This window comes from Meles meles, chromosome 1, assembly GCF_922984935.1.
Source record: "Meles meles chromosome 1, mMelMel3.1 paternal haplotype, whole genome shotgun sequence".
NCBI lineage: Eukaryota > Metazoa > Chordata > Mammalia > Carnivora > Mustelidae > Meles > Meles meles.
Window position 1 is genome coordinate 116,453,972 of NC_060066.1, and position 144,179 is coordinate 116,598,150.

The window sequence follows — 144,179 nt, forward strand, 5'->3', positions numbered from 1 at the left end:
CTGTCCCTGACATTTCTGCAGGCCTTATTTGCTCAATAGAGAAGTCATCATCAACTGATGAGATCTCCCTTTGCTCTGAACCTTCCGTGGCTCCCTAGGGCCTGTAGAAAATTGGCATTCCTTTGCTGGGGATTCTGGCTATCTCCCGAAGAGCGTATAGGTGTCTGCACCATCCCTGGAGTCAGACTGATTGGCTTCAAACTGCCTGACTCACCCAATGGCCATCATTCCAAATATTAACTCCCAGCCACTTTCAATGACCAAACAGGGATGATAACAATAGTTGCCTCATAGTGTCCTAAGGGTCAAATGAAGTAAACATACATGAAGTGTCTATATCACGTTGGTACACCATAAGTGCTCAAGAGATGCCTGCTACAGCTCTTCGGTTGACAATTTTCAGTCTATCCTTAACAACCATTTTAAATTTTTCCTAGAAATATCAATTTCTGGACGATAAAACAACATGCCATACATAAAACAATGAAGGTTGTTTTTGAAAGATCATTTTATAAAGTGGTTATATTATTATATCTACCATATAAAAGTGGTATTTTCCTACAGGACCTTGACGACCGGCTCCATGCTCGAATAGGTGCCAATGTTCGTAGATCTGCCGACCTCACTGTGGGCTGGCTTGTCACATAACATCCTTCACTCTGATCTCAGCCCCCAACCTTCTAGCTGCCCATCATTTCCCCTCTTCCCCACGCCTCTCACAGTGTGTCCGCCAGGCACATCCTGCCTTGGTCTGACCCCTCAAAGACTAGTCGCCCATGCTGTTTATTCCCCAGCCTCACTCAGCTGGGGTTTTCATGTCTCAATGAGTCACTCGTGACGCTTCCTCCATCCTGCCATTACTTCCTCACGTGGAAACAAAATCTCAAGTGTTCCCTTTAAGGTTCAGTCAAGATGGTACCTCTCCTGTGAAGCCTTCCCAGAACTACTCTGCTCCATCCCTTTTCTGAGGAAAGGAGTTTCTTCTTCTGTGTTCCCACTATTGTAACTCCCAACGTGCTGCGTATCTGTCTCTGTCTCTATTGTGAGGACTCCCTGGGTCAGAACTGTCTTACTCAACCTATACCTCAAGTTCCTAGCACAGAAATCCTCAATAAATACTTACCGAGTGTTTTCATTAAGCTTGTTAAATTAATGAACGGAAGTTGATCTTGCTAGAGAAAGGAAAGAAGCCCAGGAAATCCAAGGATCACCTAGGAAAGGGGAAGACATGGAGAGGGAGAGAGAGAGAGAGAGAGAGAGAGAGAGAGAAAGAGCTCCTATCCACTGGGACCCCCTGCTGGACAGAGAAAGTGAGCGCAAGTAGCTTCGAAATTAACCTTGGGACTGGAAGCCCTTTCCCCATGGGAACTGGGTTTGGGTTAGCCACAGAGAAGTGTTGGAAGTGAGACTCCAAAATGCAATTTCACAGTTGGAGCCACCTCCCTCCTCCAGTGTGGCAGCAGCACGTCTGTCCTGGGACAGGCACACAGACTGTGTAATCAGGCTCAGCTGGTAATCAGGGAGCTGCCAAACAGACGCGAGACTAAATTACCTCCCCGTCCCAGACAAAGTGGCCTTCTCGATGAGGGTTAAAACCAGTGATGGTGGAAAAAACAAAGGAAGGAAAGTGGCAGCTGCTACCAAACACCTGGCCAGTGGACGGCTCCCAATCCGTCCTTATTCACCCGCATACCCTCTAAAGCCAGGGTTGCTTAATGAGGAACGGGCATTTCAGACCAAAGGTATTTGGTGCCAAAGTCATCGTTAGAGGACGAAAACAATTTATGCCCACAGTGACAATGGAAGGGGCAGAACAAATTTCCTGTCAACAGCTTGCCAATGGTGGGCCGAATAAACTTGTATAAGACAATGTGCCTCGGTTTCTCTCTTTTGTAATTGAGAGGGATGTGCTCTCACACCTGAGATTCAGATGATAAGCTCTTTTTGGGAAAGAAGATGCTATTTCTGTTCTTGCATGTGTGTGTCCTTGGGGGGCTGGAAGGGACACTGCAATTACAGTCAGAACCATGTAAGTTCATGAGCTTGAGATTAAAAGGGCCACAGAAAGTAAGGAAAGCCCAGAAATCAAATAATGACCTAGGAAAGGGGTACTTCTGAGACTTTGAGAGAGAATGAGGCTGCTCTGCTTGATCTGTGATAAGGGGTTGGGGTGCCAGGTACACGCTGTGATCTGAGTATGCAATGGTGGGCAAAAACAACCAGAAGTTTGCCCTTGCCTTCATGAAGCTTACAGTCTGGGGGGCAAATTGCCATTAAACAAATCTTCCCACAAGTAAATGTAAAACTGTATCTCTAAGTGCTGTGAAGAAGCAAGGAGTTATGGGAGCTGCCATATAGGACTTGCTCCATGTAGGGAAGGCCCCTGAGAAAGTAGCAGCAGAGCTGAGAGCTGAGGGACAAGTGGGGTTCACTCCAGGTAGAAGGGAAGGATGGACATTCTAAGTGGCTTGGACAGATGGGCCAAAAAGTTGTCTACAATTGCAGGTAGAACTTATTATCCACTGCATCGATTTCTGTCTGATTCAAACATCTTATACTATAGGTCTACAGTATAGGACCAGGCTAGCTACAAGGCAAGGCTGCTTCCTACTACGGAAGCTGGTGATGAGGCAGGGGTTCCTCCTGAGTAGGATGGTAAACTTCACCCTCTACAGAGGCTGGAGGCAGGTCTCGGGTTTCACTCAGCTGTCCAGGTAACAGGAACAAGGTCAAGATGTTCTGCTACAGCCCGTGGGTAGCAGACAGTGAGGTGGACAGGAGTTGCTCCAAGGAAAGGGATTTTAGACATGGCCTGTGACATTACATCATCTATATCAGTTAGCTATTGTCATAAATGATGCTGGAAAACAAGGCAGCCCAGCATTCAGTGCATCACCTACACAAGATACATGCCCATGCTCATGGCTACAGTTTTTCTGCAATTCAGATGATCTAGAATGGGCTACTAGGAGGCTCTGTTTCAGGCTCTGGGTCATCTAGGCAGGGCTCCTAGTTTCATGTTGGGTTCTGGCCCATTCCATGTGTCATTTTTAGGATCCAGGCTGGAGTCCGTGCTATTCAAGGCATGTTCTTATGGCAGATCGCCTGATACAAAAGCATGCCAAGCGAGCACATTTAAGGCCTCTGTTCATGTTGTGTCCTTGAAAATTCCAGTGGTCAAAGAAACTCATATGGCTAAAGTCAATATTAATGCGACAAGGATGTATATTCCACCCACAGTGAGAAAGAAATGACCATTTGCTGAAAAACAATGCAAATTATTACACTATCCTTAAGACCAGCATGTGGTTATCTTAGGATCAGAAACTGGTGCTCTGGAAACTCGCTATTTGTATTGTGTGCTATTATTTCCTTTTTGTTCTCCCTTAGTATTTAGTTAAATTCTTTTTAAAATGTCAGATCGTCTCAGCTGTGTTATGAGGAACTGGGGGAAACACTTTTGTCTACCCTTGAGCCTGAGTTTTAAATGGAAACTGATGTACCCCAGGGTGAGAATCCCAAGTGGGAGGTGAAACTCAGGAGCTTCCGAGGATTCTCATCCAGTAGCCACCATCCCCCTTGCATGGGTTCTCCTTCCTGCATTCTTCTCTGCTCACTTCTTGGAGGATTCTGGGGTTTGATTTCCTAAGAAAACAGTTTCAGTGTGCACATGTGTCAGAATACAGCATAGTAGATACCATGTGCTATCCATTCTAAACCAAGATGCTTCCAGCGGACTTGCCATCAGCAAGACAAGCCTCCCTAAGCATGGCCAGTTGCTCTAACCATCAAGGCAGGATGCTATACACCAGATTTCAAGTATGTCTTCATCTCCAGCCAGGACAAGTGAAGCTCACCAACACTCATATTTTAGAAAATTAAACTTTGGGAAGTTATCAACATTTCCATGCTGTTCCTGAGAATGAGTGCTGGTGGTGGTCAGGATCTGTCACTGAAACTCAAAATGCAGGTCAACCTCTGTGTCACAGAGGGTGGCCGACCCTCTCCCCATTCTTCCTTATTGCCAGTGGTTCCAATATGCAAGAGTGTTCCTCAAACTTTAATGGGCTGAGGAATCACTTAGGGGGTTTGTTAAAATGTAGATTCTGACTCAGTGGGCCTGGGGTGGGCTGAGAGTCTGCATTTCAAACAAGCTTCCAGGTTCTGATGCTGCTGCTCCATCAGTCACACTTTGAGTAGCAAGGAATATAGAAACCAAGTCTGTTCCTTCTAGGAAATGAAGGAATGAAACTGCCACTTTAGGTATATCAAAATGTCAAAGTATGGGGTAACTTTTGTCAGACTTTGGTGGGGATCAGGACTGGCTACATATGGTTTCCAGGCAAATCAGGGAAAACGGGAAAAGTTCTACAGAAGCTGATTTAGGTTTAATCCCAATTGGTTTAACCTCAATCGACCGATTTAACCTACATCTGGTTGTAAAGGACTTATAACCAGAGTTGTTTCCTAATGAAATGGCTACTTCTGAAGTACTGAACTTCCTCTTCTTGAAGGTGCTGGAAAAGGGGTGAAGGGACTACTGATGAGAGAGGGTTGGGAGGACTCCAGCTGGGTGTACAATGTGATCGGAGGGCCAAAGACCTTCAAGCTCTTGGTCTATACTTCGACTGCATATCTGGTTTCTATACAGGGTCTGATTCTTTCTAATTTGTGATTTAGCATTTTTTTGGTTGTGAAATGCTCAGAAATGAAAGATGCTATAAAGCAATGCAGTCCATGGAAATGAATTCTAACCCCTTCTTCCCTCGCAGACTTTGTACTCCTAGGCAATCATACGTTTTTTAGACATAAGGAGCTGATGTGAAAGTCTGTACACTGACCTCAAGGTACTGGCTTTGGAAGAATTCATGTAGAGTAATGTGGAAACAAGTATGAAAGACTGAGCAAGTCAGACAGGAGAGAGTGCCCACCTGGGAACTAGAGCCTGTAGGCCCCACTGCTGGGCCTGCCACTGGAATAGCTCTAAGTCTTGGATAGGCCTTCACCCTTGCTAATCCTATAAGGGAATGAGAGAACTAGACTCGAGCTCTTTGCTTTCTTTTCCTGTCTTCTCAGTCATGGAACCCTTCTGTCAAATTCAGTGTTATGTTAGGCAGCATAGAACATAACATAAAAGCAAAGCTGCTCTTACTGGAGTAGGGAGCCTGGAACTTCTCTATAGGTCCCCTACTGACTCCATGAGGCACTTCTGTGGAAGCCAAAAGCTGTAGAGACACAGTCTGCAAACCAAAGCAAATCTCTGCCCTGGATGACCTCAAAGGTCCCTCCCGTTCCAAAGCTGTGAGGATCACCTCATCTGCAAGAGTGCTCCCTAAGACTGTGTAGAAGGTTGGAACTAAACCTCTCCCAGCAGTAGGACACTTGTCTGCAAAAGGCTTGGGCCTCTCCTTTTTGCTCTTATACACACAAATTTGGGTTTTCAGGGATGAAGAATACATGATAAAATCCTGAGCATGGGGTACTCCTCACCAATCTCTGGCTGCAAGGGACGAAAAACAAATTTGATCCAGGTCAGGCAAGAAAAGGAAAATGTATTGACTCATATATCCAACTTCAAGAAGGATAGGAAGAGTGGATCTTAAAGTTAACTAGAACCAAAGACTCAAAATTTCTCTTTCTCTTCCTTCTACCTCTGTTTCTGCACTGAGTCCATTATCACCTCCCAGAGTGAGCAACATCAGCTCTGAACAGTTATTCTTCAAGCTTAGTAACTAGAAAAGTGTGAAATATCCATTGATATATCATGTCCAGTTAAAAAAATACCAAAGGGAGGGCTCTCCCTGGACTATCCTGGGCTGGACATCCCTCTGTGGGATCCTCTGCTATAGACCACAGCAGGGTATACTCTGTGGTGGGCAGAATCCACTGAAGCCACATGGCTGGTTCCAGTGTGGCTATTATGAAAAGGAGGGGAAAGAGTAAGGGAGAAGAAAAACAGCAGCTGTCTACTGTACCCGCCATTCCAAGCTTTCCTCCAGTCTTCACTCCAGCCTGACCAGAGTGTCTCTTGCCTTTTGCTTTGTCCCCCTTGCCTGACATACCCCCTTTTCTCCCTTCTCAGCTGGTTGCTAGTCTTTCTAGTCTTCAAGGGTTAGTTCAAATCCCAACTCCCCCAGAAATGCCTTTTCTTCCATCCTGTATATTCTTTCCTTTCCAGGAGAAAGGATCCCCTGTCTGTACATTCAGTGGTGAGTTGGCAAATGTTTAAAAACCACTCTCCTGAAAAACAAAGAATCAAACAAAACTCTGATTTTTCACTTGTCAATTTCCATGGTGTAAATACTCCTACCATGGTCAATTTCCCGCTCTCAGCATGAGAGTCAGTGAATGCAGAATTGGAAAGAAGTGTGCAATACAGCACCATTACACAGAATTCCCACCATACAGATACTACAGATCTGAAGACTCTTGAGAGCATACACATTAGTGAACTGAAGTAATAATTATAAAGTTTATGAGTTCTGAGTATTAGCTTTGTCTTTAATTGTAAATTATCATACAATTTTTTAATATTGGCAGTGTTTAATAATCATCTCACAAAATTCTTAGAAAATTAACAGCTACGGTTTTGACTTTTCTAGAATTTCATTTAAATACAATCATATAGGGGGCGCCTGGGTGGCTCAGTTAAACGTCTGCCTTTGGCTCAGGTCACCATCTCAGTGTCCTGGGATCAAGCCCTGCTTCTAACTTTCCCTTTGCTCCTCCCCGTGGCACATTCTTTCCCCCACCGCCTCAAACTTATTTAAAAAATAGAATCATATAGTAGATAGTCTTTTATTATCTGGCTTCTTTCACTAAGCATGCTTTTTAGAATTATTCATGTTTCAGCATGCATCAGTAGTATATCCACTCTTTATTGATGAAGGATAGTCCATCATATGAATAATACCACAAAGCTATAGTCATTCATGATTTTGGTTTGTTTCTGCTATTATGTATAAAGCTGGTGTAAAGATCTGTATACAGGTCTTTTTATGGACATGCATTTTCACCTGTCTTGGATAAATATCTAGGACACTGTTGTGTTGTATGCTAAGGGTACATTTAACTCTATTTATTTTTTTTTTTTCAGCGGGGTACATTTAACTCTAAAAGGAACCACATCAATGTTTTTCTAAGTGAGCTTATTATTTTGCATGTGTATGAGAGATGTAAAAGAATTCCACTTGCTCTCCATGCTCTTGAACACTTCGTGTGATCAGTCTTTCTAATTTTAGACATTCCTGCAAGTAGTGTAGTAATATCTTACTCTCATCTTGATATGTCCTTCTCTAATAACTAGGGATGTTTAGATCTTTTCAGTGTTTACTTGCCACTCATCTATCTTCTTTGGTGGAGTGTCAATTCAAATCTTTTGCTCAATTATCGACTGGGTTGTTATTGTGGAGTTGTTTTATTATTGAATTGTAGGAGTTATTTATACATTCTGGAAGCAACTTATTTATCAGATGTATGTTTTGTAAAAATGTTTTAAAGAGTCTGTGGCTCTTCTGTTTTTTGGGTTTTTTTTTGCAGATTATCTAACCATTGTGTTTTTTAATTTAATTTCAATTAATTAACATACAGTGTATTATTAGTTTCCGAGGTAGAGTTCAGTGATTCATCAGTTGCATGTAGCACCTGTGCTCATCACCTCACTAGCCCATCACTCAGCCCATTCCCTGCCCCTCTGCCCCCAGCAACCTTGTTTGTTTTATAGAGATGAAAGTCCCTTATGGTTTGTCTTCCTCTCTGATTTTGTCACTTTAACACTTAAATAATTTGACTGGTCTTACCCAGTATTTAATAAGGCCATGGAATTTCTTATAATAGTCTACCAAAGAGTAAGGGTTTGAAATATATACATGTGGATCATCTAGCTTATTATTTGTGTCACCTTGGGAAAGTCACTTAACTTCTCTGAGTTTACGAATGATCATCTATTAAAAAAAGAATGATCATCTATAAAATTGAACTGAGTGATAATGTTAACTGAATGGGCAGGAATTTGTTGACAAAGCAAACAGGTGGAAGAGGTATTTGTGGCCATGAGGCCCCTCCCTCAAGTACTACAACCTCACCACTTTGGAAGCTGGTTTTAGTTATGAGTCAGAGGGAGGATTAGCCGTCCCTTTGCCCTCAGAAGGAGTGGCACAGGAATGCTTCTGGATGCTACAAGCCCAGCCCATACACTGCAAGGCACAGTGGTTGTTCCACAACGTTGCTAAGATGATGATCTAGAGGATGTCATCCCCACTCTTAAGAGCCCACAAGTCTCAGGATGCCACCACGGGGGCTCTGGAAGGATCTACCCCATGCTCCACTTTGGTCACGTGTCCACACCTTCCTTAGCACTTGCGAACTCTCCATGGGACAACATCTCACACATGTTCCAGCATCTCACTGGCCGTGTGCTGAGGAAGCATAATCAGGGAGTTTCAGAGAAAGGGTGGTTACTACCATAGGACCCAGCAAACAGGACAGGCAGAAAGACTAATCAAAGGACCATATTAAAGCATGACCCCAGGAAAGGTAAAAGAACAAGGCAGGCTGTGACAAGCTGTCTTGAACAGTTAAGGACAAGAGTGTCTTTCCCAAACTAAACTTATCCTGCAGCCCATGAGGCAAGGAGACAGAGCTATAAAGAGCAACAAGCTATACAGCTAAGGCTGGAGGCGAGGCAAGGCAAAGCCAGTGCTCACGTACCAAACAAGGAACGAATTCTTCAGGTTCCATGAGCAGGGGTAGGATCATTGCTACTTAAGTTACAAAGACCAAAGCACAGGGTAATGTCCAGAGAGAGAGAGTCTCAGTCAGCACATGGGCAGCAATCTTTCCATCTAGCCCAGGTTTTTTCAACTTCAGCACTAGTGACTTTTTGGCATCAGACAATTCCTTGTTGCGGGGAGCTGTCTTGTGCATTGTAGAAAGTTTCATGCATCACTGGCTTCTATCCACTAGGTGCCAGTAACACACCAATCCCCTCCCCTTGGTTTGTGACAACTGAAAATGTTTCCAGGCACTGCCAAACGTCTCCTGGGCTGTCAGATCGCCCTCAGATGAGAACTATTGATCTGACCTTCTGCACTTACACCTTAGAAAAACTGACAACACTAGCAATAATATTAACTGACAGCAGAGCTCAGTGTGAAATACAGGGACCTCTGCTCAAAATCCAGTATTTATGTTGGTTTACTTATAGCTGTGAAGCAAAAAGCCACATTTATATTAAAATTTACCTCAAGAACTTAACAGAGGAGAATGGTTAATTACATACACATGAGGGCATGAATCCCAGCTGCTCAGATTCCGGCTTCACCACTTACTACTAAGGAATCTCATCTCTTTGTGCCTCAGTTTCTTTATCTGTAAACTGTGGATTATCACAGGCTCTACTTCACAACATATCTGAGGATATATATATTTGTTATTATATGTAACATGCTCAGAGCAGTGTTTGGCAAACGGTGAACCCTAAAGATGGATCTATTCTAGCACTTCTCAGCTCGGGGGTTGTGACAGTGCTCCCAGTGTTCAAGTGTTCATGACATTAATGGCATTGAGACTTCTTTTTCTTTTCACAAGTCCCCAAAATACTAACTTAAATATCTTGCAACTTAAAATAAAACTGCTTGAGAGCCTCCAGTTCAATATGAGTACACGTGGCCCTTAGTGAGTCAGATAGGCCAGCTCCTGACTCAGTCACTCAGCTGCCACAGTGCTTTTGGCTACTGCAGAGTTTTCAATTATCTTTATTCTCACTCATCATGTTTTTTAACCTGTGCCTATGGCACATTACTGTACAAAGACAAAAAATACAAGAATGCCAGTGCTGAAACACAAGAGGACACATATGAAATTAATAATTCTAACTGCATCTGGAAATGATCTTCCTAAATCTGTGAGTTTACTTTACCCAACCCAAATCCCAATTCACAGATCCAGATACAGTCAACATTGCTAAAGTCAGAGTCCAAATATACTATTATAGAGAATTTAGCCTTTCATTTATTAGGAACAAAGATATGCCTCACACCAGCTGCGTTGTTTTATCTGTCCCAGAGAACTTACAAACAGCCTGATCCCCATCCAGGTAGACACTAGACATTGTGATTGCTACCCCCCGCCCGGTCCAATTCCCCTAGCTTTTGACAATGACTCCTTCCTGGTAGTCCAGGGCTTTGGAGGAAGTTGACCCCATCAGAGTCTCAGGGATTAAGTGTAAGTATATCCCCTGGACTCTGGTTTTCAGAAGTGGGGACATGACCTGATTTTAGCAGAGGAGATTGGAGAAGATGGTTGCAGGTGGTTTCTGGGGGGAAAGGTACCCACATTGTCTTTCCGGAAGTGGAAGAGAAAGCCTGGAGCCAGGACTTGTCTGCAGTCATCTATCAACAACCAGGCGTAAGCCAATAACACGATGAGGGTTTAAGACATGAGAAGGTAGGACAGAGAGATGAAAAACAGAAGAAATCCTGAAAAATACTATCAAGCAGGTGAATTATACCGACACTACAGCTCTCCCTGGTTCCAGTAAAACAAGCTAAGCCAGCTTGCATTGGGTTTTTGTTACTTGCATCCTAACATAATTTCACTGTTATACTTTTAGCTTTTCCATTTAGAAATAAACTTTAAAAATTATAAAAAGTAAATTAGTGAAGATAAATTAATCTATGAGAATGATGAACATTATAGCAAAAAAGCAATTTTTGTCTATTTTGCGTGTACAGTCCATAGCTAAATTTCAATTTTCCAAGACTTTTGTTTCCAGTCAAAATGGAGTAACAAATACCAACTTACACTCGATTTGAAACAATCACAACCAAAACAAATAAAAAAAAAAAAACACTTGAAATAACAGTTTTTGAGACATTAGGCAATGGAAGAGTGTGATTCCTGAGAGATAGGAAACCAGTGATATAAGCCCTACAACTGCCCCAATACACACGGCCTATAGAGAGCTTCTAGGGAGCAGACATGGAGAGATAAGCACAGCAGAGTCCCGGTATTGAGGAGAAGAAGCTGAGGGCCCAGAGAATGCAAAAAGGCTAAAGCTCCCGCCATAGCAGCAGAGAAAAGAGCTGCACAGAGAGACAACCACAAAGATTGCGATCACAGAGGGTCCTCCTCCAGTACTGAGCAGAACATCAATGAGTGCACGTGAGTTAGGAAACTCCATGAGACTAGTAAAAGAACAATCCAGAAGGATCAGAAGAGAGGGAAGGGTACCCAGGTCTCATATGGCCTAAGAAAGCCTGTTTCCATTAGCCAAGCTGAAAAACGTAATTTGTGAAACATTAGGTGGACTGCTTAGAAGAGTCCTGCCTTGGAAACAGAGAATAATTCGTCTTAGGTCAATTACTGCTCTGGTCCTGCCAAAAATATATCTTAACATTGAGACCAGAATGGAGACTAAACTCTTCCTCCCCAAAATTAACTTCATCACAGAACAAAGTTCAAGAAGATTTATAAAAATTTAAAAAAACACAGTATCCAATTAGATAAAATTCACAGTCTGGCATCAAGTCAAATATTATCAGGCATTCAATAAAACAGAAAAATAAGACCCATAATGATAACAATGGTAATTGAAACTGACCCTGAAAAGTGACACAGATGTGTCAGAATTAGCAGACAGGGACATTAAAATAATTACTATTCTATGCGTTCAAAAAATTAAGGAAGATATAAAAAGACCTAAGTCAGACTTTTAGAAATGAAAGCTGTAATATTTAAGATGAAAAATACACTGGCTGGAATTAACAAATCCTATATTTTGAAGAAGAAAAGACTAGTGAACTTGAAGACAGAGCAACTGAAACTGTCCAAAATGAAGCACAGAGAGAGAAAAAAAAGAATCTTGGAAAATGGAGTATCAGTGAGTCATGAGCCCAAGTGACTCTGTTTGCATAAGTGGAATTCTTCAGAGGCAAGAAGACAGGAAGAGTATCTGAACAAACTGTGGTCTAACATGTAATAAATCAGATGGAAACTGCAAACCCAAAGTTTCAAGGACCTCAACAAACCCCAAGCACCAGGAACATGAAGAATACTCATCACCAAATCGCTAAATCAAGGCCCATAGAATCAAACTGCATAAAACTAAGGACTGAAAAAACATCTTAAGGATAGCCAAAGGACAAAAGAAAACTGTGTACAATGGAACAAAGATAAGGATGACAGCAACTTATTGTAGGGCACAATGCAAGGAAGATGACAGCAGAACAACAACTTTGAGATACTACAAAACAAAAAAACTGTTAGCCTCGAACTTTCATCCACTGAAAATATCTTTCAAAAACAAAAGCAAAATGAAAACATTTTAAGACAGACAAAAGCCAAAACAATTAGACAAAAGATAAGACAGACAAAATGAAAACATGTTAAGACAAAAAAAGCTAAGATAATTATACCTCAACAGAGCTGTATCACAAGAAATGATAAAGGGGCCCTTTGGGCAGAAGGAAAATACCAAATGGGCAATCTGGATGTTCACAAAGCAGTGCAGACCAATCCCTCATGAAGCAAAGGTGCAAACACTTTAAACAAAATTTTAGTACATTTAATCCAATATTTATTAAAAAGGACAATATATCATGACTAAATGGGGTTTATCTTAGAAATCCAAAGTTGATTTTACTTTGAAAAATCAATCAATTTGGTAATTAACCAAATCAACAAAGTAAAAAAGAAAAACCATATGGTCATTTCAATAGATGCAGAAAAAGTGTATTCAACACCCATTCTAAAAAGTAAATTCAATATCCATTTCTAGTGAAAATTCTCAGCCAATGAGGAAAAAGATGAACTTCCCCAACCTAATAAACGGCATGTATAAAAAATCTACAGCTACTCTCATACCTAGCAGTGAAAGACTGAATTCTTTTCTCAGATCAGAGACAAGGCAAGGAAATCCATCTCACCATGTCTATCAACACTGTACTGAAGGTTCCAGTCAGTTCAATAAAACAAACAAAAGAAACAGATGGCAACTAAATTTCAAATAAAGAATCTCTTTTTTGCAGATGGTGTGACTACATAGAAAATGCAGAGGAATCCCCAAAAGTCTTCTAGAAACTCATAATTCAGTTTAGCAAGTTTAGAGGATAAAAGACCAATATACAAAAATCAAATGTATATATATTATCAACAAAAAGTGGAAATCAATATTTCAAAAGTTTATCATTTTAATCATCAAAAATATGAAATAGTTCAGATAAATCTGCCAAAAGATGAGAGACAATTATATGGAAAACCACAGAGCACTGCTGAAAGAAATTAAAGATCTAAAATTACAGAGAGATATATACCTTGCTCGTGTTCCAGAAAACTCAGTATTGTAAAGATGTCAATTCTCTCCAAATTGACTTATACATTCAACACAAGGTATAAATATATAGTACAACTTGATGAGCTCATTCTGAAGTTCACGTGGAAATGAAAAGGACTTAAGAAAGACAAAACAACTTGAAAGAGGAGAAGAAAGTTGGAAGGTAAACACTACCTGATTTCAAGACTTTCAAAACTGCAACAATCAAATCTATGTGGTATTGACATTTAAAACATAAATAGATAAAAGGAATGAAGTAGAGAGCGCAGAAACAGACTTACAGGTATATAAGGAACTAATTTTTGACAAAGATACAAAGGCAATCTAGTGGAGGACAGTTTTTTCAAGAACTGGTGCAAAACCAACTGGATATCCTTACATACACACAAATGCACATACACACAGCACAACCAAATTTGATCCATACTTCCCACCATATTAAAAAATTAACTCAAATCACAGATCTAAATTTAATATTCACAGGAGCTTTATGTGTGAAAACAACCCCATGTTTACCAACAAGGAATGGATAAACACATTGTATGTACTGATATGATGTAATTCTAGTTGGCAATAAAAAGGAATGAATAATATATGCAATAACATGACTGAGTCTCAAAACAATTACGATGAATGGCAGAAGACAAACTTAAAAAAAAAGAAAGTAGATAGGGGCGCCTGGGTGGCTCAGTGGGTTAAAGCCTCTGCCTTCGGCTCAGGTCATGATTCCAGGGTCCTGGGATTGAGCCCCTCATCAGGCTCTTTGCTCAGCGGGAGCCTGCTTCCCCCGCGTGCTCTCTGCCTACTTGTGATCTCTGTCTGTCAAATAAATAAATATAATCTTTAAAAAAAAAAAAGAGTAGATGATATATGATTCCACATTCTCATAGAAGACTGGTGCAGTCTAGAAGCTGGACAGATGAGTTTTGATCCCCACTTTGCCTTTTAATAGCTGAACAGACTTTGGAGGATCACTCACTCATGCTCTGATTCTTAGCTCCCACCCCCTTGTCAAATGGGGATAATTATGCCAATAGTTAGTTAACTGCCCAGTGTCTCAGTTTACCAATCTGTTAAAGGGGATAATGATTTAAATTTGTAAAGTACTTTAGAATAATTCCTGGCACAAATTAAGTCCTCCAAATTTATTTAATAAATATTTAATGAGAACTGAGAAAGGCCAGGCTGATTTTGACGGTTACTGTGAACAGACGCTGTCCTCGCTCCTATGAGGCTCAGTCTAGCTGGGGGAAAATAAAATCCCCAGTGTAGAAATGTTTCCAAGGAGAAATACTGTATAAAAGGAGTGAGTCAGGCCATGGGCTACACTGAGAGCTTCCCTGAGGAAGTGACATTAGTTAATACCTGAACTTGTTATTGGGAGGGCTTTGGGGCTTTTTTCCAACTAGCTCTGGTCTTTTCCTGCTTGGTTCTGTTTGGGGTTTCCAGGTGTTGGGGAGCAAGTTCCTGGGGCTGCTTGATATTCAGAGGCAATAGGAAAGGAGGGTCTTGGGGTGGCTAACAGGCCTGTTCTGATCCACTAAAGGAAGGCCCCAAGCTGGGGAACGCAGAGCTCCAGACACAAGCACTTACCGGGACTCTACCAGGCCAGCAGGCTGGCTTCCAGACTAGGGACCCAGTGCGAGGGAGGAGCGAGACCCAGGAAAGAAAAATGCCATACTCGGCTTTGTCCACGGGGTGGAGTATTTTAGCCAAAGAAGGGACCTTTGGAGGCCGCGCAGTTCTAGTTGCAGGACTTGTCCAGAGTCGAGCCCATCCAACCCTACCCCCGCAGATACATCGCCAAACTTCTCAAACCTGTGGGCTGTGCCAAGGCCTATCCTGGTAAAAGGAAATCCTCTACAGACATTAACAAATTTAAACATTTCAGAGTCAGTAAGGGGCCAAGGGAGTCTAGTGAGCCTGGCCTTTGTCCCCGCAAGTGAGAACTGTGAGGGCCAGGAGGTGAGTGACAAGTGTTGACCATGGTCGGTCCCACAGCCAGGGCTGCATCAGACCAGCTCAGAATCCAGGTCCCTCAGCTGCCTGTCGCAGCACTCTCGCTGAGCGGCCTCTGGGTCCTTCGGACCGCGTCCCTGCCCTACAGACCTCCCAGCGCTGCTGTGAACCAATCCAGAAGTTCTCCTGGGAGATACAGTCAGAGCAAGAAGACGGACGCCGCGAGGAGGAAGGACGAGGGGGATACAGCTCTCTCGCGGTGGAGCCCTAGGTCTCCAGCGTGGAGGCTTACACCTCTTCTCCCCGCGACTCGCTTTCCTCAGCAACCTGCTCCCTACCTTGCCCCTCTCCTTCCTGTCCCACCTTCCCTCCTGCAGACGCCTGCCTCAACCACCCTTCCAAACCCTCAGCCACTTAGCCACGCTCACAGGATCTCCCTTGTTCCCAGTCGTTTTTCAGAGCACGTGCCTCTACTTGGCGTTACGTCACGCACACGCACACGCGTGCGCGCGCGTGTGTGTGCAGGCTCGTGCGCATGCGCGCACACATAACCCACGGTTACATTCGGCATTTTTGATTATCGCCTGTCTCCCTTTGAGGATGTAAACTCAAATGAATTCAGATTAGCAACTAATCCCCGGTACCCAGAAGAGTGTCTGGTGCATAGAAGATGCCCAATAAAAATACAATTAACAAATAAAGGAAAGACCATGGCTTCAAGTCCTGATTCATCTATAAAATGAATGATTGTAAAGATAAAATTAAATTAATAAAAATTAAATAAAACATGCATAATCATTCTGCCACCTATGAAGAATTTTAAAAAAATGAAAGGGGTTAGGTTAGATTAAAGGACTGTATGTAGTGCCCACTCACAGAGTGGAGGACTGGAAATTGATAGCAAAAAGAAGGGGACTGCGTTGTGACAATAATCAGCATCTATTTATATTGATTTGTTTATTTTGTTCTTGTTCAAACAAAACAAAGCAAAAATACCTGTTATTGGTATGTAAGGATACATATCCTTCAGCACAATCCCCCAAAACTAAGAGTGTGTGCTTGATACACTGACTGGGACAGCAGCTAAAAGCAGAATGAAACAGCTGATATGGTGGATATAAGGTTGATTCAGAAATGTCAGAAACATTCTCTGGTTACCAAATGAATTAATTAGAGCTGGTGAGCAAGAAAGCAAAGGAAAAAAAAATTAGAAAATAAAAGCAGCCAGAGAAATGGTGGTTACCTAAAAAGTAGACCGTGGATGATGAGAAGCCTGATTTCTACAGAATGTGTCCTCAGGGCTGGGCTGTGAGGCCCCCAGTAGAGTCCAGGATCTGGGGACAGGAACTTTCCACAACGGAGCTTTTTTCTGTTAATACATAGTTGATCAAAAGCCAGAGAAGGCTTAACTAAATTTTTTTTTAAAGATTTTATTTATTTATTTGACAGAGAGAGAGATCACAAGTAGGCAGAGAGGCAGGCAGAGAGAGAGGAGGAAGCAGGCTCCCCGGGGAGCAGAGAGCCCAATGCCGGGCTCGATCCCAGGACCCTGAGATCATGACCTGAGCCGAAGGCAGTGGCCTAATCCACTGAGCCACTCAGGCGCCCCCCCCCTTTTTTTTAAAGATTTTAAGGGCTTAACTAAATTTTAAAAATTTCTTTTTTTCTGGGGAGCCTGGGTGGCTCGGTGGGTTAAAGCCTTTGCCTTCGGCTCAGGTCATGATCCCAGGGTCCTGGGATCGAGCCCCACATCAGGCTCTCCACTCAGCAGGGAGACTGCTTCCCCTCTTTCTCTGCCTGCCTCTCTGCCTACTTGTGATCTCTTTCAAATAAATAAATAAAATCTTTAAAAAAGGGATATTTTTAAAAAATTTCTTTCTTTCTCTTGATACTTTTCATCAGTTTCAAGTCAGGAAATTCAAAGACTCCGACTTTAAATATTTCCCAGTTTTTCAGTAAAATTTTAAAAAAACCTCACATATTAAGAAAAGTGGGGCACATTCTAAATAAAGGTAACCCCACGAGACTGAGACAATGGGAACAGTTTTGGGAAACTGACCTTGAAAAGACAACACATACATTGTTTCACTCAGAAATCTTGTTCCCCTTAAATTCTCTAAAGAAAGCAGAGATCTCTCATGCTTGCCAATGACCTGAAAAGTTAACCATGCCTTAGAATGGCTATTTTTAGCTCCATCTTTAAAAGCATACAGAATTCACCATTAGAAAGAACTAAAGGCTTTCATGGTTTCAGTGATGGGGGTTCTCCAAGGTCCTGGCTTCCTGGGCATGAAGTGCCCTGACTGACAGCTCCTTGTTACCCTGCCTCTCAGCGTAAGGCCCTCCAGATGCAGTGGAGGGGTCTGGTCTCCCCGAGTAGGATGACAAACTTCTCTTTTCCTTCAATCCTCTGTAAATATTATGCATGAAAGAGTCCTCACTCTTCCCAAAGCTGGTTTTCCAGCCCAAGAAAGACAAAAATTTGGTCCAAATTATAAGAGCCATAACCACTCTAAAGAGTGGAAAGACATGACTGACTTGTTGTTTAACTAGAAGTGATGGTTGAGGAGCCACTTAAGAAGGGGTATTTGCAGGGAATTACCCTGAGTTGGAGGTAAGGTAACCAGGAGCACCAGATTCCTGAGTCCTCATCCTGACAGTTAATAAGGCAATTTCAGGGGCACCTGGGTGGCTCAGTGGTTTAAGCCGCTGCCTTCGGCTCAGGTCATGATCTCAGGGTCCTGGGATCGAGCCCCGCATCGGGCTCTCTGCTCGGCAGGGAGCCTGCTTCCCTCTCACTCTCTCTGCCTGCCTCTCTGCCTACTTGTGATCTCTCTCTGTCAAATAAATAAATAAAATCTTAAAAAAAAATAAGGCAATCTCAGACAAGTTGCTGATCTCTGAATCTCAGTTAGCTCACCTGTGAAACGAACACTAATCACTTCTGCCCAATTGTCTGCTGGATTCAAGGAGAAAATGGGTAAGAAAGGATTCACAAACCATTATTATTAGAAATTGACAAGTATTATAATAACCCATTTTCTACCATCTCCAGCAAAAATAAAGTTAGGTATGAAAGCTACCATGTTTGGGCACTTGATTTTTATAATACTTTTCCATCTGTATGTTCCAAACCTTGCAATAGAGTGTTATTTGACAAGGGGGAAGCTGAGAACCAGAGAGAACGAGTGACCCCCTCCAAAGTGCATTCACCCATTAAAAAGCAGATGGGGACTGGAACTCTCTGTCCAACTTCTAGGCTTTGTGTACCAATCTGTCCTTAATGAAGAAGAAAGGGGCAAAAATGTTACATTAGAGGTTAAGGTAAAAAAAAAATGACAGAGGTGGTAGCAAAAAAATCTAAGACAGTTTCTGAGGAAGACTATTGAATTTTTATTTTATTAAAATATTTAAAAATATATTTTAATATTTTATTTATTTATTTTAGAGAGAGTGCATGAGCAGGGGGAAGGGCAGAGGGAGAGGGAGAAAGAACCTCAGCCTCTCCGCTGAGCGCAGAGCCTGATACGGGGCTCAATCCCACGAACCCCAAGATCACAGCCTAAGCCCAAATCAAGAGGAACTGTGGCCCCCGGTGGGCTGGCAGGCAGGGTGTCCCTATATTGCTTGCCTAGTGCCTGGCAGAGCCATGTCAGCATGCATGGCACAGCGGCAGGCCAGGGCCAAGTTCCCAAGAAGAGAGGATGGGAGGCAGGGAAAGGCAGGTGCAGAATGTGAAGCTCACCTCGGGGCTGCACTTGGCTCCTGTGTAAGCTGTGTTAGGGGACAAGCAGCCTGCTAGGAGGGGACAGGCTGAATTCTCTCCCCATAGTAGTTGAACAAATCCAAGGTCTGGGTGGCCCTGTGTATGTGCAAACATCTTCATTGACTTGTCCCGCTACTGTCCCATCTCTCTCCCCTCTCGTTGTCTCTCCCTCCTTCTTGAGTCTCTTTCTCTTCCTTGACCTTGCTGGCCTCCTTATGTCTGGTACACATGTTCTCCTCTTTCCCTCCTGCCTCCTCCCTTCCTACCCCTCTTACAGACTGTATCAGCGAATCCCTCAACAGAGGCATATCTGACTTTTTTATTCATTGCATGATTTATTTTTAGCCTGAAACAACTGCATCCTAAAAATGGAGTTCCTGATGAGACAGGGGCTGGGCCGAGCTATGCGAGTTATCTGGGGCTTGGCCGCTCAGCCTGGCCCTCAGTCTCCGCACGCGTGTGTCCTGAGCCCAGGAGTACTGCTGGTTGGAGCCCAGGAGGTGGGGAGTTGGTCCTCGGGCCCAGGAGGGACAGAGGGGAGGGACCGAATCCACTTCTCTGCTCCCCACTTCTCTCGGCCAGTCCTCTGGAGTCTTCCGGCCGCTTTCCCGCACTCAGGCTTCCCGGGAAAGTGAAACGAAACTTCTCCCAGATGGAGAGAGTGCACCTGTTCATCGTGGGGGTCTACCTGCTGTCCTCCTGCAGGGCAGAAGAGGGGCTCAACTTCCCCACATATGACGGCAAGGACCGCGTGGTCAGTCTCACGGAGAAGAACTTCAAGCAGGTTTTGAAGAAATACGATGTGCTCTGCCTCTACTACCACGAGGCAGTGTCCTCAGACAAAGTCGCACAGAAACAGTTCCAACTGAAAGAAATTGTGCTCGAGGTAAGCTGGGGACCTGCTCACCGCATTGTCCCAGGGAGCACGGGCTGGCCAGCGGCTGGGAGGTGGGAACACGGGTGCGGAGACTCTGTCCTGAAGTCCAGCTGCATTTTAGTCTGGTTTGAAGCTGAAGATATCCTTGTTGCAGAGCTGGGCTGTGGGAAGAGCAAAGTGTGGGTCCCGGCTCCTAAAATGGGGGCAGTCAGATGTGTTGCACAACGCATAGTTCTGATTTAAACTCTGTCACCTGAGAGTCCTCTTGACTTTTCAAGGGCAATAGTCCCAAGCAACTATTTTTCTGAGATGTTAAAGCTATCATTGAAAAGCCTGGCTGAAATGCAATCAGAGATGATCTGTGGGTTCCATTTGGTGTGCTAACTCCCCCCTCTGTTCCCTGAAGTTTCCCCATGATCCTGGAGAGACAGGAGGCATTTGACCTTGCTTCTCCCCATGGGTCAGATGCAGAATATCACGAAGTGGTCTTTGCCTCTTGGGGTTTGTGTTCGGTCAACATTGCACAGTGTGCGTATGTGGAGATCTGTAGCTGCATCTTTGTTAGCGGGATTTTTTTTTTTTTTCTCAGAAAGTTATTGGTGTGTGTTCAGGGCAGATGCTGAAGTCAGTTCTTATTTTATCTGTATTACATGGCCAGTTTGTAAGCCTGGCACAGGGGTGCATTCTCTAATCCTTGGTGAGTGCCCCAGGGCCGATTCCCACAACGCCTCCTGGACAGTGTAAGGTTGCTTACACTTCAGGAGCACCTGTGAATGCCAGGAATTCTAGTAGTCACCAAGATCCCTTCTCAGCCCCACGCCCAGCCAAGGCACAAACCTGGGGACAGGGCTATTTGAGAATTATAGCAGCTTATTAACTAGCATATCAGAAAGCTCAACTGAATCAAATTTTTTTTATTTGTTTATTTACAGCATAACAGTGTTCATTGTTTTGGCATCACACCCAGTGCTCCATGCAGTACGTGCCCTCCCTATTACCCACCACCTGGTTCCTCAACCTCCCCCCCCCCCCGCCCCTTCAAAACCCTCTGGTTGTTTTTCAGAGTCCATAGTCTCTCATGGTTCACCTCCCCTTCCAATTTCCCTCAACTCCCTCTCCTCTCCATCTCCCCAAATCAAATATTTTGATTAAATACCATATATCAAACACATGTATACCATATATCAAACACATGTAGATTTGAATCCCTCCAAATAGATACTAGTAAATTCCATGAAAATCATCTCAAATATCATAAAATATAATTTTAAAAGTACTTGAGAATCCTAAGTGTCTCCTGATCACGCAAACACCTATTTTCAGAGCTCTTCTGTATGGTCGCGTGGTTATTACAGAGAGCTTGGGTTGACAAAAAGCTAGGCATTTTAAAAATATCACAACTACCACCATATCTTTCCTCAGGCTTATCCTGGGGGCTGGAAGTGGAAATTCAGTTCCCTCTGTGGGTGGCAAGCAAAGAGAAAGCAGGGACAGTTCTTAGATCTTTGTACTACATACGGGAACATCAGAGGCTGGAAGAAACCAGGACATAGAGCATAGCTGCTGCTTAGCCGCTGAAATACTCACATCGTCATCTCTGTTTCAAATGGCCCTACTCAGTTATCAAGAGACATTTTTCTGAAACAGTTCTTTGAAGACATAAGGATTCTACCCCACATGCTCGTCACTGTCTGAAAGCCTGTAACTCAAAAAGAATGCCAATACAAGTAACGATCTCCCATTTCTGGTTCCCCGGCATATGAAAACACGTGCGCACACACACACATACATACATTTGCACACACATACACACACACTCCCTCAAGAATGTATCTCCCCCAAAGACCTAGGACCCTGTAGACCCGAGAAGGGACTTTCTCCTGGGCTCACCATCCCTTCAGACACCTTTTTTTTTTTAAAGATTTTATTTATTTATTTGACAGAGAGAGATCACAAGTAGATAGAGAGGCAGGCAGAGAGAGAGAGAGGGAAGCAGGCTCCCTGGTGAGCAGAGAGCCCGATGCGGGACTCGATCCCAGGACCCGGAGATCATGACCTGAGCCGAAGGCAGCGGCTTAACCCACTGAGCCACCCAGGTGCCCCCCTTCAGACACCTTTGATCCGAGAGTGCCAGGCAGAGACCCATGGGACATAGGCGATGTCCCACAGGCTGCTGAAGCTGAAGTGGGAATCATTAGGGGGAGAAGGACATAGAACATGGAGTCAGGAGATCTAGATTTATATTTTGGCTTTGCTTTTCCTGGGCACATGATATAGGATAGGGACTTAATTTCTCTGAGTCTCTTTTTCTTATCTATAAATATGGGAAAACAATCATTATACCTATGTAAGAAATAATTAAATAACAATAATATTTATTGGATGCTCACTGTGTACAGAGACTGTTCTAAGCACTTTGTATATGTTAGCATGTTGAATCCTTACAGTACTTCTATGACATTGGCATAATTCCTATCCCTGTTTTACAGAAGGGGACACTGAGGCACAGAAAGGGTAAGTTGCCCAGGATCACTCAGTCAGTGCAGGCGAAGGCGGTCTTAGCCCCTGCACCACACTGCTGCTGTAACCAAATAAGATGATGTTTAATTAGCTGCTAGATACCCTATTGAGGATCCTTTCTAGTCTGCCTTAAATACAGTTGCTCCGCCCATGGGCCTGGGCCTGGAGAGGCCAGCTGTATCAGCAACAGGGTTGAGAAGCACCGAGCAACCTCCCCCCCATCCCAAAACAGGATACCAGTCACGTAGTTGCCCCAACCAGGGAGGAGCCTGGGCTTCCTTAGTGATGACCGGGGAGGGGAGGAGGATTTGCTGCGGTACCTGTCAAGTGCAGACTCTTTCTCAGAGTGCAGGACAAAAATGGTTCTGGGAATACATGGGAAAAAGAAAGGGATGTAAGACTCTATATTTCCTTCCTCATCAAAACAGTTATTTTGTCCTTTTAATTCCCTGGCTCCCCCCAAGCTGCATTAAGGGAAATCCTGTGCCAGTTCTGGGGCTGTGGCTGCTGGAGGCTGAGAGAAGAGGAGGCAGCTCCCAGGGAATGTCCACAGGAATGCGGCCTCAGACATGGGCAGACAGGGCAGGGACAGTGGGCTCCTTTCCTCCAACTTGTTCAGGGAGGTGGCTTCCGATGTTTCTATCGTAACTCACTATGACCTAGTGCCCGTGGACACATGCCTGCATACACACACAGGAAACAGATTTCAAGGGACAACTACTGTTTGGGGAATACTTGGATTTTTTTTTAAGATTTTATTTATTTACTTGACAGACATAGATCACAAGTAGGCAGAGAGGCAGGCAGAGAGAGAGGAGGAAGCAGGCTCCCTGCCGAGCAGAGAGCCCGATGCGGGGCTCGATCCCAGGACCCTGGGATCATGACCTGGGCCAAAGGCAGAGGCTTTAACCCACTGAGCCACCCAGGCACCCCCAAATACTTGGATTTTTAACAAAATTCTTTTTCTTCTATTTCATTCTGTTCTGTTCTTATCTATTTTGATCTTTTTCAATAAAAAATACTGATTCCAACCCATTAAACCGATTTCATTCTACAATGATGAACAGTCACTCCCCTCCCTGACCGCCCCCCCCCCCGCCCCCGCCCGGCCAGCGGAAACACCTAAGAGAATTTTAGGGATTAGGAGCTCATAACTTGTCATGTAAGGGCTGCCTTGTTCTGACAAAAACCCAAAGGAACTGACCATAGCTCCTGCCACTCGAAAGGATTTTGCCTGCCACTCTAAGGGATGACCATGAAAAGACCCAGCAACAGTCCTGTCTGCAGGGTGAGGAGGTCACTCCCCGACTTGGGGTCCTGAAATGCTGATCAGTCACACATACATCTGTCACTTGCAGGTTGGGGTTTGGGTGGGGGAGAGATACTGTGGATACAGGAAAAGGAGACACTTGGGTGGCTCGTGGCCCATTATGGAAGAAGGGCAAACAAAAGCTACCGTGCAAGGGGTTCATTGTAATAATAGAGAGGCTTATAAGGTTCTCTGAGAGCACAAACAAGAGCCCCGATCTCTGGGAGAGAAATGGAAGGCATGACAAGGAAGAACTGGTTTTTACAATGAGTAGAATTCACCAGGTAAGAAGCAAGGGCTGGGAAAGGAACTGCAAGAGGAAGGATTCTGACAACACTCAAGTATCTCCCCACCAAATTTTCCTAGAATTTGGCCATGATGGCCTCATTCTTTTAGCGTAGGGTTTTTGTTCCTACTTGGTTAAAGCCCTGTGGGCAGGTCGTTTAAAATATTGCCAATCACTTGTACCTGCTTCTGACCAAGTTTGAGTTCTGAGTGAGAACAAGGTTTGATAAAAGGAAGGGGAGTAGGGAAAGAATGTAAGGTCACTAAAAGCTTAGGCAGAAAAAGTGCAAATAAAATGATACCAGGAGGCACCAAGTTCAAACTGCTGTCCAGTTTGGCTGGGTCTGGCTCTGGAAGGCCCCAGGGGTGGTGTGGTCTGACTCTGGAAAGCACCAGGAGTGGTGCGGGGTACATAGTTCGGTAGAGGTGTTCTGTAGAGGCTTGCTGAATGAATTTACATGTCTGATGAAATGTTGTCTTTGAGAGCCATCTAGATTGCTCTGAACCCTTTACTTCAGAGCTGTGGCTTTGTAGTGATGGGACTCAGCCAGCTGGTAATCCCGATTCCTGGTTGGGCATTTCATCCACAAAGAGCACATACTCACTTAGAAATGTCAGAATACATGGAAAAGAAAAAGGAAGACAAAAATAATAGCCACCCAGAAAGAAACAGTTCACGTACTGAGAGATTTCTCTCCCATATTTTCTGTCTATATGCAAACATACATTTTTCAGTTGTTTTGTATTATTTATACAACTTTGTTTCCTGCTTTTTTCATTTCAGTATATTGTGAGCATTCCTCTGTCATCATAGAGTGTTATATTCTTGGCAAACGTAATGTTAATGCTGGCCTAGCATTCCATTGTATGACCATGCATATTTTTAAGATAAGTGACCTATTTTGGGATGTTGACACCATTTTCAGAGTTTTAAAAATCTTTGGTTAGATTTTCATTGGATAGTTTCATCAGAAATTCTTTGATTTTTTTTAAGCTAAATGGAATTTTCCCACAAAATTACTTGCCATTTACATTTTTTTCTCCCATGAATTAATTTTCTGACTTTCCCCCAGTTTTCTGTTGAGGTGTCAACACCATTTAGTTGCAATTTTATACACTGTTTCCTTCAGCTTCAGCCAAGACAGTACACGGAGTTACGCCATAGAGGCCAGATTCTATTAGCATCCTAGAACTCAGACCCAAGAGGAGGATCTATCTGCCCAATGATTCCGATTCTTCCCTGCTCTTTTGTTTCTTGCTTTGGCTTCCCCCTTGAAACTGCAATGCAAGCCATTGCTGCTATCATGTGTTCCACAAACATTGCCAGAGAAAGTCCTCCAATGTCACCGACCTCTCTTGGGTTAGAATGCTTGAGAGGTGGTGTGCTCTAAAACATGGACTTTCGAATCAGATAGATTCTAGGCCAGTTCCCAAGGAGGACGTCTGTCTGTGGTCAGGCTCCTTGTTTTGTAAAGTGGAGACGGTGGTGGTGTGACAATGAGTTAGTCTGGCAAGAGGTGGTTCAGGCACACGGAAGGTACTTTGACAAATATTGTCAACTTGCAGCCCGTGATCCCCTTTCCAGTCATCATTTTAGATACCACCCACCTTAACCCTGACACTTTACAGACTGAGGACACCAGGCCACTAGCAGAGAGCTCAGGACTGGTAACACAGTGCCATGTTGCTTATTCTCAGCCAGCTGAGCCCCAGAGGGCAGGGGGGACTTGCCCTTGCTCACAGATTCTTGATGTCTGCCCCCCATGTGCAGCTCTCCCTCTGATCTCCATGACTTTGCTGAGTCTGCGCTTGATATACTCAGTCACTTCGCCCACACCATTTATGAACTGGGCTTCTTCCACATTCTCAGTTCTGGTGCCGTCTGTCTTTGAGGGGTGCTTCCAGTTTCCTTCCAGCTCCTCTACCTTACTCTTTCTCTCCACGGAGACATATGTGGAAGTTCTCCCTCTGGATTGGAAACCTCCAGAGGGCAACCTGAATTCAAAGCAGACTTGGTAACAGAGGAAGTGGAAAAAAGCAAATGGAATCAAATTGATATGGGCAAGGACCAAAATCTGCTTGTGAGTCAAAACACACCTGGATGAATGATCTGGGGGTGTAGGGTATTGGATGGCAGAAGGAGGAAGAAGGATGGCAGAGGGGGCTGTGCATAAGCAATCTGGCTTCCACATTAGGAGTTCCTTAGCTCCCTGGGATTGGCGTTCCAAACACCCAAGCAGGTATGGGAACTGTTTACTTCTTCCTGTCCCCACCTGCCTTCACACGGATATTATCCCCAAGTCCAAGCCCCACTGCCTTTCCTCTACACCACTCCACTTCCAGGAAAACAGCATTCCAGCCTGAACAGGAGAAAGGAAAGAGGACCGAAACTTAGAGCTTCGTGCCCATATAGAAACGATGTCTTGCTACCTCAGCACTTCTAGAAGGAAAAGAGAAAGGAGACACGTGCATGGACCTTGGTTTCAGGATCTCTGGACATTCTATATCACATCTCATGTTCAAAGATGATACTATTAACTGTGTATGTGTGTTTTAGGGGGAGCGAGTGAATAGGCCAACCTGCAATCCATACACATTTATTGGATTAGGAGAAACCAAGGGAAATCTACTCAGGCAAGTTACGGAATGTTTTAGAGCCTGAAAATAAGTAATGAGAATCCCTGAACAGAACTATCAGTTCAGCAAATATGCACTGCCCTTACCAGACTCGGAGTCACGTCAGCATGAATACGTGAATGAATGAATGAATGAATGAGTCAGTGAACAGAAGATGAACGTGCTGTGCTTTCCTCAGTGTGAGCAGTTGACAACCGCTTCGGTTGTTTAGGATGAGCTAGGTCTCTTAGATGGGCGGGCAGCCTGGGGTCATGCAGGAATAGCCATAGCACCCTGGTAGCTGCATGCCAGGTTGACCCAGGTCTCCTGGTATTTTTCAACAGACCTTAGCTAGGGTGCAAGGTCAGAGGCTGCTCCTGAGCGTCCCCCTGCAGGGACCTTCTGTTCTTCCTGCTTAAGAGTCCCACTTCCGCTCACCACGTAAAAGCTGCTGCCATCCACACACAACCTCCCTGGTGGCTCTCTCCCAGGCCCTCTTAGATACTGAATGCACATCATCACGTAAGATGACTGGAAACGCCCTGTCTACCAGCAGGAAGACAGCTTGTTGTTATGACCAATTTTCCAGTGCTGGTCAGCAGATTATTTTCCAAAAATTTTTGATGGTGATTCTGGCACAGATTATTCATTATGTCCTATGGGGGTTGGGGGAAGTTGGTTCCACCATCTGTAGCAGAATCAAGAATCAGAATCCTGGTCAGTGTAGGGCTCTGTGTTCTGTTGCTACTTAAGGAAGTCTCTTGATACTGCTGCTCCCAGTCTACCAAGGTCCCTAACAGACTGAGCTCCCTTCACTATTCAGCACCTAGTCTCCAAATCAGTTTGCATATCAGTGAAATCTCTCTGGCTGGGAGTGAGTGACACAAGCGTTTTAGACCCTGCAGTATGCCCAATGTCATTGACGTGACTCTTGTGCCCTTTCTGAGCATGGCCGGCCTCTTATATCCAACCTCAGATGAGGGAGCCATGCTCAGGAAAAGCAGACAACTGGAGTTCAGAGTGCTTGAAATTCTCACACTTGCTTTTTGATCCAGAGCAAGTCATGGATAGGCACCTCATTTTGCTCATCTATTAAACCAATCATGTGGTTTCAGCCAGCGAGTTAAAAGACTTAAATGGAATACATGTGAATAAAGATTTCTCATAAAATTGTAAGAAGCTGTACAAGAATCCGATATTATCTTGTTATGCTGATTACTATTACGCTGATACTAGGAGATTAATCTATGTAGAATGCCTAAAGGAGTGCCTGAAATATACCCAGTGCTTATCAAATGCTAATTCTCTTCACCTGTTGCTTGAAATTTAGACCATGTTCTAGGTTAACTGCAATAGTTCTCAACCTTGGCTGCATACTGGAATCACCAAAGAATTTTGAACAATACTGGTGCCTTGGGGTGACTGCGTGTCTCAGCTGGTTGAGCATCCAACTCTGGGTTTCGGCTCAGGTCACGATCTCAGGGTCATGTTCTCGGGGTTGAGATAGAGTCCTGCATCTCTGCTCAGAGGGGGGTCTGCTTGAGATTCTTTCTGCCATTCCCTCTGCCTCCCCCACCCCTTACCACCTGCATGTGTACTCTTCCTCTCTCTCCCTTTCTCTCTCTCTCTCAAATAAATCTTTCTTAAAAATACTGGTTCTTGGGGCGCCTGGGTGGCTCGGTGGGTTAAAGCCTCTGCCTTCGGCTCAGGTCATGATCCCAGGGTCCTGGGATTGAGCCCCACGTCGGGCTCTCTGCTCCGCGGGGAGCCTGCTTCCTCCTCTCTCTCTGCCTGCCTCTCTGCCTAGTTGTGATTTCTCTCTGTCAAATAAATATTAAAAAAAAAATACTGGTTCTTGGGTCTCCTCCCTCCAGATACTGATTAAATTGGTGATGGGATAAGGGATTTTTTTTTTCATTTCTTTTTTCATTTTATTTATTTTTTCAGTGTAACAGTATTCATTCTTTTTGCACAACACCCAGTGCTCCATGCAAAACGTGCCCTCCCCATTACGGGATAAGGGATTTTTTAAAATATCAGTTTTTAAAAGCTCTGTGGGTGATTCTCTTGTGCAGCCAAGCTTGTAGACACTTGAGTATTGATGCTCAAAATGCAGACCCCAGAGCAGCGGCAAAGGCATCACCTGGGTGCTTGTTAAGTTTAAATGGGATTCTCCAAGTGATTCCTAGGTGGGTTAAAGTTTACCAAACACAGCAATGGTCTCTTGGGCTAGAGAGACTTTCCAGATGACCAGAATCGTGTTCCAACTGGTTGATCTTTGGTCTTTCGACCCTCTCAAATGGTGTTGGACCTGTTAGCACACCCCTGGTTTGAACTGATGCCATAAATTGGTTCTGCATTTGTAGGGGTTCTGGTCTGCTCTAGGACTCAAGCCTCTCAGTATTCTCCCACCGTCCCCTCTCACAGCCAGGGACTAACATTTTGGACCTCCTTAAAAGGGGATATTTGGGCCATGGGAAGTCTTACCCTACTTGAGAGGTTTCCAGTGGAATTATGGGTTTTTCTGAGGCCAGATCTGAGGGTAAGCTTTGGGCAGGGTACAGGATGTACCTTCAGAAAGGAAAAAAAAATTCATCTCTTTGGTTGCTATGTCACATTGCCCTTTTCTACAAAGAAACGGCAAATCAGAGAACCCTGGAGAATATGGGATACTAACGGGTTTGTATGTATGGGTGTTAAAGTGTTTGACAGGAAACTATGGGAAATCTGCTTAGAGGAAACTAGTAAGTGTTCTATAATGTGAAATGGCCCTGTGACCACCCAAAGAGAAATATTCATTCCTTTATCCATCACATGTTCATACCTGCTTCCTTACAAGATGCAGGGAAGGGGTGCCTGGGAGACTCAGTCAGAGTTGGTTAAGCAGCTGCCTCTTGGTTTCAGCTCTGGTCATGACCTTGGAGTCCTGGGATCAAGCCCTGGGTCAGGCTCCAAGCTCAGCAGAGAGTCTGTTTGAAGATTCTCTCTCTCCCTCTCTCTCTGCCCCTCTCTCTCTGCCCCCCCAAATAAATAAATAAATCTTTTAAAAAGTCTTTAAAAAACAAAATGCAGATGACATGGCTCCCTATATCTAAAGAGATGTTCTTTTATTAATACTAAGAACTCACTTCCTTTAGTTCTTTGCTTAAAAGTCACCTTACAAAAGAAGTTATTTGCCTGACCTCCTACATAGCTCAGTCTCTGAGCACTCCTTTTAACCTCTCTTCCCTACTCTTTCTCCATAGCACTGACATATTAGGCTGACACATTGCCCACTGTCTGACACACTTACAGAGTATAAAATCCACACAGGCAAGAGCAAAATGTTCCCTCTATTGCCGTATACCAGCACCTACATCAGTGTCTGGCTCACGGTGGGCACTCAGTGGTATTTGTTGAGCGAATGTTAAATGAACAGAAGAGAAGAAGAAGAAGGGATATAGCACTTACTATGAATTTACCATAAACCATACCTGATATGGGTGCTTTATGTATATTATTTTACTTAATTCTTACAGCATTTTTTCACAACACATGCAAAGAAATGATCCCAAAAGTTAAGAGGAGAAATTGCCCAAAGTCACAAAGCTGTAAAATGGTAGAGCAGGATTTGAACTCATATCTGTTTGGTTCCAAATGACATGTTCCTTCCATGACACCAAGGAACAGCTGAGACGGATTGCTTCATGTTTGTAAGCAGTACCAGCTTAGAAAGGGACAAGTGTCTTTAGTTTGTATTCTGGATTTTCACCCACACTTGAGCAACATTTAATTATACAGTTGGACTAGGTTGAACTGAAATGAACAGTGTGAGCAAATGGGCTAATGCTTCACTCCTACTTGGGATTTAATAAATATCCAGCAAACACCAGATGGAGGGATGGATGGATGGAGGGAGGGAGGGAGGGAGGGATGGATGGATGGATGGATGGATGGATGGATGGAGGGATGGAGGGATGGATGGATGGATGGATGGATGGATGGATGAAAAGAGAGGGAAGGAAAGGCAAACAATGGTAAATCTATTGCCTATACAGAAAATATATTTCTCCTTGATCTCTCTTTAAAGTTAAATTAATTTAAAAAAGCACTGAGTGGAAAAGTATAAAATTAGATTGACTCTGTCATACCCAGGAACATTTTTGTCATCCTTGCTTAATCCCACTGAAAAATGGGTAAAACTGATTTTTTTTTTAAAACCTCAGGACACTCAGTCCCAAGTATATATCCAGCATGGGCAGAAACCTCTGGGCTCTGCAAGGCTGACCCTGCCTTCAGACCTATTTAGCACTGGCAAACATCCCTATGATTGCATTTCTAAACCCCAAGAGAGGAAGGCAAAATGAAGTTGCCAGAGTCAAGTAAATCTACAGATGGAATGATGTGGGAACCGTGGGCAGAGAATAGCAACACACACAGGATTCAGGTATTTCTTCCAACTGTTCACTGCCCAAAAATGGCATCCTCCAAACTTGCACCTGCTGCCCTCTGTAAAATCAGATGAGGTCAGGCTTATTTTGGTTTGGCTTTGGGAATGAATCCTCCCCTAGAACCAGTGCTCTCTCAGACAATGTGTACCCATGCCCGCTCTGAAATTGCAGATCTCCTTAGAGCCCAAGTGCCTCCCAAATATTTGATGAGAGTTTACCGTGCACTTCCCAGGGGCAGATGGTGAAAGAGAGAAGTGCTATTAGAAGATCATGGCTTGAATTGATGGAAGGAGATCAGTTCTCTTTCCATCTGGAGAACTAATAGAGATTTTACAAGGTGGAAAACACAATGTTGATTCAGAAGTTTTTAGACCATTGGAACTTTCTTTTGTCAGTCCAATACTTGATTCCAAACAGGATGTCTGGCCATGATATCTCTTAGGTAGACCTTCTACCAATGTTATACATTTTTTTAAGTGGAGACCTGAGATACCATGAAAGTCACCACTATAAAACTATCATAAGGGGTGCCTGGGTGGCTCAGTGGGTTAAAGCCTCTGCCTTCAGCTCAGGTCATGATCCCAGGGTCCTGGGATCGAGCCCCACATCAGGTTCTCTGCTCAGTGGGGAGCCTGCTTCCTCCTCTCTCTATCTGCCTGCCTCTCTGCTTACTTGTAATCTCTGTCTATTAAATAAATAAATCTTTAAAAAAAAAGAAGCCTCTGCCTTTGGCTCAGGTCGTGATCCCGGGGTCCTGGGATCGAGCCCTGTATCAGGCTCTCTGGTCGGCGGGAAGCCTGCTTCCCTTACTCTCTCTCTGCCTGCCTCTGCCTACTTGTATCTCTGAAAAAACTATCATAAGATGAAGGAGTAAGATGAAAAATTCAGGGATAAGATGTTTCAGAATCACATGGTTTTTCTTTCAAAACAGCAGCCCCCTTTTTTTTATAGTTTGGAGGATTTTCATATCATTAACAGCTCGGCCTTAGCATCTAAGGTGACTTCTTCCACAAAGAAAGCCAGCCCTCCAAAGCACTGAGTCTGTACCCAAGAGCCTCGGAGGCTCCCTCTTCTAGCAACTGGATGCAGTTTTATCCAGATAAGCCGTTTCTGTTTGGACAGCCATGTGGGAAGATGGCCAGTGCGCCATCTTGCAGTGTGCTGGGCCCCGCCAGCCAAAGCTGCTTCTGAGTGCCCGCAGAGCCTATTCCAGGAGTGTCCGCCGGCTGCCCACTGCCCCACGCCAGGCAGGCCGCTCCTCACCATCTGCTGTGTGCTGGGCAGGAGGCAGACCAGGCCAGCCAGCAGGTACTCCCTCATACGCTCACCTGCCTCTACTTCACACCCACATGCACGGCCACTTTGGCTCAGGAACACAAACGAATCTGACCACACACTCCCGGTTTATTTATGAAGGAAACGAGAGCATCTCCTGTATTCACGGGAAAAGGTGAACATGACACATAAACAGCAGCCCTCAATACTGCCCCACAAAGAAGCACACGCTTTGGGGCACCTGGGGGGCTCAGTCGGTTGGGCATCTGCCTTCGGCTCGGGTCATGGTCCCAGGGTCCTGGGAACAAGCCCCATGTTGGACTCCTTGCACCACAGGAAGCCTGCTTCTCCCTCTCCCTCTGCTGCTCCCCCTGCTTGTGCGCACACTCTCTCTGCCAAATGAATAAATAATCTTTGAAAATGGAGCCACAGTGTCAGGTTGGAACCCAGCTATGTTACTTAAGTGCTGTGTGGTCTTGGGCAAGTTGGTTGACCTCTCTATGCCTCCATTTCCTCAAATACAAACTTCTGCTTTCTGTGGGTTTTGGGAAGATCCAATAAGATAATCTGTGTAAGGCCCTGGAGCAGTATCTGGCACATAGAAAACACCCAGTGGGTGCTCCTTTTCTTACTTTTACACTGCTTCTCAGCGTGGTGGAAAGAACACACAGCTCTGGTTCTTGGGTCTCTCTTCCCTGGCATTGACAAAAGACGGAGCCCAAGAAAGAAAGTAGAAAGTAGAAACTATCAACAGCCTCCCTCTTCCCCCAAAGACCTCTCAGAGGCCACCCATTCCAGCCTCAAGAAGTCCCAATATTTACTTCCATCTCGTAAAATAGCTGTTTCACTCCCTCGCCTGCCTCCTGCATGGAGCCATCACGTGCCAACGCCCAGCTATACATAGCCCGGGCCTCATCTGCAAGTGGCAAAAAGTGACGGGAGATTGGGGCGCCTGGGTGGCTCAGTGGGTTAAAGCCTCTGCCTTCGGCTCAGGTCATGATCCCAGGGTCCTGGGATCGAGCCCCGCATCGGGCTCTCTGCTTGGCAGGGAGCCTGCCTCCCCCTCTCTCTGTGCCTGCCTCTCTGCCTACTTGTGATTTCTGTCTGTCAAATAAATAAAATCTTTAAAAAAAAAAAAACAAAAAAGTGATGGGAGAGTACTGGGGATAAACGTCAGCTCTCCAGTTTCAAGGGAAGACACACAGTTGCTGAATGGCTTGACATGTCGCCAGATGGTATGAGGGATAGTGGGTGAAAACAGGGTGCTTTTTGGCTTACATGGAAAGAGCAGCATTGTGGCCGGGGTATTTGTAATGACCATCCTCAGGGACATTCACTCTGAGCAAAGATCTCTGACATTTTTTCCCCAGGCTCCTCAGTACTCCATTTGCTTCAGATTCTTGACCCTGCAGAAAGTACCCCCCAACCCCAACTCTCAGTTCACTTTAACAGAACCTGCCCATGCTTTGCCCACCTTCCCTCTGACCATGAGATGTGGCACCAATGTCGCTTTCTTCAGTCCATCCCAGGAGGTAAGGGGTGCCATGAAGGGACTGCACTTGGAGGGTCAAACACAGGGTCCCTGATGGTCTACATCGGCTGTCCCAAGACCTGGGCAGCGGTCACAAGGCCCTTGGAACATGCCCCCTGGTGCTGCTGGATGACTGACTCTTTCCTGCCTTTCATGGGCAAACTTCTTGAACCAGGGATCCACACCTGCTCTAACATGTCCTTGCCACCCACTCAAGTGCTTAACTCCCAGTACTTTGGCTTCTGGCCCAGCTCTTCTCTGAAAGGTCACCAGTGACTTACCAGTCCTGAAAGGAGAGACCTAGTGGTGGTCCCACTGTCCATGACTCCCTGCAATATTTGATCCGGCCACCTGCGCCTTCTCCCCTGCTGTGACTTTGGAGTCCCCACACTGTGTTCCCTGTCTTCCGATTCCTCCCCCACACCCCCATGCCTCCAGAGCACATTTTTCTTTCTGCTCCTGCCTCCTGTGAGAAGGCCAGTCTCCCACCCTGTGGTTTTCTCACACCCTGGCCTCCCTGCCCTTCCACCCCCACCTCTCCCCGCCACCTCTCTCTTTGGGACCCCTCCTCCGAGCGCCAGTTGACACCTCCAGCTCTGGACAGGACTTGGATTGCCATGAACACACTGCATCTGAATTGAACCGGAGAACTTCGCACGCCCCAGCTGATGTCAGTGTTTCGTTCTTCAGTTCGTTCCCTGGCTGGGGACCCTGGAACCATCTTGCCTCCTCTTTTTGTGAGGTCTCCCTCCCTTCTCTCTCCAAAGCCACGGGAGAGCTCTAGTTGGACTGACTCTACACTTGGAACATCATTTCCTACATTATTTATATCCCCTGCCACCGCCTCAGTCTGAGGCCTGTCCTCTCCCAGACAACGCATCAGCCTCTCAGCTGGTCGCCCTCTCTTTGCACTCTCCTTTCTGTCGGTTAGAATGGACCCTCCTCCAACTCCAGTTAGCTGTATTGTTCTCCTACCCAAATACCCCAGTTCAGAACCACTTGTCCTCATGTTCAAATCCTTTACCCTCTTTTTCTTTTTCTTTTTTTTTTAAAGATTTATTTATTTATTTGACAGACAGAGATCACAAGTAGGCAGAGAGGCAGGCAGAGAGAGAGGGAGAAGCAGGCTCCCTGCTGAGCAAAGGGTTCAATGCAGGACCCTGGGATCACGACCTAAGCCGAGGGCAGAGGCTTTAACCCACTGAGCCACCCAGGCACCCCTACCCTCTTTTCCTTGTATGCCTTAAATACACCACTCCATTCAGCACCCTCAGATAACCTCTCTGTTCCATACCCTCCCTGCACATCTGCATCTCCAAACCTCTGCTTCTGCCATCTTGTCCTCCTGAGATACCCTTGCTGCTGGCCTCTGCTTATCCATGTGCTGCTCGCCATTCAAGGTCTAGGGGGCCTCTCCTCTCCCAAGCAGTATCCTCTTGCATTCATTCATTTCCTTGAGAAACTAATTGTGTTTTTCGTTTACTGTAAGGTAGCAATGTGGTTCCAGCTCTTCTGATTTTTCAAGGAAAGTTGGAAACCTCAATTTCCATGTGAAATTGCTTAATTTAAAAATTTTCACACCATGCTGTAAAGATGGTTCCTACCAGAGGCACATAGTCCCTTAAAATTACAATTTATAGACTACTTCATGTACCATACAGATAGCAAATCATAATATATTCAGTGGAAACCAGGAGTTGGATGTCCATCCTATGAATTTGGGATTTAAATGACAGGACAAAAATATGGCAGTGTTCATCACTTCTTCATTTTACAGGTGAATTTAGTAATATAACATTTCTATCAGTTAATGTCATCAGATGACTTTAAAATCTTATTTTTATTTTATGAAAATATTCAATGAAACAAATTTATTATAATTTTTTTTCTTTTTTTTAAGAAATGAGGGGGAAAGACAGGGGAGGGGCAGAGAGAAAGAGAGAAACTTAAGCAGGCTCTGTGTCCAGCTTGGGCCTCTACCTCACAAGCCTGGGATCATGACTTGAGCCAAAATGAAGAATCGGAGGCTTAACTGACTGAGCCACCCAGGCCCACTTCAATGAAGCAATTTTCATTGCAATGTAACTGACATACATTGTATTAGTTTTAAGTGTACAACATAATGATTTGATACCTATGTATATTGTGAAATGGTCCACCACTGTAACTTTACCTAACACACCCATCACCATACATAGTTACTAATTTTTTTGTGATGAGAACGTTTAACATCTATTCTCTTAGCAACTTTCAGACATACAATACAGTATTATTAACTCTGCCTATTATGCTGTATATTATAGGCCCAGAACTTACTTTTCTTTTTTTTTTTAAAGATTTTATTTATTAATTTTGACAGAGAGAGATCACAAGTAGGCAGAGAGAGTGAGAGGGAAGCAGGCTCTCTTCAGTGCAGAGAGCCCGACGTGGGACTCGATCCCAGGACCCTGAGATCACGACCTGAGCCGAAGGCAGCGGCTTAAACCACTGAGCCACCCAGGCGCCCAGAACTTACTTTTCTTATAGCTGGAAGTTTGTACCTTTTGACCCTCTTCATTCATTTCACCCAACCCCCACCACCTATGGCAACCACTCATCTGTTCTCTGTATCTACGAATTCAGTTTTGTTTTTTATTTTGTTTGTTTTTAGATTCTACAATTCAAATGAGATCCGTACTGAAGGCAAGGAATTAATATTTTTTGAGATCCATTCTGGTCAGTTACTCAAAGGGAGAGCAGGGGGAGAAAAACAGACATGGACACTTTGTTTACAGCTATCAAATAAGTAAGTATAGCTAAGTGATTATATAAGGCAAGGCATCCTTTACGAATTGAGAAAGAGGTGTAAAGGAAAAGTATAGCATGCCTCAGACAAGAGTACAAAAGGCACCTGATTCAGACTAGGGGTCAGGGCATGTCTTTTGAGGAGCTCACGTTTATGTGTAGACTTCCAGGATAGTTGGAGTTGGTGACGAATGGAAGAAAGAGACTTCTAGAAAGAGGGAACTGCATACGTGGAAGCAGAGCACCTTTAGTGCCTTTCTGTGGTTAGAACAAGGCATTCCCTGCAGGCAACTGCAGTCAGTGCCCAGCCTCGGGCTTGGGAGCACTGCTGAACAGACGCCCCATGCAAAGGCCTCCCAGGGTAGAAAAGAGCTTGACAGTTTGAGGAACTGAGGAAGAGTGTCTTAAGTAAGAGGTGGAGTGGCCCCAAATGAGGTTGGAGAAGCAGGCAGGCCAAACCATGAAGGCCCCTGTTGGCCGTGTTAGGAATTTTAGATTTCATTCTGAGTGCATGGAAGGTAAATCCACACTGCTTATCACAGCCCACTAGGCTCTACGTGATTTGACTTCCCTGCCCACAACTCTCTCTCGCTCTCTCTCTCTCTTTAATTCTCCATAACCCTTGTTTTCTACCTTTTGTCTTTTTGTATCTACCAGTTAATTTTTCATTAGCTGACTCCTTAATGAAATCACAGAGTTCTTGACACTCTGTATCTTACACACTTTCGTTGAGCACATACCTCGATCATAGCAGGTCCTCGATGAATAGTTTTTGCTTTCTTTCCATTAAGCCATTACAATAGGTTTTAGTTCTTTTGAATTGGAACAAGGTCCAGAATCTTATCCAGCTGTCATTATATTAAGGAAAAAATAACATTTGTTAAGCACTTACTGCCTGCCACACTGTGTCAACAACTTTACGTGCATTATCTCATCAATCTTCAGCCTTGTGAAATAAATATTGTTATTGTCCATATTTTGTAGCAGAGTCCCAGCACTTGTGATCTAGTCAGGAATCCAGGTCTCTGACACCAAATATTGTATTATTAACCACTGGGCTAAACTATTTAAAGATGGGATTCATTTATTCATTTAAAGATGAGATCTGGAGCACCTGGGTGGCTCAGTGGGTTAAGCCTCTGCTTTCAGCTCAGGTCATGATCTCAGAGTCCTGGGATCAAGCCCCGCATCGGGCTCTCTGCTCAGCAGGGAGCCTGCTTCCCCCTCTCTCTCTGCCTATTTGTGATCTCTGTCTGCCAAATAAATAAATAAAATCTTAAAAAAAAAAGATGAGATCTACTTTGATTCCATCATTGCAGAGATAACAATGGTGTGATAAGGACCTATACAATGCAATATAAAGAGAGAGAAAGGGTATACTATGGATATCTACTTATTTTCGCTGACTTATACAAATTGTCTAGTATTTTTTTTTTTTTTTTTTGTAAAGTTAGTTTGTAGTCAAAATAATCATCTGGGGTCAAAGCAAATCCTAATGTTTCTGGAAAGAATGAGCACTGCGCCAGTACCCAAGGCTGTTTGTACCAATCCCATTGTGTGTGACAACCCCATTCTCTAGGAAAGACAATAGATAAGACCATCTGAGAATTAACCAACCAACCAAACAAAACCAGTGGGGAAAAGATTGTAAGTCAACAGGGGAAACTGTAGTCAGATCAGAAAAGAATATTCCATTTTTCTGAGAATTCAGGAGACATGTTGACTCTGTTTTTTCTCTCTGACTCATATGTGTAACTTTTTTTTTTTAAAGATTTTTATTTATTTATTTGACAGACAGAGATCACAAGTAGGCAGAGAGGCAGGCAGAGAGAGAGGAAGGGAAGCAGGCTTCCCGCTGAGCAGAGAGCCTATGCGGGGCTCGATCCCAGGACCCTGGGATCATGACCCGAGCCAAAGGCAGAGGCTTTAACCCACTGAGCCACCCAGGCGCCCCAATATTAGTAATTCTTAATCACTGTAATTAGTGACAATTGCCTCTTCCTACTTTGGTTCAAAATCCCTTGAACTTAGAAAGTGCTTGGGCCAGTCCATCCATTCATCAAAGTATGCTGAGTCTCTAAGCTGCTACACAAGAAACCAGAGGCACAAAATGGGGTCCTGGTCCTTAGGAAGGAAAGATCGACAATGCAGAAGAGGCTTATACATGACTCTAATGACTGCAAAGTCAGTGTCAGATTGCCATGCCCCTGCCATGGGCTTTGGAATTCACAGAAAGGAGGCTGGAGTGAAAGATGAGCCTGGAGCTGGCTTTACAACCAAGGGTGCCAAGGCTGGCAGCAACTGAGAGAGCACAGTGAGACTGGGCTGCAGGAGAGTGGAGAAAGGAATATATGAGCTGGAGATTTAAGATCAGAGCAAAGGCGGAGACAAGACGGAGCCAAGTTGGAGAGTCTGGCTGGCCCCATCAGCTCGGCAGGGATTCTTGGTCCTGGGGGGCCTGGGTCATGTCAGGACTCATCCCGGGAGGGCCCAGTCTTTCACCACAGACCTTCTCCCCCAGTCCAGCCTCACTGCTTTCTCTTGGGTTGCCGCCAGCCCTGGCCACCCTTGGCTCAGCCCATGGGGGTGACTGCTGGGACTGACGGGAGTGATGACAGAGCTCAAGTGGGCAGGCTTTGGGCCTAATCAGGTTGGGGGGCGGAGTGACGGGACACTGCAGGGACTGCGCCTACGGTTGCCAAGGAGGAGGTACACAGGTCTCAGCTAACATGGGCTTCTGGCCCATCTGTGACTACAAACTCTATTCATCCATCTGTTTTTAGGATAGTGGCTGACTATGCTTAGTTAAACAGGAAACCCAAGAAACAGGACTGAGCTTGTTTGAGACAGCACCTCTCACTCACATGGGTTCAAAAGTCACATAGAAACACGGATAAGGTGATAGATGCCATGCTTTCCATGCCTAGGGGAGGCGTGCCTTTGCAGTGACCGCAAGCCCAACAAAACATGGTGGTGTATGCGTAGGAGAGGTCAGGGGTAAAACTTCTGTTCGATTCTCAGAGTTCATCACTTATATTCTTACTGTTATTGACATTTCTCTCCTGTGCCTAAGGTAGAGGGGTCAACAGAGCCAAGCATGGGCCTGAGGGTCACAGTGGAAAAACATGATACCGTATCACTTCTGGATGAACTGATAATCTTTTATAGCAGTGATTTCCAGAGTGTGGTGTGTGGCCTGAGATCTGCTGTGTCAGAATCAATGGGTGTGGCAGTGCGGCTTACAAAAACACACATTTCTGAACCCCACCCCAGCTCTGTTCTCTACTTTCTGGTGTGGAGGCCCAGGAAGCCCCATTTTAGCCAGTGATTTAAATGCATGCTGCTGCTTAGGAACCACTGCTAGAGGCTCATGCTCCAGGAGCAGGGAAACTTACTAATATCACAAGGCCATTAGGTCTCACCATGATTATTTTTGGAATGATAGACAAGGGAACATTTACATCAACATTTTGATAGCACTAAATAGGGCAGAGTGTCTTGTATGTCTACATTTCAGAAATGACCTTGTCTAATAAATCGAAGGCCGTAGACAAAAGCCAAGTGACTTTGAAGAAAGATGGGCCTGTTTAAGCATTGCAGGAGAGCTCACATGAGTCATCACATAAACACTGATGATGATGTCTTTCATACTAAGCCTTCCCTAGTCTGGTCAAAATCCAAGAAAGGAGAGAAAACTGCCTGAGGGGCAGGTGGTGCCATGTGTTGCCTGCCCCTCCACCCCTAGTCACCAGGGGCACTCCACAGAGCAGCTTCTGAGCTGTGACCAATATGCTTAGCCTTAAAGGAACAGAAGTGGTTAGGAGCAGAGGGAAAGAAAGAGAATGAGGAGCATGTGAGAAGGTTAAGAAGGGAAGAATGAATAGGCAAAGAAAGTCCTCAAAGAAGTTATAACAAGAAAGGAAATCCAAGGGAGAAGCCACAGATGCCGGCAACAGTGAAGGGAGACAGGGATGAAGAGAAAAATGAGAGAAGCAACCACAGAAGAGGAAGTCGACGGATTTATAGCTCAGACTGTAGAGCCAAATAGATCCAGGGTCACTCCACCAAGAAAATAAGAAATCTTAAATGTATGTGCACCAAAGAACAAAATAGCAAAATGTGTGCAACAAACACTGGTAGAACTGAAAAGAAAAGTAGACGAATTCCTAAGATTGAGAACAAGGCATGGATGTCCGCTTTTAACTACTTTTATTCAATATAATGTTGGAAGTTCTTGTCAGTGCAGTAAGTGAACACAAAAAAATGAAAGGCATACAGATTGGGGTAAAATTGTCCATATTTGTAAATGACACTATTGTCTATGTAGAAAACCCAAAGGAATCTGCAAAAGCAAAACAAAAACCTCTTAGAATTAATAATAGTTTAGCAGGTTGCAAGATGCAAGATAAACATATACAAACCAATTCTGTATCTATTTACTGGCCATAAGCACATGGACATCAAAATTTAAAATATGATACTATTAAAAAATCACTCAAAACATGTAAATAGTTAGGTATAAACCCAACAAAACATGAATAAGACTTGTATGCTAAAAACTACATACTGCTGAAAGAACCTAGATGTCCATCAACAGATGAATGGATAAAGAAGATGTGGTATATATACACAATGGAATACTATGCAGCCATCAAAAGAAATGAAATCATGCCATTTGCGACGACGTGGATGGAACTAGAGCGTATCATGCTTAGTGAAATAAGTCAATCGGAGAAAGACAACTATCATATGATCTCCCTGATATGAGGACATGGAGAAGCAACATGGGGGGGTAGGGGGATAGGAGAAGAGTAAATGAAACAAGATGGGATTGGGAGGGAGACAAACCACAAATGACTCTTAATCTCACAAAACAAACTGGGGGTTGCTGGGGGGAGGTGGGATTGGGAGAGGGGGAGCGGGCTATGGACATTGGGGAGGGGAGGCGAACCATAAGAGACTATGTACTCTGAAAAACAACCTGAGGGTTTTGAAGGGTCAGGGGTAGGAGGTTGGGGCAACCTGAGGGTTTTGAAGGGTCAGGGGTGGGAGGTTGGGGGAACAGGTGGTGGGTAATGGGGAGGGCACGTTTTGCATGGAGCACTGGGTGTTGTGCAAAAAGAATGAATACTGTTACACTGAAAAAATAAATAAAATGAAAAAGGTAAAAAAAAAACAAAACTACATACTGCTGGTGAGAGAAGTCAAAGATCATCTAACTAAATGGAGAGGCAGACCATGTTCATGAGCTGGAAGACAATATAGTAAATATGTCAGTTCTCTCCAAGTTAACATACAGATTTAAAGATTCAGTGCAATTCCTGTGAAGATCCTAGAAACATTTTTTGTAATTATAGACAAGATTATTCTAAATTTTATATGGAAATGCAAAGAAACTAAACTAGCTAAAGCAATTTTGAAAAAGAATCGTGTAGGGGTGCCTGACAGGCTCAGTAAGGGAAACATGCAAGTCTTGATCTTGGGGTTGTGAGTTTGAGACCCATGTTGGGTATAGACATTACATAAAAATAAAATCTTAAAAAAAAAAAAGAATCGTCTGAGAAGAGGCAGTCTACTCACCTTCAAGGTCTATTTTATAGCTACTGCTATCAAGACCATGTGATATTGGCAGACAGAAGAGAGAAATCAGCAGATCCATATAATTATGTTAATTGATACGCACAAAGGTGCAAAAGCAATTCAATGGAGGAGAGATGGACTTTTTAACAATAGTGCTGAACAGGAAAAAAAAAACTTCAACATAAATCTCACACTTTACCTAAATATAGTTCAAAATGGATCACGAAATTAAAAGTAAAATTAAAAATATACAAATTTTAGAAAAAGAGGGGCACCTCGGTGGCTCAGTTGGTTAAGGATCCAATTTTTTTTTAAGACTTTATTTATTCATTGGAGAGAGAGAGAGAGAGCGCACAAGCAAGGGGGAAAGGCAGAAGCAGAGGGAGAAGCAGATTCCCTACTGAGCTGGGAGTCTGACATGGGGCTCAATCCCAGGACCTGGAGATCACGACCTGAGCCGAAGGCAGGCATTTAATCATCTGAGCCACCCACACACCCCCTAAGCATCCAGGTCTTGATTTCGGCTAAGGTCATGATCTCAGGGTCTTGGGATGGAGCCCTGTATCAGACTCCCTGCTCAGTGGGGAGTCTGCTAAAGGATTCTCTCTCTCCCTTTGTCCCTCCCTCTGCTTGTTCTCTCTCAAGTAAATAAATAATTTTTAAAAAAAAATTTTTAGAGAAAGAACTAGGAGAAAATTTCAGGATACAAGGCTAGACAATGAGTTCTCAGACTTAACACCAAAGGCCCAAGCTATAAATGGAGAAACTGATAAACTGGACTTCATAAAAATTAACAACTTTTCTTCTGTGAGAGACCCTATTAAGATGATAAAAATGATAAGCTATGGAGTGGGAGAAATATTCATAAACCACATCTCTGACAAAGGGCTAATATTAAAAAGCTCTCAAAATTCAACAATCAAAAAGCAACCCATTTAATGAATAGGCAAAGACCTGAACAAGAATTTCATGGAAAAGAAGACATAGATGTCAAATAAGTACATGAAAAAATGTTCAGCCTCATTAGGCATTAGGGAAATGCAAATTAAAACCATAATGAATTGTCACTACACATCTGTTAAAATGGCTAAAATTAAAAATAGTGACAACCCCAAATGCTCGCAAAGATGTAGAAGAACTAGATCAATCATCACTACATTGCTGGTGGGAATGTACAGCTACTCGGTTAGACAGTTTGGCAGTTTCCTTAAACGCTAAACATGCAATTACTATACTCAGCAATCACGCTCTTGAATACGTTTCCAAGAGTAATTAAAACCAACCTTCACAAAAAACCTGTGCATTAATGGTTGTAGCAGCTTTCCTCATGATAGCCAAAAACTTTAAACAACCCAGATGTTCTTCAATGGATTGAATAATTGACCAAACCATAGTACTTCCATACCATGGAGCAATTTAAAAAATAAATGACCTTTTGATATACACAAAAACCTCAATGAATCTCCAGAGAAATATGGTGGTTAAAGAAGATAATCCGAAAAGGTTACATACTACATGATTCAATTTATGTAACATTCTTGAAGTGAAAATGTTACAGAAATCTTTTAGGAAGGGGATGAGGGCAGGAACAAGCAGATAGGACTATAAAGGGATAACATGAGGGGTCCCTGTGGTTACGGAAATATTCTGTATCTTGACCATATCAATGCCAAAGTCTAGTTTGCAATATTGTATGGCAGTTTTGCAGGATGTTTCTTTGGGGGAAACCAGGATGTACAAGGGATCTCTGTATTATTTCTTAGAATTGTACAGTAATTTACAATTACCTTTTAAAAAAAAGTTTAAAGAAAAGTGATATTAATATTTCATGATCTCTCTGGTAGCTTCTCCACTGTTTCTATTTAAGCCCCCACTCGCCAAATGGCAGGACTTAGACCTCAGTCTGTCAGGGCCTCCCTGCTTCCTTAGAACTGAGTTTCAGGGAGGTTAACACAATGCCAGTCCAGCGGTTGGCATCATCATCTGTGCTGGTGTCTACCCAGAGTAGCTTCCAGCCATCTGTCCCCCTAGGACAATGCTGCATCCTCTTCCCTGTTGTGGCTGATGGTTCCGTTCCAGTGTACCACTGGTTCTTCCTCTCTGTAGGCTGCAGGAACACTTCGGGGGCCATCTTGGATCTATTGGCCAGACACACCCAGTGCACATTCCTACTCCACAAGCCCAGGGGTTGAGGGAGCTCAGGAACTGTGCTTGGGTATTGGGGACACCGGTCTCCTTTGTTTTCCTCAGCTTTTCTGGTGTTCCTCAGTTTATTCAAGACTGAGAGGGAGGATTTAGACGGGGCATGGTTAAGTGACCACACAGGGCGCATTGTGAACTCTTGTGCTGACTCCACAAGTGGCTCTTGTGGAGCCACCTGACTCCAGGTTCAAATGGTGGCTAGCGAAGGGCTCGGAGCCTTATCATGCATCCATAGTCATCCACGTATTCTTGGCTTCCTGTTTGAGTCCTACCTCCCCCAATTCAAAGTTTATCCACCCTGAGGGCAGAGGAGGGTATGGGACAGTGGATATCGTCTTCCAAATCCTGTATCTTAGGATTCTCACATTTTCTCTCTTTCATTCTCAGCCTTCTGCTAAACCATCCTTCTCCTGAGGGGATAGCATGGAATCCCTTTATGCTGCTTGAATTGGTCAGATTAGCAGGACATATGGAGGAAAATCCTCTTGTTACTACATTATAATATTGTCCCATGATGTTTTCTGTCATCTTTCTGCCCTCGGTCTGCTCACCCTCTGGCTTGTCTTCTCCTTCAGCTTGTGGCCCAGGTCCTGGAACATAAAGATATAGGCTTTGTAACAGTGGATGCCAAGAAAGAAGCCAAGCTTGCCAAGAAACTGGGTAAGTGGGACTTTCTGAGGTATACCAGGAAGAAACGAATGTGTCTTGTAAAAAAAAGAGTACAGTTTCATTTCTTTGTGCATGATAGCTGGACTATTTTTAAACAAATATGAAATGATTCTGCACACCTCATTCTTGGGATGGGGAAGAGTCTCATGAAAGCAGTATTGGCCTGAATTGAATGATTTCACATGAATGATCTAATGTAGCTTTGCATCACTGTAGAAACTGACGCAAAAGAGGCAAACCTTTCTTTTCGACTCCTTAGAGGTGGTTAAAAGCCTAGCCTCTTTATGTCACTGCCATGGTGATCTCTCTGGGGAAGAGAAAAATCTCTTCTCCAATCACTATTATTTCCTTACCTCATGAATGAAGCAGCCAACACAAGATAGCAGGAATAGTAGTGACTGTGGGATCACAGTGGTTCTAAGTGTAAAGCTAAACCCCTGCTGGGCATTATTGTTGGGGCAAGAGGGAGGATTTAGATGAGGCATGGCGATGTGACCACACAGTGCATGTTGTGATCTCTTGTGTCCATGTGTTTTGCTTACGTCCAAGTGCACTTTAAGAATCTCACACCCCTAATACCAAGAGAGAGAGAATATGGGGAGTTCCTCTGCTTTTTGAACACCCACACATGGGTACTGCCCATTTTGCCTTTTCTGCATGACCAGTGAAGAACGGCTATTTAAAAATAGCAGGAGGTTATAAAACAGGACCTTTGAAGAAAGGTTAATTGGATTTGGAGTAGTAAACACAGTGGGGGAGAAAAGATTAGTAGTGGCGTCAGGTACATGAAAGTTCATTATCTGAGGGCATTACAAACAATTGTCCTTTATTATATTTTCGAGAAGACCAGCTTTTTTTTTTAAGATTTAAATTTTTTTGCGACTGTGTTTAGGTTAGATACAAATAAAAAGTCATGACTATAAAATGATAATGAATTATTAAGAATGTCTGGGGTATCGTTTTCCCTGGAGACAAATAAAGGAATATGTTTTCCCTTTGAGCAGGAGAACTAAGTATGTTAACTCTTTCCCCACTCAAAAGTAATTCAATGCCATGTTTCTCTTCCTCCAGAATCTATCGATTCCCTAGTTTTCTTTCCTGTTGTTTTCATGGGAGGCTGAATTTGGGAGAACGTCCAGTAAATTTAGTTAGAGGAAAGCACTAGTATTCCAGTGATCTAAAAATTTCGCCAGGGGACAAGCTGGGAGGGCTTTCATAAGAATGGACCAGTGGATATTCTCCCAGTGGATGGAGCTTGAAAAATCGACCTGATCTTTTCCTGAAAAGCTCATCCTGGAGGAATTGGGGGAGATTCTTTTGAACCAAATAGTTCTCGGAGTTTGTAGGAGGTTGTATTTTGTGAAGCTGCTCGTTCATCTCATCCTCTCTTCCATTTGCCTGAGTTTCGTCTCCATCAGGCTATGCCTGAACTATTACAAAAGCCTCCTAACTGACCTCACTTAGAGCAAAATCTGACATCGGGATATCGGCTGATGTTCCCAAGGTACCCTTCATGATCGGTTATTGCTGGCCTCAAGGACACCTGGTACAGCGGCCCTTTGGGTTTACAAATGGTGTTCCAGGTTATGCCCTGGGCTCTTCAGACGCACTCTGGGTGGGATACAGCGGGCGGGGGGGGGGGGGGGGGCGAGCCTCCTTTTCCCTAGAGATCCTGCAGGAGAGTTCAATTGGAGAAAGCATTCTCCACCTAATAGAGAGCTTGGAAAAAATTAATCTAAGGAGTCAAGAATGCCATGCAGTTGAACTAAATGCCAGCCTCAGTTATTTAGTATTCCTGGGGGAAACAGTTTTCCAGCAAACATTTGTTAAAGCACACAGTATTACACCAGGAGCAATGGAGGGTAGAAAAGATGCAGAACCTTCCCTTGTGGCATTAGCAGCTAACTGGGAAAAAAAGATGTGCAGAATTCAGTGATGACAGAAAAGTAAGCTTTTTATTCTGGCCACGGACATTTTTGGGGTCCCTTATGTGTCCAGGCTCTGTGCACGATCCTGGGGTGCTGAGGGGACCGTGGTTCTGCTTTTGGAGAGCTTTCTGTTCCAGTGAGTACTGTAAATGGAGCCAAGAGAAGAACAATAGTTGCAAGAGGGTGGCCTTTGTGGGAAAAATGAGTCCAAAGCGGAGACCCAAAGGAACTGAGCAGGATGGGGGGGGGGCGCAAGGTTAGAAGTCACTCCAAATTTGGGGAACCAGGAGAACATCTGTGACTTTTCCTTTACACACCCTCTCATATCAGCACAAGGGAAAGAAGCAAGGAAGCTGCACAGGGGATTAACGGGGAAGGTCTACCCAGGAGAGAATGTGAAGGGTAGAATTGGTGCTGGGTTGTGGAGGGACTGGAATCTGGAATGACTGGCTAAGAAGTCAAGTGGGCAGGGGGCAATGAAACTTTTGGTAGGGAGAATAGGGTTGGCAATATTTTTGGAAAATTGAAGCAGTGGTAAGGTAGAGAATAGATTTTTCTTTCAAACTGAAGTCCTGGTAGAGGTGCTGGTTCTTAACGATTTCAGTTTAAACACGTGCTTTGGGCGCCCTTTACAGGGGTGTTTTCAAGGAACTGATCCTAAGTTGAATGCTGGCCCCACTGATCCTGATCCCACTATCACCCAGGGATCCTGAGCCAGACGTCAGCCCACAGGATGGCTCTTTTTGCACTGGAATGACCTTGTCTTATGGACTCTTTGTTTCTTCCAGGTTTTGATGAAGAAGGAAGCCTGTATGTTCTTAAGGGTGATCGCACGATTGAGTTTGATGGCGAGTTTGCCGCTGACGTCCTGGTGGAATTTCTTCTGGATGTAAGCATTTATGCACAGTGGTCCTGCCTGGGGCTCTTTGGGTTCAAATATAAGGGAAAGTGAAATCCCAAAGTAAGAACTGAGAAGCTGGATAATCTGTCCCAGTCTAAGACTGATTCCTCCGGCTTCACAAAAAACTAAGGAGGACTTACTTCACAGTGCTATTTTCTTCTGGTGGGAAGGTGGTCCTTAAGTTACCTCAGAAATTGTTTTACTAGGGGTCACTAATCGGGACTGTGTAGTAGTAACACATTAAGTTTCTGAGCAATTAGACACCACCATCTCCTGAAATCCCCTTGGCCTTGTTCTAGGGCTTCTGAAGAAGAGCTGGGGAGAGTGGGAAGGAGAGGTGGATAATCACCCAAAGATGAAGTAATAATCAGCTGAGTTATCCTCAGAGCAGGATAAAGAGCAGGGCTAATGAGCCCCCCAATATCACAGTCCCTCTCAGCCATGGGGGTACAATACTCTCAGAGCCATCTGCTCAGGCATGTAGAGGAACAACACTATAAAAATATGTTATCCATAGATGAACTCATACTTTCCATAATAGCCATGAAGCTGAATGCTTTTGAACAGATTCCTGTGCAGGTAAAGGATATCCATACTGATGATTCCCTGTCTACCAGCTAACATACGGTGGCCAGGTGCCTTTTCTTCATGGCCTCAAAAACCCAGAGAGAGTGAGTCAGAAGTGAGTGAAAGCCACCTCCTGCAAAAAAAAAAAAACAAAAAAAAAAAACAAAAAAAAAAAACCACCCATAGACTGCCTGGCTCTCTCCTGGACCCATCTCTGCAAGCCCAAAAAAGAAAGTGAGGGAGGCAACAGAAAATTCTGGGCCAATCTCTGTCAGCTAAGTGGAGGCTTTTAGATGCACATGACAGACCCCATGCCCAACTACACAAAAAAGCACAAATGGAACAACAGAGGGAGGGCAGATTTCAGACTGACTGATAAATCATAGATCATGCTCTCTTCAGTGTGTTGGTTTTGTCCTCAAGCTGACTCTTTTCTAGTTGCTTGTAAGATAACCAGTGATTGGAGCTGATATGTCACATCTCCTCATTCATATCCAATGAGGGGTGCGGGCTAGGGGAGAGGATCTGGCTTCTACTGTTCTCCTGGAAGGAAAGGAGAATTTCCCCAAAGCTCTCAGCAAATCTGCCCGAAGAGTCACTGGCCAGAGTTGGGTCACATGCCATTCCTAAATCGATAATGGAGAAGAGAAATAGAATTGTATAGTGTTGGGCTACCCCTTGAGTTAAGCTGATTCCTCAGAAGGCACTGTTGCTGTGTGCTCTGGAGGAGGATGGGGTGACAGCTCCCTGCCAAAGCATCCTACGTGTGTGCCTGATGTCCCCACTGAGGAGGGAATATTTTTCTCACTGAACATAACTTGTGTACGTGTGTGTGGCATTCCAGCTAATCGAAGACCCTGTGGAGATCATCAACAGCAAACTGGAGGTCCAAGCCTTCGAACGCATTGAGGACCAGATCAAACTCATTGGCTTTTTCAAGAGTGAGGACTCGGAGTGTAAGTTGTCTGAGCCCCATCTGTGAGTCTAAAGGCTAAATTCCCCACCAGTTATTTAGAATGCTGCCCATGAAGAGGATGGGCCATCAGCGTATCCAGTGCTGGGTGGAATAAAGGGAGAATTGTCCTTGCACCCTGTGTAATGGGACCCATCTGCAAAAAGTATGCAAAGCAGGCAGGGATGTTGGAAGAGCATAAAGGTTGGGCCATGTTCTCTGGTCTTGGGAGGAGCATGTTTTATAGAGGATGGAAAAGTCTTCCTTCCCCTTTTCTACTTGCCTACCTCCCAGTGGGACTCTTCCCTAAAATAGGTAGTGTGGGCTCTCTCCCTGATGTTGGCAGCTCCTGTGGCCACCAGTTGGAGAGCTTCTCAGTCACTTGGACAGGATTAGAGGAAAATTTGGGTGGGCAGGGCTCAGCCGCCGCCACACAATGTGGAAAATTGCTGGCCAAGCCCACAGTCGACCACCAAGGCTGCCCTCAACAGCACAGCCTCACCCCCGGGTGTAATCCCTTTGAACGCTTTGTGGTCAGGTTTTGGGTGGGCACGGGAATGCATCACAGCATCACCACAATCCATATGGGAGTGAGAGAGCGGAGAGTGGGAGTCAGGAAAAGGAGGGACCAGGCACGCTAACTCCTGGAGTACATCTTTTTAAACAACTTTGGCAGCATGGCCCAGTGAGGTAAGACTTTTTCTGGAGCCTCAGCCGTGGCATAACCACAAAAGAGGATCTGGTAGCATTAGTACATGGGGGACATGCAAAGGAGGGCTGCTTATGATGTTTCTGGAAACTCCAAAATATTTTGAAAATATTTTGGTAATTATTTGCAAAGCCATTTCTTTGCCCGTATGCCAGCTGGCACCCCCAGTCTCCTCACCAGCAAGCCACCTATTTTCCCTCTCCTGTGACCAAACTTAGCTGCCTTCTCTTGTGCTATATAAAAGCCTCTATCTGGGGGAAGGTGGCTAGCCAGAGAAGTTTGCCCAGCCCTCCTTTGGAGACTTCACTTCAATTTTTATGTTTCTTATAGATGCTGACTACTCTGGGGTGCCCCAGCTGCCCCCTTCTCTCTCCTTAACTTCCTTCTATTTCCCTTTATCCATTTCTGTCCCCACCCCTCAATCTCTTTTGTCCTCTGTTTCTCTCCCCTCCATCAAGCTCAGAATAGCAGGTAAAAAGGAAAGCAAGGCACAGATTGGGATAAAGAGCACGTCTTCTAGTTTCTCTCCTTCCTACTAAGACAGTGACAAAAACAACTCCATGTAATCAACACATGTCACATACCAGGGTCTATGCCAGGAGCTCCATAGTGACACCTCACCTTCTTTCTCACTACTAGCCTGTAAGGCAGTTACCATATTATCAGTGTTTTGATGAGGAAGCAATGAAAAGAACAAAATTTGAATTAGCTCACTATCACATGGCTAGTAAATAAATCCTACAGCCAAGATTTAAATCCTAGCAATCTGACTTTATATCTTGCACACTTAGACACCATTTTGTACTTTCAAGACCATGGCACACACAAAATGTGGTGCTGTTTGCCCAGCCCATGGGGTAAACTGGAGAGGATTTGGACTTAGTAGAAAAACAAAAAACCAAAACAAAACAAAAGATTCTTTCGCTTTCTTTATATACTACTTCTACTACTAATAATGATAGTAAAACAAGATAATAGAAACGTTTTCAATATTGCCTTGTATAAATCCTCCAAATAAAATATTTTTAGATTTTTTTGAATGAGAATGTTGTACTTCCTTCTAAAACTATAGCTTTTGAAACAATGACACGCAACTCCTGGTAAAGGGTTTAAACAATCTCTTCTTGAAGGTCACAGTCAACAAGAGACTTTGCTTGAACAGGTGGATGGCGGCAAATGACAAGACAACAGTTACTGCTTTTCCTCTGATTGATGAGTGGTCTTTTCTTGCCACTGAACAGAATTTAGGAAATCTGATCTCTTAATTGTCCTTCAAGGGCATGAGCATTGCTTCAGTCCTAATGGCTATTACTTTCATTTTCACCAGCAAATGTAATATTCTTATAATTTGAATAGATTTCAAATTCAAAGTTTTCCATATTATATATTTCAAAAATAATAATGAAGAATTTCCTTAAGAATACAGAGATCGAGTTCTAGTAGTCTTAGAGATTTTTTTCTGGAGATTTAAGTGATAAAATCACTAGCGAGCCATTTCAACTTCCTTTTTTTTTTTTTTTTAAGATTTTTATTTATTTGACAGACAGAGATCACAAGTAGGCAGAGAGGCAAGCAGAGTGAGAGAGAGGGGGAAGCGGGCTCCCCGCTGAGCAGAGAGCCCGATGTGGAGCCGGATCCCAGGACCCTGAGATCTTGACCTGAGCTGAAGGCAGAGCTGTAACCCACTGAGCCACCCAGGCGCCTCTCAACTTCCTTTTTAAGGTTGAATTTTTATCTTTATTTATTTTTTAAAAGATTTTATTTATTTATTTGACACAGAGAGAGAGAGAGATCACAAGTAGGCAGAAAGGCAGCCAGACAGAGAGGGGGAAGCAGGCTCCCTGCTGAGCAGAGAGCCTGATGCAGGACTCGATCCCAGGACCCTGAGACCATGACCTGAGCGGAAGGCAGAGGCTTAACCCACTGAGCCACCCAGGCGCCCCTCAACTTCCTTTTTAAGGTTGAATTTTTATCATTAAATTGACAAACTTTGTCTTTAGGAAAGTCTAGATCATGTTAGTAATACCGATGATGATGATGAACATGATAAAGAATAGCAGTCATACATTCATTCCATTGATGTTAGTAGAACATTCAAGTGTATGAAATCAAAACAAAAATAAAAAACCAAAAAACCCTGAATATTTTACAGTATCATAAACCAAAAAACATTACTAATGACAAACTAGCTTGGATTATAGTCACAATCACACCAACTGAGAAGACCTGGTGAGGAAGCAGTTTCCCCAAGGATCACTCCCCCTGTCATGCTTGTCGACATCTTAGTCAGAAAATATTATAGAATACAATAAGTTTACACTTTCAGATATAATATTAACTACTGTAAATTTTTGAATGGTTGCAGAAAACATGTAGAAAGTTTTATCACCACAAAAAATGTATGGCTATTACTCACTGACTGAAAGCATCACAAAGTTCTATCAGACATTCACGTCTCCCTGTTTCTTCTTGCTGTCACCAGATAGTTAGGAATGCCAAACTGGGGGAAATCTGGAGGTGGGCAGCCAGTATCCAGTATGGAAAACCCTGAGAGATGGGAAGAAACGTGAGGAAATGCAGTATGCAGTAAGCTGGCAGTTAAAGGCTGATTGTTCAGGAGCCTATTCCAGAAGAGGAAACGGAGGGTCAGACTGGAAGAGCCAGGAAGGAGCTGGTCAGCATCAGAACAGGACATGAGGGCAGGAAAAACCTGATGTCACATCACATCAAACAGAGCAGATTAGACCAGGTACTGTAGAAGACAACCACTATTTGGGAAAGGCTAAAGGTTCAAACACAGTTTGAAGCGTCATCTTGGGGTAATTACCTTGCTCTACCCTTTTTCATCTTAAAAGGGATACAGATTGGTTCCCTAGGTGAAGAAGGGAATTCTCTGGACACAGGTGTAGGCCATCCTTTCCAGCAGGGGAGGAGTTCAATGATGTGGGGAGAGATACATCAGGGACAAGGAGGTCAGGGAGGGAGGATACAGATGATTCTGCTGGAGACCACTACAGCTTTAGACAGACGTAAATAGCTTAGGTATGGCTCTAACCCTTCCACTCTCTCCCACCTTCTGTCTATTCATTCTCCAAACCTCTCACCCATCTTCTTCCCCATCCACCCAGTTCTCTACCTCAACTATCAGTCTATATGATATATTTTCCAACTACCCAATTACCTTTATGGGGAGAAGTCTGTGTGAATGCATATCAGTATGGACAGGCATTCTTGTAAATTTTTCAACCCCCTCTCATCTGTGTTTATTGCACTTACCTCTATTCTAGCAACTATCACATTACATTGTGGTTCTTTAAGGGTCCATACCAACCTGATTCTCAAGGAATCAGAATAAAAATGAAAACTTAAAAAGAGGGAAAGAAAAATGAGGGTTTACCAAAAGGGGGACTTCTGCTAAGAAGTTTAAAGTACTTTCATGATGTCATTTTTGACTGAGGTTGCTTTACATACTAAGATGGATTTCCTTCTCACCTGGTGGTCACTTATAGGAAGCTGTGCTTACCCACTCATAACTAATGGTGAGTCTGAGTGGAATAACTTTTTCCTCGGGTTTAGAGTCTAATATTCTCTTTTTCTCCCTTTCTCAGTTTCCTTTACTTTCTCCTTCCCGTCTACCAATTTCTGAAAACACATAAAAATGTGGTAAAGGGTTCTTCTTTAGCTCAATAGAATACCAGTCAACTTGAATTCCTTGGGGGAAATTGTGGGTTTAAATAGCACTAAATATGGGCATCTGGGTGGCTCAGTCGTTAAGCATCTGCCTTCACTTCCGGTCATGAACCCGGAGTCCTGATCAAGCCCCGCATTGGGATCAAGCCTGCTTCTCCCTCTCCTACTCCCTTTGCTTGTGTTCCCTCTCTCACTGTGTCTCTCTCTGTCAAATAAATAAAATCTTAAAAAAATAAATAGCACTAAATAATTTTCTATCTAAATAATAATCTACTAAATAATTTTCCAGTCATGATTAATTGGCTCCCCACTCTCTCTACATTATTTAAAAAGAGAAATGTCTTTGGCATGCATCTTTAAAAGTTCTCCTTCTTTGATCTTTTTTTCCTTTCAGATTATAAGGCTTTCGAAGAGGCAGCTGAACACTTCCAACCTTATATCAAATTTTTTGCTACCTTCGACAAAGGGGTAAGTACCTATGAAACCCCAATTTGGATACTTCTGTAGGTATAAAGGATGAAAATTTGAACTTCCCTGTCCTTTTCTAAATTTTAGAAACATTTGCCATCTTCCATCCATTAACACTTTCTCCAGAAGTGTTAGAAATACAGCAATAAGTTGCTTTTGAATGAGAGATGAATACAAAGATGTTCAATTCAGAGGAAGTAAGCTCATTTCTGAAAACAGCTGATGAAAAGTGATGAACCATTTTTAACCACCTTGAACACTAAGAATGGGCAGTGCATGAGCAGAGCGCGCCAGGACACTAGTCACTACTTTCTTGTCTTTAGAGCTATTCTCTCCCTTCCCAGGGGTGCATACTTCCCCTCTGTTGGGTTAGGATGGGGGAATGGAATGGGGAGGACTACTATTCATCTGAAACCTGGAGTGCTTCTATAAGTTACCTATTATCTTCAAGAGATGTCATTAATATACTCATCTGTAATTCAATTTTTCTTTCTTTCTGGATGTGGCTCATGATTTTGTAAGCCAAAGAACATATATGAAGGACCTTGAATCAGTGGGTAATTTTTTTGGAGTTCACTGTGGGTGGAATACTCCACTCTAGCTTCAGTTAGGACTAAAAAGGCTACTATTTATCGAGTGTTTTTTGTGTGCCAGGTACAACTTGATGCATTGTATGTCTATGACCTCTAAGCCTTTAAACAACTTTGGGAGCCAAGAAGTCCCATGTCCCATAAAACAAAACAGATTTAGAAAGTGTAAGTAATATCCAAGGTCTCCAGTGAATTAATGGTAGTGCTGAGATCCCAGCTATGCCCCACACTCATGCCCCTTCCTTGGTAACACCCACTTAAGTAGAAGACTCTGTACCTGCCCTTGAAATTCAGGGTGTATCCCCACACACCCACATTCCCATAGAGACACACATAACACACAAAAAATGCATACATAACACACATGTAAAACACCCAACACACACACAACACACAACAAACAGGACACACACAGTACACACATAACACACACCTCCTCACACACACTCACACTCAAACCCACACCCACACTTATATAACTCTCAGTACACATGCACTCACACTCATAGCCACACCTACACACATAAGACTCTCTCTCATACTCACACACACATCGCAACTAAAAGCCTTCAGTCACCATGTCTACTAGAACAAATAAGTCTAGGACAAACTAAATCCTGATTACATTCAAGTCAAAGTCCTTCAGGGGGTGACCTACTGAGGGGTAAGGCAGTTGGAGAGCAGGGCTCCTGGGCCTTTATACCATGGAGAGCTCAAGTATTCTGTGAAAAACAGAAGGAAGCCTGTAGGTTCTGGAGCAGGGAAGGAGTACGACAAAAAAAGATTGTATTCTATCCCTGTATATGTGTACATCAAACCACCTCTGTGGATATGGCCCTGGTCTAAAATATCTGGATTGAAAATAATCCAGAAGAGAGTCTGTAATCTGAGTAGTAAAATCTAAACCTGAAGAAAATTTACCTTAATTGATTGGAATAGAGTCAAGAGAGATACAGAGCAAGAATACCGAAAGCAATAATAACTACCACTTACTAAGTAGTTTTTACATGCTAGACTCTGTGCTGAGAGTTTACATAGCTCTTTCAGTCATCTCGAAGTGCCGTTAAAGGACGTATTAGTATTCTCAATCTACATAGAAGGAAGCCAAGGCACCGAGAGATGAAGTGATTTGCCCATGGTCACACAGTAAGTGAGCAATGAAGACTGATGTGTAATCTCAGGTCAGTGTTCATACTACTGTACAGAGAAAGAAACAATACATGTAAAGCTCTCGGCTGAAGTCTGGCATGTGGGGAGCATTCAGTAAATGTTAGCTAGTCCTGTTGTGCATAAAAGGCAGCCATCTAAGCCCAGGGGAATGGAGGTTGGGCGAACACTTTAGTAGAGAAGGGGAGGTAAAGAGAGACCTAAACTAAATATATCACTGCCATTCCATTATGACAGGCCAGCAGTGACTGAGGTGGCTCCCACTGTCAGAACTCATCCAAGAGAACACAACCAGGCAGCAGGCTAGGCCAAGCAACAAGCCTCAGTTCTTCGGAGGGTGGCCCACTGTTCAGTTCAGGGTGGTATCGGTTTTCAGACATGCCTCCCAGTCCAACCATATGGTTTCGTGTCCGTGGCCCATGAAGAAGGTGAGGTCAGGCTATAATTACAAACTCAGAAGCCTCTTCTCTCCAAACTGTAAGACACTGAGTCATAAGTGCCCCCATTCATGTAGTCTTGTCGGATTTAACAACATTTAAAAGGAGAAAGACACACTCTCTATCTCTACATGGAACATGGAAAGAAGAGTAGTCACACTCTGAGGACTCAGTGTCATTTGGGACTTGAAAATTTCAGCCATCATTTGTGGATGAGGGAGGGAGCCAGAGCCCAAGGAAGCCTCATGGTGTCCAGCAGGGGGCACTGGTGCAGAAGAGGGAGCTGCAAGAACTTTCGTTGAGACTGAGGGACGCCCAGAAGGATCACGGGGAGGGAAGGTGTTTCCTAGAGGTGTGAAGTCATGAGAGGCCAGGGCCAAGGGGCACTAATACAGTCCCAAAGATGAAAAGCCAACTGGCAGACGTGGAGATGACAAGAGGACTTGGTCATTACTGAGGTGAAGGAGACAAAGACCAGAGAAGATTAAAAAATACATGACTGCAAGTCTCCTTTCCGAGACAGCAAAGATCCCGAAGCTCCTGAAAACATTAGGGAATCTACTGAGAAACATAAGATGGGGTTGATGAGTTCTCTTACTACAAGTGGGGAAAACGTACAACTAGAAGTATCTTTCATTTATTCATTCATTTGCTCATTCAGAGAATATTTATTGAGTGCCCTTTATGGGCTGGAAGCTCTTCTAGATGCCAGCGACACCAAGGGAAGCAAAGCAGATTCCTGCCCCTGTGGGATTTAGAGTTTAGTGTGGTGGGGAAGGGGACAAGGAGAAGATGGGTAGACAGAAAGTAAGTAAACAAACCAATAAATATGTTATATTCAGTATAGTATATGAGTTAGAGAATCATGAAGACACTGGGATGTCAGGGCTGCTGAAACATTGTCCATAGTGGTCTCTCCCAAAGAGCTTTTGCAATCATGGATTCCTGGACCCCACATCTAAGATGAAATTTGCATTTTTTAGTGTTGTGACCAGGCCCAGGAACATGCATTTCCAGAGAGCTCCTTGGGGGCATTCTACCTGACTCGTAGGTTTGGGACCAACACTAATAGTTGCATCCTGATCCTAAACCAAGCCATGACATCTCTGATCTGATTCCCATGGAGCCAGAGAGTCAGAGGGCTAAGGATGGTATGTTTACTGGCCAAGATACAACTGAAAAAAAATGAGAGAAAGGGCTTTCCTTGGGATACAGGCCAAGGGCTCTCCATGATGTGGGATGTAGTGACTAGCCCTCTGGAATTTTTTTTTCAGGTTTCCCAAGACCTAAACTTAAGAATATCACCATCCAGCTTCATATTTGTGATCTTAACATTGCATACCCAGACACTGGCATTCAAGGACCACACACACACACACACACACACACACACACACACACACACACTTCAGAAGTTGGGAATGAAAAGAGATCGCCATTCAAGGTGATAGTTTAGAGCACACTACTGCCCGGGTTTCACTTTGGGCTGTCTCCCCTCCACATACGAGATCTTGACAAACCGCAAACAAAGACTGGGCCTCCGGTTCATTATCTGTAAAGTAAATAATAATAATGGTTCTTGGGTGCCTGGGTGGCTCAGTGGGTTAAGGCCTCTGCCTTCAAAGCCTCTGCACTTCAGCTCGGGTCATGATCCCAGGGTCCTGGAATCGAGCCCCACATCGGGCTCTCTGCTCTGCAGGGAGCCTACTTCCTCCTCTCTCTCTCTCTCTCTCTCTGCCTGCCTCTCTGCCTACTTGTGATCTCTGCCTGTCAAGTAAATAAATAAAATATTTAAAAAAAAATAATAATGGTTCTTACCTTAGCAAGCCAGGTGAAGATGTATGAAGTAATCAATTGCACTAGTGCCCGACACAGCGTGAGTGCTCTGGGTGCTTACTACCTTTACTGTTTTCCTTCATCTGGTCACTCCCCACTTCCTTTAAGCACTGTTTCCTGGTTCCTAACATATGTCATCAGTGAAGTCAGCATCCCAGAATCCAGTGTCATTTTCAGCCCATTTTCTGATGGGCCAGGCTCTGTGAAGAACGTGTGAAAACCCAGCCCCTAGTTATGTGTTCGCTGGTTCCTTCCTACACTCCCCACCCTGTCAAAGAGGGGGCAAAGTAAGAAAAGACCCCACAATTCCCTGTTCCTCAAAACCACATCAACATGATGATGAATCTCTTTTGATGAACTGCAGCTCTTCGCGTGGCCTGTTTTCTTTAGCTCTGGGTAGGATGCTAGAGTTTCTTTCCCTGAAGTCCTATGAGAAATGTCTTTTGGAATATGGTGACCCAGAATTAATAGCAACTGATGACAAAAGCCATAGGGATACCCGTGTTTGCTCAGAATGGCCTTCCTTGTGTAACGGCTTATGTAACACCCAGTTCCTCCCCCTTCCCTATTAGTCACGGCTGCCCTGGACCTCCGCACCGTTGGTTACCACCACAGGGCGTCAGCTCTTAGGCAATTCTTCCTTTCGTTTCAAGGGAACCACTGTTCATCCCTGTGCTTTCTTGGACCACAGCTCAAACGGGAAAAGAATGGCATTTGGTTTTCTACAAAGCATTGCACATTCCAGGCCTCTCAAATCATTTCACAAAAAGAGGCTTGAGCTCAGCAGCCCTGAAAGCCCACTTTAATCAGAGAGCAGACGTCTTCCAGGCTGCAAGCTGGCTCCCCGTGCTTTTTATCTGGTAGAGGGTGAGCCCCTCATCCTGGGTTGCTGGGGGACTATCCCAGTTCTAGCCTAAGAGTCTGAACCCTGGGAAATTCCTCTGTTCTGGACAAAGCAGGATGGTTGGTGACCTTCTGGATGATAACAAAGCAGACAGTTCCCAGAGTCTGAGAAACCATTGGACGAGCCAGTACTGAGAGATAACCCTGCTTCCGCCTAAATCACAAGTAGGGGTAAGGAGATGATCAAGGACAGATTAATGGGTTGACCTCTGATTTTGAGTACTTGTGTGCTGTAAACGGTTTCTGTCAGTTGCCTGTGCTATCCAATTTGGTTCAATTCAATCCATGCATCTCAGAACACTGAGATTGCTCTGTTGACATTTGCTTCTTTCTCCAGCCCTGGCACATACAGTGGAGTGGATGATGATTATATAGTTAGATTTCCCACTTTTCATTCCTACCGCTTCCTTCTCATGGTTGGACCTCATTTGCCAGAGAGGGTTTTCCTTGATTTGTCCTTCTTTGATTGGTCAAGCTAGGGCTTAGGTAATGAGTTTCTACCACTTCAACATTTAAGTTAAAACTGTAGGTATACTCTCATATCTTTGCCAGAAAACACACACACTTCTTATAGATGGGCAACCCACTGCTACTCTAGACTAGCATTCAAGGAAATTACTGTCGTGTTTCTAATTGTTACAGGTTGCAAAGAAATTGTCCTTGAAGATGAATGAGGTTGACTTCTATGAGCCATTTATGGATGAGCCCATTGCCATCCCTGACAAACCTTACACAGAAGAGGAGATCGTGGAGTTTGTGAAGGAGCACCAAAGGTGCCTCAGATGGCATGCAGGGGATGGTGGGTGGGGGACAGGCGGTGGTCTAAGGCCTGGGGGATGGAGAAGAACCTCTCAGTCCTAACATTTTTAGGCCTCCCAAGAGCAACAACCTGGAGTTACTACCCCAGAAAAACTGAAATCAGTAGTATGGCTTTGTTGGTCATTGATCAGTTGGGCAGGGATATTGCTACCTTTTCTGATTATGGGTCTATACTTCTGAATATGGGTCTATATGCAAACAAAGTAGACCAGCTCCTCGCAATCAGCAAATCCCCTCTGAGTCAGAGTAAGTTACAAGTCATATTCTATAATAATAACAATAGAGATTTACTGTCAGCCTCTTATATGCCAAATACCATGCCAGGTGCTTATGGAAGATATTTTATCTAATATTCAACATTATGGAGTATTATTACTATCCTGATGTTACAGATCAAGGGATTGGACTCAGAGTAGTTAAATAACTTAGCCATGGATGAATGTTTAATACATAGACTTCTGGGAGAGGCATATTTGATACCACTTAGAGTAGCTCTAGCATGGATCAGCGAACTTTTTCCGTAAAGGGCCAGAGAATAAATATTTCAGGTTCTGTTGGCCAGATGGTTTCTGTTGTAATACTCAACCCTGTTGTTGTAGTGTGAAAGCAGCTGTAGACAGTATGTAAACAAATGGGTGTGGCTGTATCCCAATAAAAACTTATTTATAAACACAGGAGGCACTGGCTGGATTTGGCCCACCAGCTATGGTTGGCTGACCCCTGCTCTTGAGGGAGGGACAATATTGAAACATGGAACGTGGTAGTGGGTTCACCACCTCGCCACACCACCCTCCCTCTCTAACACCTGCTCAGATATGTCCACTGAACCTGGAGCACTATGACTCCATCACCTGGTTGTCCTGGTCCCCATAGGGAGGCAGCATTTGGAGAAGGAAATCTTAGTGTGTCTAATACAATTTGCCAACATTCAGAAGGAAATAAAACCATGAGCAAAATGTAATTTTACTTGTTCCTCCAAACATCCCTAAAGAGCTTTTGAATGATGATCCTGATGATAAGACAATGCAGTCCTGGCCTGGGAGAACCACTACTTCCACTTCTTCTCCCAGTTGTCCTCGTTCTGGGCCTGCTCTGGGCTTTGAGCAGTGGGCTCTGTCTATGAGGAAGGAAATGGCTTCTTGCCCTAGGAATAAGCTAACCCTGCACCCTCTGACCCATTGTTTGTCATTAACTTTATTTCCTTATTTATTTGGCTCGACACTTAGAGTAGAGCCTAACACAGGGCTTGAACTTTATGACTGTGAGATCAAGACCTGAACTGAGATCAATAGTCATATGCCTAATCCACTGAGTCACCAGGGGTCCCTCTAATAGGCTTTATATAATCCTTGGATCAAATGGGTCTGTGAAAAGGCTGGGAGCTTCAGGCCCAGCTAGCTCCCTGTGTGATGTAGCAGGGTAGAACAGCTCCATTTCCTTAGGGGAGATTTCTAGAGTTTTTCATGCCCTTGGAAATGAACCAGCATCTCATTTTATATTCACTATGCTGAGGCTGTGGTGTCTGCCTTGGTAATCCCTACTCAAAGAAGCTCATCTTTGTTTTTTTCAGACCCACCCTACGTCGCCTGCGTCCAGAAGATATGTTTGAGACATGGGTAAGAAATGACAAACTCTTTCTGCCTTGTAGACACCACCCCAAGTGGAGTACCCCTTTGAGTCCCCAAACTTAAACTACATTTTATTTTGCTGGAGTGGATGTCTAGATGGTGGAGAATTTGAAACATGGATAACATCACGCTCAATTAAAGCCCAGTTCTCCATGGATCTAATTTAAGCCTCTTGGGTACTACCCACGAGGCAAAACTACTCCATCTTTGAGTTCATTTCCCACAGTCACTACTGGCTTCTGGTCACTGACTACCAGAGACCCAGGGTGACATCATGGAAGGCGCTCAGGCTGTGGAGTCATAGAGACTTGGGTTCGCATCCAGAATCTGCTACCGGGTAGCTCTGCATCCTGTATCAAGTCATGTCATCTTTCTGAGCTTTAGTTAGTTTCTGCTTCTCAAATCAGGGCTTTTCGTAAGAATGAGTGGTTGTGAAGCACCCAAACCTGGGAGGTGTTTGGCCAATTGATGGTAGCTGTTTTCATTAATATCAACTCAGGGCACTGGAAGGTGCTGAGTCAGATTATCCCCCAGGTCTATGCCATAGACAATGCGTCAGGGAGGTCAAAATAGTATAGAAAGAGGGCCATGGAAATACAACATCCCATCCCATCCCATCCCACATCAGCTTTATACAAAATTCCATAACCAATAACAACCAAAACCTGTGGAGCATTCTTCAAAGCATTCCATGTATCCCTTTAACCTGGATATTTCAAGAGTTCTAAAAAGTGAGGTAGAACAAATATTACTTAACCTCATCTTACATGGGGGAAACTGGTGATTGTACAGATTAAGCTGATTAATCAAGGATACATAACTAATAAGCATTAGATCTTGGGACTTAAGTTTAGATCATTTGGAGCCAAATCTCATGTTCTCTTCAGTACAGTTCCCCAGAGTAAGCCATATCCCCAGAAGGTGCCCTTTTGTCAAGGGGGTGGGGGAGAAGAAAGGAATTAACATGAAAGCATTTGTTTATTTAGTCTTTGATTCAGAGTCTAAAATGACAGATGAACAGAACCATGAAGTAACTTATCACTTGATGTCTTACTGGCTGGTAACTTATTTGTATGTCTGAAGGCAAAACAAACATTTCGTAAGACACTAAAGAGCAAGTCATCCAGTCTGGAGGATTGGACTTTGGAAGAATAACTCAGCCGAATGGCAACCTATTTTCTTAATATTTAAACCTTTCAAAAATGTAATCTTTAAAAGGTCTTGTTACTACATTTAAAAAGAGTGTAGCAGTGTTTTAAAAATAATATTCCTTTAAAAAATATCTTTACCTTTTACTTAAAATAGTTTCACACTTACAAAAAATAATGTAAAGAATTCCATGATTTCTTTGCCAGATTCCCCAAATGTTAACATTTTACTTTCTTTGCTTGATCACATACTTCTTGACAGATAATGGATATAAACATTTTTTTACCCTGAATTGTCTGAGAGTAGCTAGCAGACACAAATCTCCTTACCCCTATATATTTCAGATGTTTTCTAAAAACAGGGAATGTCTCTCATAACCACAGTGTACTTATCAAAATCAGGAAATTAGTATAAATCTATTTCACCTATGGACCTTATTCAAACTGACCAGTGTCCCACTAATGTCCTTTATAGCACACACACACAAAATTATTTTTTCCTGGCCCAGGATCTGATCTTGGATCTCACACCTGTGGTTTGTTGTTCTATTCTTTAGTCTTTAACCTGGTATGAGTTCTTGATTACCAGAATCTGTTACCTGGTCTTTCTCTGTCTTTCATGATACAGGATACCATTTTAAATTGAGAGTGATTGTCACTGATCTCTTCTGCTATGTCTCTGTTCTTAGTTCTTTTAATTTTCTTCATCCCTAAGAGAAGCCCTTCCTTCAGACCTTCTCTTACTGACACAGCAATATCATATCCCCGACACCATATGCCTTGGTGGGAGAGCTGTGTCCCGTCCCCTCCCTCTGACCACAAACACCCCTAGTCCCCCACACCGCCCAGTAGAAACGTTCCCTCTCATATATCACAGGCAGATGTTCTGGATTCACTGCAACTCATTATCTGCTCTCTTTTCACTTAAGAGAAAAGAGAAGTTACTGCCTTTTGCTGTAATATAACAATGACAGCTCATATTTTCCACCATTACTATATATTCAATTGTTTTCTAATCAGGAAAGGGCTATGTATTAAATTTAACCTGGTAGAGAAAAAGGCAACTAGACTGGTTTTCTTCTTACCTGAACACCATCATGGACTATCCACATGACATCCCCAGGAACTGTAACCAGACCTAACTGGTCCCAAGTCTCCAACTACCGAGGGAAGGCAGGATCACCTTTCCATCCTTAACAAGGAGAAGCAGAAATCAATCTGTCAAAGGGATCTCTGGGAAGCCACTTCCCAAGTGCCTTCCCCATCTACCTTTGCCACCTAGGGAAGCATTGCTCCAAAGAGCAGCAGCTCCATGGACCACTTGTCTGCAGAAAATGAAACCACAGAAGCTGGAGAAAGTGACCAGTTATGAACTTGGAAGACTTTATCTTCAACACCCACTTGCCCAGATGTTGCAAAATATTTAAATAAGATAGGAAAACTAAGTCAAGCTAAAGCAACCATTGACCTTTTCTTTCTCTCATTGTGTGGGTTTTTAAAGAGCAAACCATAAAAACACATACTTGATTATTTTTTTTAAAGATTTTATTTTATTTAACAGACAGAGATCACAAGTAGGCAGAGAGGCAGGCAGAGAGAGAGGAGGAAGCAGGCTCCCTGCTGAGCAGAGAGCCCGATGCGGGGCTCCATCCCAGGACCCTGGGATCATGACCTGAGCCGAAGGCAGAGGCTCTAACCCACTGAGCCACCCAGGCGCCCCGACACATACTTGATTATTACTAAAGAAATTGGTGGCTAACAATACTTGCTTTGTGTAAATCAAACAGCTATTTGCTTATTTAGATTCAAAGAACGTCAAGGTGGGGCAAAGGGTCCAGACTGAGTGCCAACTTGTCCTTCCCCTTCAAAACTCTTACCTTCCAACCAGCTCTCCAGCCTGGCAAGTGGTCGGAGTTCTGGGCAAATGCCCATGGGGATGGGAGTCAGCAGTTCCTTCAGAAAGAACCTTCTCTCTTGTGGCAATAACAAAGTAGTACTTCCAAAAGGGGGCCAGAAACCTCCAGATAAGCCCCCTGGAACATTCCATAGCACCAGGGAGTCTGTAGTTTTAAGTGCATGTTTTTTTCTTTGCATTCGCTTCATTCAAGAGAACAAACATTCAACAGAACCTGGAAGGAAACAGAACAAAACAGGAACTGTGGTAATATACCTGGTTGGTGGGTGACTGATGTGTGATTTTTTTTTTTGGTATCTCTAAAACTTTCCATTTTCTTCAACTAGTGTGTAAGCTTTTTATCAACATATCCTTTTTTTTTTTTTTTAAGTCAGTGGACATTCATAAGAACCTATTACTTTGTACTAAGCACAGGGGTTATAAAAATGAACATTGCTATTGTGTCCTTAGAAGTTCAGGGTTAAACAAATGAAACAATATCAAAACATATAACACCACTCCCTATCATGCTTAGTGAAATAAGTCAATCGGAGAAAGACAACTATCATATGATCTCCCTGATATGAGGACATGGAGAAGGAACATGGGGGGTTAGGGGGATAGGAGAAGAATAAATGAAACAAGATGGGATTGGGAGGGAGACAAACCATAAATGACTCTTAATCTCACAAAACAAACTGGGGGTTGCTGGGGGGAGGTGGGATTGGAAGAGGGGGAGGGGGCTATGGACATTGGGGAGGGGAGGCGAACCATAAGAGACTATGGACTCTGAAAAACAACCTGAGGGTTTTGAAGGGTCAGGGAGGTTGGGGGAACAGGTGGTGGGTAATAGGGAGGGCACGTTTTGCATGGAGCACTGGGTGTTGTGCAAAAACAATGAATACTGTTATGCTGAAAAAAATAAATAAAATGGGGGAAAAAAAACAAAAAAAAAAACACATATAACACCACTTCAGCATGCTCATACTATGAGAGATGGATGTACAAAGTGAAAGAGAATTCAGAGTAGGGTATTGACTAAAGGAATTCCTAAGTCTCCAGTTCTTTGGGGGATCTGGGACTCAGTCATTTTACGTAACTAAGAGTCACTAATCTGAGTTTGAAACATCTACAAACCCTGCAGGGACAACAGACTCATTCTGTTGCTACTGGTGATGTCAAGGAGGAAAATTGTTTCTTCTACCCTCTTAGGTTCTGTGTTAAGGGGCTGCAAATTCAACTGACAAAACACAGATGAGCATGGGCAAAGGACAGATTTAATGACCTATTTATGCAAGGGAGTTTACAAGGAAATATGACTCAACAAGGGGCTTATATACCATCTTAATTGGAAATGGGAGAGGCAGGATGCACTTCTGGGAGAAAAAATGACTTGTTAGAAGGTTGGGGAGAAAGGGAACTTACGGAAAAACAAACCACGTCTTTGGAAAAAGAAACGGGCCCTTGGGGAATAGATGGGAGATTTGCTAGTTCTGTGATATCTGTCTGAGAAGAGAAATTAGAACGGCTCTTGGGTACGGGTTTATGACAATTGAGCTCTTTTGGGATTCTCTGTTTTTAGGTAGATAAGGCATTCAGGAATTCATATGCTTTCAGCCCAAAATAATTTTTATGCCACAGTGGCTTATTCTGGACCCCTTCAGTGAGAAAGAAAAAGCATGTGGGGCCAGACAGAATGGGCTTGAATCCCAGTTATGTCACGTACCAGTTCTGTGGCGTTAGGTAAGTCACTTCAATTCTTTAAGCACTAAATAGGAATAAGACTTTCATTTGCCGTTTAGAAATGATGTACTTGCAAAGAACCGATACAAAGAACGGCAGGGGGCAGATACTATTGTAGCCATCGTAATTATCCTTGTTATTTTAAGGCATAATCCTTTCCCTCAGAGAGCTTGCCATCTGGTTGAGAAGGTAAGATCTGTGCTATTAAAAAGAGAGTTTCCAAGGCAATGTGATCCAAAGGCTAAATGGGTGATCTGGAGCAAAGTCTGTGGGGTTCAGAGAAAGCCCCCCCCCGGGGGGGGGGGTCTCAGTCCTATACATGGTCAGCCTGGCTCTTCCTCCCCCATGCACATTGGATTTTCACTGAGGAACCCTGGTTTATACGCTTCCCCCATGGATTCTTGCTCTGTGAGTTTATTACTGAAAATACCCGGCTCCAAGCAGGCACCTGCCTCTTTGCCAGTGTTCACTACAGGTTTGTGAACTGACTCTTTGATCCCTACAAAGAGAGGGGTTCTTTTCCTGGATGAGAGCCCTCCATCCAGGCACCATCTTGGGCCTGGGGAGTGACAACCACATTATGAGCAGCCTCTTAGCAAACGGATGTAGATTCTTAATTCCAAAAGCAATTTCCAAATGTGTTCCAGAAGAGCACACAGAAATGAAGCCTGCTTCACAGAGTTAACACTGCTCAATTCCTGCTGATGGCAGGAGACAGAGACACAGGACAGCCTAATGAGAACTGATCAGGATATTCGTCTGGCGATAATAGCAAATGTAAAACAGTGAAACCTTGGACTCCCCTTCTGGTTGGTGTCGGATTTGTGTAATAAACCTGCACACGCACGCACACGCACACACATATATCTGTAAAATTCAATTCCCCAGAGCATCTGATCAAGCCCATGCCCACTCTCTTGTTTTTAATAATAATATTTTCCATTTAATCTCTCAGAATTTTTGGAGCTTTTGTCCATTCCAAACTCAAAGGGGAAAAATTAGCATTTAGATAGGATTGCACCAGCATTAAAATCAATTGAAATGGAAACGGGGATCATGGGAGGTTTGAGATGCCTGGAGTTTTTTCCATAGGATGATTCCGATATGATATCCAGGATACCCTGTGACTCCCTTTCCCTGTGTCAGTGATAACTGGTATTCACTCAGATTTGTCCCGGGTGCCTCCTTCTTAAACATCTTCCTCGCCATGTTTTTTGGTAATCACATTGCTCACAACAGAGCCTCCTCCAAAGGAGGCACAAAGAATTGATGCAAAGGAGACACAGGTGTATGGTCCTTTCTGTCCAGAACATAGAACCATGCAATGCTGTTTGCTTGCTCAGAGATGTGACGTACTCGCAAATTCTTGGCCTTGCCCTCAGCCCTTGCAGCCACACCCACGTGTCACCTCACACCCTCAACTTTCCCTAGTCCCCAGATCCACTCTTCTCATAACTTCCCACACTCACATAAATGCGTTAGAGGCCCTCAGCAAAATTTAGACCTGAGCAGAAAGGACCCCAAGGTGGGAACCTGGATGCCACAGTCAGCAAGGCGCCCCTTACTGACTACACAGGTTTTTCAGTAGGAGGAGTGTTCACAGAGAAGGCCTATGTTTGTATATGATTCTTACGTGAACAGAACAGACCCACGTCTTAATTGACCTAGAAGATTCCTTTCTGCTGCCAGTCTGGGGACAGATTCAGGATTTGTCGAGGGCATTCAGACCTTCCCATAATTGCTGGTTGCTGGTGGTGAATTCTCAAAACACAGACTGACAATTTACTGAGCTATATTCAGATTGATTGTTGCCCTTGGAGCTCCTAATAACCAGAATCATGTTTTTCCTCCTTTTGCCTTTTACTGCTGCTGTCCTGGACCCCACAGCCCACAGGAGTGAGGCCCATTCAGTGCTGATGTCTTGTGTGTAGGGGGTGTTCTCCTGTCTTGTAAACCCATGGATCAAACAGCACACATTCCTCCCAGTTGCTCATCAATATTTCCTTCCTTACTGTGCACCCCTCAGTTCCCCTGCCCCATGTCCACTACCCCAACACCTCCCCCCTTCCCATTTCCATGCCACCCTCTGTCTCTGTCCCTGACTTGTTCCTTACTATCTCTCCACCTGGGAGTGTAACCTCTGATTCTTCTCTCCTCCAGGAAGATGATTTGAATGGGATCCACATTGTGGCCTTTGCAGAGAGGAGTGACCCAGGTAGGAAACCCGCATCTGTCCCTTGACACCTTAAGCAAGATCTGACTTCTCCCCTTTGCCAGCCCTCCTTCCTTGCTCTTGCCTCAGTGCTTGTCTGCAAGTCCACTGCAAGATATTGGGCACCCCCTGGTGGTCGCCAGTAAGGTATGAGTCTGTTGTCCGTTGTGCACACAGCTAAGAGATGTGGATGGATCAGAGCCTCATTCTCTTCTGCTTGGCTGTCCAAACTAGGAAGAAGCACTGAGTGCTGGGGGGGATATAAAAACATCCTAGCTTTACAGGGTGTACGTGCGCGTGTGCATGCATGCATGTGAGAGAGAGGGAGAGAGAAATGTCCGTCCACATTAAAAGTTTATTTAACAGTATTGTGATCTAGTCCATATAAATAACAATCCTACATTTCAACTACAACCACAGTATGCTTTGCTTTCTAAAATATGGTCTGTGCTTGGGAAACAATAGAAAACACTCCCTCAAAGAGTGAGGCTTGGACAAAACTGGCAGTTAGTTTCTAAAGTGCAAAATGACCCTATAAATGGATGAGCAGCTTTGCTTTATTATGGAACCTGGACGACTTTTTCCTGGTTGCACTCTTTTTAGCATCGGTGGAGAGGGAAGTGCAGGAAAAATCAATATTGCTGGCTGTAGAATGCTGAGTCCCTTTGGCAATGCTGTGACATAAAAGGTCCCCAAAGCGTAAGTGGGCATTCTGTGGCGCATATGGGGAGACTAGGCACGATCCAGATGGCACACATAGAAGGCAAGGAACTTCATTTAGATGCCTTAGCAGCTGGCCATGGGACATGGGGTGCCTGGGCAGGGGTCCCCAAACGTGACAGCATGAGAACCAAAGCCACCTGGGGCTGATTATAACAGGACCTTCCGAAACCTGTAATTGCACAGAGCTCAGAGGCAAGTGTTAAGGCACCATCCGGTTTAGGAACCACTGCCCCAGGTACTGCAGAACTGTGGTATTTGTCTGAGACCTCTTGTACACTCATAGGGACAGACGAGGAAGCTTCAAGGAGTTGAGCAATCTTCCCAAGAGGGCACAAGGAGTTCATAGTGGGTCATGAAGGAGCCACAGGTTGTTTGGTCCTCAGTATGTACCTGGTCCTTGTACAGCACCTTGACACATAGTAGGTACTCTATAAACAGCTGTTGGGAGGTGATGGGATAAGCGGATGACTGACCAAGACTGAGCCCCAACACTTCAACCCCACTCCTGCTTTTGTTGTTGTTGTTAATACACTATTAGCTTCCATAGTTCTTACAGATGGAAACCTAAATGCTGTTATCATACAGGTTTTAATCTTGAGAGATAATACAAACATGACAGTATTCACCTTTTTAAAGTGTGCGATTTGGTGGTAATTTCAGTGTATTCACATAGTTGTACACTAATCCAGAACATTTTCATCGCCTCAAAAGGAAACCCCAAGCCCTTTGGCAGTCCCTCCCCTTTCTTCCTCCTTCCCCCAGTCCCTGGCAACCATGAATCTACTTTCTATCTCTATAGATTTGATTATCGTGGACATTCCATGTGATTGGAATTATGTAATCTGTGGCCTTTTGTGCCTGGCCCTTTTAACTTACCATAATGCGTTCAAGGTTCATCCAATATGTAGTATATATCAGTAATTCACTTCTTTTTAGGGCCAAACAATGTTCCATTGTATCAAAACGAAATTGATGCTCTAAATTATTTGAGGGTTTCCTCCCCCCTTTGTTTTTATTAGTTTTTGAATGCTCACTGAGGTCTCACTTTTCCCATCATTGACTTGCAGAGTTGGCAAAACTCTTGAAGGATATCTAGTCTTTGTCTGAAAAAGAAAAAAAAAATGCCAGTATGGTTCCAGCATTTTCTGGCCAACCCTCTGCCCCTGCAGGGGAAAATACCGAAGGAAGCCAATTGCCCAGGGTTTATAAGCTATAATCAAACAGAGTCGGATCCCTGGTGTTGTGTGAACAGAGATGAAATTGCCATCAGCAGCAGCCTGCAGGCCAGACCCCAGCAGGCTTCCTCCCTCTGCCCCACCTGCCCCCTTCCAGGATTGTGGGGAGGCCTGTCTGGCCCTCTGGAACAATGGAACAAAGAAGCCTCCAAGAAGTTGCTGGAACCTGTTTGACCGAGATTGCTGCTGTAATGAATCAAGCTCCTGAAACTACTTCCACCTCCTCCTTGCACAAATATCCTTGGGCCTGAAGCTGCGTCTTTCCCCAGAGGAACCCAAGCTGGGGCTTGTTCCTGGGAAGCTGGAAGAAATGCACTGAAGGGGGGGGAGGGGCAATGTGTGGGGGATCGAAGTGTATTTTTTCATCCAGGGAGGGCCTGACCCACTCAGGGATAGGAAAGGCTTTTCTGTGCGAAAGTCCCGACGCTGCAGCTAGTCAGTCAGTCATTACCCGAAGGTCACTGATGTGTGACCAGGGGCAGAGGGGCGTGGCTGCAGGACCAGGAATTTCACTGCTGCCCAGACAGCGGTTCCTTCTATACTTTTGTTCTCACTGGACCTGGCCAACTGCCCCAACGGGACCCCTGCCCACCGGCCAAAGACAGAAGGTCATCTGTCCGGGAAGTCCATACAGCTCTCCTGAAAGAGCTAACAGTCTCGAGGAACTGCGCTGTACGGAGATGATCTCGTTGGGTCCCTAAAGCCAGGCTGTGATAAATGCGTGATTATTGCCATCCCAGCTCAGAGGAGAAAAGCGGGTCTGAGAGGTTGAAGGGCCCAGATCACTTGCTGTGATTCAAATCCCGGCAGGCTTTATTGACCTCTGACCGTGGCCTGATGATGATGAGGCTGGTGATGGTCACTTCTTGTATGCTTACGGGCCAGAACCCCATGTGGGCACTGCTCGTTTTATTCCCATTTTACAAGTGAGGAGGCTGAGGCCAAGAACGAAGCTGAGAGCTGTCTGGCTTCCTTCACGGTGGCAGGAGGCCTTGCTGTAGACTTGAGCGCCCCTCACAGTTACTGCCCCTGGCGACCTCGTCCAGTGCTCCTTCAGCCCGCCCTCCTTCCCCTCTCCTGCCCTTCATCACCCCCTCCACCTCACCGTGAGCAAGACCCAGAGAAGTTCGGTGACTTGCTTGAGATCACGTGGCTAGGGCACAGCGGACACACGAGGTGAGATTTCTCTCCGGCTCTTCAGCACCCAGCGCAGCTGAGTCCACTACCTGCGGGACTGCCTGGCCCGAGGCCGGCTCTAAGCATGCCCAGTGATGCTGCTGCACTACTGGGGAAGAGGGGCAGGGAGAGCAGGAGAACGCAGCCACCTGGAAGCTTGAGAGCCAATTAAGGAAGAGAAGTCAGCTGTCCTCCCTGCTGTCCACTGATGTTCCCAGATTTGGAATTCAACCGACTATCCAAGTGACCTGGGTCCCCCAGGGGCACTTCTCTGAGCGGTTCCAACACTGCCATCTGTGAGCTTGCTCTCCAGGCTGCAGTGTCCACTCTCCGGGCCCTGGAAGGACAAGTCTGGGCGCTCTATTCTTGCCCCCAGGCCCTGCGTGCTGCTCGGTCTTCCTCCTCCAGGGCCTGTCCAGCTCCTGCGCAAGGGATGCCCCCAGAGCTGCTGTTTGACAGGTTTGAAAATGAGCACCTCTCCTCTGCTGCCCCCAGATGTGTCTGCAGCAGGTTGACATCTTCTTTATAACACCTGCTGGAAGGTTCGCGGAGCGGCATTTCTACATGAGCGCATGCTGGATGGATATCCTCTAAGGGCCCAGGGAACATTAGCACTAACAAGCTGGAAATGCAAGGACAGGCTGCTGTGAGTGCACGCGGACTGGCCCTGCAATGAATGTCTCCAAGCCCCGTTCCGACTGGATTACAACTGCCTGGGGTTCTTGGAAAATGTTTCTGAGATCGGTTGTCTCAAGTCAGAGTGCTGACTGCTTATTTGAGCTTTCCAATGTAAATCTGGTTTATCAAACTTAACTTTTGGTTCTTGCTCAGTGCTAACCATGCATGTAATCTTCCCAACAACACTGTGTCTTAAGTACCATCCTTACGGTCTTCCCCGATATACCGATGAGGAAGCAGGGGTATGGGAAGTTAAATAATGTCACCAGGTCACACAGCTAATAAGGGGTGGAACTGGGATTCAAACCCAGGCTCCCAGCTCTTAGGCTGTGCTCCGAGATACCCACTTCTCTGCCAGACCCAGCCCTGGTCTGACAAGGTTGTGACTGGCCTGGAACTGGTCCCCCAGGGCTTGTGCAGCCTCATTCCCACCAGATCCTCCCTGCCTGGGAAGGAGGAGAGCATAATCACCGGTTTCCCCTCCCACAGAGATGGGATTCCCAGAGGCCTCTTGCTCGCCGTGGGAAACCTGGCTCCACACGAGCCCTCAGCCCTGGGTCATGGGACTTTAGGTTCCAAGTCAGTGTGGCATGGGAGGGAGTCACGGTTCTCACAACACCATGTCCCTCTTCTTTATTTAGGTGGATCTCTGAGACTCCAGTCACTTAGGGACCTGGCTGACTTAACCCACCCACCCAACACAGTAACAGTGTGGCCAGGAGGAGGTGCTCAGCAGCATGGGGGGTGGAGGGGGAGGGGCTCCGTCCTCCAGAGGGTTCTGCCCCCATGCTGCCTTCTTGCTTCCCTCCTATGGAAGCTTTCCCACTCAGCTCACAAATCTCAAGCACAATCTTGAGGAAGGAAGATGGCAACAGCTTTGGTAGGAATGCCAAGAACTGGGAGGCAAAGTGATTGTGGAAATGGTTCTAGACGTGCAGACCAAAGAACTGAGTTAGAATCCTGGCTCTTCCACTTGCTCCTATGTGATGCTTGGCAAACCACATACTCTATCTGTATCTCAACTCCATCATCTTTAAAATGCAAATAAGGAAATCTTCCTGTTGCCATCAGGACTAGATTTGAAGATTAAAAACATTGACTAGTCCTCTAGTTTTGGTGATTAAATAATCGCTAGCCCCCAAATCACAGAATAATATTTCCTCCTTTTAAAAAAAAATCTAGCTTTTTAAAAATATTATGGACTCTTCCTTCTGAAAGATACATGGCCACAGTTTCAAAAGGGCTCTAAGTTTAGGGTATCACTGATGAAGGAAACATTTATACATTCGAATCCATCCATCCATTCATGAAATCGCAATTGTGGACTCGTCTTGGTCTTTACACTGAATTACAAAAGTGAAATACGGCTTCCTGCACCTGCCTTCCTGGTCAAAAACGGAGAGTCCACGGTGGCTGTTTCCCTTCTCCAAGACACCTGCTTGGACACCTGTTTTACAAAGAAACAGAAGCTCACCCTAAAAGGAAGTTGAACTTGTAACTTGCAATTTTAACAATTAAATACCTGGGAGACCAGTTCAACTGCCTTAACTCAGCTTTCCCAGATGCAAGAGAATCCATTCCAGCAGGTCCACATCCAGGGCTGCGAATAAAAGGGGAGAGAATGTATCAGGCTTGTAAACCTTGAATCAGGAATATCCAAGTTAGCTTAAGGACTTTAAAATAAAGGAATTAAATCTTGCTCTAATCCACATATTGGGGTAAGGTTCTCATATTCACAACTGCTGGCACAGCCACTCCTGAGCCTTCAGTCATAGAATCATGAGCAGGGGCCAGAAGGACTGCCCCATGACATACTATCTCCTGGCGTGACTTCCTATGGGCCTGTCTTCTCTACTGTGTGGGGCCGAGACGTATCAAACACACTGCTTATGCCCAGATCATTGTACTTTTTACCTATGCCCTGAATGGAGAGATGAATGGCCAGGTTGTGTGTATTCAGGCAAAAAATCCAGATCATTTAGGAATAATGGCTTAAACTTACTCTGTGCTAGGCACTGTTTCAGTGATTTAGATGGTACTAACTCATGTAACCTACAACCACCTTATGAAATAGGTACTTTTATTATCATCATCCCAATTTTATGGATGAGGGACCAAGACTTAAATAAGCTGCCCGAAGTCACACTCAAAATGGTGGGACCAGGATTTGGACCAAGGTTGCTTGCCCCAGTGTCTGTGTGTTTAAGCATCATGCTGGGCTGCCTCCCCTCCGTTCTGTTGTTGAAAATATCCCGGAATGCAGAATGCAGAAGGATTATGTCCATTATGGAATTCATCATCTCGAAAGTCGAAAAGCTGTGATTGGATCTAGATGAGGTTTCTCCTGCTTAAATGTCAACTTCATTTATTGATGTATTCTGTGAATGTTTTTTGAGTTTTCCTTACTCCTCTGTAGACTTAAAAACCTTTCGTATTCCTAAAATTAAGCACTAAGTGAAAAATTTGACTTTTCTTGTTTACATAAAAAAACTGCCACCCATTTAAGTTTTCTAGCAGAACCCAATTTTTATTCCTTCTATCTCTTCATTTTTATCTCCAAACCTGCTCTAGCATGTAGAGTAGAAGAGATTCTATACGCAGCATTTCTTCTCATTAGTTCCAACATTCTGTGGGGTTCTCTATCAGAAACCTACCATGCTTTCTTGCGTGTTCAGCTATAGGACTCATGACGCCTTTGTCCCTCTACAATATGGTGCCTAGATGGCTTCTCCGCTCCCTTTACTCAAGTCTGTCTTTTGATCCTCAGATGTACTTCTACATGAATCAGAGTCTGTGTCTTTGGATTTTAGCCTCTTCATGAATTTCTGATTTATCAAGTTCACTTTTGCATTTGGTTCTCACCTTCTAGAATACTTCCTTCTGGTTCCTGAAAGTAGTCATGGAAAGTGTTTTGAAGAATTTCCCATTGTGGTCTGTGTATTATGATACATGATCCACAGATTCCCTGTTCTGACCCAGTTCTATGCCCAGGGAAGGAAGAACTATAAGGTTCAGATAGCAGGCGCCAGTGGAACTCTGGAGGGGCTTGACTTTCTCAGCCACTCCTACGGGAAGCATGAGTAATATCCCCCAACCCCATCTCCACCCAATTCCCACAATGATAATGAACTCTAAAGCCTGTGGCCCTATTCACCCCAGGTGTCTTCCATACCTCGTGACTAGTGATACACAGGCTTCCCTCGCTCTCACAACATTCTCATTATGTTGTTTTGCTTTTACAAAATACCCACATTAGTATCTGTTTTTGCTGATGAAAAGAAGTCCAAAGAGGATTTTTGATTTTATGACATGTTATTGCTTCTTCACTTTACAACATTTCGGTTCTTAGGAATGTTCTACTTTTGAATATCGGGGGAAACCTGCAATTCTGCAATAGATGGAAAAATCACGCAGGCAGATCACAGCTCCACATGAAGGTGCTGTGGCCTCTTCTCTCCCACCAGTAGCTCTGCTTCTAGGTAGCAAGGCCGAGGGGCCCCAGTCTGGATCTTACAGTTAGTAGTCGGGAGTTAGCAACATTGAAAGTGATTACACCCACTCAAAGCAGAAGTGCCAAGAATGGCATGCATTTCGCCTGGAATGTATAGAAGATGAGGAAGTGCAGAGAAAACCCTTTACCCAGAGGCCCCAAGTAGCCAAACAAAGGCTAAAGCTCCTGGGAAGAGGAGAGGCTTGTTAAACAGAAGGGCTCAAAGTGGCTGGGACCTCAGGCAAAAGAAGAAATATTTACAAAGGAAAAGCAGTTGCCAGAGGGAATTCTGAGACAGGTGGGGGAAGTTGCTGGTAGAGAAGGTGTACATTTCCAGTCACACGTTCAACCAGGCCAGAAATATAACTTTGCTGTCTAGAATCAAACCTGTATTGTACCCAGTGGGAACTGGGTCTGGTCATGGATGGCCCCTCAACCTCACTTCACCATACCGAGAGGTCTGGTGTCTCGCGGCTTCCCAGGCGTAGACAGGTGGGGGATACATCCAGTTGGAGTCGGCTGTGGTTCCGTGTGGCCTCTAGCCCTTGTTCCCACCACTGGTCCTGTCCATCCCAGCCATGGCTTCGTGCATGTTCAGAGCCACAGAGAACCGGTGGGGCCTCTGGAAGACTTTTCTGCCCTCATACTGCTGCACCAAGGGGTTCTGCAAAAGATTTGGAGGCCTTTCCATTTCCCTGAGTTTCATTCCATTTCCCTGAGTTTCATTCCGAAACACAGCATGAGTGCCCTATACTCTGAGATCCCCTGGAGCTGGACTTTTTGCGTGTGGACACACATGCGCATGCGCACGCTGGCTCGCATCTGTGCGCACGCACGCACGCACGCACGCACTTCCACATACACACCGGCGCAGAGCTTCTTCTCAGGGACTTTCCAGAATCTTTGTTTCTAGCTGGGAGTGGGGTGGGGATGCTGAGGGTTTAGGCTGTGCTTTCTCTTACTAAACGTTCTTCCGAAACTTTTTGTTTATGGTATAAATTTTATGCTACCAGTCCTTAAAGGTTTAGGCTTTAATTTTTTTTAATTAAAAAAAAATTTGTGTTCTTGAGGCTCACAGGGCTTGTCTCTGCTTTTCTTATGAATCATCCCTCCCCTGGGGGCCATAAATGCTGCTCTTGAAGAGAGGGAGGGGAGTATACCAGGAAATGGTGAGAGAGGGAGGGAAACCCCATTTACTATCTCAAAGCTATGAAACCAGCTGTAAATCAGAAGCTTCGTTTGAAGGTTTTACAAATTCCAGGTTGCAGAAGACTAAGGGTCCATGTTCTTGGTCCGTAGAACTCTGAGTGATAGAAAATTGTTGGTTTCAAGAGAAGGCACAGAGCACTGAGGACCAGGCAGGGGTTCTTCTGATCTGATCACCAAATGGAACCCGGCTTTAAGAATCATCCACTTCCCTGTGAACTTTTAATATTTTTTATTTAAAATTGTTATTGAATTTCCTTTGAGTAAGCTGCTTCGTGGCTGGAGTTCTCCTCTGACTCACTTTGTAGAATAATCCTATAATTGAGGGTATGCACCAAATGGCCTAAGAAACTCTCGTGGAAAGACCACACTCCTGGCTCCACATGCCGGAAGCCATGTATGTACAGGGGTTACTCAGACTTCTCGAATCCTGCTTCAGATGGCTACGAGTTCCTGGAAATCCTGAAACAGGTTGCCAGGGACAACACCGACAACCCAGACCTGAGCATTGTGTGGATCGACCCAGATGACTTTCCTCTGGTGAGTGGCTCAGCCCTGGGCCCTGGCCTTGGTCACCTTCATAGTCTCGTGTGTGTGTGTGTGTGTGTACAGTGTGAGACCCAGAAGCATGAAGGAGGGTGTGAACTAGGAGGAGCATGTGGAGAAACACAGTGACCACTCCTATCTTGTGTGGAAGACCTTGACAACATGGTGGGACACCATTGACCTTCATACTGGGTGCTGGCACTGCCAAGGTTAGACCCACCATTCTTACTCCCTGGAGACCAGGGATATGAGCCACCCACATGAGTGAGCTGCATGAGATTCTTCTGCTAGTACTTCCATTCCTGTCCCCCATCCCACCACCTCCCTTGTTACAGCCTCTTTCATGTTCTGGGTGGGGACCATCATTCATAGGCAACCTGAGTTGCTAAGTAATAAAAATTAGACTTGACCATTTTGCATAGGGTGAAGAACTTCGTGGAGAGCAGGAGCAGCTTCTCAGAGAGCAGAGATTCTGTCTTGCTCATTGTGTTCTCCCAGGTCCTACCATGTTGAATGTGTAAGAAACTTAAGGTCCAGACTCTTGCTAGTGTCAGTGATCAATGGCCAGAAAGCCTTGATTATACTTAATTTTAAAGGGAATAAACAGGAGCCCAGTGGGGATGACAATGGTTGTAGCCAATGTACTGTATGCCTGGAAGTATAGTAAATTCTTTACAGGTAGCATCTCATTGAACCCTCCTATCAACCCTGTGAAGCAGGGACCATCATAATCCCCATCTGACAGATGAAAACAAAGCTACTAAGTGGGAGATGAGATATCACAACCCAGATCTATCTGATGCCAAAGATTTGTCAACTTGTCAATCAATAGACTTTAGGTAGAGCTAACTGCTAGTAATCAGTACATGTTTAGTTATCATTAGGTTATAAATGGTATAATTCTTCTGGGAATTATTGTTTGTTGCATAGGACCTGACTGATCATATCATGATTAAATAGTCAAATTAGGGGAGTTGAATGATTTCAGGGGTCCTGAAAACCAGTCTTACTTACAGAATAAGACAGAGGCAGAGACTTTCATGATATCTGAAGCATCAGATATCATGAAAGTAATTCTTGGGTGATCATAACAAAGTCATGGTCTCATAAGACCCTAAATACTGTAACTTTTTAAAAAAGATGTTATTTATTTGAGAGAGAGAGAGCACACATGAGCAGGGAGAGGGGCAGAGGGAGAAGCAGACTCCCAGCTGAGCAGGGAGTCTGATGTGGGGCTTGATCCCAGGACCCTGGGATCATGACCTGAGCTGAAGGCAGACGCTTAACTGACTGAGCCACCCAGGCACCCCTAGTATAACTTTTTAGTTAGCCTCTGCCTGGCTATATTTTGAGTTTATCTGGACTGTTCTGTTGTGTAAGCTTGCAGATGGTCTGCAGTTGTCCCAACCTGCTCTGTATGTTTGTTTGCCTTGGTGTTTGCAAAGGAGAAATCTCCAGACTGTTTGGATATCCAGGTTCCTGACCATCCCCGCTCCCCCATCAGGCCACTTATTTGCGTTGGAGACTTTCTGCCACTGAACATTTATTTGCATTGTCTTAGCCACATGGCCCCTGATTCCTTTAGCCCTGTCCCAGTCAGGGATTAGTCCCTGCAGATCCCAAGCCTCGTGAACAAAAAAGCCCTCCCTTTACTTACATGGCACTTCCTTGTCTCCACCACCAGCCCCTCCCCCACCATCTTGTGGATCCGAGTAGTGCAAGGTAAGGGATTTTTAAATGGGACATTGAAAGAGAAGGGAAGGAAAATGGCTCCCTGACCACTCATGAAGTATAAAAGAGCCACGGTCATTTGGGAATTGACATTGGGCCATCTCTGTAATATTCTTCCTTACAGCTGTAGAAGCTTTTATGTAGTACATGTTTTCATAGTTGGTGTTATGACCTCTTTTTTTCCCACACTTATTTAAAGTGTTTGAGGGCTGAGGCCAAGGCTTCAATTTCTGAAGTGCCCACAGCTGTTTTGGAAACCGTTAAGCGATGGTGACCGATGAAGGGATGGCAGGTGGGTCCAGCCACAAAATGTGGCTTTGACAGAGAATGCCCTCTCCCAGCTGTCTAATCTTATTTTTTGTTGTTTCAGCTCGTTGCCTATTGGGAAAAGACTTTCAATATTGATCTATTCAAGCCACAGATTGGGGTGGTGAATGTGACAGATGTGAGTATATCCCGGTCATTGCTAGCCTGTCCTGTTTTCTGCCATGCAGCCCAGACTGTGACCCCATGGATAGGAGTCTAGCCTCCCCTGAAATGAGCAGGACCCTTGGCCCTGCCCAAGCTCTGTGTGTCCCCAGCCTAGTCTCTGAGCCTGTCTCAATCTATGGCTTCAGGACTGTCTTCCTTGGGCACTTCCTGGGAAATGCATGGGCACGTTTCCTTTATGGGGCCAGCCCATCCTGTTTTACTGACTCTTTGGAACTTTCTACCCAAGTATTTCCACCAACTTTCCACCGTGTATTTTCTCCTAAGGCCCAACAACAAACTATTCTTACCCAAAGGAACCCACACGTGAAGCTGCCATTGCACAGTGGGTGATGGAGGGGGCTACGGTGGGGTGGGCAGGAGGAAGATCATGAATGAGGTGGAGGGCCACCCCTCACCAGGCAGACAGCTGGAACTGAGGGTGGAAAAAGCTGATGTGTAGTAGACCGGCAGATCGTGGGGAACTTTAAACCTCAGTCTTGACTGCTGATACAACTCCATCATAACAAAACAGAAGGGAAGACAAATACAACAGATAATGAGCAAATAAATAATGGACTGAAAGAGATGGTCACAGAGAAGTCATTAGAGGCATAATTAATTGTGGCGGGAATGCTTGTGAGTGGGGGCCAGGTAGTAATGTCCTGTTATCCTGTTGGTGGATATTGGGTCACCTGAGGGATTCTACATTTATTTATTCTGTACACTGCTTTTTAAATTAATAATAATAATTAATACTATCAAAAATTTACTCCAGTTAAAACATTTATAAATGGATGAAAAGCAAAAGTATTTCCCACTCCCCTGACCTCTTTCTTAGTCCCATTCCAAAAATTTACTCCAGTTAAAACATTTATAAATGGATGAAAAGCAAAAGTATTTCCCACTCCCCTGACCTCTTTCTTAGTCCCATTCCCTGAGGGAAACATTGGTGGTAGTTTCATGGCTATCCTACCAGAAACGTCATGTACATGTTTGTCATTATTATTACATAGGTATCTTGTAGATATGGTCATGAAGTCAGAAGAAGAGAGTGCAAATATAGTTATGATTCATAATAATACTTGATTTCGATACTCCTGGGAACTCTTCTAATCTGGGCTACCTCCCCCGCCACCCCCAGCACTTTCCAGATCTAATGGCGGGGATCAGGAGGGCAGGCAGTTTAGGGTGGATGGGGACTCTGCCAGTCTGGAAGGACTACTTCAGGGTCAGGAGGTAAGGCAGAAGGTAGGGAAGATGGCATCTCAAAGAGGGGTGGGGTGGGAGCAGCTACCAGTCCTGGTGCGCTGGGCCTGGCTCATTCCCCTGCCAACACTCCAAACCTCACCTCCATACCTGCTCTCCTTCCCCAGAGACCTCTGTGGGTACATTACACACACACACACACACACACACACACACACACACACACACTGGAATGCACACTTCCTTTGACATTGCACAAGCCAGCTGCTACACATAGCATTCTGCATCGAGGCATTCCCATGAAACCGTGTGCACATGCTCCCGATGACAGGGCCCGCCTGCGTAGAATCCTCTGGTCTGGCTGGTCCTTCCATCACTCACTCACTCACTCACTCGCTCTGTCCCTCACTGCAGGCTGACAGTGTCTGGATGGAGATCCCTGATGACGATGACCTGCCCACAGCCGAGGAGCTGGAAGACTGGATCGAAGATGTGCTTTCTGGAAAGATAAACACTGAAGATGATGACAATGAAGATGGGGACGATGGGGGCGACGATGAGGATGAGGACGATGATGATGGTGATAATTCTGATGAGGAGTCTAATGATGACAGTGACGATGATGATGAGTAGCCCCGACTCCGGCTGGTGGATGAAAGCACAATCATAGCTGCCCACTGCCCTGCAGATAGCACCGGGGGCAGCAAGCAGCCTGGCCCCCTCCCACCAGCACCTTCCCCCTTTTCCTGTCCCTCTTCCCACCCCCATCTTATTGGGAGCTGTACTGTTAAACAAATGCCTCTAAACCCAGTAATCCCACTCAGCAGGGACAAGTGGGGAATTATTCCCATGTGGACTGTCTTGATTGTCTTGGAAAAGCTCTCGTTCTTTGCCAGAACATCCATGGTCATGGCAGTGCCGGAATCTGGCGGTCTGGGGACGACAATCCCCTGACACCTTGACTCAAGTTTACTTGTTGTCTTTGATGTGACAGTAACAGAATTGACAGCTGGAAAACTCAAAGCATAGAGTGATCTCACAGTCAGAGCCCATGGAGACCCATGATTAATCCATTTAGCCCCTGTGCCTAGAACATCAGTGACAATCCTTCCTTAAGGCAAGAGGTTCCCTCCTAGGAGAGGCTCAGCCTTAGAAACAAGTTTCTAAATCAGGTTCTCTTGGCTCTATTAAACTGATTATGTCAAGTGTATGTCACACCATTATGAACTCAGATCCAAGTATTTGGACAGCTATCGGGAGGCCTTGAAACACATGTGTACAGATGTCCCAATCATTTTTAGTATGTTAGGATATGGGATGGGAGGTTGATTTGCTTTCTGAACTTCCCTTTAGTGACAAGTCTCAGGGTGGGGGAACTGGAAGGATTAAACTTTTTCAGTTTTTCCTGCTGGGTTCATGCCCCTGATTGAGTCAGCTGGCTTCCTAGCCTGAGCTGGGATCTGGATACCCTTTTCTGTTGCTGTGATTGAGCCCTCCCATTGGGAGGGAAAGTTGGTTTATCCAGAGGTCAATCAATGCTCCATTTGTCAGCCCTCCCACACTTGAGCAGGACAATAGCTAGAGTTCATAATGGTGCCCTGAGGCACTGAGAAAACCCCGAAGTGCCTTCCAAACTAGAGGTTACCTTGTGCTCGTAGTTTTAGCATTAAGTGTGCATTTATCATGTTCTAATTTATTTTCAATCTCCTAACACATGTGTAAGACACTGTGCAAATTCTTTGGAAATAGAGTAATCCTTTTATGGAATAGTAGCCTACTAACTCTGTCATTAAACTTATACTTTGAAAATATTGAGACTATCTTAAAAATCCTTGCTTGGTTTTTCTGATCCTGTCATTCCCTCTTGGTTCCTGTTCTACCTCTCTGTTCTTTATTTGTTTTCCTTTCTGGCCCCTCTTCCTCTTCCTGCCCTTTAAATGATAGTGTGTCACAGTATCTCTCAACCCTAACATTCTTCCAAGGTACTATCATCCATGTCCATCAGCTGCCACTTGTGTACGATGACCTCCAAATCTGGGTCTCTAACCTTGACCACTCTCTTAGTTTTAGACTCACCCATTCATCTTGGTTCAGAGGGTGCACAAGCAATCAAACAATAGAGCAAAACCCCAATTCACTACCTTCTGCCCTAAATTCTCCTCCTCTAAATGGTGTCCCAGATTGGAAGAGTGATAGCACCAAGTATCCACTTGTCTAGGCTACCGGAAGGGGCGTTTTACACATACCCCCAGTCATGGAAATTGTCCTTTAAATTGTAGTACATATTTACTTGTCTGTCCTTTCGCTACATTGTAGGCTTCTTGGAGGCAAGGAATTAATTTATCTTTGTATCCTCAGCAGCTAGCACTCTGTCCAGCACAAAGTGGATGCTCATTTATTGAACTGATGGCTGAATAATTGATTAACCAGATTACCTACAATTCCCCAGCACTGTTGGATAACAATGGTTACAAGACCTCCTTATTTTTATTTCTCACCTTCACAAAGCGAGGCGGACACTTGCCAAGCTGGACTATGACGCCATCTGGCCAGATCCAAGCACACCTCTAATAAGCTCTTGGGGAGGTACATTTTCAAAGCAATCGTTGAAGCTAATCTTTCAAATAGCCAAGGAATGTGGTCTGTCATGAAAGTGGTCTATTCTCCAACCCAGGAAAATTCTCTTATTCCTGGAGGCCTGAGTAATATGCATTAAGTTAATGTGTGGTAGTCCCATGTTAGAAGACTGAGTGGTAAGCTAGTACTGTCTGTAAGTAGTAGTGCTGTTTAGTCACTGGTCTAAGCCTTTTTAAACTGGTATTAATTGAATCTTTGGTATGTGCCTGGAGCACTAGGCTATGTGGTTTACAGGTATTATGTCATTTAATCCTTATGAAGTTCTTATGAAGTCTTGTTAATACCCCCCATTTTACAGATGAGGAAACTAAGATGCGGAAGGCCCAAGAAATTTTCCCAGGGTCACACAGTCACTTTAAAGGAGTATAGGGGTACTTGGGTGGCTCAGTGGGTTAAGCCTCTGCCTTCAGCTCAGATCATGGTCTCAGGGTCCTGGGATCGAGTCCAGCATCGGGCTCTCTGCTCAGCAGGGAGCCTGCATCCCCCACTCTCTCTGCCTGCCTCTCTGCCTACATGTGATCTCTCTCTGTCAAATAAATAAAATCTTTAAAAGAAATAAAGGAGTATAGGCGTAACCCCATTTTTATACTTAAATCAAGGATTTCGATGAAATTAAATTCCTTAAGTTAATCAAAGGATTCCATTTCTTTTCCTCAGATAGTGTCTTGAGATGGACTCAAGTGAATTTCCCATAATCCTTCTCATAGCTTATACCAAGATGCTCTTTCTCTTCCTTCTGGAGGCCATAATTACCTTCCCCGTATTGGAAAAGGAGGCTAATTAAAACTGCAAGGACTTGCCATCCTGTTGGGGGAAAAAAATCATTGTATTATCAAGAATGCACGATCATTGTCAGTGTATTTTTTAAAAAGATATTTATTTATTTGAGAGAGACCGCACACATTCATATGGGGGGAGGAGGAGAGAGAAAGGGAGAAGCAGATGCCTTGCTGAGCATGGGGCCCGATGTGGGTCCTGATCCAAGGAACCTGAGATCATGACCTGAGCCAAAACCAAGAGTCAGATGCCCAACTGACTTGGGCTACCTGGACACCCCCACTCAGTGTATGTTTAAAAAAATAACATCTCATCACTAGAAACAAGCTTGTCTTTTCCATAATAAGGCCCAGTCCTAGGAGGGCTAGACTGTCTAGGCCCTAGCTCTAACAATGCAAGAGGCCCGCACTGGTAATAATGTCACTTGTCATAGATCATTACTAAGTAGCTTTTGATCAACAATCTCTGATAGGTGCAGATACACACATGCTTCCTAAGTGCAGATGGGTCCTGGGGCTCTGCCCTCCAACTTCCCACTCTCACCAGGGTGTCTCAACCCTGCTCAGTGGGCATCTGAATATTGTCTGCTGAACTTACTTAGAAAACACAGATCCCTGTCACCAGCCCAGACACCATCACATGCCACCTCCAGAGCTGGGGCCTGACAGTCTGTATTTTAGAAAGTATCACCGGGGACTGACACAAACCAGGGCAGGGACCGAAGCTCATCACAACCTAAGGTCATCTCACCCAGCCAGTGGTTACCAACGTCTTCTGTCTCTAGCCAGGCTCTCCTGTTTCCAAAGCCCTCACCCCAACTGTCTCTACTGGACATCTTCATCTGGAGTTCCCATAGGGACCTCGGATCAACACAGCTTTGGGGTTTAAAGATCTCCCCAAAATTAGGTCAAGAAGTCAGCAGTGTAACATAGTAATTATTAATAATAATTAATAATCACTGTTATCATAGAAGAACAGCAATTTGGAGACTTAGAGATGAGGAAAATGGGCTTCCCAGCTTCCTACCTCTAATTGCAGGCCACCCAATGGAATCAGACTTGTAGAGCAGACCCAGGCCATTGCTGCTCAGTGGGCAAGGATGAAAGGGAGGAGAAAAAAACTGGACTTCCAATTATTACTGCACACCAAGAACTTCACCCCAAGAAACATGGACAAAGGGCTATTGACCACTAACCAGGTAACTCACTCTATCTCTGGATGGGAGTAAGGTTTAGGCAAAAGGCCAGCAGCAGTCCGGAAAAGATCCTTCTTCATAGAAGCAGTGGAGTAGGGAAGAGAAAACCTCCTCCCACAATGCTCACTCAAGCCGGAAGACTTAGAGCCATTTGTTGTGTCCCGCTTCTGCATTGAATAGGGAACAGGTGCCATGCTCCCCTCTCGCCCACCCCTACTGTGTTACTGAGGCTTTACGGTCTCTCACCTGGCTTGCCGCAAGGTTCCAATGGCTCTCCCATCTCACCACTGTGATCAAGTGATCTTTCTGAAATGAGAAGCTGATCATGTCACACACATGCTTAAAATTCTTTAATTGTTGTTCTCTATTCCCAGTAGATGTTTAAAAAATTTTTTTGTTTTAAGACTAAGTGGCCAAAGAGTGAGCTATGAATGGAACGATTGTTGGCTGCCAAATGTAGAGCTGGGCTGTGGGGTGGGAGGTTGAGGAGGAGAAACAACGGGATAGGTCTTGTGAAACCCGAAGTCCTTGAAGTGTCTCTCCTCCCTTTGAGGAAAGCAAAGTCTGAGTAGAGCTGATCCTGATGCTGGCGACGTCTGGGTTCCTGGATTAGCAAAGCATCAGACTGAATGGGGCAATTTCCACTGTGTACATGGAGTATCTGTCTGGAATTAGGGTGGCCACAAGCCTCATTTGGGATTATAGCACCCAGTTGTCATTTTAGCAGAAGTTGGGTCAGCACCCCCAGCACCAGGCTAGGGGGTCAGATGTAGAACAGAATCGGTAAAAGCCAATTTCCTTTGCAGGGCACGCAAGGTCTGTGTGAGCTGCCTTCTGTCCACTTTACCAGCCTCATCTCTCACAAAGCCTCCCAGCCACCTGCCTCCTCTACCAGAAGTTGAGAGAAACTGCCTGGCTGCTTATAATGTCAAGCCTTGGCTCATGCTCTTCCATCTACTAGAAGGCCTGTCCTTTCCCATCTGTACCTGCCTGGCAAACCCCCAACTATTACCTGAGATGTGAAGTGGGGCACATTCTGTGCCTGTTCCAGTCATACCCCAGGTGAATTGGCCCCCTTGCGCTCTGAGCCTCACTGTGCTGTGTACAGAGCTCTCTTACAGAAATCACAATTTATCATGCATGTATGTCTTCCTCCCCCTGCTAGTCTGAAAGCAAGCTTAGGGAAAAGGTTTTATCGGCTTCCATTCTATCCTCAGTGCCTATATTCTGATAGGTACTTAGTCAACTTGTTTGCCTAAGAGAGTACTTAGTTGACAAGTTGACTAAGTACTCTCTAAGCCCTATGTAAAGCTAATTTAACAGTGATTAGTACCACGAAGAATGTGCTAGTGATTATCGAAAGCTCTTAGTACCATTAAAAATATGCTAGTACTATCAAAAGTCAATCAGGACATTTTTGGCAACAGTATCATCTTTTCAGATCCACTTAGAATAGAAAATTGGGATTAAAAAAACTCAGAACACAGAATCTCTTTGGTGCAATGGGGAGTTTCTGATGTGCGGTGTTCTTTACTCAGGTCAGCAAAGTCTCCTAGAAATATGTGTGTCATGATGGCAAGCAAAGCAGCATGGGGATGACAGCCTAAGTCCCAGGCCCCACCCTCTGGGAACAGAATGCCAACAGCCACCTAAGTGCCCACTCACTTATTTTAATGTATCTGCTGACCCACCCAAATGTTTGCAAGGTAAATTAAGGGCCTCTTTCGAATTAATCTGGTATTTTACCAATCTGAACTCTTCAGAGTAGTGATGGCTAGAATTCCTACTGTTAACCCTAGGATCCTTCAAAATCCCAATGATTCCCATAAAATAATCATATATGATTAGGGTATAGGTGGTAGCTTCCACACAGAGTAAGCCATCTTGTTCTCGTTCACTCATTCACTCAAATATTCAATTGTTCAATTGTTTAAAAATGTTCAATTGTTTAAAAATGTTCAATTGTTTAAAAATGCAGATCCCAGAAGGCAAAAATGAGTGGGTGAGATCAGAGGCCTGGGCAAACATCTGGAAAAGAAAACTCTTTCAGGTACCTTATGTTATCATCTTTTTGTCTAAACTATTAAAATTCTCACAACCTCAGTTACACATTCAGATGTAAATACAGAGAACACAGCCAGAGGTCAAGTATAGTTTTGTTTTTCCATGTCCACTTTAGCCTGTATACCTACCTAGAAGATGCTTGAACAATGTTTTGACACTGACAGGGAATTGCCAAGTCTCCCTGGAACCTGGGATACTGCCCATTGTTCTGCCGCTGTAGGGGGGTGGGGGCTGTCTCTGGCCTTGAGTGTGCGTGCAGTGACTTAATGGGTGCCATCCTGATATTCTTTGCTCCACTTCCATAATCTGATCGTTTATCATCCGGTTGTCTAAAAACTCTTCCAAAACTCTATAGCTATATGACGGGTAATGAATGAAAAAGAGAAGAGTCCTTGGTTTATGTCTGCAGACAACGTGAATCTTTTCCCTAGCAGGGTTTGCTTTGCAGATATAAATTATGCACGTCATGGCCAATGGCCCAGGGAAACAGTTTACAGTAATCTATACAATAAATCTTCAAATCGATTGCTTTCTCTAGTTCCTGTCCATGGAATAGGTAAGAATTTGTGCACTATCAGTAATCTATGCAGATAAAAAAAATAGCTGAGTGTAGTAGAAGCCAAGTTCCATTTTTTTTAAAATTAATTTTATTTCAAGTACCTCTACACCCAATGTGGGGCTTGAACTCATAAGGCAAAGAGTCACATGCTACACCCACTGAGCCTGCCAGATGCCCCCATCCCACCCCGCCAACATTTCTTTCTCATATTATCAAGTTCTTTTTTTTTTTTTTAGATTTTATTTATTTGTTTGAGAGAGAGATCACAAGTAGGCAGAGAGACAGGCAGAGGGAGAGGAAGGGAAGCAGGCTCCCTGCTGAGCAGAGAACCCGATATGGGGCTTGATCCCAGGACTCTGGGATCATGACCTGAGCCAAAGGCAGAGGCTTTAACCCACTGAGCCACTCAGGTGCCTCTATCCAGTTCTTTTTAAACAGACCTATTTTTAAATTAGTCAATAATTAAAATTGAATTACCGAGCCACTCACAAAAACAATCCAATATTCACCCCCCACTCACAAATCCAGGGTCTGACACTTTTCTTCTTCTTTACTTGATTCAAAGACCTTTATTCACTTGCTAATTTATTCAAAAGGCCCATTTCATCTTCATTTTTAGACCCTAAGATTTTAATTTTCAGGAATCTATTCATTTAAAACATTCTCTTGAGCATAAAATGATTGCAACAGATAGTTTTTGTTACAGTGACAATCCACTTTCTGATTCAATCTATAACAATTAGCTTGGTTTTCATAGAAACTTGTTAGGTTGTCTTTTTAAAAAATATTTATTTACTTGAGAGAGAGAGACAGAGAGAATGAGCGGGAGGGGCAAATGGAGAGAAAATCTCAAGCAGACTCCCACTGAGCGTGGAGCCCAGTGTAGGTCTCAATCCCAGGACCCTGATGATTGTGACCCGGGCTAAAACCAAGAGTCGGATACTTAACCAACTGAGCCCCCCAGGTGTCCCTTGACAGGTTGTCTTTAAGAGGGTATAAAAATTATACAAGAGTGAAAACCCTCCCTAAAAAAGCAAACAACCCTTTGGATTGAAATAATCACATGAGAAAAAGAAGCAAAATCCAATTTGAGATTTCAGTTTATTTTTCAAGTTGTACGGTATAAAAAATGTAACATGTAAAATGTTTTACAGTCAGTTGGGATGGGGGACCCAAAAGGGGACCAAATAACTTGGCTGCCAGGTATGCGATGTCAGTTGTAAACGTTAACATTCTTACTGTTGGATGTCACAACGAGAAGACATTTCATACCATACACCATATGAATGTTCGTAAACGTGCTGACGCAGATGGTTGCTGGTAGAGTCATTCATTTAGATGTTTGAAATGCCTCAACAGGGCCCACTACCCATTTATGCAGGTAATCATACTCAGACTTTCTCCTACATAGATGGTGACTGGAGTAGAGATTGACAAGAACTGCCCCTCCTGGTTATAAAGTGCAGTATTAACTACTAAGAAAGAACACAAAGACCTCTGGCCACATCTTTGTTCAAACAGTGTTGAGTCCATCAGATAGAAAATCATCAGATGATTTTGTCACTGACCTTTCTGGGTTCGAAATCCAGAAGTGAAAAGTTCTTTCAACACAAAAGCAGTTGTCCAATGAACTTCTCTGAAGAAGACCTGATTCGGGTGTCCCTGGCTTCTCCCTAGCATCGTGGTTGAGGAACTGGTCATTCATAAGGAGATTTATGTCGATCACCCCAGTGAGCCAGTATCTACCCATCCTCACTCTGGCTAGCATCCTGTACTCTCCACAATAGTTGTTCTCATAAACAACTGCTTGGAAATCACATTTGGCCAATGTCGTAACTCAGGGGTCTCAGGGGGAGTCTGCTATATATAACTAAAGCCCACAGTGAATCCATCATAAAAATAAGGAATTACCACCACCGTTGGAATTTTGCATTCCTTTTTCTTAAGAATGATGAACAGCATAAAAAAAATAATGAACAACATTAAGTGAACATTCCATTATTTCTATGACTGAGGGGTAGTAGCAAATGAAAAGCCACTGCCACCTCTTTCTACCTGGCCCTGGAATGGTGACAACGTGCAACTGTCTAAATTCCCTATGATGTTGAGTTAAACTAGACTTGTCACCCACAGACCAGTTGCCTGGGTCCCATTGCTAATTCCCTGAGCAATAGTCACTGGGCCGCAGAGAGGAAGCTTCCCTAGGCTTTGGGCTTTTGGGGGGTCTTAACAACTCCTAAGTGATCAGCTCCTTCAGAACGAAAGCTCACAGGACAAGGTAAAGCACCGATAAATATAAGCAAACACAAACCAGACAACTGTACATTCAAATATTTTTATGAATTATTTCAGTGCCAAAAGAAATGTCAAAGACACTCTTACAAGTCTGGGGTTTGTCACGTTTGTTCCCCAGGCTTAAGATGAGTAAGTACTTTTATCCCACTAAGACAAAACAATGGTGTTTTCAAGCTGCAAGATAAATTGTAAGATTTTTTCTCTTATATAAATTGTAGATATTTATTATATATAAAAATTATACAAATTGTAGATTTTTAGTGTCATATTGGATGTGACTTTCCCGGTACTGCTTAAGATGTCAGAAATCTGTTGTTCTGTTGGGAGAACTTGAAAACAACCCATTCAAGAGATTTATTTTACAAGTGAAACAAGCAAACTGGGCTATCTAAGTAGAAATGGGACAGGGCCTGGCAACGGAGAGTCACAGAGTCCCCAGGTTCTATTTTATTAGTTTTATCATTCCCTTTCTACCCTTTGAAAATCTGTCCTGATTCCAAATGAGCAGGCATGCTGAGAGATGTATCATCTTTGTTTTCCTGTGTTTCACGCAAAGTGAACAGCAGTACAGAAAAATATGGTTTGTGCACAACAGGATGAAACTTTAAAGACCTCGGAAGAGAGGAAAACCGTGTTTTCAGACTTCTGTTTTATGTCTGTTAAAACTCTTGAGGGCAAATGTGGGGGAAAACAGTGGGCTGCAATTGCTTGCTGAGAACACATAGGTCAAGGAGGGAGGCCAGGGGACTCCTGTTCCAGACCTCTGGAGGGGCTGGGCCTGCAGGTGCTCCCTCTCCCGCCCTAGCCAGGGAAACCGAGCACCAGCAAGAGGCTTCCTCAGCCGGGAAGAGTCCAGGTCTGCCTCAGCCCAGTTCCCTATGCCCAAGCCCCAGATGCCCACCTGCCCAAGCCAGCAGGGGCAGGGCGGAGGATGAGAGAGGCAAAAGCAAAGGCTGGCTGCTGAGCCATAGTCCCAGGGTCTATCAGTAGGTGTGGTGCTGGCGGGGCTGGTTTTCTGGGGGAGGGGCATTCTCAGGTTCTTTCAATTAGAAATCCTAAGAAATCTGCCAGCATACTGGAGAAGTTCCCCTGGGGGCCACAGCTCTGGTGCAAAGTGCAAGAACAGAAGGGATCCCAGCACCACCTCGGAGGAACCCTCACCCTAGGTTCTGAGTTCAGGTTAAGTGTCCTCACGTTCCTTCCCCATTTTCCAAAATGCCAGATCATTTAGATCACACCTCAAGGCACAGTGAGCAAGGGGCTAGAATCACATTAGATTTGAAATCCCGTTTAGGAGCCATGAGACTCGAGACAAGTCCCCCCTCTCTGATGGTCCCCTTCCTCACCTGTTCAGTTGAGAGAGCCCTGCCTCAAAGGACTTCACGTTCTGAACAGCACCCAAACACACAACAATACCAGATAAATGTGTGTTGCTACCGTTCTCTTCCTTGTTTTAACAGAATACATTTTGTCAAAAACATGACCTGAAATCTGATTGCGTCAGCATCTGCTTGGCTAAAGTACAACACACCGACTTCAGCGTAGAGTCTAAACTACCTCAGTTCACTGCTGCACTGAACACCATTCAAGGACTGTGCTATGGGCTTCAGAACAGTTCGTATTTTATTTATGATGGAATAGGACAAGGTTACATCGTAAATTCACAGTAGTGATTTATTATTTTTTTTTTGTAACAAGATCCATAAAGCATAATTGCTACCCAGAAATACTTACATCACTTTATAATCGCAGGAAGGATCTCTGCTGGACTACTTAAATATTATGTTAACGTTTCTGTGCTACTTTTAGTCATCAGTCTTATGGTTTTCTTTGTGAAGCTCAATTTTTAAGTTACATTGAGAAATATGTAGTAAGGCTTTCGGGGTAGTAAAGTTGGAGCAATAATTATGACAGAGCTTGACCTTTCTCTGATTCTTGCTGTTTTCACCTCATAGAGTCCTGAGGCAAGAGTCTAATGGATTGCCTGCGGGACATCAAGCTTTCCAGAAGACTCTTCTCTGCTAAAGCTATTTATTCCTGGGGAGAAGCCAGTGTCATGGAGGGAAAGGAATAAAAGGAGCCAAGGGAGAAGTAAACTGGCTTTAGAGCAGCCTTCCAAAAGATGGGTGCCATTAGGAAATCTCTCCGCCATAGGGCACAGGGTAGAAACACAGACTCGTCCATACAGACACATGCGAAAGTTACCTGTTAACATGACACCCACCAGCGATAGACGACACAGATGTTCAGATGGCTAACATATAATTGGTAATTACACTCAGAGCCACGCACACATACATGGAAACCTATACCCACCAACAAGTATGTGTCCCTATTTAGGGAGCCTGAGTCCTGAGCCCAGCAGGACTCAGCCAGAGGGGGTGTGAACCAAGGACCCCATTCTCTTGGTTTCTCAATGTGACTAACACATCCCCTGGTGTGGGTGTGGGGTGGGTGAGGAGGGGCAGGGTAATGACGTCTGCCATCCCGACGGGCAGGGGGCTTGCCAAAGAGCCACAGCACTTTCGAAATACATGCATGCAAAATGAAGAGAAGCCTCAAGTATGGTGATGGTCGGGGGGACACCCCATCTCATCTCCCCTGCACCAGCCCAGCCACCACCTCCCCACGGAAAAGGAGCTCCAACTCCACCAAAGAACCCAGTGCGATGTGCGCATGCACACAAACACACAACACACCCAGGGGGCACCAGCTACCTCCACCCACTTGTGCACAGAATTCGTCCTGTCTGTAGATTCGAAAGGGAAGGACAGAGGGAGAAGGGGATGATGACAGCTGGGCAAAAATGTGCTCAAGCATTTTCTCAAGGGCTTACGTTAGGGTGAACTTTAGCAACGGTATTCTGCATTTCGACTTCACTGATAACGCAAAGAATGGAGATATAAAACCTTAACTTTCCTTTCAACTCAAAACATGCAGACATTTTAACATTCAGTTCATGTATGATTAAAAATTATCACCACCTTCAGAAGGATACACCGAGGAACCCAAGTTAGCCACCAGTTAAAACACCACCAGGGGAGAGAGTGATCTCAGGCAGGCGCTCCTGATTCGGGTCTTCTACTCCGAACATTTAACAGTCACGTTTTAATAACTTAGGTTGAAAGTTATAGAAAATCTATAAACATTTAAGGCAAATGAAATCTTGCCCCCTCCACTGTTAAGTCTCATATATTTTACAAGCCCTAGGGCAGCTTATCCTCTTTCCCAAAGAATGGCTGATTTGGTTCCAAGGACTGAAATAAAAATGCATCGTTTTCGATTGGGTGATGCAGCTTTCTGAAACCTTAAATCTTTTTAATGCCATTTACATTGTTTCCACTGCACCAGTAACTCAAATCATCAAGATTTTGAAAGTGCAAAGGCTTTATACAAAGATCCTGCATTTTATTTTGTTAGGCTTTCAAAAGGGACTCAATACAAAGTCAGTGTAAAAAAATCGATATCCAATTTAAAACTGAAACAATAATTTCAGAAAGTCTGACATTCTCCTATGCAAAGACTGGGAGAGGAAGAAGGGGTAGAGAGAAAATAAATTCCTTAATTTAAACCTTTCTTCACCCTGCTGGGAATACCAGCACCAAAGCAATGACTCCATCTTAACCCCTTCTGATCGGGTAACTTAAGACAGGGCTGGAAGCACAGTATTTTAGAATGCAGATAATAGTGTCGCCATGAACCACGTGTTCTGTATATGACCTATAAGAGCATTCCCAGCAGCTGTGCCCTGATGCAGAAACCTCGGACACACTTAGTCTGGGGCATGACAACCGGGACACAGGCGAAGTCCCATACGCTTTTACCATTCCTTGCCCGATCTCCCAAAATATGTTTCCTGAGAAAGACATCATCAGCATAAGGAATGTCTAGTTCAGAAACTAAGAACAAAAGCACCATGGTTCCACGGTATGTTTTCCATAAACAGAACCACGCAGTTAACATAGTGCATCTTGGCTCCACGCCACACCGACTGGCTCCTCCTTTCTTCTGTTCCAACACATCTGCTTGAGCAGCAGGCTGTTGGTTCAAGAGTGCTGTTTACTTGTGCAGGTACAGGTGTATTACAAATATCCAAAGCCTGTTTTGACTTTTAAAGAAGATACACAAATACTGCAGCACTTCTGGAATTCCCAAACCAGGAAGGGTGCTCGCAAACACATAGAGCATTCTGACAGTGTCCTTCTTGTCTAATGTGAGGTGATTGGCTACTCCCGATTCCTGGGAAAAGCAAGGGTGAATACTCTGTAAAGGTCGGCCATGGATACGGGAAGGCAAATGGAGGCACAGACAGGAACTCCCCAGCAGCCTTACCACCTGCCCCCCAGGATCCTAAGATCGGCTCTCTCCCTCTCCTTTCCCCAAGCTCTGCTGCTTACCCATTCCATCTCTCCACTTTACCAACCACTACAAGGACTTCCAACACCAGTGCCGAAGCTGCCCCTTCCCTGGTAGTAAGTGGCAGAGGTCTTGAGTTGCACAGTGATGGTGGTCAGAAATCGGGACTGGACAGCAGCAGCTGTCACTGCAGTGGGCACTGTTTGGTCTCCCTGGGCAGGGCAGCTTGCCACAAAGCTTTGTGAGGACTTCTCTCCCCGGGAAATTAGAGGCTCCAAGCCGCACCTGCCAGTCCCTGAGTCGCGGTGTAAGTCTTCCCCCTGGTCCCTGCGAGCAGTGGAGAGGAGAACTGGGAGAGGGGCTCCCGCTGCAGCCTAAAAGGGACAATCTGGCAGGCTGGCTGTCCCTGTGTTCGACCTGGTTGGCATTCTGTGCTTCCCTATGCAAACAAGCCACAGCACCCACAGGAGGCAGTGCACAGAGCCTGTGAGCACACATGGAGAGCCGGGTCCTGGGCAGCTCTGCAGGCTGGGCTCCTCTGGCCAGGGCCACCAACCGGGTGGGGGTGCGGTGCATGTAGGGGAAGGCAGATAGAGGGAGATGGGCAGGCCATCATGGGGTCAGGAACGGGCCATCTGCTCAAACCTAGGGAAACAGGGTCAGAAACAGGACAGGTAGGTTTTCTCTTGGGGAGAAAACAAAATAAAATCATTTAGAGCTGTCAAGTGATAGTGCACATTTTTCGTTGTGACCTTTCTCAGTAGAACCTAAGGCAACAAAGAACAAAGATGAAGGCAGGTATTTCCGGAAGGGCCGGTGGCTCCCGTGGGTGAAGTGTTACTGGACGTTCACGTACACAAGCACCCATGTGGACATGTCGTGCCTGGTTTCCCGAAACAGAATGAAGACGCATCCCCCAGGAGGTCTACCAGGGGGCGGGCCAGAAGCAACAGGAGGACGTGGCCCTGGACGAAAGGCGGGGACTAGCCACTGAAAGGCAAGGCTCCCGAGGGCCACCTGCTCCGCTTTGGTTTACAGCTGTCGCAAAACACCAGGGAACAGCTTCTCGAGAAGTCCCATCCACAAGAGTCAGATGTCGTCAGTCGCTTTTTTTCCAGGGCAGACATCCCCTGCTTCCTTCCAAGTAAAGTGCGGATGGTTGAAGGATACTGGTCTGTCATCTGCCAGTGTCAGTCAGCAATGAAGAAGAATAATAAAAAAAGATGCCCCTCTGGTATACATATACCTATATATCTATATATTCTTTTTTTTTTTTTTTTTGTAATAAAGCCACAAATATAAAACTTTTAAACCGATGTCTCAGACTGTAGGCGAAGGACAAATTTGTGAGATTTGGGGTCTATGAACTCTTCTGAGAGGACGATGAATGGAATTTTCTTCACATTGACCACGAGGCTGAAGTCCAAGCATTTCAGGACGAAAACGATCCCATCCCGCAGTCCGTTCGTCACAGCCTCGTCACTAACCAGTCTCCACTGCGTTGAGAGCCAGCGCTCCTTGTCATACTGCAGGGTGGGGCCCGCGCTGAGGTAACGTTCTAGAAAGGCCTGAAAAAGAGGGGGAAAGGCCATGAGAAAAGAACTAGCCCGCGTCAAGGGCAGTGACGGCAGCGGTGTACCCACCTTATTCCGGTGAAAACGTCTGCCACCAAACCAAGACGGAGCCTGGCTCATTGGGCCGTATTCCCAACAGGCCCTCCCAAAGGAGTCCTTGTTGCGGAGGGAGGCCTACGCGGACTTCGTCACTCCCCTCCACCAAGGAAGCGGGGCTGGTGGGGTGGCTGGCACCTCTGTGTGCGGGGAGGCTGTCTCCGAGGCACCAGCGCGGCCAAGCCATGGCCCCACATGGCGCCTGCCACCGCATGTACCTGTGCTGGGCCTGCCTGCTCCCCCACCGACAACTCCGCAGAGCAAGGGCAGGGCACAGAGAGGCCCTCGGGAAGCGGAAGCTGAGCAAGTAGGATATTCTGGCACGCAGGCGCAAAAATGCACGCTGCGCCACTCACGGGTTGTGTGACGCTGGACAAGTCCTTTGACCGCCCTGTAACAGCTCCTGGTGGGGCGGCAGCGAGGCTGACATGGCTGCCTCTAACCGTCTAATGGCACGAAGTAAGCCCAACCAGTGCAGGCAATGATGACTTCCTGTGGGATCAAGTGGGCACAGGCAGGCCGGAGCGGTGCCAGAGCCCATGAGCCCGTCCCTCTCACGAGTCCCCTGCTCCAGCAGTGCTTACCTGTGGGAGGTCTCCGACCCGCCCCCCCGCCCCCACCCACTGGTGTCTGTTGTTCCTCCTGGGCCTTCCAATTCTCCTCAGACCACCCCCTGAACCTCTGGACAGATTAACACAGCCTCCTCCAGGTGCTTATAATCGCTGGCCTGACTCCCCCATGACATTTACTTTCCTGAGGATCGCTGCAGACTTGCATGTTTGTCCCCCACACTGGAATTTACCGCTCCCCCGCCCCGCCCCGACAGAAACTGTTTTTTAAATCTGAATTTCTAGTGTGCCTGGACATAATAGGAACTCAATGGTGTGTGTATTAAATCAATAGACGCTGGTTTCGTTGTAAGAAAAGAGACAAAAAAAGCGAGTCTGTGATTCAGTCAGGATATACTGGGATTTGTCACTCTGGTCCTAGACACAGGTCAAGGACAGTTTCTACATGGTATCCCCTTCCATCCACACCTCACTGCTGCTGCCAACTATATTATTTCTGATCCATAAGCCTATATTCCAAGGCAGGAAGCAGAACCATGCCTAAACACACTTCTAATATAAAATTAGCTCTTATGAATCCTAAGAAAAAGAAACAACTCAGCAATGAGAGAACTGAAAGTAGTAAGATAATTTATAGGATACTAAATATTCATAGAAAATTAACATAACAAAAGATGCTCTACCACGTTGATAATTCATGAAATATGAATTCAAACAAACTTTTTTTTTTTTTTTTGGCCTCTTACGTGGGCAATGAGTACAAAGAATGGTAACACCCAATATGTCAAGTGTGTGCGGGAAATAAACAGAATCGTATCCCAGAGGCAAAGTGTGAAAGAGTAACATCCCATGGAAGAACAATTCAGCAGGATCTCTACCTTTGATCTAGCTGTTCCTCTCCCAGAAATTTCTCCTTTGGAAATACCTGCACAGATACACAAAGATGTATGTGAAAACCATACTCGCTGCAACACTGTTTAGACCAGCGGTTGGCAAACTTTTCTCTAACATAAATATTTTCAGCCTCACAAACCACACTCTGTCACTACTGCTCAACTTGGCCTGTGTAGAGAGAAAGCAGTCATAGATGATATGGAAATAAAAGGGTGGGGTTGTGTTCCAATAAAACTTGATTAACAAAAACAGCCAAGCCCCGGTTTAAACTACTGAAAGACGTTAATCCAAATGTGCATCATAAGCACCGGTTACACAAATCACGGTATTCAGCAGGATAAGATGCAGCTATTAAAGAGAATGAATTAGAACCGTAGGGCAGAGAGCTGGAAGTACTGACAGGGGAAAACACTGTAGAGATAGTTTTAAGTGAAGAAAGCAAGTTTCCAAGTTCCCGTGTGTGTGTGTGTGTGTGTTTGGTATGAACACCCATTTGTGGTTTACTTTTTTCCCACTTCTTCTTTAAACACACACACCCCTCTGAAAGCATACACACCAAAAACTTTAGGGGAGGAGAATGGAAACTTCCCTTTGCACATTATAATTTCCTTTTCCTTTTCTTTCTTTGTTTAAAGATCTATTTATTTGAAAAAGTGTGTGTGTGAGCAGAGGGGGGAGAGGCAGAGGGAGAGGGAGAGAGAGAATTCCAAGTAGACTCTGTGTTGAGCATGGAGCGTGACATGGGGCTTGATCCCACGACCCTGAGAATATGACCTGAGCCGAAGGCCAGAGTAGGATGCTTAACCGACTGTGTCACCCAGGCATCCCCAATATATTTTTCTTTAATGCCTGGATTCCTACACAAAGAATATCAGTTATTTTTAATTTAGAAAAGTATACTTTTTTTTTAAATGAAAATGAAAGCAACCAGGAACTAAAAGATCTTGAAGAAAGGAAAACAATGGCTTTTGTTCTACATGGTACAAGCAAGTATATACACATACTGTACTCATTGGAAATAAACTATTCATACTTTTTTGCATTCTGCTTTTGGTAACTTAATATTTTTTTAAAAAGATTTTATTTATTTGACAGAGAGAGAGATCACAAGTAGGCAGAGAGGCAGGCAGAAAGGGGGTGGGGGAAGCAGGCCCCCTGCTGAGCAGAGAGCCCGATGTGGGGCTTGATCCCAGGACTGAGATCATGACCCGAGCCGAAGGCAGAGGCTTTAACCCAATGAGCCACCCAGGCACCCCACCACCATTCTACTTTTAAGTTATGTCCAGTTTGGACTTATTCCAGATCACTTTGCAAAAATCAACTTCATTATTATTTGTGCATGTATCTGATTGTGCTGAGAGCTTATTCTAGAAGAGGGATTATTAATCAAATATGGAAACCCTTACAGATTCTTACTGAATATTTCTGTATTGCTTTCCTAAGGGTTGTTACCAGTGACAATGCAACCATATGCTGTACATGTACAGGGGAACATCTGAACATGGGTCCTTGTAAGAAAAACCACTCCACGTGCATTATACGCCAAGCTCATTTACTCTCTTCCACGTGATCAACATGTCATGTTGCCGTATCGAATGTAATTTTCACACAACAACGTGATCAGGTAGATACTACTATTCTCCCCATTTTATAAAAGGAAACAAATGTAGAGTGACTTCTATGAAGTCATGACCCAATCAACTGGTGGAGCCGGGATCTCAAGCATCTCGCCCCGCCCCCCCCCGATTGCAGGTCATTTTGCTCAGCCTTACTCTATTTTGCTTCCTTGGCCCCATCACTCTCTCAGCTACATGGCTGTTTCCTGCAATCTCCCTAAAAGTGTACTCATATCGTAATTCAAGAGACCAAGTAAAACTAACTCTATGACGTCCAAAATGCCTAGGAGAGTGATGGCATCGTTTTCAGCACTAAGAACGGCCATTTATCCAGACCTTACCACATGACAGGCACAGCTTGAAGCCCTTCACGTGAACTATCTCTTTTAGTTCCCACCACAACCCAGTGAGGTAGATATCACAACCAGCCCCCATTTACAGGGTAGGAAAGGGAGGCACAGAGCCGTTAAACGATCTGCCCACAGCGACGACCAGCTTGTGGGGGGAGGAGCCAGGCTGGAACATGTCAGCTGGGCTCCAGAATACAGGGAGTGCCCCTCCCTGCTGCCTCTAGGTGGAAGGCTTCCCTGTGCTTGAATCTAGAGGCTGTCGAAAGGCAATTGCAAAAACTGGTGGCACCCAGATAATATAAAGTAAGTGGGAACTGGCCATCCTCCTGAGTCAGGGCTTTAGAGAAATCTTGGAGTCCATCGCTCCTGGGCACAACCACATACAGGTAACAACTGCCAAGCTTTGTGGTGAGTCGCACCTTGGGGGTCATGCTGTTGGTGATGCAGAAGGCCAGGTGCTGCAGGATACTCTCCATGCTGTGATAGTGCTGCTGCCGGGTGGTCCGCAGGTACTTCTGCAGAGCCCGGGCCATGGAGGGGAAGATGGCCTGGGCTGCCTCCCGTGGGTCCATCACCTCCCCTGGGGCTTTCTGCTGCTCTTCGGCCTGGAGACGCTGGATGTGGATAAAGGCCTCCTCCACCGCAACCACCAGCCTGGGGATGGGGGGCAATGAGACGGTCATCAGGATGGGGCCTGCTGTAAGGCTGGATGTCAGAGTGCTCATTCAGGGCCTGGAGGGCCTCCTACCCACCTCTGTGTCCCAGCCTGCTGCCAGCTAGCTCACTCAAGGGTCCCCTCCGTTATGGCCCCTCCAGATGGCTGAGAGGGGAGGAAGGGGGAAAGAAAGGTGGGGGGGGGCGCCCAGGGGTGAGGGGGAAGGAGCCCTGGGACTAGGAGATTGACCTCTGTTCTCAATTCTGCCACTAAGGAGCTTGGGGACTCACTTCAATCCTTCCATCTCTACAGTGAAGGGTTAGATGAGAACAACTCTAAGATTCCTCAAAATCTGGCCACAAAAGGCTCTGCACACACAGAGAGGTGGGTGGTGATTAGAGAAGCCTTGCAAAGCAGCACAGCCGTAGCCCCCTCAATTAAGTGACCCACAACAGCAGCCCCTGGGAAAAAGAAGGAAGAGGCCCATGATACATGACGGAAACCAATTTGGTCCACTTCAGTTAACATGATCAGAACTTGAGAGCCAGCAAGGGACAAGGGGTGGACTGGGCGGGGGGGGGGGGGGGGGGGGCATCAAATTGTGGGGTGTGGGCCAACAGCTTCGGCATCAGCTGGGAATTTGGAAGACATGCAAACTCTGAGGCCCAAATCCATCCCCACTGAAGAGGGAGTAAGTCATTTTTGCAGGTGGGGCCCAGAACCTCAGATCTGTGCTTTAGTATAAGTCTTCCTGGTCCCGCTGGCGCTTGAGAAACAATGGAGCAGGATACAATCCTAAGGTTAAGTGGCTCACGTTTACACACTGATTTCATTCTTGTGGTAAAAAAAAAAAAAAATTCCCCTATGACAGGGTGTTAGTGTCGGGGGCGGGTGCGCGGGCAACAGACCTCGCTCTCCGCTTCTTCACCCGCCGCTCGTGCTCCGCCTCTTCATAATACAACTCATTGTGGCTTGAGTCTCTGCGTCGAGCAGCTGCTGCAATCATGGCCCGGGACTGACCAGTGGCATTGTTACTGGGGCCTTTGGGGAAGGACAGTGGAGGAAGAACAGCTTTAATGCCATGGGGCTGCAAAACAGAGTAGGAAATGAGTACCACGGTCTGTCGATACCGTCCACCCAACCCCTGAGAAGCACATCCCCCCTTCTCAAAAGAAACTTCCAGAAGGGTGAACAGCACTCCTGCCTCACATTTGCTATGCTCATGAGAGGAAGGAAATCTCCCCCAAACCCAATGGCATCTGTGGAAATGGAAAAAGAACTCAGAAGGAGAGGAAGAATGCCGGACAATGAAAATGTTGGCCAAAAATAACACACAAGAGAATGCTGAAGATGTTACTCACCATCTGTTACAAAAAGTTTCAGTTTGGCCATAAGGTAGCTGGAGCATCACATTTCAGCAACAAGACAATGAGCGAGAATGAGAGGGACGGGGAGAACAAGGACAGAGAAAAAAGAAAGTCAAAGGACATGGAGACACTGGTTACACACAGGACGACAAGCCATGCTGGAATGTCACGGGAGTCACAATGTTTCATTAAAAAAATAAAATACTTGAGGACTCACAATATGGCCCGTTTGTGAATACAGACTTAGAACTCCCCACCTTGTTCCCCTGACCACAGATTGCCTTAACTTTGAGAAGGACAAGGCAGATCTCGAGCTTTCTTCCGTATCAACTACTTGGTTAATGATGTGGTTTCACTAGTCGGAATTTTCAGTTTTCAGATGACAGGTGAAATTTACCAGTCCTCTGGGAATCCCAACTGAGCATACATCTCTTAAAGCCTCCCTCCTCCCCCAGCCACCCCCGCCACAATGGGGAGGATATGACCACTAAAAATTGACACCATCCATGAATCACTTGACTTGCTAACAATATGATCCTCTTCTAGGGTCCACAAAGCCCTTGTCCTGAACCAAGGCAACCAGCAAGAAATGACACTGTGTCCTGTTTCTCGCACTTAACTATCTGATAGCCTGAAATACAGCTCTGACGTCCTCAGCCTGGCCTCTGGCCTCCTGCCACCCACTCAGCCCCAGCTCCTGGCCAGGATTGAGAAATCTAAGTATCTCACCAGATGCTGAACTACTGAGAGTTACAGGCTTCATGGATCTGGGGAGCTGAGTCCTTGGGTAACTTATCCGAAATTTGAAAAGCAGCTTTCCATAGATGTTCCCACCAAGAGGCAGGAAACACACATCACTATTGTTTTCAATCAGAAACCCTCAAATGAATGAACCTCCAACATATGTAGACTGTAAATCAACATTCCTCTGAAAGTATGTTTGCTGAAAGAGAGAGAGAGAGAAAGGAAGAAAAGGAAAAGAAAACAAAAGAAGAAAAGAAAAGAAAACGAAAGAAAAGGAAAGAAAAATTGTTCTGAAATGAGAATGTATGATGGAGACAGACACTGAAGGGAAGAAGAACCAAATGGACCACAGAGTTTAAGCTTAAGAGTTGTCCGAACTGTGCGCCCCGTACCCACCAACCTCAGACACCATTTCAAGGCACGTACCATCTACATTGTAGACTTTTAGCCCGGCCATGTGCTTGGCTGCTCGGAATTTGGAGGCTGTTAGGAGATTGGGGTTATAGATGGTGAAATCTTTATAGTAATTTTCCAGAACCACCAATGCTGCTCGCTGGATACTGAGAAAAGAGGGCAAAATTAATGCAATGCTTTTTCATTGAAGAAACAGGTTCTAAGCGACCAATAAATAAATAAATAAATAAAATATATTTTTAAAAACCCTCTTTTGGAGTCAGAACAGCAGAGTACCACGGGCAGCCTCTCATAATGGCAGGCCCCTACATTTTACCACACCATTTGTCTCCAGGATGAGAACTTCAAGGTGAGACTGAGTTCAATCATCAAGTGGCTTCTTGGCCTTCTCCCAGGCTACGTCATGAGCCACACCTCATCTGGCTAATAGTTGAGGAAGGAATCAGGTTTAGGCTGCACAGAATTTTCCTATTTTTCCCGGTTTACAAAAGAGGAAACTGAGGATCCCCAAATGGTCGAGAGACTTAGAGGCAGAAGGCTAATGGGTGAAAGAACAAAGTATAGATTCAGGTTCTCAGGTCCCAGGGCAGGGTCTCCCCATAGGCCTCATGACCCCTGCTGTAAGGAAGGCTGGGATTTCGGTTCTCTATGGATCAGAACGAACTACAAGCACACAGGGCAGAAAACACATGAAAGAAGCTGGCTGCGGACATTAGTGAATCCTGATCCCTCCTCTGGGTTCTGTCCTCTCTGCCCCAGGCCAGCTGGAACTCACTCTTTCAAAGGAAGCAAGACCCCTTTCCCAAGCAAGACCCCTTTCCCAGTCCTCAGCTGAGACGTTGATCTTTCTTGTCCCTTGGACGACAGCGGTGTACAGAGAGGACCCTCTCTGCTCTAATGTCCTGCAACCTCTACTCTGTCACCTGTTTGGCCCCTCAGACAGCAGCAGAGGAGCAGAGAGGAGGTAACACCAACAGGTGGGAGGGTGGAAAAGGGAGGGTGCCCATACTCCTGACTGGTGGCAAAAGAACTTGCTCTTGGTCATGGATGCATGCTACTCACCACTTCAAAGAGAAACCTGTACTCATGCAGCATGGGTTTTCATGTACCGTCTTGTCTGACTTCCACAATCATTCACAGTAAGACAACCGAGGTTCGAAAATCTCTGACCGGCACACGGCACGCATACCAAACGGGAGACCTGGAACTCTAATCTGGAATTGCAAGGCTCTAGCCCGTGTTCTTCCCCTGCAATGTGTGGCCTCTGTGGGGCAGTGGACGTACCCACACCAGCCCCACAAATTTCTTTTTATCTTGCCCTTGATATTCTCCCTTCCAGGCCTTGCTGGGTGGGTGCGGTGACAAAGATTACTTACAACAGCCCGGGCGCCAGGACTCTGTGCCTGGATGACTGCCAGAACTCTCCACGTGGCTCAGGGATTCTCACATCACACTGAGACCATGCAGGGTCTAAGCTATCAGCAGGACGCTCTGTCAACCCACCACTCAGCTCCCCTGGTTTAGCACGGAGTCCAGCAACAGTCTAGAAGTCAATCAGCTAATTTCCTTGAGAGCAGAGTCACTGCAAAGCTTTCTCACTTACATCCCAACAGTGCCTCCATCCATGATCAGGGCTCAGATACTGCTTAGTATCAACCCTGATACGTACACTCATGAGGGGAGGCGGTGGTGGGAGACAGGCAGCGGGGCGGGGGATCTGGCGAGACTCACCCTGTATAAGGGAAGTAGAAGAGTCCTGAGGGCAAACCCACATTTTGAAAGCCCTCATCATTTAGCTGCACATTGTTGCGGCCACAGTGGAGCGCCCTCATCTGTCCAGCCCTGGGAGTGCAAAGATATGATGCAAAGAGTGGCTCCTTAGCCTGGCAGAGACCCTAAACCCAAGGCAGCTAACTGGAATGCACGTGCACTGGGGTAGCACAGAGAAGAGCTTCAGAACACCCAGACTCGGGTGGGTGCAAGAGCAGCCCCCCCCCCCCCCAACAAAGAAGTGGTCTCTGAGTTGAGGTTTTGCAGCAAAGTGCCCTCTATACCTGTGCAAGTCTGCCCAGCTGCTTCCATCTTAGCACAGCCCTGTCTCCTCCTTGACCTCTGACTCTGGTAATTTCCAGAGTGGGGCGAGCATTTTTTCTCCACCCCCCCTTCCCTCCAGAGACTCTCCAGGGCCTGGGGACATGTGCACACACACAAAAACTTGCCCTAGTAAGCACCATCCCACCTCCCGCCCCGTGCATCTCTGGAGGCTCTGGGTCTGGTGAGATAAGACGCCGCTCCACGCTGAAATGTCCCTGTTTATGCACAACAGACATGCTGGGGTGCACATATTTCCTCCCACGTTCCCACATGGGCATGAAAACCTCTCTTGGCTCCTGGATTCCAGCAGAGAATTATTGCCCTGATCAAAATTTGAAAAATTAAAAGGCCACTCAGAGGTTATTCTCAGGCCCGTCTTCAAAGCAAACCCTCTTGTGGTTGCTGGGGTTGGCTCTTCTGTTCAGCCAGTCCGCAAAAAGGAGCCCAGGGGAGCCTACTAGCCCAGCCAGAGCCTGCTAGGCGGGGGAGGGAAAGCTGGATGGGAGCCTGGTGGCTCTATTTCCCAACCTCTCCACCCCCAAACCACAGACAATGCACTGTGCTGCCCGGAGAAGGGGTGTCTGCCCATGCCCGGCTCTGGCAGGCCTTCCCTTTAAGGGTGCACACCCCACACCCTGCCCCCTTCCAGGACAGGGCTGCAGGCAGATGCTCTCCACACTGGGGCAAGTCTGAGGAACCCCTCAAAGCCCGGTCGTGCCGAAGCCCCGGTGGCACCGGGAAGTGCTCCAGGAGGGCAAGAGCTGATGCTGTTAGGTGTGCAGGTCTCACAGCCTTCAAGAACCTTCGCTCGGGGAACTGAACAAGGGTGAAAGGTTAGGCAGTGCTCCCTTCCTCCAGCACTGTCATCTCCACAGATGCATCAGAATTTTCCAGAAGCAGCCATGGACCTGGCCAGCCCCTTGGCCTGACAAGTGAACTCAGGAGCTGCGGGACCCTCCCAGGAAGTTTAGAAATGCTTCTAAGAGAGCTGCACGCCCTCACCTATGGGAAACTGCACAACACCCAACAGATCTAGCAACATCAAGGTACGAGAAGCTTCATGCAACAGAAAACAACGCATAACTGAAGTACCCAACTTAAAAAAAAAAAAATATATATATATATATATATATATATATATATATATATATTTATATATACACACACAAACACACACACATATACAGTTGTGAAATTTGGATTAAAATCCAGTATGCCTTTTTCATGTTTTTAAAGAGAGGAAGCTATACATGACTAAAGCCTTGCTGGTGACTCAGGATGAATGTTCACACTTTAATCATGAGCTGTGCGACACAGGCAGCCCAGTGAAGATGTCAGCCCCCACAGGAGACAGAGGCCACCTGTTCCCATGCCCCACGATGCAGGGCAGTATGAGCACTCAGCTGTTTCTTCACATCCTTTCCAAATTCCCTGACTATGGCGATCAGAGTCCTTCCCAGAGACCGTCGACCTACCTGCCTCTGGCCATCATCTTTCCATTCTCATATACCCTCAGCTTGGGTATAAACAGGGAAAAGGGCTTTGAGGGACCCAAGTGAGGAACTCTGCTCTAGCTAAGTGATCCCTGCTCTGGCATGGGAGTCTGAGGTCTGTGTTAGTCCAAAGCCTAAGGTCTTTTTCATTTCTGTTCTGGATCCTGATTCATGCTATGAATTGACTGAGTTTGTCAGATACCTGACTGTAGGTTTGAAGGAACAGCTACTAATGTATCATTTGGCTCTCTAGTAAAAGAACAATTCAGCACCCACTGAGGGGACAGCCTGCGAGGCACCCAGCATCGGCCTCAGCCATGGCTCACAATGTCAGGATGCCTCACAACGTTGTGAGGATGGCTCACAACGTCAGGATGCCTCAGCCAGTGTCAAGGTTCAGTATCTTCCTGCCTCTGTTCTTTGCCGCCTTACAAATGCGGTGTCTTCCAAGGCCAAAGCAGGCCTGATTTCTTTGGGGAAGCCTTTTCTAACTCTCTGGCCCCCTAAATGCACAGCACCAACAGCCCCCACACAGGACTTGAGAGGTCTTCAAGCATGTTATTCTCTCTCTAAGGCAAGGCCATAAAAGTCCCCGTGCACAAGGGACACCTCCTACAACTTCCCCCAAGTACAAAATACTCATTGGCTCAACTTGTTCATGTAGGAAACCCTAGAATTCCAACAGGTGTAGGATTAGTCCTAAGCATGCCTTTCCTAAAAACCATGAGGTTTCCAAGGCAAAAGGGGCCTCAGGGATGGGGAAAAGCAAATCCTTTAACGAGTCCAGATCAGCTCTGGGGAAGGAGGGAGGCAAGAAAAAGCAAGTTGGTGAGAAACCTGCCATCTCTCTTATCACCATCTGATTTCGAGAAATAGTAATCTGAGTAAACCATGCTTACAAGGAAACCCCATATTATAGGCAGGTGGAGCCTGATGTACAGATTACAGACGTGGCCCCACCAAAACCCCACGGCGAGGAGCAAACCCTCCCAAGACAGAGAACACTGAGCTCAATTAATACCGTGTTCCAGCCCACCCTCCCATCTCCCTATTCCGGGACATACCCCTTCACAGACCACATACAGCTGCGGAAGCCAGCATGGTGATACGCGGGGCTGTGACAGGACTTTGTGCAGAAAGATGTGCACACGTAAGACAACACGCATGAGGCAATATCTAGTGTCAGAGGAAGCTAATGTTACTGCCCGTGTGAAAGCAAGCCCCTCAACTGTGCCCGGCCCAGGCTGATCCCAACTTGAACTTGTGCACAAGACAGGCCGACCATAGATCAGCACAGAGTTGTGGCAGTTCAACAGCCACGTTTCAATGTGAAACTCGTCGTGGACCACACTGCCCGACTGGCCTAGTCTCTTTTTAGGACAAAGACGGTGGAACGAGAAGGGTTGTGGCCTTTTGTGTCTTATCAACCAGGAAAACATTTCCAGTGTTGTTGACAACGGTCACACGGCCACCACGGCAACGGAGACGAGGGGCTCTTGCTCACGCTGCAGCCGAGAGAAGCACCTCCAAACGGAGTTCGCATTTGAGTTCATAAAAACCTGAAAGACATGTTTTTGAAAGAGGAATTCTGAAAACCAAAGCCAAAACTGAAAGAATGTCCCCTGTGTCCACACTTCCTGTAGTCCTGTGCATGTCTGTTATGGGAGGAAGTATGCACAGAGCAAATGGCACCAGGCTTTGCCCCAGACAGCATGACTCTTGCCTCTATCATTTATTTTTTGAGCTTGAATAAATTATAATTCTGTTCTCTAAACCTCTGATTCTATGTCTGTAGGATGGGAAGAACAATACCGAAAGCGCTGCTATGAAACTAAGCTGGCTCCAAGATGCTCAACTCTATAAAATGTATCACCGAAAGGTCAACAAAATGACTGGGGTTGGTGTGGGTAGCTGGTTAGAAGTTCCAGGGACAGACAGCAAGAGCCAAATATGCCAGGTGCTGGCCGGAGCCTGGTGTCACCTGAGGCAGTGAACTCCCGAGCCGAAATATCAACCGCGGCAAATCCAAATTCTATGACTTTCCGAGACTTCAAGGTCAGCTGGCATTGAGGTTGGGAAAAGTACCGGAGACGTGGGAGTCCACCTTCTACTTTCTTGCTCCCAAGGAGGGAATGTTTTAAAGGTATGTGTTAAAGATTAAATGAGATGCTGTATTCCCAACCACCTGGCCCAAAGCAAATGGCTCCTGTATGGCAGCATGATGAGCATACACGTCCAGGTATGCTGGGGAGGCCCTCTGTCCCCAAGTGCCCCTGCTCTGTCCTCCCCACTCAGCGCCCACTGTGAGGGCACTGCCACGGGAAATGAGCCAGGGCAGACCCCCTCCGCACTGCTTTCTTAGTGAATCAGACCCTATGCTCTCTGTTTTTACGCAGTGCTTCCTGACCACTCTCAGGAGGCTTGGTATAAACAGCCCAGCCTCAGAGTCAGAAGGCCGAGATCCCAGATCTGTTCCTGCAGATCCGCAGTGTGCATTGCCCACTCTGGGCCCGTTTCTTGGTCCGTGATGGACCAAGGGCACCAACTGCTGTGTGTGGATGTCAGCGAGAGCCAACAGAATCATGCCAGGGAACGTGTTTATAAACTACAGGGCATCAGACAACTACAAATGGTCATATTACTAAGGAGCACGAGCATTTGGCAGCAAGGAATAAGGCTGCTGGCGGCTAGATTATTCCTACAGTCTCTGGGCATAAAAGCATGACCTCAGCTCCACTTACACGGAATCACAAACTTTTACTCTTCACAGAACGAAGAGAACCTTAGTGTCTACCCAGGAGGAGACACAAGCAGCAAAGAAATGAGGGTCCAGATAGGCCAAACTCCCAAACCATGTACTGACTCCCCTGACAACAGCCCAGACAGCCGCCAGCCTCTCTGTGAAAAAAAAAATTCACTCTCGTTTGGCCTTGGGATGACCTTTCTCAAAGTTCTAACCAGTGGTCCACCCAGAGCTTCCTTCTGGATCCAAAGCCCCCTTTCTTGTGAAAGCTCACCAAATACTTGAAGGAAACAATTGTGGCCCTTAACCTCCCGCCTTTAACTCTCTTACTGTGCACAGAGGGCACGGAGGCCATAAAAGCATGTGTACATGTGTGCACACGCATACACACATGCACACATAAGGAGTTACCTATTTCATTCACTTTTCCCTGGATTTGGTTGTAGCCTCCACAACTAACACATGCTATTAAGGGGCGCCTGGGTGGCTCAGTTGGTTAAGCAGACAACTCTTGATTTCGGCTCTGGTTATGACCTCAGGATCCTGAGATCGCGCCCCGTGCTGGGATCTGAGATCAGTACAAGAGTCTGTTTGTCCCTCTCCCTCTGTTCCTCTCCCTACTCTCTCTCTCTCACAAATAAATAAATAAAATCTTTAAAAAAATACATGCTATTAAAACCAAAACATTCATGGTTCAGAGCTCAGGCAGTCTGAGACCCTCACACTTCACAGCATTTACTGTTTCCCAGGACAACGAGAAAGGCTCTCTCTCTGTGACAGGGCCGGATGAGGAAGCCTCATTCTGGTTTTAGCCACGTCTTTTCTAATATTCATTTGCCCTCTTTGGCTCTGCCAACCAAAAACAGCTTTCTTTATGCGTGAAAAACGTGGAAGCATCTCTTACACGTTAATGCCCCACGTAAATGCCAGCCACCATGATGCTGACCACCTCAGTTGTGTGCTGACAGGAAAGCACTGAAGAGACAGAGCTCTAGTCACAGTGAAATCTGCAAAGGCCTGCTTTCAGGGCAAGTACTCATTACCTTGCAAGGCACCGAAGGATGCTGACACCCAAAAATCTTAACCACCAGTCTCTCCAGTACCATTCGCAGGCCAGTATGAATTAAGAGCTCCAGCTAAATCCCAAGGACCTGGATATAAATGTGAAGAGAACCTTGAGAGGCATAAGGTCCCGCTGGTGTGGTGACCCCCCACCCCCACCGGGCTGGGACAGAACATGTGACCGGGCTGGGGATGGGGGCTTCAGGGGGAAGATCTGCTGAGGAAGCGAGGCTGAGTTTTCCAGTTAAGTCTTAAATGATGAATGATGGCCACACCATGTGGGCATGAACCGTAAAGCCACTTCCAGGCAGAGGAAGCAGCGTGGGCAGAAGCAGGCTGGTGTGAAACCATCCTCCTCAATACCTTCAGTAAGAGCGACAGGGCTGCACTGTTGAGTCACAGAGCAGCTGTGAGAACCTGCTGTAGTGGGGTGAAGAGCGTGTCCCCAAATCCACGTGCATACCCACAACCGCAGAATAGGATCTTCATAGATGTGAGTGCGCTAAGCGAAGGTCATGCTCGTGTCTACTAAGAAAAGGAGACACAGGCAAGAACGCTATGTGGCGACAGAGCACAGATCACAGCAATGTGGCCGCAAAACCAAGGAGTGCTGAGGATGGCCGGCCACCATCAGAAGCTAGGAGGACAAGGCAGGATTCTTCTCTACACACTCCAGAGGGCACGTGGCCCTGCCACTATCGAGATTGTAGACTCCTAGCTTCCAAAACTGAGAGAGAACACTGGTTTTTTTACTTGTTTTAAACATTTATTTGAGAGAGAGAGAGAGCAATTGAGAGAATGAGTGGGAGAAGGGGCAGAGGGAGAGGCAGGCTCTCCACTGAGCAGGGAGCCTGACACGGGGCTTGATTCTGGGACTCTGGGATCATGACCCAAGCCGAAAACAGACGTCACCCAGGTGCCTGAGAGAACACTGTTTTAAGCCATCCAGTTACAGCAGCATTAGGAAATGAACACACGTGTATTTAGGGCAAGAAGGATGGAGGCAGGTCAAGGGGAAGGAGGCTGAGAGGCTGGTAAAGGAGAGCGGGGAAGGAGGGAGGGAGCAACAGACACAGAGTGTGTGGGTGGGAGAGAGGGTGAGCAGGCCTTGAGGACCCAAAGGATGGCAACAGTAAAGGTTGCCTGGTACCAAGGCCTCCCCCTCTCCTACTCTTCAACGTGTGCCTGCTCCACAGACTGCATTTTAGGCCTGAAGCCAGGGTCTTCGAGAAAACTCTAAAATGTTTCAGCGTCTTGCGAAGACTCCCAACGCGGGCAAGCCAGCTGATGGACCCAGTTTTATCTGACTGACCTCTCCCTGGAAGAGACAGCAAGACTGCAACATGGATGTGTGAGCTTCTCTGGCCCCTGGACGGAGAGATCAAGTGACTTCAGGGTGACCAGGAGTTGGGACAATTTGCAGCAATGTTCATGTGAGTCTCAGAGACGCAAGTATAATTCACCGCCAAATGCCGCTGTCGCCTCTGCTGGGAGCCCAGCACACTCGTGTTTGCATCTCCGGGACCTCCTACCTTTTAATTAAAATGTTTCTCTTGCAACTACCTTTGGGGATGTGGCTTCCAGGAGTCCCACAGAGATAACAGGCAATGAGCACCTTGGAACTTGAGGACAGGGAGGGGCAAAAATGAGGCATGGCTTGTGTCTACTGACAGAGCTGGATTAGATGGCAGAAAGATCTGGAAGGCTAGATTTTCGGGGACTCTGTCCCAATAGGCCAAGAGGGACATACACTGCTGCTTGAAATCTTGGGGCGTGAGGCAGGCTGACAGAAGACACAGAGCTGGGGCCCTGTTCTGCCAGGACGGCCTGTGGAGGCCCTTCTCTAGGCTGCATGGATTTCTGGGGGGCCCTAGACTGTGGGCTCCCCAACTCCACGGAATAGTCCCTGAAGTTGAGACCTAGTTCTCTGAACCCATATTCGCAGGCTGCCAAGTGGCCCTGGCCCAGACACCGAATACGGGGCTGCAGAGAAGCCTTGCATGGTTTCCCCACCAGAAGAGAGACCAGAAGCTGGGTCTGACAGCTCAGAGGAGGTAGAGTCAACAGGGGTTGGCCACCGTGGAATGGCCTCGAAAGTGCCATCTGGGGAACCCTAGAGCACCTCCCTCTGTACTTTAATGTCCCTGATGAAGGATAACACTGGAAAATACCCTCTAAAGTCAGTCAGACCACACTGAGAACATGTCCAGAGGAGACTCACTTTGTCTTGCCCAGGGAGTCCGTGAGGCTGAGAAGGAGTAACGGCTACAAGCACCAGCCTGGTGGTTTCAGGGACTAAACAACAGAAAGCTGTCCCACATGTCATGCTTTCTGGCTGAAATGCCACTATCCATCGGGCAGTTCTGAGTGTGGTGTCCACCCCAAGGCAGCCTCCTTCGAGCAGCTGATCCCATCATGGCCAGCTGTCCACCTGAGAGCCTTTACCACAGCAGAGATGCTGCCAAACGTGAGAAATGCTCCCTGTGAGCGACAGGTTTGGCTATCGCCATGGTCCACCTGGAGAGCCCACAGCCACGCTTCAGCCCAGACCCCACTGCGCAGCCACATCCCTGCACTGTCCAGCTCGGGCTGCACCTGCCCCGCCTGGGATGGAAATGCAACTTTCTCAATGGTTCCAGTGACTGTGCTGATTCACGCCAGATAAACATCAAAGACAAGTGACTGCTGAGGGCTCTCGAAGACAGAGATTGAGACAGGAACTAAGGTTCCTCCAGACCCACCCGGGATGCTGGCCTGGCATTCTCTCATCCGGCCTTAAATTTCTCACCAGCAGGACCTCTGGTTTTGGGGGGAACCACAGAAGCACGGCATGAAGAGTCTGGAGCCTGAGGGCAGCCAGACTGGCCAACTGGATCTCTCTTGGCAGGGACTGAGCCAGAATGGGCACAGAGCAGAGCAGGACAGGGACAGCAGACCCCCATCCATTGGCATTCTTGAGGATTAGCAGAGCTAGTCACACACTACATCACATCACACCCATCAGTTCGCGGGGAGACAAGCAGGATGCCAAGTCCTGTCTGCAGTGGGAGTCCTGTGGGAAAAGCAACAGCACACTCTCCAGGGTACGGGATTCACGGCCCAGCCACCTGTGGCCCCCGCTCTCTGGCCGTCAGAGGCTGCGCTCTGCGAGAGGTGGCTCCTCTGGGCTTTGGAGCGAGCCTTCTGGGCAGACAGCGTGCGAGGGAAGCCTTCCCAGCTGCGGCGGCTGCCAGGAGGCAGCTGTGCAAACACACAGGGCTGCAGTGTCCAGCACCTTCTGCTCTCATTACAGCCACTTTGAACAGGCACCTTGTGGCCAAACCACAAACGGCAGCTCTGTGCCCGCCCTCAAGGTTCTCCCACAGCAAAGCTGATCTGAGCAGAAACCTTTCCACTCTACCCTTCTGCTCTTGTTTTTTTTTAGCCCTTGCGTTTGGAGGGGGTGGAAGTGAAGACCAGTACACATCTTTACTGAAAAGCAGTTAAACAAAAACATGTGTTTCTAAAAGTGAAATTGTGTATGAGACCATGATCATAAGTGACATGAACCCACCTCTGGCGGTCATTTAAAAACACTGCCCCACTTCACAGCCGATGGCGCTGGGTCCTCCCCAAACGGTTGCTGGTCTTTAACGTGGGAGGGAGGGCCACAGCCCCGCGCGACAGTCCCATGTCATCGGTGGTGTCCTCACTGGCTTGGGTGGGTATCACCTGACCCAGAATCACAGACATAAGATTTCAAGGGGAGCTGGACCTACCCTGGAATTATTGGATTAACCTTAGTCTCCCCTGGAGATGCTCCCTTTCTCACTTCTAACCAGAAAACCGAAGTACGTTAGAGAGAAGCGGGGCTCCCACTCAAGCTGGGAAGACGCAGGCGTGAGCCGGAGAAGGGATAATATGAGCTCTGTTTCATCAGGGTTCAACTGTGCCCACTGATCCCACGGTTTCCTGGGGCTCTGCGGTCAAGGGTCACCAATGTGCCCTGCTCCTGTCTTAGCTTGGGCTGCCATCACAAAATACCACAGACTGAGTGGCTGAAACAACAGAAACTTATTTTCTTCCAGTTCTGAAGTTTAGGAGTCCAGGATTAAGGTTTCGCTGATTCCATTTCTGGGGAGAGCCCTGTGGCCAGCTTGCAGGTGACGACCTTCTCGTGATATCCACACGTGGCTTTTCCTTGGTTCATAGGCAGAGCGGGAGAGGGAGAGAGTTTGCACGTACTCTCTCCCTCTGTCTCATAAGGACACAGATTTTAGCAGATCTATGACCTCGCTGAACCGTACATAATTACTTCCTCAGATACCCCATCTCCAAACACATGGGGTTTAGAGCTTCAACCTATGGATTTTGGGTGACCACAATTCAGTCTATAATATTTCATCCCTGACCCCTAAAATTCATGTCCTTCTCCCGTGCAAAATAGACCAATTCCATCCTAATAGCCCCGACAGGTCCTGACTCATTCTGGCACCAGCTCAAAGTGCAAGGTCTCACCTAAGTGCCAAGACTCACAGTATAACCCACACCGAGGTAAGATCCCTCTCCAGCTGTGAGCCTGTGTTACCAGACAACTTATGTGCTTCCAATATAGTCACGAGACAGGCACAGGAGGATAGGCATTCCCATTCCAAAAGGGAGAACCCGGAAGGAAAGGGGTGATGGGTCCCAAATAAGCCCAAAACCAGCAGGGCCAATCCCATTAGATCTTAAGATCTTGATCTTCAGGATAATCCTCTTTGATTCAATGCTGTGTCCTTAGGGCTCTGGGGGTGGCCCTGTCCAGACACTCTCAGCAATGGCCACCTGGTCCACCATGGTGGGGGCCCATCCTATGAAGCCAGTGAGGAAGCACCCTGGCCCCTGGGCCTGCGGTGGGAGGGGTGCCCTAATAATCTCTGGATCACCTTTGGGGTCATTCTTTGCTTTCCTTGAAGGATACTGCATGTTCGCAGCCTTCCTTCCATCAACCCCCTCTCCCGCCCCCTGCCCCCAACCCACCCTTCTGTTTCCTTTAGTCTCAGGTGATAGTGGTGCTGCACTGGTACGATCCCACCTTCCCATCTTAATTCTTGGCTTCTGCTGGAATGGCAGGTTAAATCCTGATTAAATCAAACAGCTGGCGCCTGGCTGGCTCGGGCGGTGGAGTGTGAGACTCTTGATCTCTGGGTCATGAGTTCACAAGAGCACCCCGGTGGGTGCTGAGATTAAACAAACAAACAAACAAACAAACAAACTTAACAAATAATCAAACAACTGTGTGACCACACCCTTGGTGTTCTCTTCAGTATACACTTAATCATTGTCTATACTATGGAGAGGCTGAGAATTTTCCAAATCTTCAAGTATGGATTCCTGTTTGCAGAATTCCTTCTGCAACCCATCTTCCTCCTTTCACATTTTCTATGAGCAGTGATGGAGGACCCGAGCTGCCATCTTTTATTGGGTGCATCTTCAACACTTGGCTTAGAAATTCCTCAGCTATGGGGCGCCTGGGTGGCTCAGTTGGTTAAGCGGACGTCCAGCTCTTGATTTCAGCTCAGGTCATGATCTCAGGGTTGTGGGACTAAGCCCTGTGATGGGCTCATGCCAGATATAGAGCCCGTTTAAGGTTCTCTCTCTCCTCCGCCTCCATCCCCACTCCCGCCCGCATGTGCGCGTGCACTCTCTCTCTCTCTCTAAAAAAAAATAAACATAAATACCTCAGCCAAATATCCTATTCCATCCCTCACCCACAAATTCTACCTGCCACAGAACACTAGAACACCAACACAGCTCAGCCAAGTTCCTTGCCACTTTATAAAAACAATGGTCTTTTCGCCATTATCCAATAACATGTTTCTCATTTCCACCTATGAGTTGCGGGGGTGGGGTGGGGGGAACCACAACAGTGTCTTTCAACACAGCTATGTTATGATTGTGCATGATTATAAACTTGCACTCTTTAAGGGCAATCCAAGAATCATTTCTTTTTTCTTTTTTTTGTAAAGATTTTATTTATTTGATAGACAGAGATCACAAGTAGGCAGAGAGGCAGGCAGGGGGTGGGGGGTGGGGGGGAAGCAGGCTCCCTGCTGAGCAAAGAACCCCATGTGGGGCTCAATCCCAGGACCCTAAGATCATGACCTGAGCTGAAGGCAGAGGCTTAACCCATGGAGCCACCCAGGCGCCCCCTACTGCTGTGGTTTTAAGGTCCTGGTGTTTGCTAACTGAACAAAAGAAGCAACTGGCTAGGGTGCAAGCCAGCCATTTCTAACCCTCTGTGTTCTCCCCTTTCCAACCCTGAAGCTGGGAGTTAAACAGAATCATGTATTTTTGTGTGTGTGTGAGAATTTTTTTTTTATTTTTTATAAACATATAATGTATTTTTATCCCCAGGGGTATAGGTCTGTGAATCACCAGGTTTACACACTTCACAGCACTCTCCATAGCACATACCCTCCCCAATGTCCATAACCCCACTCCCCCTCTCCCAACCCTCCCTCCCCCAGCAACCCTCAGTTTGTTTTGTGAGATTAAGAGTTACTTATGGTTTGTCTCCCTCCCAATCCTATCTTGTTTCATTTATTCTTCTCCTACCCCCTAGCCCCCCATGTTGCATCTCCACGTCCTCATATAAGGGAGATCATATGATAGTTGTCTTTCTCCGCAGAATCACGTATTTAACAAAAGAGCTAGGGCCCAGCCTGGCCCAAGATACGCAACTCAAACATGCTTCTGAGCTCATTCGAGTGTTCTGAAAGCAGTGCTGTGAGCATGAACACAACTATCCCAAGGCACAGGGGAGGGGTGCAACCCCCAGGAAGCACGTAGTCTTCAAACCCACAGCTGAGGCTTTCCTCTTCACAGGGCAGCCGCCCCCTACCACCTGCCCCGCCCTGAAGGGCAGGAGCGGTAAATGACATGGAACAACTGAAAAGTCCTCTGTCATCCCCCAGGCACCGGGCAGAGAGGTTAGAAGTATCTTAATCTATTTACAGTATCTCACCTTACAATAACCTTCCATTTTTCTGAAAGTTTTTCAATAAGCCCATAACTCCATTCCTGCCAACAAGCAGGGACTCTGTACCTTTTATGAGAGCTAACAAGAAGCATCTTTCCTTTAAGAAACTGAAGAACAGGCATTCTTTAGACAACCCTCAAAAATAGCTCAGTCGATTCCATCAAATCATCTTTGAGAACACCCCCACAAAAGCACTCGCCACTGCTCCACACCTAAGGGAAAGCTTTCCATAAAGGGAAGGGGAACGGCTTGCCAGTCAGCTGAGGACAACTTGCTATTCTGATACCCGGACTCGCTCTTTGTCTCTTCTGATTCCCCCATCCCTCCTTTCTGTTTCCACGCTCTGCAAAAGGGTTCTGAAGTTATATTTCTGGCCCCGTGACTCTTAGAGCAGCCACCGCTGGGTTCAGACCAGATTTAGCCCAAGCAGCGGCAGGCGGCTGAGCCCACACAGTGCCAGCTGGGACAAATGCCAAGCCCGCTCCAGCTCACACATGCGGAGGGCTCGATTTGAGAGCAAAGGCACCTCTCTGTCCCTGGCCAGCCCTCCACCCCATCAATAGGGTCTCCCTCCATGTGAAGGACCAAAGGAGCCTCCTTGAGGGCAGGGAAAAGAGGAGAACAACGGGTCCTGGAGAGAAGCCAAGAACCTCAACATGTGCCCCCCGCCCCCACCCAGGGCTGCCGGAAAAGTGGCACCCGTGGGTCTCCCCAGGAGCTAGGGTTAGTGGCTCTAGCGTTAGCAAGTTAGGGCTGAGCAGTTGTTGGTCACAGCGAGAACAGGCATGAAGGGTGTGCAGCAAGCCTGTGGGTCACATGGTATCGTTGGCCCTGCCCTCCCACCCAGGTGTCCCCCCCACCCCCCAATTCCCAACCCCCACCCCCAGCAGTGGAGCTGTGGTGAGGCTCCAGGGCTGCTGCCAAGTTTCTGAACACAGCACCAGCGTACTGCCCCTGGGCTGTTTTGTTTGTCCCCTCCCCATCCCTGCTCCCATCCAGTCTTGGAGGGAGGGGCCGAGTGGGAGCTGTGGGGGGGGGGGGGTGGGAAGTCAGCCCCATCACTGAAACAACCCAAGGGGAGACAACTCCCTTCACTTTTCCACCTCACAGGTGGGGTTCGCGCCAATGAGGGCGGAAGCCAGCGTCTTGGCCACTTACATGAAGAGTCCCAAATATCACTCGTCTCTACTGTAACCAGAGCTAGATTTCTCTCCACCCCTTGCAGCTTGAGCAAAACCTGTCCAGTCCTGGAACAGACTGCTTCCTGCTGCCGCTGCCTCCCCCACCTATGTGCCCACCCCCAGTACCCAGGCCTGTGTCGGCAACTGTCCAAACACAGCAGGGCACTGGTCTCTCAACAAGGGATGGTGAACCCCACGAGTTCCAGACAGAGCTCTGAAGGCAGGCAGTATTGTGTCTTAGGTGCCCCCAATGCCGGGCTCTGCATGTGGCAGATTTTTTTTGGTAAGATTTTATTTATTTATTTGTAGAGACAGAGAGAGAGAGAGAGAGACAGCATGCACAAGCAGGGGGAGCAGCCAGCAGAGGGAGAAGCAGGCTTCCCATTGAGCAGGGAGCCTGACGTGGGGCTTGGATCCCAGGGCCATGACCTGACCCAAAGGCAGACGCTTACCAACTGAGCCACCCAGGTGTCCCTATGGCTGATTTTTAATGCAAGTCTGCTGGTCATTCTCCACTGAAAACGGGGTGGAGGGTAGAGGTGGTTGGAAGAAAGCAGAGATGAATAAGCAGCAGGGACTTCCTCGCCCTCAGAGCCCCACAGGCATCTGCAAAGGACTCGGAGACGGACGATTCTGCTGCGCGGGGCATATGACTCAGACACTGATTCCCTCCAAGGACCGGTCAGGACAGCAGCCGCTTCCAGTGCTAAACCACCCAGTCCTCGGGGGGTACAAGCTAAGCCAGAGGAATGAAAGAGGGTGCATGCCAACACCGAGATGGTTTGGCAGTGTGACCCAACTCCAAACCAGGGCCGGGCCACCTTCCTGTGTCCCCCCAGGCCAAAAATATGACAAAGCCCATTGTTCTGATACCCAGTAGGGTGCCCTTGCTGGTCTTGGCCGCTAAGCCAGGTACTCATCGCAGGCCGTAATGGCCACAGTTAACTAAGTGCTCACTGTGGGTCAAGCAGGTTACACACATCGGCGCCTGTTGCCAGAGGAGGCAGGAGAGCCCAGCAAGATGGCAAAGCCAGTCATCCCAGGTGATCCACTCACCCGTAACCATGTGAGCACCAACAGTATGCCATGCTCCAGGCCAGGCCCTGGGGATGCAGTGAGAGGGAGACCCAGCCCCTGACCTCAGACCCCGCCTCAATTTGTGGCAGAAAAGAGACAGAAAATTGATCCAATAAACACAAAGAAAGACTATCTAGAGTAAGTCCTGCCCATATGCACCAGGAATCCTGAATAATAACAATCCTGATCGTAAGATTTGTGCTTAGAATAGCAAACAAATAAAATAAAATGGAAATAACATTAATGGCCAAACAAACAGAACAACCCTTTAGAAAAACACAAAGTGAGAGATGCCATTATGGGGTCATTAACTGAAGCCCAGCTTCATGACAACTGGGTAAATCCTAAGAGAGGACCGCCATGTTATTTTCTAAAAATTGTGTAAATCCCTTAATCTCCCATTTCCTCATCTGTAATGTTGGGAGGAGTAACACCTAAAGCAAAGGGTTCTATGAAGACTAAACCTGACAGTGTATACAAAGTGCTTACCTTAAGATAAATAAAAATAAATAAAATATGATTATCCCTTTTTTAGTTAACCACAAAATACATGACATGCATAGATTTAAAGTATGACATCTCAATATACTTCTAACTTTATCGAATGTATCCATTTCCAAAACACTCTGTTCTCACAAGTTTGGGGTCTCTCACCTGCACTTGATTCTTTACTGGGGTCCCTAGGGTGACCATATAATTTAGTACCTAAACCGAGACACCTCTAAGAGTGGAGGGTGGGAAGGAAGGATAAACAATCCTAGCAGGACAAGGGTGTAAACCAGATGTAGTATTTTGAGCAAACTGGAGGGGCTAGTTACTCTGTCCACTGTTCACAGGCCAATTTCAGGGGCAAGGCCAGCAGCCATCACAATGCGCCCCCCTCTCCATCACTTTTGGGAGCTGCCAAGTTTGAGAGCTGGCCCAGTAAGACTCCAATCCTGGATGAAGCCAGCAATGGTGTCACCCACCTGGCAGTCAGGAGTGTCAACGAACACGACACCACCCCTCCCACCCCCCCCCCCACTCCTCCCAAAACTCGAAGAAGGGCCTCAGACCCTGGTCCCCGCCCCTGGCACCTGTCCTCACCCTTCTCGTGCTATCTGCCAGCACGACGGCAGTCAGCGGTCCTTTCTGCTCCTCGAACAGGCCCCTTACCTCAGGTGTCCCAGGCTGTAGAAGCGGGACTCGCCATCGGTAGAGCGGACCACCTGCAGCGTGAACATGGGCTGCAGCTGCCGGAGCTCCAGCAGGACGATGGCCAGGTAATGGATGAAGAGGAGGGCGTCCACCAGGGACACGGCGTACTGCACAATGCCCTGGTAGTTCCGGTCCCGTGAGTCCAGGATGCGGACCCCGTAGAACAGCCAATAGGAAACCACAAACAGGAAGATGAGGACCAAGAGAAGGGCGCGGAACACAAACACCCGAGGCACATCGGCCCTCTGCTTGCGGAAGAAGAGCGCCCAGGTCCCGATGAGCAGGATGAGGAGCTTGAATGCCACGGAGATGAAGAGTCCCTCACAGATGGTGCCACAAGGCTCCAGCTCGTCCCTCCACAGGATGGGGGGGTAACAGGATGAAGGCGATGGGAGTGAGGAACACTAGAAGTCCCAGGACGGCGGCCACAGTGAGGCCCAGGTAGCGCCTGCAGTCCAGCCCCACACTGTCCTCCATGTCCTTGCTGATCCTAGCAATGTCCTCCTGCGATATGCTGTGCTCTGAGGTGCCTGTGATGGCCGTCGTCGTCTCCCCCCAGTTGTCATCCTGATGGGGAGAGGACAGGGAGCGTGAAGAGCCACAGGCAGAGGTCACCGGGAAAAGCCACGAAGCCAGCACTTGGACACACAGAGGGCCCGCCTCCCCGAGCCAGCCCACATCCACGGGCAACCCTAGAACATGGAGGCTGAACCCTTCAAATTCAGGAACTGTGAAGCTTGAGGGCTTTCTTGAAGTTTTTCAAGCTGTATGCTATATTTACCCTTTCACACAGAGAAGACACAGTCTAACCTACAGGTGGGTGTGTTGGGGGCTTCATTACTCTAACCTTGATCATCCTGAGTCAGTCACCCCAGGTGATCCACTCACCGGTACCCTTGTGAGCACCAACTGTATGCCATGCTCCAGGCCAGGCCCTGGGAATGCAGTGAGAGGGAGACCCAGCCCCTGACCTGAGCCCCCGGCCTCAATTTGGGGCGGAAAACAGAAAAATCGTCTGACAAACACAAAGTGAGACCGTCTAGAGAAAGTCCTGCCCATGTACGCCAGGAGTCCTGAACAAGAATGCTGGGATCTCCGAGGCTCTGGGTCCGCTGTGAGACTAATATTAAGGGGCTCACCTATGGCAGAAGAAGACTGCATTCGCATCTCAGCTCCTGGCTGGGTTAAAAAAGGCTGACAAAGTCCAAGTTCTGGAAGTGGGGCATTACGATACCCTCCAATAGCTCTGAAAAGCTATACGTACGAATCACAGCTGGCCTGTAGTGTTTTTTGTTTTGTTTTGTTTAATAATTATCAGCGCCAAGCACTCCTTGACCATGTTTCTCACTGAGCAAGCTGAGCAAATTCAAGTAGCACTGGCCAGGACAGCGCGAAGATTCCTCCCCAAACACGCGTTCTCGGGACACACTGAACATCAAGGGCACAGAACTCCCAGGCTACTGCAATGTGTCTTTGACTCTCTTGCTTTCTCTCTTCTTAAACTCAGAGGTATTTTCCGGGAGGACTGATCAGTCCCTTTATTGAACAAGATCCAGGTTCTTAGGATTTCTAAACGATTCTGCTATCTTGCTGGCAACCCTGACTCCACTACAAAGCAACAAGAGAGCAAGAAGGCAATGAAAAGCCACATTGGGGGTGGAGGGGCGCCTGGGTGGCTCAGTGGGTTAAAGCCTCTGCCTTCGGCTCAGGTCATGATCCCAGGGTCCTGGGATCGAGCCCCACATCGGGCTCTCTGCTCCACAGGGAGCCTGCTTCCTCCTCTCTCTCTCTGCCTGCCTCTCTGCCTAGCTGTGATTTTTCCCTGTCAAATAAATAAAATATTTAAAAAAAAAAAAAAAAGAAAGAAAAGAAAAGCCACATGGGGTCCAAAGAGGTTTTGGCTCAGAGATTTGTGCATATGATTTAACTTAGAAAAAACAGTCCGATGCAGGGGCAAGCCGGGTCAAATTCATGTGGAAGACACCAACTTAGAAAAATCAAGTTAAGCTGACAGCTGAATCAGCAAGATAGGGAGGGATCCCGTGACCAAAAAACAACCTTAAATTTAGTCATGATCAGAAAAATATGATTTATGAACGTACAGGCTATAGCAAGGAGTGGCAGCAGTGGCAAAGGTCTTGACCTATGAACAAAGAGTTCTTCAACTTGGAAAGTGGTAAGTGTCGCATACCATGAAAGAAAGAACTCTCTAGGATGACAGTCAGAAGCCACCAAGACTCTCACACATGGCTAAGGGAAGAGTAAAATGGTACAATCACTCTTGAAAACAGGTCTGGCAGTGGCCTATAAATTCAACTTATACGCTCAACTGTACGATTCAGCAATTCCACTTCCAAGTTTTTATCCAAAATAAATGTAAACATATGTCTGCAAGAAGACTCGTGTCAGAATGTTAACAACTGTATTCATGACACACCAAAATGGCACCTCTTGGGTATCTATCCATCAGGAGAATGGGTAATAAATTCATACAAGAGAATATTCTTCAGCAAAAATTAAAAAAGGATGAATGGCTAAAACTCACCAAAACATGGATCAGTCTCAAAATCATTAGGCTGAGAAAAGTTCAAAACAATGATCCCAATTAAATTAAGAATATAATTTCATACAAATCATATTAAGAATATGATCCTAATTATATTAAGTTCTAACAAGCAAAACTAATCTACAGTGATAGAGATCAAAACAGGGTTTGTCTTGGAGAGGGGGAGGTGGGGACAGGAATTGACTGGGAAGAACATAAAAGAACTCTGTAGAGAAAAAAATATATATATATTTATATATATTATATATATATACACACATATATATAGACAGTGTGAGTTTCATGGGTTTGTTCTGCTGTTTGAACTTCTCAAACTGTACATTTTAGATCTGTTCATATCTGTGTGTATAAATTTACTTCAATTAAAAAAAATCATCAATAGGGGAGAAAACTGCCACAAATAGCAACAACTCATTATAATATAAAGCAAGTTCATAAAATAATTTACTTTGTAACACTCTGAAAGAGCGAAGGGCAAATACCAGATTCCATGTTTTGTATTGGGCCTAATATTCAGTTGATCATCAATGTGGAAGTAATAATTACTAGTAACTCGTGGTCATTTTGTTGACCACCGCACTGCCATGATTTAGCTATTCACCCTTCTGTCCACCAGAGAGTTGCTTACAAATCCCCTGGACATTTTGAGAATGGATGTACACCTGTGCCTGAAAAATGTAGATGTCCGAAGGGTCTTCTTAAGCTTGGGGTTCTTAGAACAGAAAGGATCTAAGATCCTCTAATCTGATACCCAATATTTCCACTGAAGAGCCTAAGGCCCACAAAGGTCAGGACGGCCATGGTCACAGAGCTACTGAGAAACAGAGCCTCTAGATGCCCACTGCCATGCTTTTCCCGTCATATCCACTTGGTGTAAACACCAGCCGCTTCCTGATAAAGCTTCCCAGTGAGCTATAAGATGTAGGGAAGCTGCAAAGAAGAGATGCCTTCCCAGCAGGCCCCCAGTACCTCTGAATCCCCATCTAGAAGGAAACTGACCCCCGGAGCGCTTCAAGGTGGTCCAATCTCCGGATCAGCGCCAACCATCCAACCATCCAACCATCCAACCATTGCTCTGGCCCTCCCAGCACGCCGGCAGGTAGTACAATGGTAAGGACTAACAATAGGTACTCATCCCAGACAAACTCCACATCCATCCCACAGCTGGGCTTTGGGTCCCAAGAGCACCTCGTGTGCTCTGAGCAATTCCAATTTCATTCCATCTACCTGCTTCTACATGCATGCGTGTGTGTACCTGCGGGTGTGAGCATACTTCGGTTTATTGGGGGCCACGGCTGGCCAAGCATATATTTCCAGAGCTGTGGAGGGTATGCACACACGTTTCTGGGGATAGCTCAGGGTTTATTTAGATCAAGTGGGCTGCCAGACAGAACCCAGCAAGAAGAACCCACACAGCATCTTTTTTTAAAGACAAATACATTGCCAATATTTAAAAAATGGGGTGACTTCATATAAAATCCTAATTTCCAGCTTTTCTTCAATACCACTAGATCCAGGAGCACTGAATTCCTGCATTCCTGAGCGGTAATAAGAGTCCAGAGCTGGGCAGCTGCCATTCCTCCCACAGAGGAGACATGTTCTCTAGTTAGCCACAGACCTCATCGCTCCACGCCACGGCCCCCAACAACAACATGCCACATAGGTTGCTGCTCACCCCCAGGCTTGCCTGATATGTTCTGGCCCCTTCTCTGTGATGCAGGGCCCATTTCATTCATCCAGTTTTCCTGTTAGGCAGCTCAGCGTACAGCCCCCCAACTGACTTTATATACCTTGTAGCAGTCAGTCTGGGCTCTCTTAACCTCTTGTTCCCCACAGTACTCAGGGCTTCTGGAGAGAGTTTTCACCCCTGGCCTACTGTTCCACTTTGGAACGCGTCCCTGGAGACGACAGCCTGCAACTTTCCCTTTCTCTGCCTTGTCATCGGCCTGGCAGGCTTCTTTCAACACCATTCAAAGCAGGCCAACCAATCAGACTTCAGAAGAATCCCCCAGGTAGCCAATGGCAGGACAGGCTGTCCTTAGACCAACAAGAAACCACGAGACATAGATAAACTCATTACCATGCTAGAAAAATAAAGATAAAAACCCAAGAGAACCTACTGCAACAAGACTTAGGAAAACATTTACTGAAAAGAGTCTTGATCAAGGGGCAGTGTGCTTACAGACTATCTTTGATCCTTACCTGAACTTCCTCCGTCCGAGTAGAATCATTGGCCAACAGGGGCTCTCCAGTGGGAGCTTGAATGGTGACAGATTTTTCTGACCCTCGGCCATCTTTATTCCGGGGTGATTTGTGTCTCTCTCTATTTCTCTCCCTGAAAAAAAAAAAAGGGAGGTTATCAGCCAGCACATTTATACTGTATGAATCACCTCTCATCAAATTTACATTTCATTGTGAGTTTAGAAAAATTCTACACACACACAGAGCCAACACCCACCCAGGCCTTCCCCTGCAAGGAGTAAGCTAATTTTTACTCCCTATTTAGTATTTTCTGTCATTCTAAGATCCAAAACAAAGACTGTCACTCCTCCTTCAACAGTGGAGTTGAAAATAGATTTTTTTCAAAGCCTAAAATTGTGAGTTTTAGAATTTTTGTAGCTGAGGCACATTTTACTGTAAAATTACTGACTTGATTTGGTTCTAATTTGCCTAAATTCATTTTCTAAGGCTTTCTTGTGGGGACAACACTGCAAAATATTTACACTTTGGTCTGTCCAAAAAAATCTGGGACACGCTGTCACCCTACACCTTTGGACAAGTTGAGAAGAAAGGAAATCCTAAACCAGTACAAAGAAGCATTTACTTCTCATTCCTACGAATTCAAAACTGAAAGTCATTCCCATAGGTTCTGGCTGAATTCAAAGGCACCTAGAGAAACAATAAAAGCCAGGACAAATGACACCAAGAGGTGTGTGTGTGCATGTGTGTGTATTTTCAGGCTTCCTAAGGAAAGTAGGCTGCTGCCTCATTTTACCCCAGATAAACTTCCTGGGTGGTCTTCCAGGGTAACTATGAGAGCACCCTGCCTCAGGTCAATCTTGAAATTATGAAAGGAAATCAATGGCTGTGCGAAACTCTAAAGTCACAACCTGGCCACTAACCACCTATGGAAACTGGCACTCCTGTCCCCAACTATGACAGTCAGTCCAGGAGCCCCCCAGAAGGAGCCTGTCCATCAGGGCCTCCTGTCTTAGAGGCCACCTTGACATCCCTTCAAACACCTGCTCTCATTCCCAAGGTCCCCCCAGGCAGGACAGAGCACTGTACACACAGGCTTTGGGGACAACAGTCAGATCTCAGTCCTGCTCCTATGTGACCTTGCACAAGTTATTTAACTTCTGAAAACCTCAGTTTCCTTTCTGTGAAATGGGGGCAATGATAATACCGCATAGGTAATGTATGCAGAGATCAGTACAGGGGCCTCGGAGATGTGGAAGGAACTATTAACACATGGTCCGACTTCTTCCCCTCCACAGTGTGGGTCCTAATAACCTGCTACTTAGCCAACAAAATCCCATGCAGACTTCCTGCGGGCAAACTCTGACCTTAACAGCACCTCTCTAGGATAAGCATTGGTTAGTTCCTTCAAAGAGCAGGGAGGTGTCCTCGGCCCCAGAAACTCTCAGTTGAGAGCATCTCTAATTGCTAGAGCATAACTTACCATCCTGATCTACTGTTATATTAGTCTAGAAACACATGTGTTCTGATCAACTTGGGTGTTTCAGTTTAACCAGGTAACTAGGAGGACAGCAGAAAATCAGTTTACCTAGAGATGTATCTATCATCGATCATTCCACTCCCCCCTCCAATTTAGAGAGCGCTTTCCTAGGTGCTCTATGATATTAATTTCACTCCATCCTAATCCTAACAATGACTGTATGAAGCCAGTAGATGTGTCCCCATTTCAGAGATGGAAAAAACTGAGGCTCACGGAGGTTAACTGACTTGCCAAAGTTGTAGTAAGTGGCAGGATGCGACCCCAGGTCTGCTCCCACCACGTCGATTCACACCCGCTATGCTGCACGAATCTGAAGAACGACAGAAGATCCAGCAGCATGAACATTCCTACTGCTCATCCAGGCACCCTCTACTTGAACGCTGGAGCTCTGAAATCCGCCTGTGGAGCTACTGCTGGCAGGCACAAATGCCCTATGAACTTGGGCAGCACAACGCAATGAGCCCAACACTCTGGGTTGCCAAAGACAATCACTTCAAAAGGCCCAAGTGTGAGAAACAATAAACAATTTGGGAGAGACTTCCCCGGCACCTGGGCCCTCTTCGAGGTGACCTGTGTGGGCGGAGTCTAGAATCCCTGCTTCCCAGGGCCTCCATCGGCCAACCCAGGAGTCTCCTCTTCTACCTTGTGCTTCCATCACCAAGTCAGGTCTATCTAGCCAACCCCATCTATCTATGCACTACTCCCATGGGTCAAATCCTGTGACAGCACAAATTCCACTGGACACCAAAATTCTTTCACTGAATGCCAAGCGCTGGAGCCTGAACCCGACCAAGGCAGAAAGCAGGTCGGGGACATGCCCGGGGCTGGTAACTGCCTTCCCAGGGCCAGCCATCACTCTGACCCGTGGCCCACCCCAGTTGGCTCTTAAAGGGCCCAACAGCATCCAAAGGAGAAAGCCCAGCCTGAACCATTCCCTTGGTGACATCTGGTAAACCGGATAGGAACCTATCATTCAATAACTCCAGGAAGGTTCTCTCATCCCCCAGAGCCAGAAACCCGAAGCCAGTGCTTCTCACACCCGAGTGTGCAGAGACACCACCTGGAGTGGGGATTTGACTGCACATTCACTGGCCCCACCCCTAGGGAATGCTGGAAGGGAGACAACAGGAATGACATTTTCACCAGCACCCCAGGTGATCAGGATGCAGGGCATCTGGGAAACTCTCCCCAGGGTTCTTCCACCCCAATGCTCCCGGATAGAGGGGTGTGGGAGTGAGTGCTTGGAAGTCCGGCCATCTGTGAAGTGCCTGTATGCAGCAGGGGCTCAATAACAGGCTCATTACACACAGCCCTATGATGTCAAGGTATAGAGCAGCTTCCTTATTAAAGCGGCATTCAGAGGATGAGGCTGGAGAGAAGGCTCAGGCCAGCATGCAGCAGGACTCAGCATCAGTCTTGTGCCTATCCCTGCTGCCAAGGGACTAAGACCTGCCATACAGCTTTTACAAAAATCACTGGTTGTGAACTACTGCTCCAGGAAGGTGTCGGAACTGGTTCTAAATAGAGAAGTCCAACAAAAACACTGCCATCCAGTGCTGTCCAGGGTGCCGAGCTCGGAGCACAGGACGGCTGCTTCACGGCATGAGGAGACCATGTGTTCATCTCAATAGCTCCCAACACTGGGACTCCAAGCAAGGGCCAAGGGCACTCTGGGAGAGGGTTTTGCGGTGGTGAAGACAATCCGTTCATGGAGTCTAAGAGTGAAAACAGGAGATGGGGCGGAGCGTGGTGGGAGGAGTGGGTAAGGCTATCAAACCACAAAAGGGCTATTAGGAACCCACGCGCACCAGGGAGGGTTTCCAGGTCTGCCTGAGTAGTAGGGATCACCTTGTGCCTTTGCTGGGCAGGTGCGTCAGCCACAGGAATCGCTGTATCTCTACCTTGGCGTCGGTCTCCAGGCAATCCAGCAGGAAGGGCACAGTGTATCTGTGCTCTAGTGTGTGCAGGCCAGAGGGTAGGAAGAATAAGCAACGGCACGCAGGAGGCTCGGGCAGGTGTCCGTACCTGCCGTGCGTATGTGCGTGAACCCATCTACTTAGATGATTCCAGAGCTGGGCCCTTGGGACAGCTGTAAACCCCCCTGGTTCCAGCCAGAACCCCCATCAGTTCCTCTTCCCTTCCCACTACAGTCTGCATTTCCTGGGAAAGAGGATTTAGCTCTGCTTCTGTTGTTGGTCTCTTTCTATTTGGAGAAAGCCAGCCCCACCAGTCACTCCGCCCTTTCCTTCTCCATCACCACCCACTACCTGCCCTTGCTCGGCTGACGGTGGGGCTGTCTGGCTGCTTCCGCTGGCTCAGCGACGGACTCGGGTGGGAGGGCTGGGCACAGCACAAACCAACTCTGAGGCCGCCTGGGAACAAAAGCACCAATTCCCTCCGCATCCTGGCCATCCTCTCTTGGACAGTGCATTTCAGCACATTCGTCACATGAGTTTCCTGCCCCACCCCCACTCCCCCTCTAGCTGCTCCCCATCTAGCACAGCCTGGGGAGGAGCCGGGCTTCCAAAGGGTCAACGAGTCAGACCGGAAACCTGCCAAGGGTACCTGCGAGGCTCGTAAGGTCAGGCAAACAGCACTGCCTTTCCACATCTGCCATGTTATCGCCTGCTAAATGGGGGTACCACCTCCCATGGCTCTAGGACTTCCGTGAGGATGGGGGACAGGAGCAGAGGGTCCTCGCAGGTGCCCACCAAGTGTTCCTTAGCATCGCTGGCCGCTGCGGTATGTGACGCAGGGAACTGCTACTCCAGGCTCAAAAGGTAAGACAAGGTCAGCTGAAGTCGGCACCATTTTCCCAGCAAGTTGACTAACTGGACACCCTCTGGAGAGAGCAGACATCACAAAACCAGACCGCTGACCTCTTTGTTGGAAAAGAGTCAGGTGTCATCTGTTTGGAACCCAGCCAGCCCCCCACAGATGATCACGGTGTCACTGGGCATATCAAGTTTGGTGCACTTCATTATTCCTTTCTGGGTGAGAGGCCTAATACAATTACCCCAAAGCAAGGTCCTTCCCCTTTCCTCCTTTTCCATTCAAATTCTTGACAAATCCCTGAGCAGAACAGCCTTCACGGGGACCCTCCTGGGGGATACCATACCCTTGGCAGGCGCTAGGGCCTGCTGACACACTGGTGAGGGGTATTCTTACGGCTTAATATTCTTTAAGCCCGACACGGTACTCCCGGGCCCACACCATCTACAGACTACAAGCTTTGCCCCGTAGTTAGCTACTGCACCTTACAGGGAAGGAATTCCTCAGGGAATTCACCGCATGTGGGTGCTGTTTTTCCCTCAAGAACCCATGGAATCTCTGAGGGCCATCCCCTCCACCCAGAGCTTTTCTGAATAGGCATTCAGCAGCACTTCTTGATTACTTTATTCAAAGTCTCAGCTTGTACTGTCATTTGCCAAGTACTTTCCACATGGGTCCAAGGGAGGCATTAAGAGTTTGGCATGCCGTTTTAATTGGAAGTTATTATCTCTTAACATCACCACAAGAGCACTGCTGGACCAATTTCTGGGGGCCCCAAGGGGTCTGAGAAAAGACTGGAGCACAGTCTGGGGCCCACACATAGGACAGTTGGGACCCATGTGTAGGCAGAGGAGACCCGAGTTGGTTCCTCCTCAGAGTCGCGTAAAACATCGTCCCCCATTCATCCCCAAGCACAAGTGGCACCCCAAATTCCTATTTCTGTCACTGCCGTGTGGAAAAGAGAAGCTTGGCATGCTGACAAAGGAATGGCTTTCTCCAGTTGGATGTTTCCAAACCGCTGTTTCTGGCGTTTTAGGATGAATCTAATGTTTTACTCGCTGGTTGAAACTGGTGATAAATCTTTGATCCCCAGAGGCGTTCTGACTTTCCAGAGACCTGGGCTCTGCCTGTCACCTGAGGCCTCCCTCAGCAGGCTTCTATTCAGCATGCTGTCAGAAAGGCTGACCCAGGCTCTAGGAGGAGCTCGTTCACACCCTTTCCCCACATTTTTATGACTTTAAGACCAACACGTGAAAATTTAGAAAGTAATGAAGGTTTAAAAAAACAGAAACACAAAACCCACCCATAATTTTAATAATCCCTATCTTCAGAGACCAGACGGGCATGGCCAATGATGTTACCATTCATCTCATAAAAATACATAACTATTATAAAGCACAAAGTTTTGATTCTTGTTTTTTATATCATGGCCTCATAAACATGATTCCTCAGGTCATTAAACAATCTGTGAAAATTGTTGTTTCGCATTCTTTCACCCCATTCAGATTTTTAAATACAAGACATACCCTTGTAGAAGACTGAATGGGTACAGAAAGATAAAGCAAAAACAAAATTCCCATCAGTCACCATCTTGTGTCCGGCCCCTTTCCTGTGGGTGATCCGCTGTGGGCAGCTCGGAGAATATTCTTCCAGACCTCTGGCTGCCTGTGTACACGCAGACAGGCTCACAAATAAATAAGTCTATTAGGTCGACACATCTTATCATTGCATTACAAAACAAAGTCCCACTCTGCATTTGGCTGCTTTTGTGAGGAACTGCAATGTCAGGGAAACACTGTTCCCAGTCCTCACGGGGCTGTGACTGCAGCTGGGCCTTTGGGCAGTGGCCAGTTGGGACCTTTGAGTGTGATGCTGAAAATGCCACGGCTGTTAATAGCATTCATACAGTCACCGGTTAGTGACCTCCCACTGTGGCCCGTGTTAAATGCTTTATATGCACAATCATACAGAATTCTCTCAACAGCCCCGTGAGGCGGCTGGACCCATTTCACAGATGAGGAGTCTAAGAAAGGGGCGGGCCTACCACTTCACCAATTGTTTTCTCAGCCTCTCCATCCACTCGTTCCCTTGTTCCTTGACTCACCAATCAGTCTCCAGGTCTGTAATACCGCAGGCGCTATGAACACCAGCAAAGACCTGTGCGGGAGGGAGTCTGGCCCCCATCACCCTGCATGGCGGGTTCTCATTACCCAGGCTTGTTTACTGGGAAAACTCATCAAGAGAGAAATAAGGCAATGGGCCAATCCCACCACCTAGTGTATAAACCTCACTGCAAATGCCTAAAGGGCAATGAGTCAGCGACTTTAGGTAAAAAGCAACAAATCAACACTTTTTTTTTTTTTAAACTTTCATTTACAATCTTGGTAAAGCTTTGGGAGACCTGTTGTCTGTGAGAAGTATTTAGAAATGAAAACCATTTCCACTGCAGGGAGAAACTTTAATTTAAAATCAATTGTGAGAAATTAAGGTCATCAACCGTAATGGCAGCTATAAAATGTAAATTGGTGGTATAGTTACCCCCGGTACACTCTTAAAGCCCGCCTTCTCGTGAGCCGCTGGACCGACCCTCCAGCAACAACAACCAGCAATCCGGCTTCACCACTTGGAAAGTGAGTCTAGAAGGCTGGACTGACCTGCGAGTTTCCAGGAAATGCGGAACAATCTAGAGCTTACGTACCCTTGTCTGTGAGATTTTTTCGAATGACTGGAATAGTAAGAATATCCAGAATATGTGGATTCGGTATCCATAGCAATGGGGAGCTTGCTCTTGAGAAAGGAGCAGCAGCAGCGTTTCTCCTCAGAGGTAGAGAATTTCACCAACTAGACTCTGAAAGCTGCAAAGGGTCTGGAGATCCGGGAGCCGCTCTTCGACAGGAACAAATTCTAGGAAAAGCAGGGAGGAAAAAAAGATAATCAACTTCCAAAGGCAACCTAAAGAATCTGGAAGATAAATGATACCAGCCACCTCCCCTCTGGGTCTTTGTTGGAGAACAAGTAAGCAGGGAAGGAGCGTCTGAACGCTAAGTGCTTCCCTAGGGGTCCAGGAGGGAACAGGTAGGGACTAGGCAGGCTACCCCTCTAGCACAGCGGCTGCCGTACCAGACGTGGGAGAGACCTGGCCCCCGGCCATTTCCTGGACACAGCCTCACACAACCTCACCGCTCGGGTTCAGGCTGGAGGAAGTGGCTTCCCACAGCCTAGACAGGGCCCAGTCCCCACTGCCAGTTTGCTGGTTACAAGAACAATACACAGGAAAGCGGCTTTTAAGGGATTTTGCTCATAGTTTCCGAAAAACAATTAAAAAAAAAAGTTCTCTATCTCTTTAAACCAGGGGTCCAAACTCCCGAGAATTTATCTTAGAGAACTGATTTTTTCCAAAGAAAATCTATTACCACGTTGTTTATAGCAGGAGAAAGTATGAAATAAGCAAAATGCCCCCAAAGCACTGGAATAGGTAAGGAAAACACGGTTCCTCCACCCAGACAGACATCACATAGCTGTTTAAAATAATCGGGAAGAATGGGAAGATTTACAACATAATGGTAAATTTAAAGACCAGACTACAGGATCATGGATACACCCTGAGCCTGCCGTTACAGTGAAAATCATATAGCAGGCTTACATAAGCACAGCGATTAAGAGGGAACATTAGAAAATGAAGGAAAGCAGGTGACTTATTAGTTGTCGGCTCCAGGGTCTTTGCCCCACGTTTCCATTAGCTATTGCTTTGCAATAAAAATACACTGGAAACACTTCCAAGTACATTCCTGCGGCCCGAGTGCTAAAAACCCTTTACTTCTAAAGGCCTGAGAAGCACAAGTTTGTCTCTCCCAGCATCCCGCACCCCACTGCTGGTCTCCGCCCCTCAGGGCTCCTCCTTCCCGTGACACCCCCGCCCCTGGGAGCTGAAAGTGCAAACAGAGCCAGTGACTTAAGTGTGAAGGGAGAACAAAGGAGCTGCAAATGCCACAGCCTTACCCCTACTGGGAAGGGGCCAAGGCACCCCCCAGTACCCCTCCCAAGCACCCCGCCCCCAGCAACCTGCAGGTCCAGAGCCAACCTCCTGGTCACCGCCACACACCAACACAGCTCCCACTCTCAAATACCAGCTAAGAGGGCTTTGCCCTTAGTGTTCATTCTGCCTGGACGTGAGATGCATTCACTTCCAGGTGCTGTGACCAAGGGGCTAGCCTCCCTTGTCCCGGGTCTCGTGACTCATGGTTTCCCACCTCCTCTGCCATCACGAGCCCCAGGCGAGCAGTGGGTTCTAGCCAGAGCTCTTCACCGTCTGATAGAACCCGGGAGAAGCCACTTGCCTTCATCAGCCTCAGACTCCTCATCTGTCAAACTGGGATAAATCACAGGGCTGAGGGGTATCTGGGTGGCTCAGTCAGTTAAACAGCTGCCTCCGGCTCAGGTCATGATCCCAGAGTCCCAGGATCGAGTCCCGCCTCTGGCTCCCTGCTCAGTGGGGAGTCTTCTCCCTCTGCCTGACACTCTATTTGTGCTTTCTGTCAAATAAGTAAATAAAAAAATCTTTAAAAAAAAATCACAGGGTTGATCGGAGAAAGGAAACACATACAGGATCAGGGGCTGGGTTCCGATGCCTGGCTTTCCCCACATATTGGTTCCGTAACCTCAGTCAAACTATTTGAGCTCTGAGAACCCGCACTGTCGAGTGTGAGTACCAGGGCTGCTGGGAGAAACAAGGGGGCTCCGGCTACAAGTGGGCTCAGCACAGGTGGCAGGGGCAGCAGGTTAAGTGAGAGTTGGGGCTCTAAGACTCCCCTTCAGGCTCTGAAAGCTCATGTCCCTCCTTGTCTTTCTCAGCAAGAGAAAACCCTGGACAGGAGCAGGGCAGAGCCAGTGCCCGGCTCGCCCCGCCACTGGCAGCCCATCTCCAGATGGCATCTCAGCCCCCGGGGGTTGGTAACCAGCTGTGCACCGGAGCAAGGCAGTTTCCCACCCATAAAATGCAAATGAGGCCCCTAGTCTGTGGGCTGACTGTGAAAACATAGTGGCATTTTTTTCAGAATGTGAATTTTGCTTCTGGACCACCTCCACTTCCTTAGAAGACAGCAAGAGACAATCACCCTCTTTGCTCCCAACTCTGCCTCCCACCATTTTCCACCAGCGATTTCAGGGAGCTGCCAGCACCCTCGGGTCTCATCTCTCTGCTCTGGGGTCTGCTGCTTGTTCATCTGCTTTGTACCTGGCTAACACCTACACCAAGAGGTGAGCCAAATCCCCAGGCCTGCCCAGCAGGAGCCTCTTTCTTTTTTTTTTTCTTTCCCTGAAGGCCCTTGGCCCAGGGCTCTCCGGTCACCACACTTCCAGCTAATTCTGGCTAAATGCTGGGGTGTCTCAGAGGCAGATGCCCCAGGCCCTACAGACCTGGGCTGGTGCTATTCATGCTTCCATCAAGTGATAGAGACATCACTTGAGCCACTGTTGCCCCACCCCCCCATAAAATGAGGCCATTTAACACGAGCTCTTCCTAGGTCCATGAGAGCAATAAACCAGGCTCCCTATGTAAGGCTCATGGTAACCCAGGCTTCATTCCCCTTCCCCCTCTGCAAGAGGACATCATTCCAAGTCCTCCTTAAAATCTCTGGCCATCCATTAAGACAACTCCAGGCACGTCCCTCGAAGGCAATCATGGGCTCCCAAGTGCCCTCTGGGGAAGACTCTACCCAACTCTACCAGCACCCATGTCCAGGTTCTCCCTCAAGTCCTCCCTGTACTCCTCAAAGGGGTGGTCTGTATATGCTGCCACTCCCTCCCTCTCAACTGCCACCCCAACCTTCCTCCCTCAACACTCCACTGAAACAGCTCTAAGTGGGCCACATCCAAAGGTCACATTCTCGTCCTCCTTTCCCTAGACCTTCTGATCCCATTCTGCATTCATCTCTCTGTATTTAGCAAGCAGCCACAGGAGAGCACGCTAGGCAATGCTAGGACACAGCAATGACAAGGCGCACATTTGGCGCCCTGCCTGTCTTCCCAGAGCTTCCTGTGGCCGTCCATCCTCTGATAGGATGGCGCTGATGCCACCGCTTCTCCAACACTCCCACCCTCTCTCTCATCAAGTTATCCCTTAAGGCTCAAAACTCGTCCATGTTTCTTCTCCATCCATGGATTTACTCTAGTGTAAGCTCCTTGGAGACGGGAGCTACGGTTTCCCTACCGCAGCATACTCTGGATGTATTAGGCACCTGACAAACACAGAAAGAGTAAATCCCCAGTACGCATCTCCCACTCAGCTGCCTCTTGCTCCCCTTGGGATTATCATTATCCCCACCCGTGCCTTCTGGAGTCCTGGCCTATTCTCTCCAGTGTCCTCTGCTGGGGGATACAGTCATCACATCAATCCCGTCCACCCAGCCCCATGCCACGTCTGACAATCTCTCCCGGGATTCCCTCACACCCCGCTGTCACTGTCATCAGAAGCCTCCCCTCACTCTCCTGGAGCTCGGCCACCCACCTCCCCCAGGCTCCCTGGACAGAGGGCTAACCTGTCACAAAGCCTGCAGGTTTCCCCATGGAATCTGGTCTACCGTCTACGCTGAGTTCAGGCTCCTTCCCCTAAGTCATGCTGCTCCTCTCATAGTTATCAACTCCTGTCCCAGATCCGAGTAAGGATTAAGCAAGAGCAAGGGAGGCAAACTGACAATATCCAGAGTGGACTCATTTTAAGGGCCAATGAAAGAGAGTGGATGTAGTTAATAGAAACACCCATCGTGAAGCTTATCACTGCAATGATATGTTTATGAGATAGTTCGCTTGTATGCACAAGAAATTAGCAGAAATCAAATAAGGTCAGAGGGACTGGTTATCAGGAAGACAATAAAGCAATGACAAGGAATCAGGTCCACCACCCCCCCACCCCGCCCCCGGGGTAATAAATGGACAGGAGGCAGTGGTGGAAATATGGATCCTAGAATCTGGAACTGTGGCCCCCGGAGATGACCCACACAGTGCAGCTGGGCAGCTGCCACCACGATCTTCCACGTCACAACGCGGATGTCACCTCTCTGCTTCAAACCCTTCCGTGGGGTCCCACTACAGTTGGAATACAACACGAAATCCTCCCTTTGGTCTGCAGGGTCCTGCCCACCTGGCCAGCTGTACAGGCCCTTCAAGGCCCCAGAGCCTTAGCAGAGCCTAGTTTAATGACAACGCTGCTTCTCTCAAGAGGCCTTTCCAGATCCTCCAGGTGACGGGGGTCCCGTCACAGTACCCTGGACCACGATCGGCAACGTCTGTGTGGCTCCCGGAATGTACCAGCTGCTCAGTAACTGTGTGCCGAGGGAGGGTGTCTGTGGCCAACCGCAGGCTGTGGAGGCCACAGAGGCACCATGGACGGAACCTGGGAGGCTGCCCATCTGGCCATTCTCCACACTCCAGGAGGGGACAGCAACACGGTGATGAGCAGAGCAGCGACGTCAGAACCGCCAGCTTTTGGATCACGGGACAGTGTCCTCGGCGGCAATGTTTCTCTTCCAGACATGCTAGGGTAGGAGTCAGCTATGGTGTCAGTTGCGCTACTGCCCGATAGCGCCCCCCCCCCCCCCCCCCCCCCCCCCCCCCCCCCCGCCTTCCTGCCATCCACCTCTTTGCACCCTGGCTGTAGCAGCAGCTGCAGGCACTGCCTGGGGGGGGGTGGGGGGGTGGGGGGAGGGCCTGGCGGCAAAAGCCAGCATAGGGCTGGAGCTGGTCAGTTCACATCTCTGCAAAGTTGAGACCAGTGCACTTCTGCTGTGCGGCAGAAGGTCCCAGAGAAGTCCCTTCGCCACGCTTTATTCAGAACAAAATGACCATCAGTGGCCTCCAAGAGAATCTCTCCCTAAAGTCAGGTTCACCCACATAAAATGTGCCTGACTACTACTTAAAAGAAAAACACAGTGTTCAGAAAATCATCTGAGGGAAATAATACGTTACGGTAATGACAGTGGTAAACATTAAGTTAACCTTGGCGAAAAGGAAATTATAAAAACATCAACGACTCTGCCTGCAGCTATTAAGTAATTAAGGGAACTCTGGTTTGGAGGGTAGAAAGTTCTCTCTCAAGGGGTACAGGGAGGCACGCTGCATCTCAAGAGCCGCTCCACTCCTTCCGTGGTGGAGGTACTTCCAAGGGAAAGAAGGTTCTGGTACTATTATGTTTAGGTAGATGGTGCTTGCTACTTTTTATCATACATAGAATGCTAAAGCGTTTGCTCCACTAATTATTTTTCCCCATTAATCATTATGTTTTATTATGTGTGGCAGTGGACATTTTTCTCAAGGTATCCCGTTTCGGTTAGAGGGCACCCAAGGGGAACATGTAAACCGAAATAATTTTGTTCATGGTCAGCTCTTCCTCGACAGAGGAGAAGCAATGAACAAAACTTCTGGAGTTAACACCATCACCCTTCAAATCCTGGCTCTGGTGTGTATCAGCTGTATAACCTCAGATCAAGTTACTTACCCTTGCTGTGCCTGTTTCCCTAACTCTAACAACAGAATTATATTTTACTTAACGGCTCACAGTGGGTATTACATGAGAGAATTCACAGGCACTGAGAATAGGGCCTTGTATGCATTATTATTTATCAGTAAAGTGCAGTTAGGAAGGTTATGTGGGTATGGCATGAGACCTCCGTATTCCTTGCATACTCTTAACATGCACTGTTCGGTCAGTACTACTCTATCCTGAATGAATACCATTAACTGTAGCTAATCTAGTGACGTCTATTCTGTTCCCTGGGCCTCCTTTTGCTAGTCCCAGGTTGGAAGGGAATATCAGGCAGATCAGAAAAGACTGTGTGTTACTACACGTATTTGGAGGACCTTGGGGTTGTAAGGAAAGGTGGGAAGAAGTATGGCAAGCTTTGCAAAACTTTTTGATGAACTTTTGGTCTATAAACCATAACACATCATCCAGGTCAGTGATATAGGGATCAGAGGGCTTGTGGCACCTGTGACAAATCCAATGATACTTGCATTACAATCGACCTCTTCTAGACGAATGATCCTGCACCACTGTACACAAGCAAAGAAAATGTCAACCTCATTTTACCTGTTTTGCCAATGATTTCAACTCACTTTCCTAGAATAACTGCTCTTGGCTCCAGTCCCTAATTACCTCTGAAACACCCCCAGCAGCTAGGTATAGATTTCCGAAGAGCTGTGAATGCTTAAAGTGTCTGGGGTTCTGTGATGCATATCTATTTTCAAGTGACCCCTGCTAGATTTTTAAGCTTCAAAAAATAGATTTTACGAGTACTACCTTCTCTGTAAATCCCATGGTGCCAAATCCAATGATCACTGTCCAATAAATGGGATTCAGAAAGACCCTGATGAGAAAGCGGCATGCACATTTTCATTAGGCTTCAGGCAAGACCAAAGTCACTAGCCTCAAGTCCACTTACACCCGTCTTTTTTTTTTTTTTTAAGATTTTATTTATTTGACAGAGAGATCACAAGTAGGCAGAGAGACAGGCAGAGAGAGAGAGGGAAGCAGGCACCCCCCGAGAAGAGAGCCCAATGTGGGGCTCGATCCCAGGACCCCAGGACCATGACCAGAGCCCAAGGCAGAGGCTTTAACCCACTGAGCCACCCAGAGGCCCCTCTACTTACACCTGTCTTGTCCACCTTCTGGAAAATGGCACAGCACGATGCCCACATCACATGCCCGCACACAACTAGCCCCCTAACCACAGCTAGTTCACTTGACAGAGAGAGTGTCTGGCACTAATAAAAAACAGACTACAGTTCACCGTGTGCTTACTATGTGCTGTGGGCTGTTTAAGTCTTTTGTACATAATATCTCACTTAATCCTCAGAACACACCATATAAGGAACAACAAGCATTCAGGTCAAGTTACAGTTAAAGAAAGCAAGGTCACAGTAAGTGAATGATCCAGGGCTTGAACCATGGAAAATGTACAGCAATACAGCAATTACCAGAACTGTTTATTTACATCTCAGAGGGAAGGCAACAATCACGGAGTGTCCCGAAACATACATAACCCACAAAGAATTTTGCAATTCCAACTCCTGCTCACAGGTTCAGCATCCCAAGCATTGTAGGGCGTCTGGGAGAAAAGAATCTGAAACAGCTGGAGCTCCTAAGGGGTTCCCAGCCAAAAGGTACACACTGCCTATTAAAATACAATGCGATAAGCACATACGCGATGCCAGGTCTGAGGCAGAGAGGGTGTGTGTTTGTGTGTGTTAGGGGGATGGAGGGAGATGTTTTTAACCCAACATCTGTTTATTCTTCAGCAGACTGGGGTGACACGGAATTGGGGCTTGTAGGGAAACTCTCCTTTACGGTTCTGTCCTGTTGTTCAAACACCTAAGACAATAAAAACGTCCTGCTTGGTAAGCTGTCCTTACAAATAGGCCAGTCCCAAAATTCTTCTCCCATTCTACTTACAAATTAAATTGCAACCGAGTCACACTGCAAAGGCTGTAACAGTGAAAACTTCACACTATATGTTCCACTAATTACCCTGAGAGACACCAATGTTTGGGAATGCTAAAAGCACATGGGTAGGTAAAGAGTGTTGTTTCTCTGAACTGCAGAATAAAACAGTTTCCTCCCAGAAATCAAAGGCCCAGCTATATCACACTGATTTAATTCAACTCTAAAAACTCTAATTAGTGGTTACATAAAATGACTAATTACTTCTCCCCGGTTTTAGACAGTTTCTGCCATGTCACTAAAAAGCCTAGGAGCTGTGTAATCAAACAACCCACCCCCCAGGAAGAAGAATGCTAATTAGCATTGTTGATTGGTGACACAAGCTATAATATTTTCCAGCAACTCTGTAAAATTTATAAACATATCAGGGAAAATGCCAGATTCTTTACAGCTTGCTAGCTTTTGGCATAAAGGTCTAAAAATACATGCATTTCCAACCACAGCCCGGTCTAAGGGTTTAACAAAATGCACGCGCCAGCCACACAATCATCACAATAAAGCGCTCTGACATCTCTTAACGAGGAGCTAAATGGGCTCACGACACCTTCCCGGCTGGGCCATTATACCTGGTCTGTAGATGTGAAAACTGAGCAAGAGATTTCTCAGCTTCGAGGCTCACCAGCTCATCTCCCGGCCGCCAGGCCACGGCTCCGCCCCATGCCTGCCTCCAACCGCGACGCGTTTAAATTTTTATAAAGCTTCACACTTCTCTGGGCGCGTTGCTTGGGGCAGTTCAAAGACTGCAGGAGGAAATGAGGTCCTGCCCGTGGCGAAGGCTGCCCCGGCGCGGAGAGATTTCTTCCAACCCGGACACCTCCGGCACAGACTTGCCGGATGCCTTCCGCTCCACCCCGGCGTTTTTTGAAAGTAAACTCCTACCTGCCTGTTGCGCTCTCCCGGGCGCAACCGGACTCGCTCCCCAGGCCTCTGGGGCCGGCTTAATTTTGTAAGCGAGGTGCGAACACAAGCCGGCTCTGTGCCAGTTTCTGACCCAGGACCCGGCGGCTCCGGGCGCTGGCCGTTACCGGGTCGAGCCCCGCGGCGGGCTGGAAGCCGCGGTGCGCGCCCGGTTCCTGGGGAGCGGAGAGCGGCCCGCCGTCCCCCTCCCCCCGCCGCAGGGCCGGTAGGGCCACCCGGTGCCCCGGGAACGTCGGCCACTCCCCGCCGGCCGGCCGGAACGCGCACCCCGGGGCGCACTCCAAAGTGCGGCCAGGGCAGCAGGCAGCGTCCGAGGCGCGGGGAGGGAGTGCGGGGGTAGTGGGGCGCAGCAGCGAACGCGGGGCAGGGGCCGGGGCAAGCGAGGCGCACCTCGCAGGCTTGGGAAAGGAGTGGGATCTCGGGAGGCACGGTAGGGGTGCGGTGCGGAGGCGGGGAGAGGGCTCCCGGCCGGAGGCGAGGAGGGCGGGGACCCGGGGTCCCAGTCCGGGGTAGGGGGTGCGGGGACTCCGCGGCGGGGGCGTCTCTGAGCCCGCGGTATGCACCCCGCGCCCGGCCTCCCGCGGGACTCACCTCTGCGCCGGCCGTGCGGGCTCCGCGGCCGGCGCTTTCGGCTCACAGCGGTCCGGGCTCTGCGGCCTGCGCTCGGCTCCCTTAGAGGCAGAGCCCCGCCGCCGCCGCCGCTGCACTGCCGCTTTCCGCTTCCTGTCCCGGCGCCGCCCCGCAGCCCGAGCCCAGCCCTGCGAGCCCGGCGCGGCCGCGAGCCAAGAGCAGCGAGCGCGGCCGGCCCCGCCGCGGGCCCAGCCCACCTGCAGCGGAGGGCGGGGCCGACCGGCGTCTTCCCGCCCCCGCCCCCCCACCTCCGTGTCCCCACAGCCGCAGCGCGCTCAGTTTCACACGCTCGTGCACACATGCACACACACAGATCCCGGGACTCACCACACACACATTCAGACATAGTTAACACATGGTACGGGATCAACCCCCCCCCTGCACCCCAGCATACTTGCACCCTCAAACGCGTGTACGCACACACACACAATCATGCACATAATCCAAGCCTGTTTGCCTTCACCGGAGACCTACATTCGTTCATACAACCCAGGGACCAGACCCCCCCACCCACACACACATATACACACACATTCCTAGAACTGAACTACAAATATCCATATACACCCACACCGCAACCAATGTACATTATGCGCACTTAAACTCACACACAGCCAGGGAAATGACCCCACAAATAAACACACACACCCAGACCCCCAGAGCCAGCCCTCCCCCTTGTCCTCCTCTAACAGAGCAATCACTGCCGCCACCCCCACCACCACCTCGTTTTTCTGGAAACTGCTGGAAGAACACACCTCTGAAGGCAGTCAGGCAACACCAGGTTTCGGTCCTGATTTAACAGGGTAGGCTTCCATCTCTGAGTCTCTGTTTCCCTGTCCAAAAAGTGAGGGGATAAGAATGGCAACCTTGCAGGCTCCAGGTGAAGAGTATGGACAGTGGCTGGTGCCCAGTAAGCACTGAACTGTTGTCAACTGTTTCTATGAATGTTTGCCTTCTTCTTACTTAGTTGTCTTGTGTGGGTAGGGCTAGGGATCCCTGTGGAGAGTCTGGAATCTGGCTGGAACCCAAAGCTGCTTACATGATGAGCTCTCTTGTAGAGGCATGCCTAACCAAGTACTGTGGGCAGTTGGTGTGGGGAAACACACACCCACCCTGAGCTAGCCTTAGTTGGGGAACTTGAGCTCCCAAAGCTGTCACTGGCCCCTCACCATCTCTTTCCCCCATCCCTGTAGTCCCCATCGTCTCTCCTATATGTTGCACTTCTTCAGAGGACATCACATGTTCAATGTGCCAACCTTGACCTCCCCCACCCCAGCCTGCCACCAGGTTCCTCTTATCACCCTTGGCAGCTCAGGACATCTGCCCACCCTCATCAATCAGTCACCTGTCTCCAGGGGGCAGGTGCTACTGACTCACGCAGCCAGCTTCCGAAGGGTAAAGCCAGTGGTCCAGCCACCATGCTCAGATGCAGAAATACAGAGCTTTGTAAAAACGTGTCTTTCTGGGGCGCCTGGGTGGCTCAGTGGGTTAAAGCCTCTGCCTTCAGCTCAGGTCATGATCCCGGGATCCTGGGATCAAGCCCCCACATCGGGATCTCTGCGTGGCTGGGAGCCTGCTTCCTCCTCCCTCTCTCTGCCTGCCTCTCTGCCTACTTGTGATTTCTGTCTGTCAAATAAATAAATAAAATCTTTAAAAAAAAAACCAAACGTGTCTTTCATCTTTAAAATGCAGACCCTTTGAGGTTACAACAGGCCACGGACTTCCGTTCCTAGTTATGAGTCTCCTGAATAGTCCCCGTGAAATACACAGATCCTCACTAAATCTCGATGGGAAATGACTCGAATTCACTGTAGCTTATGAAATCTAGACACCTCACCATGTGCTTTTGTGGGAAAGGGG

At 46.4% G+C, this 144,179-nt stretch overlaps 2 protein-coding genes across 3 annotated transcripts; one reads left to right on the top strand and one right to left on the bottom strand.

The window, feature by feature from the left end:
- The first annotated feature begins 19,516 nt into the window (after positions 1–19,516).
- Positions 19,517–82,976, top strand: CASQ2 (calsequestrin 2). Of its 2 annotated transcripts, XM_045986805.1 has the most exons (12): positions 19,517–19,944; positions 45,043–45,127; positions 47,853–47,953; positions 49,377–49,488; positions 54,278–54,351; positions 59,927–60,057; positions 61,674–61,719; positions 68,404–68,412; positions 68,677–68,731; positions 77,676–77,776; positions 79,884–79,958; positions 81,605–82,976. In XM_045986805.1, exons 1-12 carry the CDS (start codon positions 19,711–19,713, stop codon positions 81,821–81,823), a joined length of 1,242 nt encoding a protein of 413 aa, XP_045842761.1. In that variant the 5' UTR covers positions 19,517–19,710; the 3' UTR covers positions 81,824–82,976. The 2 variants fall into 2 exon arrangements, with proteins under 2 accessions (XP_045842761.1, XP_045842707.1); XM_045986751.1 differs by lacking the exon at positions 68,404–68,412 and having other exon boundaries at positions 19,530–19,944.
- A 6,542-nt stretch (positions 82,977–89,518) lies between these two features.
- On the bottom strand, positions 89,519–142,414 carry VANGL1 (VANGL planar cell polarity protein 1). The gene is given in 9 exon segments (XM_046010191.1): positions 89,519–96,641; positions 100,592–100,826; positions 101,736–101,868; positions 103,365–103,498; positions 121,161–121,573; positions 121,575–121,769; positions 125,971–126,103; positions 132,978–133,183; positions 142,281–142,414. Coding segments are annotated over 8 exon segments (1,575 nt in total). The 5' UTR covers positions 133,049–133,183; positions 142,281–142,414; the 3' UTR covers positions 89,519–96,380.
- Positions 142,415–144,179: the final 1,765 nt, after the last annotated feature.

Excerpts from the sequence above, each read along its gene's own strand:
- CASQ2 (XM_045986805.1), top strand. The coding sequence starts at position 19,711 with ATGGAGAGAGTGCACCTGTTCATCGTGGGGGTCTACCTGCTGTCCTCC. Across the intron at positions 54,352-59,926 it reads TTGCTACCTTCGACAAAGGG|GTTGCAAAGAAATTGTCCTT; the intron begins GTAAGTACCTAT and ends TAATTGTTACAG. Across the intron at positions 77,777-79,883 it reads ACCCAGATGACTTTCCTCTG|CTCGTTGCCTATTGGGAAAA; the intron begins GTGAGTGGCTCA and ends TTGTTGTTTCAG.